Source organism: Oryza glaberrima, chromosome 11, assembly GCF_000147395.1.
Source record: "Oryza glaberrima chromosome 11, OglaRS2, whole genome shotgun sequence".
In the NCBI taxonomy this organism is placed as follows: domain Eukaryota; kingdom Viridiplantae; phylum Streptophyta; class Magnoliopsida; order Poales; family Poaceae; genus Oryza; species Oryza glaberrima.
In genome coordinates, this window is record NC_068336.1 from 766,434 (window position 1) to 904,598 (window position 138,165).

The 138,165-nt window shown below is 43.6% G+C and overlaps 18 protein-coding genes, 1 long non-coding RNA gene, 3 other non-coding genes and 2 pseudogenes across 29 annotated transcripts; 11 read left to right on the top strand and 13 right to left on the bottom strand.

Annotated features, from left to right (window-relative positions):
- Nucleotides 1-1,891: 1,891 nt before the first annotated feature.
- On the bottom strand, nucleotides 1,892-5,575 carry LOC127754745 (probable WRKY transcription factor 70). Of its 2 annotated transcripts, none has more exons than XM_052280308.1 (3): nucleotides 5,404-5,575; nucleotides 5,153-5,257; nucleotides 1,892-2,617 (listed from the first exon to the last, which is right to left on the bottom strand). In XM_052280308.1, exons 1-3 carry the CDS (start codon nucleotides 5,481-5,483, stop codon nucleotides 2,134-2,136), a joined length of 669 nt encoding a protein of 222 aa, XP_052136268.1. In that variant the 5' UTR covers nucleotides 5,484-5,575; the 3' UTR covers nucleotides 1,892-2,133. The 2 variants fall into 2 exon arrangements, with proteins under 2 accessions (XP_052136268.1, XP_052136267.1); XM_052280307.1 differs by having other exon boundaries at nucleotides 5,153-5,263.
- Nucleotides 5,576-18,185: 12,610 nt separating this feature from the next.
- LOC127754744 (probable WRKY transcription factor 67) lies at nucleotides 18,186-19,463 on the bottom strand. The gene is made up of 3 exons (XM_052280306.1): nucleotides 19,086-19,463; nucleotides 18,885-18,992; nucleotides 18,186-18,779 (listed from the first exon to the last, which is right to left on the bottom strand). Exons 1-3 carry the CDS (start codon nucleotides 19,400-19,402, stop codon nucleotides 18,362-18,364), a joined length of 843 nt encoding a protein of 280 aa, XP_052136266.1. The 5' UTR covers nucleotides 19,403-19,463; the 3' UTR covers nucleotides 18,186-18,361.
- A 655-nt stretch (nucleotides 19,464-20,118) lies between these two features.
- LOC127754746 (uncharacterized) lies at nucleotides 20,119-24,134 on the top strand. Of its 2 annotated transcripts, none has more exons than XR_008012886.1 (4): nucleotides 20,119-20,372; nucleotides 20,717-20,924; nucleotides 21,680-21,815; nucleotides 23,540-23,628. It is a non-coding gene; the product is annotated as an uncharacterized LOC127754746 (long non-coding RNA). The 2 variants fall into 2 exon arrangements; XR_008012887.1 differs by having other exon boundaries at nucleotides 20,123-20,372; nucleotides 23,593-24,134.
- On the bottom strand, nucleotides 23,460-25,227 carry LOC127754743 (WRKY DNA-binding transcription factor 70-like). Its single transcript, XM_052280304.1, has 3 exons — nucleotides 24,370-25,227; nucleotides 24,128-24,232; nucleotides 23,460-23,996 (listed from the first exon to the last, which is right to left on the bottom strand). Exons 1-3 carry the CDS (start codon nucleotides 24,756-24,758, stop codon nucleotides 23,528-23,530), a joined length of 963 nt encoding a protein of 320 aa, XP_052136264.1. The 5' UTR covers nucleotides 24,759-25,227; the 3' UTR covers nucleotides 23,460-23,527.
- A 3,748-nt stretch (nucleotides 25,228-28,975) lies between these two features.
- Nucleotides 28,976-31,518, bottom strand: LOC127754742 (probable WRKY transcription factor 27). The gene is made up of 3 exons (XM_052280303.1): nucleotides 31,061-31,518; nucleotides 30,760-30,873; nucleotides 28,976-29,598 (listed from the first exon to the last, which is right to left on the bottom strand). Exons 1-3 carry the CDS (start codon nucleotides 31,375-31,377, stop codon nucleotides 29,055-29,057), a joined length of 975 nt encoding a protein of 324 aa, XP_052136263.1. The 5' UTR covers nucleotides 31,378-31,518; the 3' UTR covers nucleotides 28,976-29,054.
- Nucleotides 31,519-37,650: 6,132 nt separating this feature from the next.
- LOC127755015 (uncharacterized) lies at nucleotides 37,651-41,560 on the bottom strand. The gene is made up of 3 exons (XM_052280641.1): nucleotides 41,110-41,560; nucleotides 40,517-40,796; nucleotides 37,651-40,423 (listed from the first exon to the last, which is right to left on the bottom strand). Exons 2-3 carry the CDS (start codon nucleotides 40,626-40,628, stop codon nucleotides 37,938-37,940), a joined length of 2,598 nt encoding a protein of 865 aa, XP_052136601.1. The 5' UTR covers nucleotides 40,629-40,796; nucleotides 41,110-41,560; the 3' UTR covers nucleotides 37,651-37,937.
- Nucleotides 41,561-47,720: 6,160 nt separating this feature from the next.
- On the top strand, nucleotides 47,721-49,126 carry LOC127754851 (methylesterase 17-like; annotated as a pseudogene).
- Nucleotides 49,127-49,281: 155 nt separating this feature from the next.
- Nucleotides 49,282-51,642, top strand: LOC127754852 (methylesterase 17-like). The gene is made up of 4 exons (XM_052280447.1): nucleotides 49,282-49,788; nucleotides 50,265-50,405; nucleotides 50,530-50,658; nucleotides 51,049-51,642. Exons 1-4 carry the CDS (start codon nucleotides 49,564-49,566, stop codon nucleotides 51,310-51,312), a joined length of 759 nt encoding a protein of 252 aa, XP_052136407.1. The 5' UTR covers nucleotides 49,282-49,563; the 3' UTR covers nucleotides 51,313-51,642.
- LOC127754849 (mannan endo-1,4-beta-mannosidase 7-like) lies at nucleotides 51,597-53,862 on the bottom strand. The gene is given in 5 exon segments (XM_052280446.1): nucleotides 51,597-52,186; nucleotides 52,338-52,549; nucleotides 52,644-52,766; nucleotides 52,885-53,079; nucleotides 53,250-53,862. Coding segments are annotated over 5 exon segments (1,260 nt in total). The 5' UTR covers nucleotides 53,631-53,862; the 3' UTR covers nucleotides 51,597-51,837.
- A 229-nt stretch (nucleotides 53,863-54,091) lies between these two features.
- On the bottom strand, nucleotides 54,092-56,465 carry LOC127754848 (root phototropism protein 2). The gene is made up of 3 exons (XM_052280445.1): nucleotides 56,204-56,465; nucleotides 56,043-56,112; nucleotides 54,092-55,883 (listed from the first exon to the last, which is right to left on the bottom strand). Exons 1-3 carry the CDS (start codon nucleotides 56,221-56,223, stop codon nucleotides 54,258-54,260), a joined length of 1,716 nt encoding a protein of 571 aa, XP_052136405.1. The 5' UTR covers nucleotides 56,224-56,465; the 3' UTR covers nucleotides 54,092-54,257.
- On the top strand, nucleotides 55,400-55,536 carry LOC127756112 (small nucleolar RNA Z248). The gene has a single exon (XR_008013152.1). It is a non-coding gene; the product is annotated as a small nucleolar RNA Z248 (small nucleolar RNA).
- A 1,176-nt stretch (nucleotides 56,466-57,641) lies between the features above and the next one.
- Nucleotides 57,642-57,838, top strand: LOC127756082 (U2 spliceosomal RNA). Its single transcript, XR_008013125.1, has one exon. It is a non-coding gene; the product is annotated as a U2 spliceosomal RNA (small nuclear RNA).
- A 302-nt stretch (nucleotides 57,839-58,140) lies between these two features.
- Nucleotides 58,141-62,284, bottom strand: LOC127755229 (BTB/POZ domain-containing protein At3g08570-like). Its single transcript, XM_052280885.1, has 4 exons — nucleotides 62,088-62,284; nucleotides 60,829-60,895; nucleotides 59,183-60,331; nucleotides 58,141-58,923 (listed from the first exon to the last, which is right to left on the bottom strand). The coding sequence occupies exons 1-4, from the start codon at nucleotides 62,177-62,179 to the stop codon at nucleotides 58,300-58,302; spliced, it is 1,932 nt and encodes a 643-aa protein (XP_052136845.1). The 5' UTR covers nucleotides 62,180-62,284; the 3' UTR covers nucleotides 58,141-58,299.
- Nucleotides 62,285-70,812: 8,528 nt separating this feature from the next.
- LOC127755930 (uncharacterized) lies at nucleotides 70,813-75,154 on the bottom strand. Its single transcript, XM_052281539.1, has one exon. The coding sequence runs from the start codon at nucleotides 74,546-74,548 to the stop codon at nucleotides 73,610-73,612; it is 939 nt and encodes a 312-aa protein (XP_052137499.1). The 5' UTR covers nucleotides 74,549-75,154; the 3' UTR covers nucleotides 70,813-73,609.
- A 5,511-nt stretch (nucleotides 75,155-80,665) lies between these two features.
- LOC127753900 (uncharacterized) lies at nucleotides 80,666-83,895 on the bottom strand. The gene is made up of 6 exons (XM_052279349.1): nucleotides 83,704-83,895; nucleotides 82,930-83,112; nucleotides 82,698-82,823; nucleotides 82,315-82,509; nucleotides 81,893-82,060; nucleotides 80,666-81,443 (listed from the first exon to the last, which is right to left on the bottom strand). Exons 1-6 carry the CDS (start codon nucleotides 83,893-83,895, stop codon nucleotides 81,069-81,071), a joined length of 1,239 nt encoding a protein of 412 aa, XP_052135309.1. The 3' UTR covers nucleotides 80,666-81,068.
- A 3,125-nt stretch (nucleotides 83,896-87,020) lies between these two features.
- On the top strand, nucleotides 87,021-90,754 carry LOC127755643 (uncharacterized). Of its 5 annotated transcripts, none has more exons than XM_052281335.1 (8): nucleotides 87,021-87,293; nucleotides 87,386-87,525; nucleotides 87,923-88,178; nucleotides 88,405-88,876; nucleotides 88,973-89,315; nucleotides 89,789-89,887; nucleotides 89,961-90,081; nucleotides 90,291-90,754. In XM_052281335.1, exons 3-8 carry the CDS (start codon nucleotides 88,034-88,036, stop codon nucleotides 90,506-90,508), a joined length of 1,398 nt encoding a protein of 465 aa, XP_052137295.1. In that variant the 5' UTR covers nucleotides 87,021-87,293; nucleotides 87,386-87,525; nucleotides 87,923-88,033; the 3' UTR covers nucleotides 90,509-90,754. The 5 variants fall into 5 exon arrangements, with proteins under 5 accessions (XP_052137295.1, XP_052137298.1, XP_052137296.1 ...); XM_052281338.1 differs by having other exon boundaries at nucleotides 87,936-88,178; XM_052281336.1 differs by having other exon boundaries at nucleotides 87,399-87,525.
- A 1,417-nt stretch (nucleotides 90,755-92,171) lies between these two features.
- On the top strand, nucleotides 92,172-94,288 carry LOC127755304 (uncharacterized; annotated as a pseudogene).
- Nucleotides 94,289-94,380: 92 nt separating this feature from the next.
- LOC127755303 (cytochrome P450 714C3) lies at nucleotides 94,381-98,183 on the top strand. The gene is made up of 5 exons (XM_052280957.1): nucleotides 94,381-95,180; nucleotides 96,101-96,327; nucleotides 96,423-96,670; nucleotides 96,968-97,328; nucleotides 97,447-98,183. Exons 1-5 carry the CDS (start codon nucleotides 94,811-94,813, stop codon nucleotides 97,873-97,875), a joined length of 1,635 nt encoding a protein of 544 aa, XP_052136917.1. The 5' UTR covers nucleotides 94,381-94,810; the 3' UTR covers nucleotides 97,876-98,183.
- A 4,504-nt stretch (nucleotides 98,184-102,687) lies between these two features.
- On the top strand, nucleotides 102,688-111,698 carry LOC127755399 (cytochrome P450 714C2-like). Its single transcript, XM_052281072.1, is given in 8 exon segments — nucleotides 102,688-102,796; nucleotides 103,246-103,748; nucleotides 109,661-109,887; nucleotides 110,023-110,270; nucleotides 110,809-110,832; nucleotides 110,834-111,170; nucleotides 111,272-111,331; nucleotides 111,333-111,698. Coding segments are annotated over 7 exon segments (1,569 nt in total). The 5' UTR covers nucleotides 102,688-102,796; nucleotides 103,246-103,441.
- A 223-nt stretch (nucleotides 111,699-111,921) lies between these two features.
- TRNAL-CAA (transfer RNA leucine (anticodon CAA)) lies at nucleotides 111,922-112,005 on the top strand. The gene has a single exon. It is a non-coding gene; the product is annotated as a tRNA-Leu (tRNA).
- A 5,697-nt stretch (nucleotides 112,006-117,702) lies between these two features.
- Nucleotides 117,703-121,527, top strand: LOC127755916 (uncharacterized). 2 transcript variants are annotated; one of them, XM_052281525.1, is made up of 4 exons: nucleotides 117,703-117,955; nucleotides 118,823-118,913; nucleotides 119,131-119,246; nucleotides 120,274-121,527. In XM_052281525.1, exons 1-4 carry the CDS (start codon nucleotides 117,765-117,767, stop codon nucleotides 121,043-121,045), a joined length of 1,170 nt encoding a protein of 389 aa, XP_052137485.1. In that variant the 5' UTR covers nucleotides 117,703-117,764; the 3' UTR covers nucleotides 121,046-121,527. The 2 variants fall into 2 exon arrangements, with proteins under 2 accessions (XP_052137485.1, XP_052137486.1); XM_052281526.1 differs by having other exon boundaries at nucleotides 117,826-118,007.
- Nucleotides 121,528-121,784: 257 nt separating this feature from the next.
- LOC127755917 (uncharacterized) lies at nucleotides 121,785-123,221 on the bottom strand. Its single transcript, XM_052281527.1, has one exon. The coding sequence runs from the start codon at nucleotides 122,898-122,900 to the stop codon at nucleotides 122,193-122,195; it is 708 nt and encodes a 235-aa protein (XP_052137487.1). The 5' UTR covers nucleotides 122,901-123,221; the 3' UTR covers nucleotides 121,785-122,192.
- A 1,579-nt stretch (nucleotides 123,222-124,800) lies between these two features.
- Nucleotides 124,801-127,830, bottom strand: LOC127753803 (uncharacterized). The gene is made up of 4 exons (XM_052279229.1): nucleotides 126,537-127,830; nucleotides 125,940-126,158; nucleotides 125,756-125,847; nucleotides 124,801-125,670 (listed from the first exon to the last, which is right to left on the bottom strand). The coding sequence occupies exons 1-4, from the start codon at nucleotides 127,632-127,634 to the stop codon at nucleotides 124,953-124,955; spliced, it is 2,127 nt and encodes a 708-aa protein (XP_052135189.1). The 5' UTR covers nucleotides 127,635-127,830; the 3' UTR covers nucleotides 124,801-124,952.
- Nucleotides 127,831-131,526: 3,696 nt separating this feature from the next.
- LOC127754952 (protein LURP-one-related 8-like) lies at nucleotides 131,527-132,690 on the bottom strand. The gene has a single exon (XM_052280557.1). It carries the CDS (start codon nucleotides 132,587-132,589, stop codon nucleotides 131,918-131,920), a length of 672 nt encoding a protein of 223 aa, XP_052136517.1. The 5' UTR covers nucleotides 132,590-132,690; the 3' UTR covers nucleotides 131,527-131,917.
- Between the last annotated feature and the right edge of the window lie 5,475 nt (nucleotides 132,691-138,165).

Consider the following 138,165-nt stretch of genomic DNA (forward strand, 5'->3'; position numbering starts at 1 on the left):
TTAAAAAAAGAAAGAAAAACCCACATGGGCCTCATGTGGTGTGGTTACTACTAGCAGGCTGGCGATCACTTGTTTTGGACCTTTTCGGGCCACTCCTGAAACGAAAAACCTAGCCCATAAAAATATGCATAAGGCCCGCAAGTCCGGCCCAAAACAGGCAACGGAAGGGCTCTTCTATTTTGCATCGGAAAAAGTATACCAGAGGTCTCTCATCTTGTCGCGAGTTACAAAATCGTCCTTGAACCGAAAAAATATATGGTTTCCCTCAACTCATAAAACCGGGTCACTCTAGATCCTTAGGTGATTTTATCCCTAGTTTGTCTGATATGACAGCGGGGTCAGTGTGGGATCCACGTGGGCCCCACATGTCAGCGACTACTTCCCCTCCTGTCTCTTCACCTCTCTTCCTCTCTCCTCCATTCCTCCCCATCTTCTTGGTGATGGACAACAGGGAGAAGGGCCAACGCGACATGCACGGACGGTGGCTGGCGGGGATGGAGCGTAGCCGGTGACAGGCAGCGAGAACCGGAGGCGCACGGCGATTGGCAGTGGCCCTCAATGGTGGCGGCGGCGTTTGCTAGTGAAGACGAGCAGGGAGAAGAGCATCTACCAGCGGAGAGGAGCCAGGCTTCAGCGGCGGAAGTGTCATTGAGATTGACCAATCGTGGAGATGGTGAAGCTTAGGTCGGTCGTTGCTTAACATGTCCTTCGAGGAAGGGGGAGCAAAGTATACCGGTGGAGGAGGAGCGACGGGAGTGTATGAGGCCGGCTGAGGAAGCCGAGAGGCCTCGTGGCCTGACACCGTCCTCGACTCCTCGTCCTCCCTTGCTGCAGCTATAAAAGCTGGCGCACCATGCCATCGTCGCCCATCCTCTCTGCCCTACCCATCCTCTCGCTGACGTGGCTCTTTAGAGCGACCACCATCTCCTGCTGCTCCTACCTTGATCGCGCCGCCAGGTACCTCGTAGCGGACTCGAGGGGGCGGCCGGACAAGACGAGGGACACGACGTGGACGACGTTCTTCATGCCGACGGGCTTGCAGTGGCCACCGCCATCGTGGAGCCTACTACTGGGGCGGTCAGCGAGGCTGAGATGGAGCTCGCGGCGGGCCAAGAGATGCCCGGGTCAACGGCAAGGCAGAGGGAGCGGATGGAGCCGATGAGCTCCCAGGCATCGCGAAGCTCATCGTCGAAGGCACGAAAGGCGATGCTGCCCACAAAGCCTCCGGTGCTCCCCGCCTATCACCAGCCGCTCTCCTCCCCCGCCAACCGCACCCACCGCGCGTAGCCCTTCTTCCCGTTGGTCGTCGTCAAGAAGAAGGGGGAGAACCGGAGGAGAGAGGTGGAGAGAGAGAGGAGGGGAAGTAGTTGTTAACATGTGGGTCCACGTGGGTTCCATGCTAAGTCAACTGCCACATCAAACAATTCAGGGATAAAAACCAACTAAGGACATAGAATAACCCGATTTTATAAGTTAAATAATACCATATATCTGGTTTTTGGGTACAGTATAATTTTGTAACTCGACCACAACACGAGAGACCTCAGGTATACCTTTTCTTTTCCCATCTGCCTCGGACACCACCATGAAGAAAGCATGCAGAAATGGTCGACACCATTGGTGGACTGTTTCTGCTTGGGCTACTTCGTGGACTGTTTGGGCTGACTAACTGGCCTTCATTTTTGGACTGTAGGCCGAAAATCGGGGCTACTCCGCTACGCATCTTAAGTAAAACTAAATTCTCGAACAAATCAATCACAAGTTTTAAGGAACTACGAAGAAACAACGATAATCTGCAAATAGAAATTAGAGTAACAGCCAGGCAGATTTACTGTCAGATTTTTCCTTAATTTTATACTAGTATAATTTAACAGGTTCTGCTACATTAGCCTTTTTCTGTATCACGTACTCCTTCCTACTAGATAGAGAAACGCCAATTCAGTTCTTTACATCATTCAAGCACAAAAATCTGGCTTGAATCTACATGCAAAGAAGAAAACAACATAATGCCACTATAGTATATGGAATCTCATCAGCACAACATCCTCACCTCCCAATATAAAACCCTATCTGGAACCATCCAAGAGGCTCCTCAGAATGTATATGCATCTCCTTCACTTTCCATAAAAATCATCACAAGAAATGGAAATACTCGATGCATCTTGACTGACCGATCGGCAGCAATGTCCTCGACAGAGCACCAGTGGTACTGGGTGAAGCACTTGCTTCTGCATAATCGTCCGCCTCCATCTTAACCGGAGCATTGCTTGTAGATGACGATGTGTCTGCCCACTGAAACTGGCGACTGTAGGTGTTCATGTCAGGTTGCTGGTTCGAACTGTACGACTGCATGCTCGGTGACAACAAGGAAGCTGATGATGACAAGAATGTGGGCTGTTCACCGGTTTGGCCATGTGAATTGAAGCAGATCGAAATGGCTTTCCTCGACTGCACAGTAGAATCAGGAGTGCTGCCTACGATCTTTGAGCTGCTGTTGCAGGTGTGGTGGTTGAAGTAAGTGACTGAGAACAATGGTGGATCATTAGTGTCCTTCTGCTGGACTTGCTTCGTAGCAGGGCACTTCATGTCATTCTTGTAGGTGCATCTATAATAGAACCTGCAAATAGAAGGCCATGATCTCAAATTCTCAATACCTTCTTGCTGGAAATTACTGCAAATTACTGCAGATAAGGGATTGGTTTTTTTTCCAGGTAGCATTTAGGGAGTACAAATGCAGAAATTTTGATTCTGTGTGCTGCTGTTATACACCGTTTTAGCTGATCTTTATTTAGAATGATGGTGACTGCACTGAAACTAACTACTGTCCGTTCCAGCATACAGTGGAATTTCCCTTTTTTTTTCTCTTTTGGGATCACCTTCTGATCTGCCGCTTGGCAATGTGTTATTACCATACTTTTCAGAATGCCATCAGAAAACTTAGTTGATCTGTTTACTTACAAAAATTACGTGGTATATTTGTCACTAATTTATTTTGGAACTTCATTTACTTGGTGACACCAAAGCCAGCACTATCCTGCATATTCCTACTATATTCCAAGTTGAAAGGTTGAACAACACATTCTTCAACTCATCTTCACGCAATCTCACCTTTATGGTACCAACTTGAGTTATTCTTCTTTACCAGTTCTTGAACCGTGGTACTTTACAGTTTGCATATATATGTGCAGTGTCATTCAGTGTAACAAACCTTAATTTAAGACAACAGGAAAAACATTTGTATTCTTAAATCATGTCTCTTTTGCACTTTTCTCCACGAACATTTACTCTACCTAAATTAGGCGGAGCGGTTGCCAACACATACTTTTCAGACCTTTCATAAATTACCTTTTGCAAAAAGAACTGACTGCAACTATTAGCAAGCTCTTGTGAGCAAACAAGATATGTAGGGTCTTCCCTCAGGCTGCATGCCAATCAAACTCCAAGGAAGTAAAAAAGAGTTTGTGGAGACTGTCGGCATGCACGCTAATATTTGCAAACAAAATGTGCTTGAAAAACACAAGTAGTATATATTCTGGTAGGAAAACATTAGATATCAAACAAGTCGCTGATGACAGGCAATAAAAGAGAACCACTTGCATATTTTTTATTTATATGGTCTCACTTTTCAAATTTTTATATGTCTTGTTGAGTTGTCGATTGCCAAAGAGATTGCTGCTATGAAGGTTCTTTTCCCATGGTCAATTTACTATCGTTTTTAATCTTGCTCACTAAAGGCATCTGCCGACAGGCCCGACAAGTGCCCCTCGCAATTCTACCAAGAGATGACTAGAAGACAACCATGTAGCCTAATTTGTGTCCACAGAACACAAGAGTGTTCTTTGCTAGAACCCAAATTAAAGCATTGACCAAACCATCTGCTGATATACAAACACTGGACACAGTATTAGCCATCGACATGACTTGGGTTATAGTAAACCACCAGCTGATCAAACAAAGACTAGAGATTGGCCCCAAAAATGAGACTTTTGCTATATCCATAAATATTTAAGGAAATGTGAACATGTGAGTTCATTTACATGAACAGATGTAGTCTTTGCTAGATTTCTTTTCCGGTTTCAACTGAAATTAGCTCAAGATGTAAACACTAAGCACACATCTAGAGCCTGTTAACAGATTTGTTGGACCACCCTAACCCACTTTGGTTATGGAAGAAATTGGTGAGTAGGAGCTATTCTACCAAACTACCGAAAAGGTGCCCCTCGCAATTCTACCAAGAGATGACTAGCGGACAACCATGCAGCCTAATTTGTGTCCACAGAACACAAGAATGTTCTTTTCAAGAACCCAAATTAATGCATTGACCAAACCATCTGCTGATATACAATGGACACAATATTAGGCATCGACATGATTTGGGTTATAGTAAACCACCAGCTGCACAAACAAAGACTATAGTTTGGCCCCATAAATAAGACTCCTGCTATACCCATAAATATTTAAGAAATGTGAACATGAGAGCGCAGTTACCGAGTTACATGAACAGAACTAGTCCCTGCTAGATTTGTTCTCCGGTTTCAACTGAAATTCGCTCTCAAGATGTAAACACTAACTAAGCACACATATGGAGCCTGTTAACAGCTCTGTTTGGACCACACTAACACACTTCCATTCTGGAAGGTATTGGTGAGTAGGAGCTGTTCTACCAGAACTACCGAATAGGCGAAAACTAAAGAAACCGGGGATTTGCAATTATGACACTGCAAACATTAACCTTTGCTATAATGATACTGGACCCACATTTCATACACACAGATGGGCCCATTTGTCATTCACTCGGAGTGTCAAAACAGCGAAGCCCCCATGTTTGCAGTCCCAATATTGCAATTTTCTCAGAAAAAAGATGGCATGAAGAAAATTTTCCTGCCAAAATTCAAAGGGGAACTTGAAATTCCCCAAGGTTTCAGATCACCACCCACAGTTCACTCACCTAATGCAACTACTCTGCTTGTCCTTAAAATTAGCTTTGGTGAATCTAGTAAAATCTGAAATTAACCGTTCTGCAGATTCTAACCATGGAAGACAGTAAAAAATATGACCTTTGAGGGAAAGAAAAATAGATGCATGCATGAAGTCTAGTAATTTTGGGGGAAGGAAATGAAGTGAGAAAAAAGAAATGGAGGGCGGAAGGTACCTTGGGAAGTTGGAATTGGAGAGTTTCTTCTCGCCGTACTTCCTCCACTGGTGGCCGTCGTCGTACGGCGCGTAGGTGTCGGTCGTCCATGTCCGCTCCTCCTTCCTGGGGCTACCATATCAGAATCAATGGCATCGCACCCACCACAAATGAAGAGAGAACAGATCAAGAACTACACACACATGGGGAGGCCCTTTGCTGCAAGCAAGAGATCGATGGAGGAGAAAAGAATGGTAGCAATAGATACCTACCTGACCCTTTGCTGCTGCGGCGTCCTGGCTCTGCTGGATCCAAGATCGCTGGGGTAGGATGGAACAGAGTCGAGTGCCATCTCGGTCTCGGAGAAGAAGCGGAGATTTTGTGGGGGCCGAGTGGTCTCGCTTGGTAGGGAAGAGGGAGAGGAAGAAGAAGGCGTGGGAATTGGTGCTCGTCTCTGACCACTTTTATTTATAGCGCCATTAAACAACGACGGCAGACGGCCATTTTTCAACGTTAACACGCGTCGCCCTCTCATCGACACCTCCTCTGCCTATCCCCTCCCCCCCCCCCCCCCCCCTTTTTTTACTAAGCCGAGTTTACTTACTTTTAGGGTGGAGCTAGGTTTTTCTGTTCCACAGCTCCACTCTACCCCAAAAGATCCACTATCCTTTAATTTTTTAGTGTATTTACATAAAAATACCACTGAACTACCCCTACCCACCTCCTCTCCTCCCGTTCTCTCTCCTCCCCCATCTTTCTCCCGAGTCCCAATAGCTGCGGCGGGCAGTGGTGGGCGGCGGCGGCGGCGGCAGGCGGCGTCGGCCATGGCGGCGGAGGAGGAAGAGGGATCAGGGGCGATGGCGTCGGTTGCCGCGGTGGAGGGCGCGACGGCGGCGCTCCGGTCGGTGCTATCCCGCGGCGTTGGCGGCGGCGGGACGACGTGCGGGCGACGGGCGGCGAGCTAGCAGGCGGCGGCGGCGGGCAGGCACACGACGGTAGCAAGGCGGTGGGACGACACGCGGGCGGTGGGCAGCGAGCTAGCGGGCAGCGGCCATCGGGCAGTGGGCGGCACGCGCTGCGACGACACGCGGGAGGCGTCTGGTCGACGGCGGGCGGGGCACGCGGCGACGACACGCGGGAGGCGGCCGGCCGGCGACGGGCGGCGCCCTGGGATTGGGCTGCCGACGGCTAGGTTTCCTTTTTTTTCAACTTTTTTTGCAATTTATTTTTTTTCAATTTTTTTCAGATCTAGAGCTGAAAACCAGCCAAACACTTCTCAACGAGTCTACAACTCCAACAGGAGGTAGCTCCCACTGGAGTAGGAGTTTGGAGTTATGAGTTAGAGTTTGGAGCCCTACCAAACGGGGCCTTAAATTTTCCATCACATCAAAACTTTCCTACACACAAACTTCTAACTTTTCTGTCACATCGTTCTAATTTCAACCAAACTTCCAATTTTAGTGTGAACTAAACACACCCTAACAATATATATTTATCAATTAAAAACGAATTATTTGACGTTTCTTGTGGCTCCTACCATAAATTACAGTCTAATTGTGTTTCTACTTTTTATTATACTACTACTCCCTGCCCTCCGGTTTCATAATATTCTTGATATTCTGCATAATATCACGGTCTCTAAAACTTTAAAACTTTAAGTATATTTTTATATTATAATATATATACAACAATTTTTTTATTTTTATTACGGTACTTGGTAAGACACACCTATAGACCCATCGTTTCGCTTATTGAAGAAATAAGCAAAACGACATATTTACAAACGGAAAGTAGTTTGTAAATACAACTTTTATATACGTGTTCTTAGTGATAAAAAACAAAGGCTAAAAAATAAACTACGTTGAAAAATCTCCAAATCATCTCCAAATTTAAGGTTAAAAATTTAAATTTTAGCTTATAAGTATAAGCATAAGTCAAAAGATGATACTGCATATATGTTATCTTTAAACTAAATATTTTTAAAGTTATTAATAGTGAAAGTTATAAAAGTTGATCTTAACATTATTCAAAACAACAAGAATTATGAAACCGGATGGAGTACTAATTTAGCAAAAATTGTTACAGGACACTCAAAATTTGTGTTATTTATTGACACATATCATAAAAATATGCCGTGGCTAAAAACACTTCAAAAACTAGTAATTAGTTGAATGATACTTTCGACTTAACTGGAGAGAGAAATTCATGAAAAACATGGGAATGCATTAGAGTCAAAAGCTTTTGAGTGATTGAGTGAAGGTGAAATATGATGTGTGCTAGTGATAGTTGCATAATTTCTAAATTTTTAGTCTAACCGTCTAACGCCATGTTTGGAGCATGTGGTCCCCGAGGTATTCTCGTCTTTTTTAAGAATTTATCCCTCCAATTGAGTCGGAAAGTGACCTCTAGCAAACTACCGGTTTTTTATATGTCTTTCAACCATGACATGTCTTTTTTTATGTCTATCAACAAATTCTACAAAATTTGGATGTCCTATGATAATTTGCCTACTAATTATTTGTGCATCCACTCATCGCCTCCGCAACACCCATTTAAATAGGGATAGATCTACAAATAGATTGGAAGAGAGCTCACCTACTTCTTATCCTTTAGCTCAGTATCCTTCCCCATCTCCTCTTCTCTCAATGGAAGTAGATGAGCCACTACCGTAATGGTGCCCTAAGATATATATATATATATATATATATATATATATATATATATATATATATATATATATATATATATATATATATATATATATATTTTTAATAGTTGACGGTACCAGTTCTACCGAATATATTATAAGAGGAGAGTTGATCCTATTTATAAGGAAACTGAGGGTGCCCTAAGATATGTCTAAAGGATTAGGACTAGTACTTAAATTTGAGGTGAACAATTCCATCACAAGTAGTTAATATATATTTAAACCACGTGGATATATTGTATAGTTAATATTGTCATTGTACAAAATGTAATTTTGTTCTTTTTTTTACATCGTCGTTAGGTGAGCTCCATTAACTTTATACTTCCTCCGTTTCACCATGTAAGTCATTCTAGCATTTTCTATATTCATATTGATGTTAATGAATCTAGACATATGAATATAGAAAATGCTAGAATGACTTACATTGTGAAACAGAGGGAGTATAAAAAAAATCTATTTTGCCCTTAGAATACATGAAGAACTCTCTAGGTTGATGTTTTACACGTCTATGGATAAAATGAGCTTTTTGCATAGGTTAAACAGAGGTCAACAATGGTCAACTGATGGCGATTGCAGTAGGTACGAAAATACATGTGCGACAACATTTCGTAGAATTTACGTTTGTCCATGATAATCCATAGAACCGATCGCTTGCACCGGCAGAAAAACCCTTTGGTCGGTCGACCTAAATCCATAATATTCCCGGTTCTATTAAAAATCGGGACTAAAAATGATTTTTAGTCCCGGTTAATAAGAGGAAGATCTTTAATCCCAGTTGTTGTTACCAACCGGGACTAAAAATCATCTTTAGTCCCGGTTGGTAACTCCAACCAGGACTAAAGTTCATTTTTAATCCCGGTTGATTCCATGTCAGGCCGTGTCAGGGCCCTATGATCTTTAGTCCCAGTTAGTAACACCAACCGGGACTAAAAACCTATTTTTAGTCCCGGTTGGTGATACTAACCGGGAATAAAAATCAAAACACACTATATAATCCATAGTACCGATCATCTTTTCCCGTCCACACAACAAACTCCTCCCTCTATCTCTTTTTTTCCTCTCTCTAACTTCTTATCTCTTTCCTTATCTCTAACTCCCCTCCTCTCCTTCCTTTTTTCCTTCACCACAGTGCAGGCGGCCGGCGCGGAGGCGGCGACACGGGGGACGGCGCGGAGGCGGCCTGTGCGGCGGCGCGGGAGGCCGCGCAGCGGCGGCGGCGCGGGGGGCCGCACGGCGGCGGCGGTGGGCGGCCGGCGCGGGAGGCCGCGCGGCGGTGCCGGGGGCCGCGTGGAGGCGGCGGCTGCGGTGGGCGGCCGCTCGGCGGCGACCGGCGCGGCGCCGGCCGGCCGGCGCGGAGGGGAGGCGGCAGTGGCCGCCGGTCGGATTTTTTTTCTTTTTTTTTTTTGAGATGTGAATCTGTGATGTATTTTTGTGTGGATGTGAATTTGTGATGAATTTTTTAGAACCCTGTGATGTAATTTTTTTAAGAGTTTGTGATGTATTTGGAGATGATTTGTTTGAGGATTTGGAGATGTTCTGTAATATGTGATGATTTGGATATGGGAGGGGATGGTGTGAAATCAATATTCAATATTAAAAGCAGAAAAAAAAGAAAAAAATACCAACCGGGACTAAAGATTGATTTTTGAACCGGGACTAAAGATAGCGATCTTTAGTCCCGGATTCGTAGTCCCGGTTGGAAAACCGGGACTACAGGGGGTTATGAACCGGGACTAAAAATCATTTCTCCACCAGTGTTGTCAGTGCAAAAAATACAAACTTCTCTTAAAAAGAAAATGTAGTACCAAGCACATGATCATTTGAAACAGGAAGCTATAACGAAGATGAACTGATCGACAAAGGAGAGGCTGGCTCAATAAATTAAACTAATGGTAATGTCAATGCAACTCCATGTGCAAGAGGACAGCTCATGCTCTACATTTCTTTTGTTCATGCAGTCTCTCAGATTGGTCATATATTACTTTGTTAGTTAAAAAATAGGATGAGGGGCTGTTTGGGAAACACACATCAGATGTTTGGACACTAATTTGGAGTATTAAACATAGACTAATTATAAAACCCATTCTATAACCTTGGACTAATTTGCGAGGCGAATCTTTTGAGCCTAATTAAACCTAATTACGCTATAATTTGATAATGTGATGCTACAATAAACTTTTGATAATTATGGATTAATTAGTCTTAAAAAATTCATCTCGCGGATTAGCTCTAATTTATGAAATTAGTTTTTTTATTAGTATATATTTAATATTCCAAATTAGTATCCAAACATCGGATTTGATAGGAAGTAACAAGTTTTAGCGCCATCCGAGTGAAGCTTCATTACAAAATCTTGGGTTTGGTCAATCAATCCTACCGGCACAGGTAAGCAGAGGAATCGATCAAGTGCTTATAATATTCAATCCCTTTAGACAATCTTCCACCAAGTAGTCTTTTTAAAGCAGTTCTAAGACAAATGATAATTATAAAAGAAGGAAGACGAACAAGTCTTTTTAATGACTCCTGATGTAAACTAGTACTAATTGTTACCATGATAATGACATCATGGAACGGAAATCATATACTACCATTTGGATTTTTCAGGGGAATATGGCATTGTAAATATAAGCAGTCCTGTCAGTGACCTAATATTTCTTTTAATCCTTGTCAAAATCTTATTTTAGCAAGAATGGCAAAAAAATAATATTTGAATTGTGACAGATTTATTAGCAGGCCAGATAATTCTTCGCAGATTTATTATTATTGTAACAAGTTAGTGGGACCACATGTCCAAGTCTAGTTCAGGTACTTCTACACCAAAATAAACAGTCAGCAAATATGGAATTATATATGTATGTATACAGTTGTTGTTCATAGACTGTCAATAAGTTATATATGAATTTTTTGACATGACAATGGCAACTAAACTAACATGTTTTGATTAAAAAAAAGGTGCCAGCTTAGTTGCTTGTCCATATGATTTATTTTCTCCCAAAGAAAAGCAAAAAAGTTTTAAAAAATCGCCCTTAGGTTTAATCAACTCTGCATGGAAATGAATTAGTTGGCAGCATGGACCATTTGAGCTGTTCGAATTTCAACTCTACTTTGTAGAAGAGATAATAAAGCATCAGTTTCCATTTAACCTCATATTCTATCTGACGACCAATTAACTAACAATATTTAAAAATTTCACTGTCAAGGACCACAAAGCAAGACAATATGGACTTTTAGAACACCACATTGCAATATTTTAGCCATTTGAGATTGTGGCTATAGTTGTGGCCGCATCACCTTCAAGTATAATTTTGTTGCAGATATATGAGAGCTGGTAGAGTAATGAAGAGCTGATGACTTTCTGGTGACAAATTCAGACACTACGGCTTTAGTTTATTTGGATTGGTGGGGCCAGATCAAATAGCAGAGAAGATTTTTCCAGCACAGCTGCGTACCTTTTCTTACAATAAACATATTCTGAAATATCTGAACAGCTAGCACGATATTAGTATACATTCATTCATTCACTTTATGATTTTTCAAATGCATGTGAAGATCCAAGTTTCAGAAGAACAATTGCAGCATAAATAGTAGCTATACAAATCTATTGCATCGTTTCCTTGAGCTCTTTAGGTGTCCCCGTCTCAATTTTGCATGCAATTAGTTTAGTGTTATTCAGAAGAAAAAGTATATAAAGAAAGGCAAGGTTAACTTCTACTGTTTGCCTTTTCTTTCTTATTCCCCCCTGAGTAAGTAGTGAGATCTAGGTGAGGAGACATGGACAATGGAACAAGTGCTCTGTAACAATTTTTATTTCCTTTTGAACTAATGCTCTGGAACTTGTTACTACTTGACATTAGCTTAGTTGAATAATCATGGGCTAATGGGAGAAAACAAAGACGGCCGACCTAGTAGTTGATTCTTCGCTAGCTACCTGCAAAGTGCTTTGCTCTTGCATGTGCTGTTGCGCTGTATCATACGTTCCCGCGCAATTTGATCAATCTATTTATCGATCCGCGAGAAGAAGCATCTACATCTCTAAATCAACTATCCTATCTATGATGATTGTGGCGGTGTGATGGTTCCCGGAAGATCACTTCAAATGATTATATACTATAATAGTAATTGGGCTAGATCACATTAAACAGTCCAGAAATTGTAGCTACTGCTCAATTCTTTTGAGTCCCTACAATAGTTGCCAAGCTTTACTCAATGTGATTCAACCCTTAAAATATAATGCAACATAGAAAGCAGCCATCACAAATTCAGAATGAAGTGGCTAGTCTTGTTTCAAGAAAGATAACAATGAGATGAGTAGTTGTATTGCCGGTTTTTTTTAAACGAATCGGCAAGCTGCCAATTTCATTGAATAGAGGAGTAAACTTTACAAGTGTGAAAGAAAAAACCAAGGCTCAGGACCTTCGAACCGAGCAATTAAAAAGAAAGCCAACTACCGAGATCTCTCGCGCATGCTAAAGACCACGATTTGGCCTCCTCTTTGACTTTAGCCAGTAGGCTTCCCGTCGCTACCAGGGTTAAGGGGTATGTTCCTTTCATTCCAGATTTCCCAAGCTACTAGGAGCGTTAGCGTGCGCATGGCTTTCTTTGGAGCATCTTTTGTATTTGCGGTAACCTCCCACCACTCCGACATCGTCGAAGCTTGGTGCCATAGGCTAGGGTTCAGTTGTTCGTATGCTATCCACTCTGCTATCGCCCCCTAAATTCTCCGGGTGTAGCTACACTCCGCGAGGAGGTGGATGGCTGTCTCCTGGATATGGTGACATAAGGGGCAAATGGATCCATTCGGCCAATCCCTGGTGGCTAGTCTGTCGGATGTTCAGACTCTGTTTTGGATGATCAACCAGGCTAAGGTTTTGCATTTACACGGTGCCCACAGCTTCCAGAATAGGTTGTTTGAAGTTTGTAGCTGTGGTGATTAGAAACTGTGCTTTATAAGCCGATGTCGCCGTATATTCACCATGGCTGGTAAGCTTTCAAGATATTTTGTCCTCTTCATGCTCAATCAGGTGTAAATTATGAAGTGTGTTCTAGACTTCGATGAAGAACATTCAGTTATGCAAAAAAGAGATTTAATTTTGAAAATAAGAGATGGTCTCCTGAAGGCTGAAGTAAGCCGAGTCTTTTCAAAAGAGAACTGTAGGTTCTTCAAGATGACAAACATGGCAGCTAAATACGCAATCAATACGGGCCGGCCGGTACAGATGAAATTCAGAACAGCGATAATACCCATGTGTAGGGATAGAAGTGGTTGATGTGGGAAATTGTTGTCAATTCACAAGTTGAATTGGTTTAGTCTTCCTAGTTAATTAATAAATTATTAGTTTAGCATTGTGCAAGTAGCTAGCAGCCATCAAGAAATAAGCTTAGCTAGATACACGACAGTCTTGGCAATTTTCATATACTAATTATAGTATTATGACGATCGATGCAGGTCGCAGTCCGTCCAACTATATTATATGGATACTCTAATTAATACTAACTTGGTCTATATTTACTCGTATTATTGTACGGGGGATGAGAAGGATGTGGTGGAATTTTTAGCATGAAAAAGAAGTTTAAGTTGGGAGGGATTAACTTACACAGATAAACACAAAGTATGAGATGAAGGTTTGGACACAGACGTCAAAAAGAACTGTTGATTGCTCGGTCTTGTTTGTAAATTGTGATTAAGATAGCCAGCTAATCGGTGAAGGTTGCCGGAGTTGATTAGCTATATATATGCATCAGTTTTCATTGCATTATTTTCCGTTAGTCTATAATTTTTTCCTACCATTTTTCTGCACCGCTTGGAGCCTGGACGTATTACCTCCGGAGTTATTTCTGTTCTAATTTCTAAATGGGCTTAAATGTACATGGTTTAAGTAGGAAAACGTGGTTTCCTTTCATTTGGGGCTCTTGCGATCCATAGCTAGGCGCCTAAGGCCTAGGCCCATCGCATGGAGGCCCAATTAAAGCCCAGGATATAGCCCACTCAGCCACATGGAAGTTTTGCAATTAGGATCCTGATGAGTAAAAAGTACACTGAAGGTCCCTCAACTTGTCATCGAGTTACAAAATCATCCCCCAACCGCAAAACCAGATACCGGACGTCCCTCAACTAACGAAAACCGGTCACAATAGGTCCTTCGGTGGTTTTGACCCTGATTTTGTCCTATGTGGCGGCTGAGTCAGCATGGGACCCACATGTCATGCTGCCACATCAGCCAATTCTCTCTCTCTCTCTTTTCCCCTCTTCTCTCCCTTCCCCATCTCTCTCCCTTCTCTCACTCAGCTGGCGGGAGGAGGAGGGCGTCGGCGACCAGACGCGGCGGCGGTGATGGCGGCGACAGGCGATGCGGCGGCGGTGGGGGAAGGAGCTGCGTGCGGGCGGCGAGGGGAGGAGCGGCGCACGGGCTCCCCTTCCGGCCGCCGCTCACGAGTCCGGGGGAGAGGAGCGGCGCCCGACGGAGTGGAGTTGGGCGGCCCCTCCGTCCCCGCCGCCGCCGCCAACGCGGCGCTCCCCTTCCCATCCCGGTCTACCCCGCCGCCGTCGATTCGCTCCCCTCCCCATCCCCCGCCGACCGCTGCTCCCATCCGCACCCCCGCCGCCGCCGCTCTGAAACGAGCCGGTGTTCCTGAGGATGAGATGGCTAACCTAGAAAGGCAACTAGCGCCAGGACCTTCCACAGCTCCACCAGCTCCAAGCACTGCTACTGCTCCTGCTAACCGGATGATGAACTTTGTCAGTGCTGGAGTGCAGGCACAGGCTGAGAGCAGCAGCAGGCAACAACAGGCTGCTGCTGCTAACAATGAGGACATCGAGCTGCCTAATGTTGCAACGAGGAGGAAGACGATGACCAAATTGCGGAGAAGAGTGTTCCCGCTGCGGTGTTTGGAGAGCTTGGCAAGAGAACTACAGAGAACAGGGAGGAGGAAAGCTCTAGTGCCCAGGAGAATGAGCAGCTTGGCACCCTTGAGAGGATCAAGCGAAGGCGTCAATGATCTGCCTCTATCAAGATGCCCACAGAGCTGGTGCCCTAGTAACTTGTAAACATGATTTTAAATGGTGTTTTTGCTCTTGTACAAAAATTTGCGGGAGTTATTAATCCGTTATTGATCTGCGATCATTTTTTCGTGCACTAACTATTGGGTATATTCCCCACTTTTTATTCTCTCTTCTAGGCTAGAAGGCAATCATGCATTATTCAATTCTTTTTCATTTTTGCGAGGAAACATTATTTGATTTCGAGAGTGTACACTGCTACTGGAGTGTTGAAACCTGAAAAATAGAACTAGGAGACTTCATTTCTGTCACTGTCTCATGTGGTTTAGCCTTTCATTTGCAAAGTTATTGGTGACCTACGGTTTTATAAACCGAGTAATATAATGATGGTGAAATGTAAACAAAACTAGAAATTTCGTTAACTCAGATTATTCGAAGTGAACCAAAATAGTGTATTCCTTTGATCACAAAATAACCATCACAAAACTGTCAGCAATTTTGAACATATATTTGCAATTTGAGCTCTGAAGGTAATGAATGGTGGAAAGCATGTAATGAAGAAGGCCAGAATAGAGGAAAGCGTGTACAATTTGATCACAAGGTCTCTCATCCGTCGATGGGCCGGAACACCTCGAGCGACTCACGCGGCAGTTCGTCGCCAATGGTGCTCACCACCTTAGCCGCGCCGACGGCCACCGGAAACGTGAAGTCACCGGAGCTCACGACTTGAACCGAAGCCGGTCTTCTTGCCGCGGTGAGCGCTTGCGGTGCCGGCGGCAGCGACGCCAATGGCACCACCCATCTGGAGCTTAGTAGTAGCCGCCGATGCGGCGGGCTAGACGTGGCCGGAGAGCAGCCCAAAGCGGCTGGTCCAGCTCGCCTCCGACGAGCACGCCACGGTGCGCCCGCTCTGTGAAGAAGAAGGCGGCGGCAACGAGGACCGCGGCGTTGCCTCCGTCATCCGCCGGACCCCCCCTAGGGCCCCCGGCGCCGTGCGGCGGCTTCGTCCCCACCCGTCGGCCGTCCTGCCGCTTGCCCTGAGAAGAGAGAGAGGAGATTGGAAATAAGAGAGATGATGACATGGCATCTTACATGTGGGGCCTACGCGCTGACTCAGCCGCTACATCAGACAAAACCGGGGTCAAAACCACCGAAGGACCTCAAGCAAATGGTTTTCTTAGTTGAGGGACGTTCGGTGTCTGGTTTTGCAATTGGGGGATGATTTTGTAACTCGATGACAAGTTGAGGGACCTTCGGTGTACTTTTTCCTCCTGATGATGATAACTGATAAGGAATTTTGTAAATTGGACCCTATTTTGTACTTCAGTATTTACATATCAGTCCCTGTATTTGTCTATCTTCTTCGGCTGCAGTCCTTCCTTCCCCGTCGGGCGTCGGCGCCGCCAAGACCAACCCTACCGCTCGCCTTCCACCGCGCGCTCCTCCCCGTACGTCTTCCCCGCCACCGATCGAGGAACCCACCCCGCCTCTACTCTCTCCGCACCAAACCCTTCTACCCACCGCCCACAATTGGCCTTCTCACCCACCCAGCTCAGGCGACAACTACGATTTTGGGGGTGAATGCCTGCATCCCATCTCTGGCTAGTGTGGCATGTAACAACAGTTTCTGTGTGCATCGGATTCATGGACCGTGTAGGTAGGGTGGAGCAGATTCGGCCTTGCCGGCGGTGCTCATCTTTTCCGGCGGATACACAGATGGATGGATGGAGAGAACGAACAGTAATGCAAGGACTCCTCTTGGTGCTGGTGGGCAAGTACAAGAGCATTGGAACACTCACTCCATCCATCCGGGTACGTAATTACGACAGCTTTGTCCGATTTCTGAATAATTTTAGTCCACTATTCAGTACTGCTTTGTAGTAGTACAATAACTAGACTATGCACGGGCCCTCACCTGATAACAATATATCATCTAGAATTGTACCTGCTAAAAGAAAATCATCACTTTTTTTTAATGTAAAGAAGAAAGCATCTTGATAGGGACAATGGAGAAATATAAATCGATTTTAACAGCACGTCGCAAAATTTTGCACAAGCATTCCCCTGCCTGATTAAAAATTGCTGTGCTGAATACTGAACAGTTCAACTCCAAGCTCTAGTGATTATTGTTGGAAGCGATGAAAATGAATGCAAGGGTGTCCCAACAATCTGGAGTATCTTTCTACTAGTTTATTTCCATCATATGTGTGTGCTGATTAATTGAGCAACCGATTAAGCAGACAAAGATAAAACACTGAAGCTCTCTGATCCTTTTGTCCTGTATCTCTGTGTATACAGGATATCTTCCATCCATTGTCAACAAACACCTGTCTACTTGCACTCTAGCTAGCTACTGTTGACCAATGAAAGGAAATTGGACTTGATACCAACACGCGTTAAACGCTAGTGGTTGCGTTTGCATCTAGTATTGCCATCTCGTGCATGTGAAATTTAGATGAATGCACACACAAGTTCTTGCAACTGCTTCTTCAATTCATTTTAAAGAAGCAATCCATGAAATATATTGGTGACTGTTACTCTAGCTTTTCTCTTTCTTTCTTTTTTTTTTTTTAGCGGGGGACTGTGACTCTAGCTAGCAGTTGGTTGTACATTACACTGGGGAAAGAGTGTGGAGCTGGAAAATTATACAAGGGGAAATATATATATATGAAAAAAGATTACGCCTAAATTTGAAGGTTTGCATATATATGTCTTCTGTATCCACAATACCATTAATGTATTATTCAGAATTTCAAGTATTTTGCGTGATACAGAAATAACTGCCAAACTCACTCAGAATCACTTTTCCATATCCAGCACTGCATTGGCATTGCAACATATGTATCTACCACATAGGATTTCTAATTTGAGATATTAACTAGAAAAAATGCCCATGTGTTGCAACGGGTGAAGTCTATTTTAATCTTATTATTGTTATATGGTTTAGTTAGGATGAAATTCACTGTGGGGGTTCGCTTGGATATATATATTTTTAGAAAATCACGAGCTGCAGTTAGGAGTCCGATCATCTCAAGTTAGCATGCAAGTTTTTTTAAACAGATTTCTTATATGATTCCTTCTAGATTACCAAAAGTGAACGATCTTAAAAACCGACTCAAATACGGATTTGTATTTTCAAAAGAAAAAGAACTTAAAAACCAACTCATACATGGATGACGTACCAAAATACGGGCAAAAACATATTCAATTTTTATAATAGTAGAGATAGAGATAGAAAAGAGAAGAGATATAGATTAAAACCAAAACATAAAATTAAAACCGACTCAAACACGGATGACGAACCGCGGAAACATCTTCAATTTTTATAACCGACTCAAACACGGATGACGGACCGCGGAAACATCTTCAATTTTTATAATAGTAATAGATTATACACATGCTTCTTAATTTCAGGTTTACTTCTTAGTCATGAGCAAAATGCTATGTATTTTTACCAGGTCACAACTTATCATTACAGCACATCCTGGATGAAACTCCAAGCTAGCTTATAGCTAACATCAAGTCATCATCCCCATATGCATATTGGACTGTGCTCACATCTTATTGAATCATCGAACGTCCAATGCTCAGAACCCAATGGTGAGTTCACAATAAACTCGAAGGCTCTCTCCAATTCAAAATCTATCAAATACTCTGGCATATTTTGTACCATACACAAGTTTTCAAATCTTTCATCTTGAACTTCATGGGCTTCGTGTTCAAGTGTAGGGCTATTGCATTTGTTTTGATTGATAGGTTCCATACTGTGATGGGCTATGTCGACAACATATGGATCGGCTATGCCATCTCCCCTGCATGTGTGTTGGCCATAGTAGTCAACGTTGAACAACTTTGATGTTCCATTTCCACTGGAATCCATTTGTTGCACTGTCTTTGTAGCAGGACAGCCTTGCACTTTACTATTGGCACACCTATAGTAGCTCCTGCTTAAGCAAATGAGCTCATTAGATGTATATATTTTTCTGTTAGATAAAACCAATATGCTTCGAGGAATGGAAATAAACAGGAGTTCATATGCTCATTTATACCTGGAATGTTTTGCTCTAGAGATCCATTTCTGACCATACTTCCTCCATTGATGTCCATCATTGTGAGGTGCTTGAGCCACAGTTGAACCTGTGTGTTCTGCATTCTTTCTATCATAATCAAGAGGATCAATCAAATTTCGTTAGCAATGAATGATAAGCTAGTGGACATTCCTCTAGTGGCATGTATTTATATACATATACCTTCTCTTGCTAACACTTTCTTTGGCTTCCTCCTCCAAGTTGTGGTTGTCCATGCTATGCTTGTTACCTTTTCTCTTACCTCCAACAAGATTGGTCAGCTTTTTAGTGTCTCCACCAAGTTCTAGCATGGAGATAGCCTTATCTGAGCAACTCAATATATCTCCCAAGAGTTGAAGAGCAAGCTTGGCTTGTTCATTGTCGCTCGGAAGTACTGGCATGACCATGCCACGCAGCTCCACCATGAGAGCCTTTTGGTGCTCTATCATGTTGATCACTACTTGACAGTCACTATGACCAAAAGATTCGAGAATTTTCATCTTATGAGTTTGTCTATTATGGAGATGTGGCTATGATAGTCAGGGCAGAAGGTGTTAGCTAACTGCAGCTTTAGGCATATATTTATACCGGTAGCAAGCAGCAGCACCATGATGGGAGGAATTGAGATTGTTCAAATGTTCTCACAACAAAAGTCTAGCGAAGTGAGGTCATTATCAAATACCAGTACAATTTTATGACTGAGAGCCAGATGTAACTCTAAAAAATTGCAAAAATGGGTTCTATTCTAGGATGTCTCTCCTGAGTTACATATATCTTACGTCAGAGCCTGCATCAGTGTTTTCTTTTATTAGTGAAAGTACCTAAAAGGTTAAGTTTTTGCTCAGAACTTCATCCTAAAAGAAGTTTGGAGAAAATTACTCCAGGAACATCGTAATCGAGTAGAGGAACAAACAAATTTCCCTTTTCCGGAACAAAGAAAATTTGTTTTGTATATTGGGTGACTATAATCCCATTGAGATTGCATGTATATTATCTTTTCTTCTATGGAGTATTTATCATATTATCACTGTGAAGAGTTGTATATAAACAATTGTAAACATAAATCCCAGCAGACCCAGCCCAAGAAAAAAAGCGATTTATCAATAACCTGAGCATATCATTAAAAAAATATCTGTGTATGAAATTACAACATCCAACCATAACTGATAGGTGAAAAACGTTTCTGTTTGTACTTGATGATCAGGAGGATATGGATGGGGTGACTTGTGGCTAGGAATGATTCCTGTGATTGTTGGCTGACAGACCTAGTTACCATAATATAAATGTGCGAGCAGCTGCTTCATTCCACATCATATGTGGATGCAAAAAATTGCTCTGGTTTTCTGGTGGTTGTAGAGAGAAGATATATGGAGACCACAAATTGTCCCTCGTTACTGGTCCCTGAATAGGGACATGCTTGCTTTGACTCCAATGGAACGCAATCAATTGTTCCAATCGGCTGGCCGGCAGGTTAATTTTTAGTTTAACTCAAGCATGTTTCTTGTTTCCAATTAAAACACCTATCTGGTAATCTGGATCGAGTGGATTATTACTAGCTTAGTGAATCTGTTGGATTAATCTTGTCGAGCAAACGTGCATATTAGCCTTGATTAATTGTGCCAATATTAACTTTAATCAAGCTATAGAGCAATGGTAGATCTTCTCGTAATATCTGTCCAAGCCAACCATCTAAGGGGGAAAAAAAGATAAAAGGGGAAATTCAATCCAGCTATGGCTTTATCTTTTTGCTATTCTTCTTGTATGGAACTTGTAATAAATTATAGTAACAATATCTTTTGCTTCTTTGAATGTAGTAACTGGGATGTTTTACTCCATCGAAAACACGGCGTGACCGTGCGAGTCAAGAAGGAATACAGCCCTTCTGTTCATTTTGACAGCAGCTCGGATGGATGTACTCCAGTACTGTGTCGTTTTTAGTTCGCTGTTGTGTTCTGAGCAGCCAGTTGGCAACGACGTACACAGTCAAGCCATTCTGCTGCTGCTTCGTTCTGTCCACCTAAGGTTCGGCATGTTCGTTTCCCCTTTAGCTTCTGAAATCTGAATTCTAGCTTGACAATTCAACTGAAACGTCAATATCAATGGTACAGTCGTGATGTTTAGAAAAGAAAATTGCTCACCATGTTGTAGTTGTGATTTGTGTGTTGGAATCGATCTCCTATCAACGATAGAATTAAATTTTCTCAGGAGTTATAAACATTATGTAATACATGATCTTATGTCCAGGGGCTCAGAGCGGTAGAGGAGCTGTCAATAAAATTGGACAAGGTTAAGGGTAGAGATAATTCACGGTTGCAACCAAACCAGTCCAAGGGTCATATATCTACAGTTTTGGGCTAGATATTTCCTGCATACCCCCAGATTGAAAGCAGCCCCTAGCTCTCAAAAGAAAAAGGGAATTGGCCCAAGGAATTCAGACACTACTATAGTACTAACATAGACATGGTGGCGCTGCCTTGCGTAAGCCACATGCCCGAAATCCTCAATCCTCAATCCAATTTGACAATTCATATTTTTCCCCCTACGATAGTATGATCAATGCCCAACCGGGGTCCATTGAATTGCCATCAGAATCTAAATATTACCTATATATTAATTGTTAGGTTTAGTTGATGGGTCCAGTGGATGAGCCAAATATTGAACTTTCTCCTAATGCTCTTGCAGTAATATGTCAGGCGATGAAATCATTACGGTATTTATGATCTCACCATGTTTTATATCTAATGTTTTGCATATAATAATGCCCATCAACTTGACAGGTAAAACCATAATGGAGCTGATTTGAAAAGAAAACTACTGACGACGAGGCGACGAGGATGGATAGATGGATCAACTTTAAAAATAAATGAGATGTGCGTGAAACATCTCGTTCTTTTGGTGATGTCCTGAAACGAGGTAACATTTGGATGCCTTTTTGTTAAGTTCTTATACACCTATAACTATGAATATACTTTAATTTTAGGAAGACAAAAACATCAACTTCTAGTACCTCACAAATTCTGCTTGGGGTATATTTTCTGCACTGGACAAAGAAAAAGTTTATTTTTACCGTGAAGTTCTCAAACTGTACGAGTAATGCCCTTTTTTCCGTGGTTGTTTCCACTGGCATAGCAATGTTTTCACTTTTCACTGATATTTCTAGCAGGTCCCACATAGATATTTTCCATCTCCCTACTAGCTACAGGCTTAACTGGTGTCTAGTCTCATAAGCATGTGCAGTAGTACACTTACAATGTGCTTACTGAAGCTTCTCTTTGTGCCTACAAGGTTGGCGCAGGTGCACGTACACACCACACATGTGATTCAGTGTGACTTTTTGAAAAACGGATTCAACAAAGAGTGCTAGGTACAAATCCGTCATCATCACAAAATTCATACTGAAGCTAGATAGCCTAACAATGTTCATATTTCATATGGCTAGACGAAATTAAAAAACTGAACCAATATTCTAAATGATATACTACAAGTCTACGACACACTCAACCTCTACTACTGTAGCAGCGGAATAATGGAGTACACATATATCGTCATCAGTGCATATATTCATTAATATTTCTGGGTGTCCAAATAAAGGTACGAATAATACTAGAAACATATGGACGGGATGTATGTAATACGATACTCACTTTTGCTTACTGCCTACTCCATTATATTTGTTGGCTGAAGGAGCATATGCAGTAATCCAAATGGATATATAACAAACGCAGTCATTGTCTCTCTTAGATCCTGTCAGGCGTTTGGTGAAATCGCAGGTGAATTAGTAAACTAACTGTTCCATCAATAGAAAGCACCTCGTAATCTAATGAGATTGGTGCTAACTATTTATAGCGGATAAAATCTCCCCATCACAAAATCCAATTTGCATACTTGAATAAATTATATAGGGCATTATGTACAACGTAAGTAGATGTGGGCGTCATGTCCGGACATGGCCAGGTAGCTAATATAATCTGTAGCTGCACCTTCAATTCTGCAAGTGCATATATTTTTGTACAGAGATTTGCATGTTTAACTACAATATATAGCAATGGATATAGATTCATGGTATTAAAGTGCATGTGCGACAAACCTGTGGCGGCTGTGGGTCAGGTCCCCTGCTTATTTAATCGCATATACGTCATTGTACAATAATTAATTAGTACATAGTGCTGATCTGCTAGCAGCAGCTAGAGCTGTTAGCTACTGGTAGTTGTTGCTTGCTGTTAAGTGCGCACCTAATGCATGGTACTCTAATCATATGATTTCCCAAATAAGGTATTGTTGTAGCGTCCTATAAACAGAGCACGATTAATTTATGCATGCCTGAAGAAGATAAGCAGTAGATCGATCTGGAGCAGGCAGCATCCGATGCACTCTGACTATTCCAAGAGATAAAGACACTTCAATTGAATTAAGCTGATATATATAGTTTTTTTAATCTAGATCTTTTATTTCGGTTGATTAATGCTGCTCTCTGAAGGAAAGCAAAACTTATTTGTGTTGTGTATCCAGTACGCTGATCAAACCGGCCACGAAGAAATAATTTTCAGTACTTGCAAAAGGGTATAGATAAATTTAACTCGTTTGTTGACGTGTTACAGATAGATCAGTTTAATTACAAAACCTTTTCAAACCCACAGAGCATTTGTATCCATTTCCCAGTTGATATCCAAATCTAAAGGTGCATATGCAGTCATGTCGAACAACAAGACATCAGCGGTCAGTTCATCAGCAGCTGGCATCATGTCAAGAAGCTTATTGCAATCCTCAACGACGACTGATGATGAACATGTGACGGAGATGTTGCTGCACTGGCTGCTGTTACCGGCGTGTACTGCCGCAGCCTGCAGATCGCTGCTGCTGCTCGGACTCTGGCAATGGCTGTCGGTGCTAATCTGTGATGCTTCGACGACGACATGATCATCAGCTAATGCCGCAGGGCCCTTGCAGCAGGTATGCTGGCCGTAGTAGACAACCGTGTACATGATGGGGTGATCGCCATTGTAGCTGTTGGCGTGGTGCAGGTCTTCTCGCTGCTGCACCGTCTTTGTTGCCTTGCACTTCTCTTCCTGCCTGTAGGTGCATCTGTAGTAGCTCCTGCTCAATTCAGATTGATGCAGATATATAATTAGTTGGTGTTTATACTGATTAGATCTTGATAACACGATTAATCAAGGGTGTAATTAATTGAATGAAACTATTAATTCATGAATGTCTGAATCACATACCTTGGGTGTTTGGAGTTTTTGATGTGCTTCTGCCCGTATTTCCTCCATTGGTGGCCATCGTAGTGTGGCACTGGAGTTTCAAGCGACACCGAGTCACCAAATCTCCTGTTTGTAATTGATTGGAGAGGATACAATCAGTAAATCAAGAACAGAAATCGTTGATGAATTCAAATGTTTGTGAAACCAGAGAATGAAAAACATGAGAAATGAAATTTATTTACAGAAGTAGATATAATTTGTACCTTCTCTTGTGTTGGCGAAGAGGCTTGGCGTTGTGATCCTCAGCTGCCTTGCTGCTGCAGTGATCATCATCATCAGAAGAGGAAATGATCTTCCTGACTCTCCTTTTGTCATCAACATGATGATGATGATCATCATCATGTGGAGAAGAGAGCAGAAGCTGGAGCTGAGAGATGGCCTTCCTCGAGCAGTCGAGGATGCCCTCCAACATCTGAGCAGCGAGGTCGCATCGCTCGTCGGAGTGAAGCGCCGGCAACACGATGGCCCGGAGCTGCGTCACCAGAGACTGCCCCTTGGCTATCTCCCTCAACGCCGCCCGGTGGTCGCAGCAAACAGAAGAAGGATGCCATTGATCAGCAACTAGTGACCTCTTGTTGCTGCTGTTCTTCATGATCTCCTTATTTCCTAATTAAGATCTCAAGCTCCCTGATTAAGATAGCTGCTGTTCTTAATCGGTGCTAGATAGTTGTGGAAAGATTAGTGGAAGCTAATTAAGGGAGACGATCACCTGGCTTTGTGGCAGTGTGGTTAACCAGGTTTGTCAGAAGTGTGTACTTGATTGGTGCCTACTTTAATGTGGCTATATATACACGCGATGATGGTGTATACAGTGCTGTTCAATATGGCCCTACACTTACCTCAGCTAAGACAACTTGTATCCTAATATAATCGGCTCAGGCAATTGCAGGGGAAGATCAATAGATCTCATGGATTGATACGATGCATGTAGCACATGCTTATTGGACTATCAGTAGAATAAGTTGGACTTAGACTAATTTGCAAGTTGCAACCACTAGCTCTCTCTCTCTAGCTAGATTAATTAATATAAATATATAGGAGAAGAAGAACCTTCATGCATCTTGCAGTGTGACGCATAAAAACTAAATTAAACTCCTACCACACGCATGCTGAATGGAGCTCATATATACGCATGGACTCGGTTTCTTCCTTAGTGCTAGCTTGATAGATCATCAGGTAGTACGTTCAACACCAAGTTCTAATTAATCACCTGATCTTTTTACGCGGTTCAGTTTTAGACCACTAATTTGTCATGAATCACTACGCAGATTATACTCCAACCGTGTGGTATATATATAGATTGCACCTAAACTATTACTACTATTAATTCTCTACTAGAACTATACTAGCTACTAGTGAATTCTACAGTTGTATATTCAACTCCACTCCACACATTGTACTACATAGTTGTCTATGTAGGATGGGAGTAAGTTTTCAGGATTAATTGGGCTGGTGGTAATTAAAATTTAAGATGAGTACACTGCACTTTTTAAGTTTTAAATGGTAAAGCTTGCGCAGTCTGCCCATCGATATGTTCATGCTGTCATGCCCACTGAATCAAGCTGACGTCACCACAATCTCGTTACCTAGACATGCTGGTATAGTGGTATGCATGGTAAATTAATTCACAGACCATAGGTAGCCCCCTAATTATTTACGGTCCAGTAGCATTTAATTGAGAAACAGTAATTAGGGCCTCAGAACATGTATATCACTTTTAGCGGCTCTATATTTGATCTCACCACTATTTATTTTTCAGCTACCCAAATGTATTTCTTTTTCAGCTTCGGTTGAACAAAAACCGACTAATAGGGGTTTTCCGACCTCCAAACATGCAAACACTCTCACAAGGACAAAAAGGCAAAAAAAAAAAAAAACCTGCGACAGGAGGAGAACACAAGTTAGCATTCTCAAAGTCCGCTAATTAGACTTTCTTTTTGCGTGAGCTAATTAGACTTTAATCTTGAAAAATCAAAAAAATCTGGTACTTGATCGAAAGAAAAGGCATTTCTATACTCCTCTAAAAACCTATAGTGATGGTGATAGTAAATCCGTCACTCCATTATTGCTTTTGTAAATTTTACAAATTGTCCATTGATTTTTTTTTAATATTATCAAATAGTCCAATATTTGATTCAAATAAGTGAATAACAGATAATCAAATAAGCAAACAAGTTATACTGTGATATTTGATATACAAATATATTTTGTTGTGACATATTATGATATTTTATTCTTTTTGTCACAGCAAAGCATTGGCATTTTGCTAGTTATGTTAAGAGAAGGAATTTGATGGTCAAATATATGCAAGTATATATATTACTCTCTAATCAAACCCTAAACAAGGAAGACATTAATCTGACACAAATTAAACATGTACTAACAAGTACTCCCTCCGTTTCATATTATAAGTCGCTTTAACTTTTTTCTAAACCAAACTCATGTAATTTTGACCAAGTTTTTAGAGAAATGTAATAACTCTTATCATATCAAATTAGCTTCATTAAAACTAAATATAAATATATTTTAATAGTATATTTGTTTGATATTAATTTTTATGCTTTTATATAATTTGGTTAATAATAAAAAAATGACTAAGAAAAAATTTAAAACGACTTATGATATGAATAAGTTATGAATAAGAGAGAGTATGTTCTACGTGTACATTTGCTGGGTCAAAGAAGAAGGTATGTGCTGTTCTAAAAAAACAAAAAACAAATAGAAGGTACATGCCAAGAGTTGATTCAACCAGAAGTCAAAGACAACGACAGGTGCAACAATCTTGAATACTTACATGCGCATACCAGTATGTTGGAACAAACAAAATAGGATGTATGTTTGTTCTAAATCAAACCAAATTGTCAGAAGAATAACCTAGCTAGCAGTCTTATTTTTCTTGTGTCCTTTTCTTTTTTAATGGCTGCCTGGCCGGTTGTGTCGTGTAACTTAAAATCTGCTTTCTTCTAATATATTGACATATAATCCTTTTGCATGTTTGCGAAAAAATTGTGACGCGGATATCTATATATTCTAGCTAGCCAGTAGTAATAATTAATTTAGTGTTGGTTGAGGCAATGGTCAATCTTGTTGGGAGGCTAACAGGCTGTTAGACACATAGCTTAGTTTAGCTTAGCTTTGTTTTGTTTCTCTCACCTATCTCTTAGGAGTCGCACTTAGTTTAGCCAGCTTTTTAATTAGTGTCACGTTGTACCCTCCTACCCCCGGCCTTAACCGACTAGCTGTGTTATCGATGTATGTTACTCTTTTTCTAATATATTGACATGTAAAGCTTTTACACGTTAATGAAAAAGAAGTTCTAATTGATTTGAATTAGATATATATGATGTGAATGTTGTTGATGTTTGAAGAAAACCCATAGAGGCACAAACGCAGTAAGTAGATAGATAGATAGGAGTACAATATATGTGAGCTGTGTGTGTACATGTGTAGATCGTGTAGTTCAATTGTTGGACCGCTCAGGGAGGGAACATACGATCGAGAAACTGGCGGGTCCACACGCATATTAATTGATCAGTGGGCCGAGGGCGTACGACTGATGCAATTGATGCATACGTACGGCTAGCTAGCCGACTGTAGAGTACATGAACAAGTGAAATGGTACAAAGATTAAATGTATTCAGTGTAAGATTAAAACTACTACATTTAAATTTGTCTCAAAATATTATTATCTATGGGTATGTTTAGTTTACGCTAAAATTGGAAGTTTGGTTTAAATTGGAACGATATGATGGAAAAGTTGAAAATTTATGTGTGTAGAAAAGTTTTGATGTGATAGAAAAGTTAAATGTGCCTGTATATGGTATTACTGCTTTCATCGTTATAGGATAGTTCACATCCAAGATTTCCATACAGAGGGGACCAGACAATTAATTCTGCTGTGACAAGGAAGCTGCAATAGACAGCAAGGTGACGTAATGGGTGGTGATGTCATGGGCAAAATCGTGCTGCTCGTGTGTGACAGTGACCGCTATATTGACAGGCATGCATAGGCTGTTTGACTTGCAGCTGCTTTTGTTTCGATCGATCTGTACTTCAGCCCGGCCGCATTTAATCCTTCACAATTAGGCCATGTTTAGTTCCCCAAATTCTCAACTTTCCTTCACATCACATCGCATCAAAAAACTTTCCTACATACATAAACTACTAATTTTTTTCTCCAAACTACTAACTTTCTCCTAACTTTTCACTTTTCCACCATCTAAACACAGCCTTAGTTTACTCCGTGTATCTTGATATAGAGTTTTAGTTGGGTTAATGGACTGGCTTCAAAACACAATTACTTGTTAGAGTGCAAATTCATGTGTATATATGAGTTCGCCCATCAATCTATAATGTAGTTGGTTAAGTGGTTTACATCTAAATTAAAATGCCAATCTTCTCTGGGTGGTAGTTTTATGTTCGGTGGTTCAATTTCGTAGGAATAATTAAGTTTTGAATGCTTCAAGAGCTAACTCTTTTTTAGGGTAATTTTTAGAGGGACACACTGGACTCGTTAGTGATGACTGTTGCTTAAAATGAAGGATAGTAATTGTTTTCTTCTCAAGAATTGGATGGAACTTGAGGAAGATGCTGCAGGTTTAGTTTTACCTGTTGAATGCTCTTCGATGTTTACCTTCAATTCTCTTGTTATGTTTGTTAATTAGCTGTTTGAGTCTTAGAGCTCTTTATGATCGAGTGTTGGTGTGAAAATAGTGTAAGGTGTAAGCTTATTTCTAGACACGGTTTGTTCGGGCTGTGTACATCCAAGTTAGATGTAGAGGTCGGATTTCTAATTATTTTCAAAACAAAGAAAAAAGAGTTGGCCCATCATGCAAAATTCATAAGCAACATCTTATACATATAGCAGAGATAGCAGAGAGATGTGCATCTAGAAATTGAGGAAATGGGTGATGCTGGAGTTGGATATATCGATAAGGCCGTCAGTAACAAGGAGCAAATCGTCCATCCAATTCCCTTCCGCCGCGATGTGCATCGGCGACCTGATCGGCCTGCTCAATAATTCTATATCCTCAGCACAAGTACTGTTACCACCATTAGAGCCAGAGGTGGTCGTCGTCGTCGCCGGAGTGTCCCAGCAGCAGTACTCTTCATCGGCGGCGATCATCTGTCGGCATGCGTAGGCGCCGTGCTGACCGCTCCAATTACCAGTCTCGCTACTCGTCATGACCATATTCGACGACGACGACGATGTCGCCGCCGGTGATTCAGCAGCTGCAGGCTGCTGGTGGTTGTTGGTAGTACGGACGGTGGTGTCGAGGATGACTGGAGGCAGGGATGGTTCGATGGACTTGCAAGTATGCTCTGAGATGTAGGCCACCGTGTACCCTGCTGCTCCGCCGCCGCCATTGCGCTGCACCGTCTTCTTGGCGAGGCAGCCCTGGTTTGTGCTGTTGGTGCACCGGTAGTAGCTCCTGCATGCGTCCATCCATCCATGTTACAGTCAGTAATTAGTCGCACATCCGTATATCATTACAAACTTGCAAGCCTAGCTAATTATATGATCTTGCATTTTCACTTCCGTTTTTCAGGTAAATTATATATGTGGATAATTAATTCTAATGGAATCAATCACCTATGATATGTTGTAACATACTCCAACAACGTGTATCACGCCACGATGCGCGCAGTTAATCATTCACCTAGCTAGTAATGGGCTTGTGGGCACTACACGTATTGTACGTCCAATTCACAAAGGTTGCATGCATGTTACGCGTATCCGAGTGAAAGGACTGATCGATTGTCTGCGCATGCCACGTCATAACAAAGGCTATGTTTAGTTCAACAATAAAATTGGAAGTACGAAGAAATTTGAACGATATGACCGAAAAGTTGGAAGTTTAAATTTGAACGATGTGACCGAAAAATTAAAAGTTTATGTGTGTAGAAAAATTCGATGTGACGAAAAAGTTAAAAGTTTAAATAAAAAAGTTGGAATCTAAACATGACCTAAATGAGCTTAATTTCTGATCCCTTGTCTTATTTTGAGATAGAAGATCTCATTTCTTGCATAGGGAGAGTTTGAAGGCTGCAGTTTCTTGATTTTATAACATTGATTCCATCTCAGAGCATGCTTGCAAGTCCATCGAACGGCAAAACAACTAAGTATAACCAACATTTAAAGTAGTACTACTACTATACTCCCTCCATACTTATAAAGGAAGTCGTTTAGGACAATGTTTAAATCAAATCTGGAGAATATAAATCATGAATAACTCTCAAGTTGTTGAATTTGAAAATATAAAAATTATATGAATAGATTTGTCTTGAAAAATACTTTTATAAAAATATACATATATCACTTTTCAATAAATATTTTTATAGAAACAAAAAGTCAAAGTTGTGTTTTGGAGACCGTGTCGCTGTCCTAAACGACTTCCTTTATGAGTACGGAGTGAGTACAATGATGATTAGTAATGACACTAAATTAAGTTGATCACAGACCACACGAAGTAATTTGTCTCAAACATAACATTAGTGATTTCTGACACTGATGTTTTTTTTAGATAATGATTTATGACACTGATGTAGCAGTAGTGACAATAGCATATGTAAATATGGAAATGATATGGTACCTGGGGTACATGGCACCTTCAATTTGCTTCTGACCATACTTCCTCCATTGATACCCATCGAAATCTGGCACCGTCGTTACCATCGTTGATGTCGTCGCCTGCTGCTTCCTCCTTCTGCATATACATAACTAGGTGTAATCAAAATTGCTAAATTGATGATGAACCAAACCGTGCATTATATTGATTATATTTGCTTTCAGAAATAACAAAAAAGAAAGCAGGTGCGGTGTTCAGTGTTCAGTGTTCTTGATCGACACCTAGAAATTAATTAAGATTGATGCATGGATATATTAATTAGTACCTTGTTTTGGTGAAATTAGGAAGAGGCTTGGCATTTGCATCGCCATGATCAGCTATTACGGCCTCCTGATCATCATCTGCCTGCAGAAGCAGCTTGACATTATCATTGTCGCGGTTGACTCTCTTCCTCCCCCGCCGCCGTCCTCCACCGGACACCGTCGTCGTCGTTGTCAGCCCTGGCGGCAAGCAGCACTCGCCGTCGCCGGCGAGCGCCGTAGTAGAGTGGCTCGCAGGGGTGGTCGGAGTGGGAGACGGAGAAGGGAAGAGGAGGTGACGCAGCTCAGCCACGAGCTCCCTTTCCCTCCCCACCATCATCATGCACTAGGCCTCCTCCATCGATCGATCGCTGCCGCTGCGTCGTCGTGTCGTCGTTGGATAATTAATGGAGATCGATCGGATCGAATAATTTCTGTAGCTGTAGCTGGTTGATTTGCTTTGGCTAGATATATTTTGGTTGGATTTCTAGCTAGCTAGTGTTGGGTTTGGTGCTTGTGGTATATATACTGCATCTGAGTGGGAGTGGTACTGTAGCTGTCGTCGTTCCTCACGTGGCTGCAGGCAGGCAGCTGCATATTCATGCTAGCTATAGCTAATAAGCTAACTTCTCCATCACATATATCTTTTCGAGGGAATCCCTTATATGCCACTGAAAATTGGTCTGATCCCTTATATATCACTGAAAATTGGCTCTTCCCTTCTATGCTATTGATCTAAATTTGCACATTCTCTCATGCCACTCCCGCCAGTTGACCGTGTGTTGACCATTAATTCTTAAGGAAAAAAGACGTATTTACCCTTATTAGTATAGGGCATGCCTAACAACTCAGAGAGGGCAAATATGTCTTTTTTACTTGAGAGTTAACGGTCAAAACACGGTCAACTGACGGTAGTGACATAAGAGGGTGTGCAAATTTGGACCAATGGCATATAAAGGAAGAGCCAATTTTCAGTGGCATATAAGAGATCAGACCAATTTTCAGTGGTATATAAGGCATATAAGGTATTATCGCTATTCTTTTCTCTCCTCCTTTTCTGCGAGGGAACTGCACAATGGAAGGCATGTATGCATGCCCACTGCTCACATGATATTTCGTCACGCCGATAATAACTGCTTATATTCAAAACTCGAAGTCACATTTCACCTATAACTGATTATAAACGGTACTCCACACTTAGCTTATTAGTAATAAAAAAAATATGAGTAAAAGTTTCACACACACGCGCGCGCGCGCGCCCACACACACACACACACAACACACACACACACACACACACACACACACACACACACACACACACATATATATATATATATATATATATATATATATATATATATATATATACTTACTAACATGAAAAAAGTAATGTTGAAAAATAAATTGCGATGAAAAAAACATCAAAATCAAGTTTTAAATTCTAACTGTGGCTGATAAGCTAAATAGGAAACAATGTATAGTTGTCGAACACCAATAACTTTTTGTGAATAGAAGTTGTATGTATGATCTGCCCTGAACATGTAACATGCAAATATCATATAATTGTATAATTGTAAGTATATATAATTAAGAAACTGTTGGGTTTAGTTCCACATCGGTAATTGATGATGGGGGAGCACGATTTAAAAGGTAAGGGCGGTCCTCACCCATCAGATTAGTCTTTTGGGTTGTGTAGGCCCAAAACCTAAAGTTATAGCTCCGGTTGAGTCTGTGGTAGAGCAGGCCCAATGTGACCTGGGTGGCTCACGGTTGGTGGCCCGGGCTGCGCACTCTAACAGAAACTGCTAATAGTACTCCCTCCATGCCATATTTATAAGATATTTTAATTTTACTTTATAGTAGCGACATTTATAACGCCAAATAAGTTTGTTGAGTGTTGTGTTTGGCTGTCCTTTTGTGCCATGGTTGTTTAGGCTAGTTGGAGAGTTTGTTGTAATTGTGGTTTTCGCTTAGTTTTTCTATTTAATTGTACGCTGTAAGGTTTGGTTCCGTTTTCTTCTTTAAATAGGATACAATTTTCTTTATGTAAAACATTGGTAACGACTTAACCGTTCGAAAATACGTACATGATCAACAATTAACATACATGATCTTTCAGAAAACAATTAGTATCCAAGAAGACTAATTAAAGTCTCTCTTTCAGTGAGTGCAGGGAGTAATAAGCAAGCAAGCTAGTCTTGGGTCTTTGGAGTCAACTAACAAGTCGTTCTTACAGGTACCAGCTCCTACATTATGGCGGATAACAGATGGACAGACAGGTGTGCACAAGCATGCCATTGTCGTCTGCCAATTGGCCGTCAATGTAGAGCCCGGTCAAGACTTCCGTCCATACTACACACCGTCCACAGACCATACTACACACCTTATATGGTCTTGTGATATTAAAAAGACCATTTAATGCTGGTGTACCTAATTATACTAATAAATAGTACAATCAAATAGAAAATCCACCTCTAATATTATAGTTGTAAATTGATCGGTAAAAAAAATTGTCATATCTCATTTTATTATAAAAATTGTTATATCTCTAATTTTGTCTGGTCATATACTTACTAATTAATAGATAACATGTATCTCTATGACATATGGGTATCACATATCAGTGACAGTAGGGTGTTCATGAAGCTGTAGTTTTAAGATAATTTTTTCTGCTATCATTGTAGCAAACTGAAACAAACATTGTAGCAAGTTGATAGTTTAATCATTATATTTAAAACGCGAATATTAGGGAATGACCTAAATGTAGTGATTAGAGAAATGCTTAGGGGTCTTCTGGCTAGCTCCACAAAGTGGTGGGCTAGACGACCTGGGTTCGAAGCCTCACCCCTTCTAAATATTTTTTTAGAGAATCACTACATTTACAGTTCTCTAAAATTTACTCTATAAAAATCCAAATATAGGTGATTCATATTCCTTTTTTCACCCCTTCTAAATATTTTTTTAGAGAACCGTAAAAAAAATAAATCACTACATTTACAGTTCTCTAAAATTTACTCTATAAAAATCCAAATATAGGTGATTCATATTCCTTTTTTCTTTGTGTGTACTGAATCTGTGGCTGATTTGTTACTGTGTGCGTGCATATGTGTCAATGCCAAGATGTCATCACAAGGATATGTAACTAATCTTTAAGGCATTTTTTATGGGAAAATCATAAGAATTGTAGAGGGTTTTTTTTCCCTATATAACCCTTTAAATTAAAGAAATGGACACTATGAAATCCTATGAAATTCTTATAAAATACTTCGCTCCATTCAAATTTTAGAGGAAATTTAGCATGATGCTCTCATAAAAAATTGCCATATAACAATTTTAACCACATGGAAAGTTTAGTTTAAATCTTTATCTCTCCTCAAATTACTGTGCTTTTTTCTACAGTCCAATTAAATGGTCACTCTTATATTTTTTATATACTTTTTTCAATCTTCCTATTTATACTTGTATCCGTATCAAAATTCTACTCTGTTTTCTTAATCATGTGTTTCAAACGGACAAAAAATGTATCCGATAGATATTTGGGATGACACTGTATGGTTAGTAATTAAGGAAGACAATACTAGAAGATTCTGAAAATAATTTATGAAGAATAGTATGTTATGTGATATTCATGGTCAGCTAACCGGTCTATATCACTCTCTATCGGTCAAACAATGTGATTCACACGTACTATGTAGGTTTAGATTGACATGTACTCAGGTGAGGACCAGGAGAAAGTAAATCAATCAATCCCATCCCCTGTGTGTGTGACGCTAGCTCTACATGGTTATTTGGACCGTAAGAATTTTACTGCATTTTTATAGAAGTTGGTTTAGTTTTTTGAGATATTACTCAAAGATCCTTTGTTACATAGGAGTCCTACGAATGCAGGATGTGTGCATCTAGAACATATTGTAACTTCATTCAGGCCAATCCGTATCGATGAATAGCGATTGAAAGCAATGAATTCCACATTATATATTCCAAAGCTTCTTCACACATGAATACATGATAATGTCTTTTTTATGTCTTTTTTATTCTTTAAAAAATAGGGGAGAGATTGGGTGCTTTTTAAAACGAATAACAGGTCCATGTACAAGATAAAGTTTGGTTACCCGTTTTAATAACAAAATAACCAGATATCGCAAATATCGCAAACTCAACGAGCTAGATTTAACAAGTGACAAAACCCAACTAGGTCCAAAAAAAACTAAGGGCTACTTTGAAATAGAGGCATTTCACCGAAATTTTAGAGAAAATGAATTGTGTACCATAAATATCCTATAAAATTCATGCTTTCCGAAGGAATAGTAGCACGCCAAGTGAACCAACACAGCAGTACACCACACAGGAGACACTGCCCAAGTGTGGCAATGGGCAAGGCAACCGTTGGATTCTAGCCTTGTCAACTTGTTATGGAAAAGGTCTATGTTTCGTCCCTCAACTATAACCAGAGTTTAATTCACATTCCTCAATAATAAAATCAGACATTTGACTCACTGAGCGGATTGGACATTAGTTTTGTCCTACGTAGTAATTTAGTCCGAAAAAATAATTGCATACATGGCACTTATGTGGTACTACCATCAGGCTTGCAGCCGGCTGAGCATGGAAGACCAACATGCTATGAGCACAAGTTGTTGCAGCTGCAGCCTTGGTGACTTGGATGCTCCCTCTCCGACTATCCAGAGGAGCTAGGGACAATATGGAGTCGGCAATGGAGATGGCTTATGGCTATGGCAGAGTAGCCGACACCGGTAAGGCATAGCATCATGTGGGTGGACAACGACAGTCTCCATGGACAGCACAGAGGAGGGACCACCGATCTAGAGACAGAGAGGCCCACCCCTCTCCATCTCTCTCCTGGAGGAGAGATAGAGAGAGAGAAAGGGTCGTGACGTTCATGCATGAAGAGGACGACGACGAGATACCCCATGCGCTTGAACGAGAGGGACTCCATCAATAACTCCCGCCTGATTGTACTGAATAGGAGGTGCACGAGGTGGGAGTACAGCCCGGTGCCTGCGATGGCGACTGGGTTGGGTTTCTATGGTCCTACCCTCCTTTAGTCGACATCCACTTCGGGCTTGCCACCTTGTCAACCTAACTCCTCCTTAGATCTGTAGCACCTCCCGCATTGCCGTGCTTGATTGAGGAAGAGGCCATAGGTCAGGGTGGAGCCAGAAGCGTCGCAACCACTTACGAACATTTTCTCTTGCCCGACAGGAGGAGGTGGTGGCCACTACTCTACCTGTCCATGGGAAGGGACTAGGGAGGCATCAATAGGAGGAGGAGAAGCCCTAGCCACGCGAGAGAGATGGAGAGAAGTAGGCTAAGATGGGAGGGAGGAGGAGCAGCACATGCTGCCACTCCCATGCTACCTTCGAGCTCCTTCGTATTCGCCGCCAAGAAAGAGATCAAGTAGGTCCGTAGGAGAGAGAGACAGAAGAGAGAGAGGAGGAGGTGGAGGAATAACATGAGTTGGTCACTTACATGTGGGTCTCATTATTTGTTTTTATTTTTTCTTGATAGTAGTATCACGTATGTGCCACGTATTCATTTTATTTTTATTTTTTTCTCTGATTGAATTGCCATGTAGGCCAAAACCGCTTAGTGGATCAAATTGAACCGGTTTTGATAGTTGAATGAGACAATATATCTGGTTTTGTGATTGAGGATGTGAATCGAACTCGCTAAGTTGAGGGACGTAAATGGACTTTATCCGCTAGTTATTGATTTTATGCAATCTAAATCAGCTGACCCAAACATTTCTGGGCTCATAATTCAGCCTCTTCTTCCTTTCCCCTCGGCCTCTGCTGAAGTTCTAATCTATGGGCATGCATCTTTCTCATTGGCACGTTCGCTATGTATGAGACTAAGGCCCTGTTTGAATTGGAGGGACTAATAAAAATTTAGTTCAAACAGCCCCTAATTGGGCCTGATCTGCTTTAAGGAATTTCATCCCCAGCTTATCTCGGCCCACTAGACTAGACACTTGCGCAACCTAAATCATTACTGGGACGCCCACATATCAGCACTATAGTACAGCCAATTATATTTCCCTGAAAATAATGCTGATTGATTGTTTCTTGAGCACTAATAGCAAAACCTTTTTATAGGATGAGAAATTTTGTACAGAAAATTTAAACCAAAACTTGGAAGCCTAATTTTCCGTCGATCATCCGCTCTCGCCGCTGCACCGGCAATGGAATTAGGCAGCTAAACTAAGTGTAAGAGAGGCGAGACAAACATTTCCCAGCAAAGTATATGTTACCAGTATGCAATGCCGACGGAAACCACCAGGAATGCCTGACTGTTTTGCTGTCAACAGCATGCCTAACCCGGCACAATCACATAGAAAAATCTGGTCCAGTATGTAGCATCCATCTCCATTTTACAAAATTACAATGATGAGCGACAGCAAAAGATGCATCTCATAGTCTCATGCTGTCATGCAAAGACAAACCACATGGTCCGTTACACCTAACAAATAATGGTTACATTCAGAGTTGTTGTCTTCTTGTGCTGTCCAACTTACTCACACAAAACATCATAAGCACTCATTGTGCCGCTCTATTTGGTGTGTGCAAATGCCTCCAATGTATACAAAATTACAAAGTAAAGAAACACCATGTATTAACAAACATCTGGCATGAATAACTGTTATACAATTTTATCCCACCAAATATATACACAACTTTACAACAAGAATAACGAATTACTGTACCTTGATTGAAGAAGGGCTAACCAAAAACTTCAGAATTAAAATCCCAAAATCTTCTGAAAGACAAAAAATATATAATAACTTGCAGTTGCAGGCAAGGTGTCCATTTCTTGTACATAATCACAAAATTGCTGATCATTCCTATCCTGCTTGGTAGGAATCAAGGCTACAGAAGTATCTTACAAATTCTTTCTTCTGGATACTCTGTTTGATACTGGCACCATGGATTCAAAACTGTCATATCCATCCTCAAACGCTCTGCTGCGCCGTAACAACTGGCTTGCTGAATCATACCCCATGAGCCGATGAAGTGCCGAGTCTGACACCTTTTTTCCACTTCCTGATGCAGCAACAGCTGCTCTAGTTCTACCAGAGAAGCTTCTTGAGATTGAAGCTCCACATTCTTCACTTATGCTCACAGGATCCCCTCGTGAGCATTCAGCAGAAAAAGAATAGCCACCCTCCATTCCAACAACACTATTGTGGACAGGCTTGTTTGGTTTTCGATTTACTTCCTTATTACTGAGCTTTGCATCTTCACTATTTGTAGCAGGAAATGATAACATAAGGGCCTTGGAGCACCGACCGCACTGGAACTTAGCGATCTTCTTTTTCGATACATAGATGTCTGATGGCACTTGAACCAAATTGAAACAGCCATTGCAGATGGTAAATGGGGAAGCACCAGACAGAGACCGCAGAATGCTTTTCCTCACTGCACGTTTCTGCTCCTTGTAGCTTGAGCGAAGTGATTCGTGTTCAAGAACCATACTTCCCGCATATGAGGACTGATAATATGAATTAAACTCCCATGCACTGCAGTTATATGGGATATGGGGTTGCCCATGTCCACAATGATAGTGCGAATGAGTTGGGGAGAACGGATCTGGTGGTGGGTACCTTGGTGGATTTCCTTGATCATAATAGGAATCGATAATATCAGAATCCAGGATAGAATCACCATCAAAACCACAAGGATGTTGTTCAAGGTGTCTGTAGCTAATCTGTTCCTGAAGGACTCCAGGGCCTTTGTTCTTGTACCTATTTTCCAAACCTTTCTGGCTAGAAAGCCTATTTAACTGATCTCTTAGATCATCCATCTTCCTCAGGCGCTCAAGTCGATCAATTTTCTTGAATCTGTTTGATCTATTATGTTCCAGGTCACCATGACTTGGAGAGCCACTTGAAAGAGAACTTGAGGTTCCATCCATTTGAGACTCGATAAAATTTTGGATTGATCGAAAGTCTACAGAATCAAGTGACAATCCTTGACAGAGTTCTCTACCTCTATGTATGTTAGATTTTTCTTCTTTTCTCCCATCACAGCTAGGTGGTAATATGGCACAAAATTTATCGTTTGACAAATTTGAAAGAACAGCAGCAATTCCACTGTTTGCTTCAGCATGGTTAGCCATGTTGGTTTCTTCTAGATGCCCCTCATCCTTTTCTCCCATGTTAACAGCAACCAGCTCACATTGTTGGAAACTTTGTCCAGATTTGAGAAGCCCGTCATCCGATGGCAATACTCTTTCTTCATATGAATTAGCACCACCTGCATCCAAAGTGTCCTCACCACCCTTATCCAAAATGAGGTTTTCCTTATCATCCTCATTCAAAATGTGGTTTTCTTTACCATCCTCATCCAAAATGTGGTTTTGTTTACCATCCACGTCCAAAATGTGACTTTCTTTACCATCCACGTCCAAAATGTGACTTTCTTTACCATCCTCCTCCAAAATGTGATTTTCTTTACTGACCTCATCCAAAGTAGGCTCTTCTATGTCATTGAGGGAGACCATAATATTTTGGTCTAGTGGTTCTTCAGCATCACTGAAAGACATCTCTAATTCTTCAATCAACCGGCCATGAGGATCAGTTCGAGGGCCTTCATTCATTTTGCTCCCCAATGAAAATCTGCAGCTGCCCATTTGAGAACGTAAAGCATCATTAAGTTCACTGTTTTCTGCTATATCGACAAACTCTTCTTCGTCATCACTGAGTGAAAGAGACCTCACCAATTCTTCAATCAGATCTTCATGTGATTCAACATTAAAACCTTCATATGGCTGAACCCTTTCTTTTGCGCCAACAGAAATGTTATCAGGTTGGCAAATCGCAACTATCTCTTGTGAGTCCAGATTAGCATCGCTAAGTGCACACTTCCCCTCAGCTGCACTCTGTACTTCTGTAAAATTATTATCAGAACCAGCTCCATCCATGTGGACCATGCTTTGGGTGGTAGCAACTTCATTGCTGATGCTCCCATCATCCGTAAAGGAACCTTTTTCATTTCCATCGGTTTCAACATTCTCTACTTTCCTCACTGAATCAAGAGTTGAATTAGACACAGTCACTTTATCTTCATCATTTATGCCTTCAGTCCTCACATCATGATTGCTGGCATCCCCATCAAGTAAGGAACACTCGATGTTAACATGCTCACTGGAGTCGATGCTATTGCTAGAAGACATAGTTTTTTCCTCGCTAGCAAAGGTAATCTTCTCCTGCAGCACACCAGGTTGTGCATCGGAGGATGGTGGAATTTTCTGCCCATCTGTACAGATCAATTTGTTGTTTTGAGAACCCCCAGTTGAATTATTTGAAAATTCATTGTGTTCACCAGATTCTGCATTAGCATTCACTGCTGGCGCAACTCGATTTTTGGCTGCACAACAGATGCAAGTAGTCATCAATACTGTACATGAGAAACAGAAATATATGTAAGGAGGAAACTGAAGGAAGATTAAATGATTGTTACCTCTAAGAATAGTACCACAGCCACCACATTGGTAGACAGCAATGGTTGGATACTCCACAAGAAGCTGGAGGCATCCTGGGCATCTGACGAAGCGAAGCTTAGGAGCTTCCATGGAAATGGTGTTTCTTGAGCAGCTGGTCAAATATAGAAACTAGATGCACTTGGGTAAAATGGCACCCGTGTCATTCATGAGTTACTGATCCATTTCCTGGCAGCTTGCTCCAATGATTGGATTAAAGGAACTCCATGGTCGTGTTTCTTACATGCTAGGCGCAGCAATCTACATAAGCAGAAAGATAAATTATTAAGTGGATCAAATGAGGAACACCACAGCAGTAGCATATGGTCTAGATTTTTTTAAAAAAAAAATATTTGGGGGATCAATTAGTCCACAGAAACTAATCTAGATAAAGTTGACGGATCAATAATGATTGTCAACGGAGGCCAGAAATCACCAAGCATTTTGCAACCGCTAAGATAGGCAATACATGGATTAATTAAGTTGATGGAACAGTTGGAGATCTAGAGGAAGTGTTATTTGAGGTTCAGGGGGAATGAAAGAAGATGCGAGAAAGAAGGGGGAAAAATCGCACCTTTCTTGCGCAGATCCTCCGGAACTGGTCATTCAAGACTGGATCATCCTTTGCCTCCTTCTGTTGGGCGGGCGAGTCCTCAAAGAAAGAGGCAAGAACCGACAGTGGCAAGGTGAGGAAAAGAAGTGGATTTTCGTGGGGGCGGGGCGCACAGGGAAGGGAAGCAAAGCAGAGCAGGAGGAGTCTAGGAGGGAGGAAGAAAAGAGAAGGTTAATATACCAGGGGCCATTAATGGGCAGGCCAAAGGTAGGAGAAACGAGGAGCAGCCAGCCCAGCCAGCCAGTGTGGTAGTATACTAGTATTGGAGAGGAGAGGAGGACCAATTGATCTGCTGCTTGTTCTTCTTCGTTCTTCTTTGTGTGGGGAATGCAAAGGAAAGAGAGAGCTCTCTCTCTCTCTCTCTCTCTCTCTCTCTTGCTCAACTGTAGATGGATTTGGACTTACTAAAAAAGATGATTAGTAGCCCAGGCGTGGGCGTTAGTTAGAAGTAAGTAACCTGTGCACTGTGGCCGTGGGTATCAGGCACCAGTCAAACATGAGAAACAAGAAGAAAACTCTCATGGTTTCGTTTGTTCGGTTGGAAAAGATCTCAACTTTCCAACGTTGGCTGGCTGGCGAAAAGCGATAGACAGGTTCGTGATGCCTTGCCTTGTTGATTCAGGCAGTCAAGCTCAATTCCATTGGTGGATATGACAACCACTTTTTTTTTTATCGGCTATTTCTAGATTTCAAGTCTAGATACATGGCTCTGCACAAAAAATAAAAATCTAGATGTGGATCAATTTTAGCAAAAGAAAAAGTATTATTACTCTCTCCGTTTTTAATATACGATATAGTTAACTTTTTAAGATATATTTTACCATTCGTCTTATATGTAATTATCATTTATTTTGTTCTGACTTGATTAATCATTATAGTTTTTTTAAACATGAATCTATTATATTATTAAAACAGCCTTGAAAGGAGGTACCACGTTCGCTGTGGGGGCTAGAAATTTCCACATTAATCGAAGAAAAAAAAAGAAAAAGAAGAGTCCAAGTAGAAGTCCAATTTAAAAATAGCTGAAATTCGGAATTAAAAATAAGAAATATTAAAAGAAGAGTCCATATAAAAACCTAATACGAGATTAATTAAAATTCGGAATAAAAATAAAAATAAATCCGAAATTAGAAATGGAAAGGAGAGCCCAAGTAGAAATACAATTTAAAAATAGCTGAAATTCGGAATTAAAAATAAGCAATATTGAAAGAAGTTTCCATATAAGAACTCAATACAAGATTAACTAAAATTCAAAATAAAAATAAAATAAAATCCAAAATTAGAAAAGGAAAGGAGAGTTCAAGTAGGAATACAATTTAAAAATAGCTGAAATTCGGAATTAAAAATAAGGAATATTAAAAGAAGAGTCCATATAAGAACCCAATACGAGATTAATTAAAATTCAGAATAAAAATAAAAATAAATTCAAAATTAGCAAAAGAAAATAAAAAAGAGTTCAAGTAGAAATACAATTTAAAATTAGCTGAAATTCGGAATTAAAAATAAACAATATTGAAAGAAGAATCCGTATAAGAACCCAATACGAGATTAATTAAAATTTCAAATAAAAAATAAAATAATATCCAAAATTAGAAAAATTAAAAGAGAGTTTAAGTAGGAATACAATTTTGAAACAACTGAAATTAAAAATAAAAAAATAAAAACATTTAAAGAACACAACACGGTATTAACTAATTTTTTTAAAAAAATAAGTTCTGAAATTAGAAAAGGAAAAATAAGATTTAAATTAGAAATACAATTTATAAATAACTAAAATTTGTGATAAAAATAAAGACTATTGAAAGAAAAAACCATCTAAAACACACGACGAGATAAATTAAGTAACAGGCATATAAAGGAGTAGAGTGATGGCGGTTGATACGCCATATAAAAAATGTTAATAAAACAACAAATAGAATCCTAATGACGATTAAAAGGAGGGACGTCAGGCAGGCCGTGAAGCAAACAAGTAAGGCGGTTGCCGGGACTTTTAGAAAGTAAAAAAATAAACCACATTGATAATCATATTCGATTTTTAAAATTTCAATGACAATAAAAAGGAGAAGCAGCGGGCGGGCGTATAAGAGTATGGTTGCAGAGCCGCCGACGGTTGACGGGACTTATAGAAAATAAAAAATGAATTCCAACGATAGTTATGTTCGATTTTTAGAATCACAATGACAATAAAGAGTAGGCGACGGACGGGCTGTAGAGGGGCATAGTGGCATCGTTCAAATTTTAAAGGATCGGAACTTCCAAAAAGTAAAAAAACCTAATGATAATCATGTTCAATTTTAAAACCTCAACGACAATTAAAGAAAGGAGGCAGCAGGCGAGCCATAGAAAAGTACAATGGCAAAGCCGCTGACGGTTTGACGGGACTTAAAGTAAAAGTGAACCCAAACGATAATTATATTCGATTTTTAAATTCTCAATGACAATAAAGAGAAGGGACAGTGGACGGGTCGTAGAGGAGTATAATGGCAACGTTTGACGGGACATCTAGAAATTATAAAAACGAAACCCAATTTAACAATAAACTCTAAAACTATAAAATACAAATTTTAAAGGTTCCAGAAAGAATGAATAGAAATAGTGATAGATCGAGTAAGTAAATAAAGAAAGAGATGACATAAGGGGTAGCAATTGGTGTGACTTTTAAAAACTATATAATTAGAAACACGAGGATGATAATGGTGTGACTTTTAAAAACTATATAATTAGAAATACGAGGATGATAAGGTTTGGTCTTTTAAAGTCTTAAGATAATGAGATAGCTATTTAATAAATTTTAAGTAAAATAATATTAAAAAATATATGATTTTGTTTGGGTGCTAGCCGCGCAATTGCGCGGGCCACCCAGCTAGTTATGACATATTTTATGGATATTTGCATAGAAATTTTGAATAAAACGAATGATCCAACATATTATTTTTAAAAGTCAATGGTGTTATATATTAAAAGACGGATATAGTATTATCTTGTTTAGTTTCACAATAATTAAGCAGAGAAGTACATTTGATGACAGAATTAATCGACCGGTTTGGTGTCAGTTGGTTTGAAGGATTAAACAAGTTCACCTTTGTAGGTACGAGTAATCCATAAGCAAAATGGTAAGAGAAACAAAAGGTAAAGAAGATTACTAGAGCATTAATGGGTAGCTCAAGTTGGTCTATCTGGTAAGGACTAAATGAGGATTGATCAGGTTAAGAATTGGAGGAGAGAAAATTTAATGAGAAGATTGGACCAGGAAAACGGAGAAGACAAGGAGAGGTATTATTGGGGATGAGACAAAACGTGATGCTCATGAGTGGCCATCAGTTTTCTCTATGCTGTTCAAGGACACAAACATCTCACAGTTAAGTTCACTCAACAGTAGCAAAATTCCAACTCTTTTTAGTGTTAGCAGGTAAGCACACGTGCTGATTCCTATGGACAATTGGACATGGTAGACCTGCTGCTCCTTGTTCTCTTCTTGGTCACAGATCGATTGAATGATTGATAGGTTGTTGCTTGGGCTTGGCCTCCTTTTTATCAAAAAGAAGCAGAAGATGGGTTGTTGCCGACACTAAATTTTGTACAGGTTGTGGGAGAATAATGCGTTTCATTAAGTTTGTGTACGTACTGTTCACGTCCTTAACCATCTCTAGCTTCTCAAGATTTTGGTGAGCTTGACGTTTGAACCATGCATCCGACGATAGCTAGTTCATGCCTACCTTTTGGTTGTAGAGGAAATTAATTTTATTTCAGTGAGTACTACTTATCTAGCTAGTTCATATCAAATATATACTCCGTCCGTCCCAAAATATAAGCATTTTTAGCTATGAATTTGGACACACTTAATAGCTAAAAGTTGCTATATTTTGGGATGGAGGTAGTATACATCAGTACATGTTTAATGTCTCTGAAATGAAATTGGCCTAATTTGGCCCTTCTCAATCCAGCCTCAAATTGCTGACCAAGCCAAGCCCATTAAACCCTATCAGGCCGAATGGGCCAAAGACAATTACTACTACTAGATTAAACGAATAAGTTCAGTCTAGGTCTCTTTTGACAGCGAGTTCGATTTCGTTCTTCAACCATAATACCAAATACAACAGGTCCTCAACTGTTAAAATCGGTACAATATAGGTCTCAAGGTGGTTTCAACTGGCGTGACGCCTATATGACTAATTTGACTCGGTTTTCATCTGACGTGTCACATGAAATAGAATCTGACAATTTAAAAATTAAAACAAAATATATGGGCTCATATGTCAGTCAAACAATGAGATTAAAAAATAGTAGTGAGACCCACAGTGGACCCTACTTCCTCCAACTCATCCTCTCTCTTCTCTATCTCCTCCCCTTCTCCCCTTTTTCCCTTCTTCTTCCCCAGATGTGGCCGGTGGGTGGTGGCATTTCCTTCTCCTTCTCCCCTCTTCCTCCCCAGATGCGGTCGGCAGCGGATGTCAATCTCGAGCATCGTCACCGGCACCATCCAGCACAACCCTTCCCTCTCCCTTGGCCGCGCACGGCGACAGTGGTTGCTGTAGGCGACAGGCGAGGAGGGGGTAGCTAAGAAGGAGGCCAAGCGGAGCTCGCAAAGGAGAAGGAAGGCGTGGCGGAGGCCGAATCAGAACTTCACTGGTCCAGCCTCTTCGCGCTTTGCACTGCCCGCCACTACTGAGCCACGGGCAACACACTTGCCTGTCTGCTTCCAGCCCGTGCACGAGGAGCCCCAGCGTACAGCGAGCTCCGAGCGAGGAGATGGAGGAGAGGGTAGGAGCGGTGCGTGTCCTTGTTGTCGTCGTTGTTGCCACCGCGGCTGCATGGCGTGGAGGTGAAGGCGAAGGGGGAGGAGGCCGAGGCGTCAGAGTTGCGCTTCGCGGGATAGTTGTCCGAGCTACCAAGGACCTTCGAGGCGATGACCATGGCCGCCGCTCTCCAACGCACTCACTGTTGTGCTCAAGCGGGCGCACACACGCACCACCACCGCACCGGCAGTGGCTGCGTCGAGTCGATGACCACAGCATCGGCTTCAAGACAAAGAGGGAGAAAAGAGAAGAGGGATGCATCGCTTACATGTGAGGCCAGAGCGGCTCGACCTCATAGCCGCGCGGTCACTGGCAATGGCGTCACCATCAACAATGGCTCCAGCGTGCACCCTTGGTCATCCTCCTCGGTCCTCACCGACATGGACGGCCTCCCTGTCTAGGTGAAGAGAATGAGAGATAGATGAAGAGAGAGAGGAGTGAAGAGGCCCTGACACGTGGGATTCATGCTAACTCAACGCTGTTGACTCGGGTCAAATTGCCACATCGGACAAAACCACCCGTACACTGTTATGGGACCTATATTGCGCTGGTTTTGAGGAACCCGTTGTATTGGTATTACGGTTCAAGGACAAAAATCGAACTTGCTATCAAATTAAGGGACCTAAAATCAACTTATTCCTAGATCATGATCAATCATCAGGACATGCATGTTGGGCTAAACTTGAGCCAACTTTCGGCCATGTCTCGTGTTTCTTCTTCTCGATGAGATGATGAAACAATGTTCAAAGTCAAGATGCAAGATCCGTTTACGTCGTTGCATCGTCGCCATCTGATATAAACGATGAAATGACGCAGTGTCAACGTCTCAGTAGTACAAGCAGGTAGGATGTATATACGTGCAAGAAAGAGCAAGTTTGACAAAACCAAACCAGCTCTACTAGTATATCATAGTAGGAGGAAAGCAAGGACCTTGCCGGCTGCGTCCAGCTGCTGCAAGCTCTCCATAAACACAAACGCTAGTAGTATTTTATACCTCGGAGTTGCAAGTTATATCCATATCTTATTTGGAATAATTCAATCTTTTTTGTGTAATATGCTTATTATATGCTCCCTCAATTCAGGGGTAGATCTGCTGGTTGACTTTGCAGGAACAGGGAAAAAAAAACTAAGCTCTACACTCTGCTAGCCCTGAGTTGACACAAGGTAAATTCTTAATCCCTTTTTCTTACAAATGAATCAATCAATGTGAATTGGCGAAATCTCCAATCAAAGGTGACCAAGAAAGAAGGTACAAATTAAACGGATACCAAAGTTTAGATTGGGCTTCAAAACCATAAGTTTATAGTCATACTACTACCTAACAAAAGTTTGACAAAATTTTTCAGAATATACAATAACATAAGTACGTGTTTGGTTCAGAAGCACCATCTAATATGCAGGCGATGTTTGGCAGCTAAGGCCGTGTTTAGTTGTTTGGCCAAAAAAAAATTTTAAGTATACGGACACATATTTAAAGTATTAAACGTAGACTAATAATAAAATAAATTACATATTTCGCATGTAAACTACGAGACGAATTTATTAAGCCTAATTAATCTTTTATTAGCAAATGTTTATTGTAGCATCACATTGTCAAATCATGGTGCAATTAGGCTCAAAAGATTCGTCTCGCAATTTACATGCAAACTGTGCAATTGATTTTTTTTTCTTCTACATTTAATGCTCCATACATGTACCTAAATATTTGATGTGATATTTTTGGCTAAAAATTTTTGGGATCTAAACACACCCTAAATCAAATCCATGGCAGCCAGCTTGCATATCTTGTCATTTTAAAAGTGTCTTGATTTCATGACGTACTACGTATATAAAGTTATAAACAGCACAGGAGTAGAGACACAGGAGCAAACAATCAAGCGTGTCAGGTTGCGACTTTGTGACAAATATGCATATGAACGCAGGCGACGATTTTTCCGAGAGTTGCAGGAGCACGGAGCACTTCGTCCTTGTGCACGGCGCCGGCCATGGCGCCTGGTGCTGGTTCAAGCTCCTCCGCCTGCTCCAAGACTCCGGCCACCGTGTCTCCGCCGTCGACCTCGCCGGCGCGGCCGGCAGCCTCGTCGATCCCAACCACGTCCGCTCCTTCGACGACTACAACGCGCCGCTCCTTGACCTCATGGCCAGCTTACCGGCCGGCGACAAGGTAGGTGATTCAGATTATGGTTCACTGTTCCATCAACATCTTTTACTCAAAGTCCAACTTCAGATCAATATGTTTTACGTCAGTGGTCAACCATTTAACCTGATGCACAGTTCTCTTGTTTGTCAGGTAATTTTGATTGGACATAGTGCAGGAGGTCTAAGCGTTGTCCATGCAATGCATTTGTTTGGGGACAGAATTAAGCAGGCAATCTTCATCGCAGCAACCATGCTTCAGTTCGGCTACCAAACTGAACAAGACATCAAAGATGTGATTCATCTTTCCACTTTGCAATGACTACAGTAGAAGCATTTGTATGTTCTTCACTGAAAAAAATTGAGTTGAAAATTAACAGGGTGTACCTGATTTATCCGAGTATGGAGATGTGTATGACCTGACATTTGGTCTAGGAGCTGATCGTCCGCCTACAGCTGTGGCATTGAGAAAGGAGTTCCAACGCATTATTCTCTATCAACAAAGCCCCCAAGAGGTACTAGTACTGTAAGCAGCATAGTCTCTTCTGAATAAATCTTGTCGCACAAGGATTCCTGCTTAATGTTTCTTCAGGACTCTGCACTTGCTTCCATTCTACTCCGGCCATGGCCTACGGCGCTCAGCCCCGGCCAGATTCACCGGCGACGATGGAGGAGTTGAGAGCTTCATCGACAGGGTCCGGCGCGTCTACATAAAGACGGCGAACGACCGGATGGTGCAGCCGGAGCAACAGGAGGCAATGATCCGTCGGTGGCCGCCGAGCAAGGTGATGGTCATGGACACCGACCACAGCCCCTTCTTCTCCGCGCCGGAGCTTCTCTTCAACCTCATCCTCAAGTCGCTGTGACCGCACCATGCATATTCACATTCCAAGCTAGAAGACGCTTCTCTGCTGCATGATGTACCCTGCTGATCGCCAATCACTTGCCTTAGATGATTCTGCAATATGTGGTGTGTGTTTACATGTAAGATTAGACAGTTGCCAAGCAAATCAACAAGGGTCTAGTGTTTTTCTTCCGCCTCAAAATATATGTTCAAATCAGTGTACATTAACAGGATCTATATCACATGGAAAATATGAATACAGGAATAATAACAGGATATATATTCCGCGGAGTTTTTTTTTAATATAACAAGCATACAGCTATGAGAGAGAGAGAGAATACCTCCTCCGATAAGTTAGTTCGTCCATCAGGGAAAAAGGCCAAACACCAAGCACAATGCAGGGAGAAAAATAAGCTGGCCCACAAGCTATTTCTTGCATCATATAACATATTTTCAGCCATTTCACATGCCAGAAATGTAGACATCTCCTATGAGACAATCATTTAAAATAGAACCCACTGGACGACCTGCTTGGTTTGGCATTTGGAATTGACAGCGCAAATGCAGTTGTCCTGGAGGATATCAACTAAATAATTCCCCTCCATCCTTCAGTAATTGGCCTCCAAACACAGAGCCCGAATGAGCATGGCAAGGGAGCACTTTGTGCTTATTCATGGAGAAGGGCATGGATCCTGGTGTTGGTTCAAGCTTCGTTGGCTCCTTGAGAGCTCTGGCTACCAAGTAACATGCATAGACCTTGCTGGAGCTGGTGTTGACCCTACCGACCCCAACACAGTTCGATCGTTTGAGCAGTATGACAAGCCGCTCCTGGACCTCATCTCAGCTATACCAGAGGATGAGAAGGTACATCTCTTGTGTGTTCATGCAATTTACATTAATCTATAAGACCGTCTAGTTCAGCCTAAGTGGCATGTTATTACTGCTAGCATACCACCACATTTCCATGGAAATGATCAAAAGATAATTGCTCCATGCATTTTTCAATAAAATGGAGATATTGGACTAAATGAAAGGCCACAATTATGCTAGTTTCAGGTGGAACTTGTTTGTATTAAATCTCAGTGCTCTTTGCATTTACAACAACGATGAATCAAAGACCTTACAGAGAACAGATCTACATTGATTCATACCTTCACCTGAAGTGGTAAAATTTATGTTGATTAGAAATTCACTACACATTCAATTCTGATGCCTACAAAATGCTAAGGTAGTCTCGAAGCTACATAAGGAAAAACTATCAAAGTTGCAACATGTTAATTGCAGATACAGATCAAAGGTACTTTTGGTTACCTAGCTAACTCAACTCAATCTAATTTCAGGTGATTTTGGTTGGACATGGTTCAGGAGGGTTGAGTCTTATTCATGCAATGCACCAATTTGTTGACAGGATTAGACAAGCAATTTTTGTGGCAGCTACGATGCTACCATTTGGACTTCAAACTGACGAAGATAAGAAAGATGTGATGTTCATAAGCATAATTTCTGTGTTTCTTTGTTCAATATTCTATTATTTTCAATCGCATATCATAATTATAAGCTCATATGTATAACTAAAGGCAACCTCTGAATAATAATGTTTAACAGGGTTTACCAACATTGCCTGAGAATGAGATCAATTTGATATTCGGCACAGGAGCAGATGATCCTCCAACAACTGCTGCCCTGAGACCAGAATTCCAGAGAGAGAGATTATCCCAACAGAGTCCTGAAGAGGTATTATACCATATGGCTATATCATAATGTGTTTTAGAGGATTGAGAAACAAGAATGGAAAAATATCTAAGGGTGCCAGGGCACATACTCAGCATAGGTGGCACTGGGCAATGTGCCTCAAAAACATAATTACTGATTTTGTCAATGCAATCTGAGCCCTGGTATTATCATAATACATTATAGCTAATTCCTGGAAAAAATATTAATATTCCCCATTCAAATTTCTTGAGAAACCAATTCCTCAACAACTAAACATCATAGTAAAATGAAGAAGAAAACAATGATTACAATTATTACAGATATACAATCTGAGCCAGTTTTTTTTTTACCAAGCAAAAAGAAAACAATGATTATAGATATACTTATACATACCTATTTTTATCTTGCCAGGAATCAGTACTCGCTTCAATGCTGATGCGTCCATGGCCTGTGACAGCTATTAGCACTGCAAGCTTTGAAGGAGACGATGAGAGACTAAATCGAATCAAACGGGTTTTCATAAAGACAGAACGTGACCACATGCTGGACCCTCAGCAGCAAGATTCCATGATCAAGAAGTGGCCGCCCAGTGAGGTTTTGGAAATAGATACGGATCATAGCCCCTTTTTTTCAGCACCAGAACAGCTCTTTAATCTAATAGTCAAATCCCTATGATGTAAATCTGCATACAACTCAAACATCCAAGGAGACTTCTCCAAATTATTGTACCACTGCATATACACAACAACTTTAAACTGATTTAGAGCCACATCTTTGTGAATCATGCTCCTGAGGAGATCATGGCATGTCTGCATGGTATAAGGGTGGAAGGTTGCAAGCAAAGCAAAGTTAATGAAAACCAATTGCACTCTAATCTGCAAACATGAACTCAAGTCAGTATTGTATTTCCATTTTAGATCAGCATACCATTAAAAAGTAAAAGATATATAGGTGCCAGTACAAACAACAATTTTGAGGCTACTTAAGTGCATAATGGAAGGAAGGAATTGCATTTACACATTGAATAATTATCTTTCATTTGCATGACATCATGCTGTCTTTTTAAAATGGAAGACCGGCATTAGGGCCTTACACGTTAAAATTAAAACATTTGTTCGACTTTACAGAATGGTCTTTGCTTTACAAATATAGTAAAACAGACACTATCATATACAAAGAAGGGAAACACCACTTTGAGTCTCAGCATTCCAGACACCTTAAGTGATTTGCAAGTAAGCTTAATGTGGATGGTGATTTTGCAAAAATAACTGCATAACCATCATCCATGTGCTCTGCTCCTTCAGGGAAAAGCTGCCAAAGAAGGCAACCTCCTCCAATCACTCCTTCCTTCCAAGAACTCAAGAAAATTCTGTAAATTATCTTCATGAAATCTTCACAGAATTCGTTACCAAACTTCCCGTCCTTAACTGATACCCCAAACTCCCCAACCACAATTGGCATCCCAAGTAAATTGGCTGCATCATCAATATGTTGTTGCATCCATTTATCCACAAATTGAAGGTGATTTTCCTTTATCGAGTGAGGCAGCCTAGGAAAAGATCTCAGTCCAGTCATGATTTTTTTTAGAGGCAGTCCAGTCATGATAATAGACTACGTTTCAATAATGCACTAAATTCATCTCTGATGGCTGCTCAACTATATGTAACTATAAGAACATGGAATTGGGTGCGAGGATTTACCAAATGTCCGAATAAACATGAATAGACGCCAGGTCAATTCCAGGTGCTTGATGGTTCCTGATGAAGTCTGTTCCAGCATGCCCTGAATACTCATCTGGGTTAACAGGCAAAAGTTCTGGAATGGATGGGCCATAAAAGCCTTCTATACCAATCTCCAAGAGATGCACAGGGTCTATACTCTTCACATAAGATGCCATCTCTTCTATCCATGCCTACAATAAATCCTTGTCCTCAAAAAGCGTTGCAGCCAAACAGAATATAGAAGACCCGAATTTTTACCCAAAAAACACATAATGTAATGAAGACCTGCAAAGTATCTCCAGATGGATCTGAAGGGCAGCGTGGCTCATTAATTAGCTCCCAGGCAAGAATAGTAGGATCATCTTTGTAGGTTTCATTCATAACCGTGTTTATTCTTGTCACAACAGCCTAAAAGAATGATGTTAAAATTGTGTCATGTGTATAATACAATGATGATACAATCCAATAAAAATTAGTACTAGTTGTTGCCAGTCATTTCATACAGCGATACGAGCAGAACATTTACCTCAACAAAAGCTTTGTAGTAGCTCTTAATTGTTGGGTCAGAGAAGAAGTCATCTTCAGAAGTAAGATCTAGACCAGCCTCTTTTCCCCATCTCACACACTGTGCCTTCCCTCCATAATCTTCCTAGTTGTTACAAAGTGACAGTATCAACCTCATGTTATGCCTTCTTGCCTCGCTGACCACAAAGTCTAAGGCCTGAAAAAAATGGCATGGAAACTAGTAGATGTAAGTAATGTGAAGCAAAAAAAAAAAAAAAACAACAACAACAACAACTAAGGCACGACAAGTGCATCTCTACCACGCATTTCATCAAACACCTGGCGTGCTGCCCGCGCACACGCCAAGGAGGCACCATGGTAGCTCACCCGGAAGACATCCTCGTCGTAGTGGAAGGGTGCCGTCTGCAGCGCGCGGTAACCGCCGTCACTGAAGGCCCAGGTGCAGCAGACGTTGAGGCCGGCCTCGGCGATGGCGGCGGTGACCCGCAGGCGCGTGGCTTGGTCAGCAGCGAATGACATGAGCCAGTAGGTGTTGAAGCCGTGGATGATGAAGGGGCGGCCGGAGGCCCAGAGCTGAGTTCCGCGGCGCTCCACCATTGTCCAGTGGTGGTGGTGGGCGTCTTCCATGTCGGAGGCGAGGGCGAGGAGGAGGAGCAGGTGGTGGAGGTGAAGGCGAGGCGTCGCGGCGCTCCGGCTCGGCGGGATGGGGCACATGCCCATTGCACGGGCATTCATGTGCGCTTCCATTTTCAACGTCGGTGGTCAACGCCACAGTCGACTTCACCGCTCTTATGCTGAGTATGAGACCGACACGTGGGTCCCACTGCGCGCCGCACCCGGAAAGCTTGAGACGGCGGCGTGCATGGCGACTGCAGCGGTGGACGCATGAGAAGCCGGACGTGTATGGTGTTCTCCGGCCAAGGCTGTTGCGTCCCAACGCCGGCGAGGTTCGCCGCCACTGGTCGCTGCCGTGGAAAAAGAGAGTGACGGGGAAGAAGATGACGGTACGGTAAGTTTCAGGAGGGGTTATATAATGCCCACACAAGGGCCCCACCTGTCATTCACACTATTACATATATTTGTTCGCGATACGCTTATCTTCCTCGATAGCGTAATATCAGTTCCCGTTTTGCTCTGCTCGCTCTCTACTCTGTTTCGCCTGTCATAACCGCCGGTGTGGTAAAGGTACATACTACGGAGTAGTTCAATTTAGAGGAAGGTGCATTTGGATTGTTTTGACTTTTGACCAATCCAATCCAAAGCATTCGTTCGTTTTTGCGGACACAAACTTGCAATTTACAGTAGACTACACAAGAACAGTCATGTTTCTTAGCTAGCACGAGATGGCATAGATCATCTCATCTCTAAGCTAGCCTAGCTAATGGAGAACCTCCTCCTCTTGGGCTTGACGGAATTCATGGCGCCCGTCTTCCCGTCGACGATGCCCGACGTGTCCTTGCCCCAGATGCCGGCCTTGAACGGGTTCAGCCGGCTCAACGTCCGCAACCACGAGCCCTTCTTCCCCCTCGACGACGACGACCCCTTGCTCTGCTGCTGCATCCCCGACACGTACGCCCGCATCCGCGCCAGCTCCGACCGCAGCGCCTCGTTCTCCCTCGCCAGCGACGCCTCCTCCTTCGCCTGCTTCCTCGCCGACCCCGCCGCCGACGACCTCATCACGCCATTCCCATACGCGTCCCACCCGCCGCCGCCCTCGTCTCCGCTGCGGAGCTTGAGCTGGTCGTAGTAGAGCGCGCTCAGCACGGCCTGCAGCGGGAGCCGATTGTTCTGTGACGCGTGGAGGCGACCCTGGTACGACAGCTTCAGCGGGTCCATCACGCTGCACACCTTCTCCCTCTCCGTCTCCTCCAGCGCCGGGTGCGCCTTCAGGTAGATGTCGACGGCGCGGTACAGGCAGTCGTGCGTCGCGCGCGCCTCCTTCGGCACCGCGCCGGCGAGCCCCACGAACTTGGAGATCGGCAGCGACTCCTCCGTCGCGATCTCCGCCGCGACCTCGTCCACGGTCTTCGCCACCGTCTGCATCGCGCCACCGCCGCCCTGCAGCGCCCCGGCTCCGCTCAGGGACGCCCTCCGGTTCCGGCCGTTCGCGCCGCCGCCCGATGACGCCGCAGAGTCGCGCTCCACGAAGGCGGTGATGATGCGGCGCACGGCGTCGACGTTCTGGACGCGCTCACCGGCGCCGTCGAGCGCGACGGTCAGCAGGTCGCCCGCGGTGGCCTGGTCGAGCACCGCCGCCACGCGGAGCTCCAGGTCGCGGCACGTCTTGGCGGATGCGCCGATGGTGATGGCGACGTGGAGGAGGTGGCAGAGGAACGCGGCGGGGAGGGGCGCGTCGTCCGTGGAAGGGAGCACGGCCACCACGGACTCGACAAGCGCGCGGTGCATCCTGGAGTGATCAGCAGCATGGCCGTCGGCGGCGAGCACTTCGGCCAGCAAGAGCTCAGCGTAAGCGGTCGCCGCAGCGACAAGCACCTCGGGTTCAGCGCGGCGGCAGCGCAGCGCCGTGATGACCTTGTGGAACGACGCCGGCGAGAGGGCGGCGAGCTCCGCCGTCCACCACTCGGGCGGCGACCTCGTCGGGAACAGCACCTCGTTGCAGATCCTGAGCGCGATAGCATCAGCTGATCGCTGCACGACGCCGATCTCCTCGGCGGCCGGGAGGAGCCCCTCGCAGGAGCGCAGAACGGCGACGGCGCCGGGCAGCGTGCGGAGGCCTACCTTGGCCAGGAACTCCTCGACGCGGCGCGCCAGGCCGCCGTCCGTTGGGTGCATGTCGAGGAAGGCGGCGGCGCAGAGGAGCGCGGCCGCGTTGCGCACGGATATCTCGAAGTTGGCGCCGTAGCAGTAGCGCGCCACCTTGTCGAAGGCGTCGGCGGCGCCGGGCAGCGCGGACAGGTCGAGGTCGACGGTGGCCGTTGCGCCACCGCGCGCCGCCGCTACGGCCTTGCGGATGTAGCCGCACTTGGGCACCATCACCGCCTGCTAACACGTAGTACAAAAAGAAGAAAGATTTTGGACGTCAGAGTTTGATCAAAATCAGAGCAAATTAGCAAAACAGAGTATGTTCTTGTTCTTAGAACTTAGAAGAACAAATTGAAGAAGAGGTGAAGTGAAAGGAGAAAACGAAGGGAAAAGAACCTTATGGAGAGGGAAGACGTCGTCGGCGATCCGGATGAGAAGATCGGCGGGGATGTCCGGCGACGAGACCCTGCATCGATTTGGATGGAAGAAGAAGATGATTAGTTGAGTTGAAAGAGTGATAACAAGAACAGGAATTCATCAGAGGTTGGCACACATACCACTGGCTTGTCCGATCCATGAAAGCAGGAAGGTGCAAGAGAAGAGATGTCCCCGTTGGAACTTGGAAGCTTAGGCAGTGAGCGGGCGGGACGTGGCAATTAAGGAGCTCTCCCTTGTTAAGCTCTCGAAAAGTAGGCAGATACGATTTCCTGCGATCTGAATATCTGATCCTCCTTGATCGGATTTATAGAGATTCCATCTCATTTCACTGTTTGTATTAAACTCTTAACTTTTTGTAATAATAACGAGTGGAGTACAATGGCAGGTATGCCTCCAAGTAATAGTATAGCAGCCAAAATTGCATGGCTGCAGAGGCGTTTCTGGTCAGCAATGTGATGTCGTGTATCGTCCGCTACTTGCATGTTGCCGTTATAAGTTGGTCTCTTCTTCAGTTCAGTTTCCATTTCCTGCAACTATTCTGAACTTCTGATCACTACTCTTCGCTAGCTTCCATCTTGATGATGGCAACTTTGTCCGTCAAACTAAACAGATCATGTTCACTAGTACGTGCCATCAGCATCAGACTTGGTGTTGATCAAGACAAGGTGATCTGAACTTCTGAACCATGGAATGGAATGGAATGAATAGTTCTTGCACGGATAAATACATTCACAAAGCTACAGTTTGCAATATTGCAACTCTGATCCACTGTTGATAATTGTCATTGATAGTGGTGCTAGGCTCATCTCCGTCCACGTAAACGATCAATGCAGTACTCTTCCAAGAAATTAGTGGGAATAAGAAAAGTGGACGTGGCTTGGGACTTGCCACGTCGGAGGATATGGTTTGGGTCCCACAAAATTCCGTACACCAGTTGAACGAGGACACGTGAGGAAATGGTGGGGACGGGTATCCTGTGATCCAACGAGATAAGACCAAAAGATACGGACATCTACGAACGAATACAGGTATACAGAGATTGAGAAAGTTGAAGAGATATGCTGGAGCTTTCTCCTTTAAACGAAAGATGAAGATGCTGTTTGCTTGCACTGATGATCTAGCTGCATCATGTTCATGTCAAAGAATCTTGTTTTGCTTTCCATTCAACTTTGCACAATGAAATTTGGTTTTTAATCATAGCTTACAAAGAAGATCTAATTCAATTTCGCTCAATTCGTCCATGGCTTGGTGTACGTTGCCTGCACGTACGACATCGAAGAGAAAGAAGAAACAACTCGAATCGTGCACGACGTTGGCCTATGGTGAAAATAGTATGACCCACATGTCAATAAATAACAAGCCGGTTGCATGGGCCGCTTCGGCTGCTCTACTACCTGGGCTCTGGGAAGGATTTAGGCCCACGGCGATTGGAAATCGCAGGAGCGCATGTTGCTGCTTGGTTTTTGCTGGGAGAGAGTTTAGTACCACCTCGGCTGTTCAGCTGGGAGAGGCGGCCGCGAGAGCTATAAAATGAGGCGGAGGGCTCCGTCCCAACTCATACCTTTCTCGGCCTTTTGGCTAAGATCAAGTGTAGTATCTGTTCTTATCAGTTTAATATCTGATATGTGGGCCATGTGCCCACTTCGATATTAAATTTATTTTTTGTGGGGGAGGGTCCACAACAGTGGCTTGCCACTGGGACCCTTGCGTGTCGCCCAGGCGTTGCACTACAGCCTGGGCCCGGCGCACCCCAACCAAATCAAGCTTAAATTTTAATTAAAAATGTATTTGAATCCGTTAGAAATCTATTTCTTCTGATTAAGTTAAAATCTTAAAAATCATAATTTAAAATTTAGTGTTTATATTACTTGAACAAAAAATCATTGTTGTTAAGAATGGAATGGTTAATAATGTGAAATTAATCAGAGGTTTCCGCAAAATATCCATGATTTGGATTACTAGTGTTCTTTTGCAAAATTCCCCTCGTTCCATCAGCGCAGGAGGCCGCCAATCCGTGCCCAAGAAAAAGCTACACTCAAAATGAAAATGCTACTACTTGTACATTAGAACTAGATTAGCTTATCTAATAAAGGAGTGTTACACTTTAATCTCTTCACCTAGCTGTAGAATTTTACATTTTCCCTGCGGTTTATAACACCATCTCTTCCCTGTAAAATGCATGCAGCAACGAGAGAGAACACAGCAGCTTGATGATTCAGGAAGCAGCGTATGTGACAGATGATGCCTTGTGCCTCCGCCTGTTGCTCATCTTCCCGCCACCATCCGACGACCACTGAGACTGCGAGTGAGAGCTCTTCTTCGTCTTCCTCCTCTCCGCTCCTCCCTGCGCTCCCCCGAGCATGGCGATCCTCCCGATCCCTCGCGATATCGACGCCAGCAGCGCCCGGCCGTGCTCCCCGCCGCCACGGCCATCCCGCATCCCCTGCCTCATCACCCCCTGCTCCCGCTCCAGCTCCGTCAGCCGCACCCGCATCCGCGCGATCTCCAGCTTCAGCTCCCGGTTCTCCCGCCGCAGCGACGCGTAGTTGTCGCGCTGCGGCGACACGCACGAGCTCGCCACCCCGCTGCCGCCGGTCATCATCATCCGCTGCGACAGCGACCCGCCGCAGCCGTCGCCGCCGAGGGAGGTGGTGTGGGGGGTAGTTGACGACACCGTGGATTTGAGGCGGAGCTGCTCGAAGTAGAGGACGCGCACCACCGTCTGGATGGGGAGGCGGTCGTTCTGCGCCGCGTGGCTCGACGCGTCCTGCGACAGCTTCTGGCAGTCGATCAGCTTGCACACCTTCTTGCACTCCGACTCCGTCAGAGATGGATGAGCCTGTTGTTTATCACAATTCAGTTCGTCACACACACACAGCACAAAGCTGTACATCATCAGACACTATACAGATTGCAAATGGTTCTAATGATCACATTAAACAGTGCAAGTATTCATGTCACATTTTCATCAACAAGCAAACAGCGTTGCAATGCTAGCAGAATGGCAGTTACTGAATTTGCCATTGGACATAATCAGAAAGAGATATCAAGTTACTGATGGAAAAGAACAATAAGGTTTGCAGTACAGTTTAGCTTACCTTCAGGTATATGTCAATGGCACGGTAGAGTCCGTCATCGACAATTCTCGCATAGTCCGGTAAGAGTTCGATGAGAGCCATGAACTTCTGCAGTTTCAGATATGGATCTGGTGCTATTTCTGCAAGGTAACCATCCATCAGTCTTCCAACCTTCAAGACTGAGCTGTGGCTCGGAGACTTTAGTCCATCATCAGACTCATATCCGCAAGGTGACAAGTTTCCTGAATCATCTTCCTCTATCCTCTGCAGGAAATTCACCAATATGCGATGGACGGTGTCGACATCAAACATCGAGTCGCTTGTCTGCGTTGCGGGGATCAGAAGATCATCAAGTGATGCCATCTCAAGCTGAAGTCCAATCCTTTTCTCAACTTCAATCCTATAATCTAGTCCTGCATCAACTTCTATTGCCATTCTCAGCATGCCAAACAAGAATGACAAGGTAACCGATGTGATCTTTTCTGTTGCCAACAGATCAATGAGCGTCTCCACAATCACTCGTTGGTTGTCTCCAACAAGAGGACCTGAGTCCCATACATGCCGCCTTTCGATACCCTTCAGAGCTGTTTGAGCATAGTGCACAATGGATGTGCCAATACTCTCTGGCCTCACCCCAGTTCTTCTCATTGCGATGATAACACGCTGATAATAGTCAATTCTTAGTGCAGAAAGATCCTCAACCCACCAATCTTGACAATGCATGCGCAACTTTCCTGATCCAACATCACATTCCAAATGAGCCAAGCCTGAAACCAGCTGCTCCTTGCTTGCATTTATCGCAATTGCATCGACGCACATGTCTACAAGTCCGACGTCTTCCACTGTTGGATCTAACCCATCACATGCACATAAGACTTCTAGGGATTTATCAAGGTTCTTGACTACAATCTCGTTCAGGTATGTCTCCGTCCGAACAATGAGATTCTCCTCTTGGTACTCTTCTGTCATTTCCAAATACTCTGCAATGCACCGGAGATGAGCCACATTGACAGTATTAATTTCAAAATTACTCCCATAACAGAACTTGGCAGCAAGTTCAAATGCTAAAGCTCCCCCTGGTACATTTACTAGCTCCAACTTTGAGAGATCTGGATCCTTGGATTCAGCTACCATTCTTCGTATTCTTCCACACCTAGAGACTAGAGGGAACTGCAAAATCGGTACAGAAGTATACTATGATTAAACCCATTTTGCAACTTTACTTCAGTCTATATAATCTTATATTAATTATGCAGAGATAAATATGAAATACATTTTCCTTGCTAATACCTTCCTATGAAAGCTCCTTTTCACAAAAAAAAAAACCTCCATATGAAAGCTCAAAAAGCATTACTAATGTACAAAAGAACATATACAACCTTAACCCTGATTTTCCTGTTAACCAATTGTAATTAGGTGTTCACTTCAATCACATTGGTTCTCATGTTAAGCAAATTAATATGGAAGTCCTACTCCACTTATAACATTGTCAGGTAATTAATCTTCCTGCAAAGAAAATCCAACTGCTCAACTGAGCAATAGTCCCCCAAAATATACTTGGCAGGCTTGTGCAGTAGTTGGTGACTAATGATAAAAAAAAATGCAACAGAAAAAATGACAGACTACAGAGAATGGGTAAGATGAAGCTATTGAAATAGATAGGGCACCTTATGTAGTAGAAAAGATTGGCCATCCACCGATACTGTTAAATCTCCAGCAACATCAGAAAATATCCTGCACAACAAGGAACATTCTTGAAGTATTAGATACCAAGAACTGCATTTGCATTTATAGCATGTGAATATCAAGTTTGATATGCTTCTCATGCTAGTTTTGCTACACTCTTCTAGGAACATGTAAGAATTGATCACATCCCTTTTTACAGAGGACTGGAACAAGGCAGTGGTAACTGCTACAGAAATCAAACAACTGGTACAGATTATTTCAGTCCACTAAGACTGTAAGACATACTATCAATGTAGGTTCCAATCACAATTCACAATTCAATCAAACATTCCGGCCAAATAAATCACATAAGAAGTAGATCCTTCGAGTTAAATTGCTAAAGTTTGCAATTTTTTTCTCCGAAAATCGACTGCATTTTCTTTTAAGAAAGAGAGAGACAGAGTAGGGGGGGAAAAAAACCTTCATTGACTTGTTCAGAGGTTGAGAACCAGATGCAGAAAAGAGGATGCTGATGTAGGGACCTGAATCTAGACAAGTCACCGGACGAGATAAAAAAAAGTGCAGACGTTTTGTGATGCCCGGGACCATCCGATATTCCGATGAACATTTTTAAGGTTTGCCACCTTTCATCAGTTATACAGGGGATAACTTCTGATGTCATCTCATAATCTGAACTCTGAAGGTAGCATTTGCGAGAAACCAGTATTTCAGCGGGTTCAGAGAATTCAACCCCGACCCCTCTGATATTTTTCAGGGACGTCGGAGTATTAAACCCCGACCCCCACTGCTCGGAAAATTCGACTCCGACCCCCTGTTATTTTTCAAAGGGGTTCGGAGAATTGAACTCCGACCCCTCTTGGCCGAGCTCAAACTCCTCCGGCGTGGCGGGGCTGAGATTCTCCTACCACCATTACACAAGGCAAGTGACCCACTCCAATCTCCTCTCCTCATGGAGTGGCTGCACCTGCACTGCAGCAGCCAGCAGGGTCTATGCCTTTCTCTGCTTCTTTCAGAGTCCCAGAGAAATGCAACATGAACAATCCAAACTTGCGCAGCAAAATGAACAAAAACTAGTTGCAACTGATCTGAACTGACAAAGGACAAGTTTTTGCCAAAACTAGCAAACTATAGGAACACCAGCATGCACTCGCCATTGCATTTTCTACAAAGAATAAACCGCGGCAAAACCACACCCGAGCTCAGAAATGGAAGGGAAAAGAACAGCATTGGTACAAGTTACCTCCTGCTGATGGGGTTGCAGAAGCGCGGCGAGGCGGCGAGCTTGGCGGTGGAGAAGGGGAACGACGCAGGGCTGTCGCTGGCCAACCCCATTTGCTCAGCCTCAGCTACCAAACCCTCCTGCTTCTTCTTTCCCTTCCCTTTGTGTAGAAAAGAAAAGCTCTGGGCAATGGCGGAGCGGCGATGAGTGAGGACGAAACAAAAGAATAACGGCTGGTGGAGTCATCGACGTGTGTGGCCTGTCATCATTAAGATACTAGTAATATTTTAAACAAATAATTAAGATACTAATAATTCAATTCGATGACAGACATTCTTCCAAAAATCCATTCTTTAATTCTTTCGTCTACTTTTTCTTCTTGCACATTGCACTTGCACTCACCTACAATTTGCCAATAGGTCCCCCTGTCTGGCTGTCTCTGCTTTCCCTTTCTTCTAGTACAGGCCACTCAGCTGCATGACTGCATGTCTGCAGATAGGAAGAATTGCATCTTTCAAGGTGTAAATTAGGGCAGTCCTAACCCATAACACTAGATATAGTTTCCATAAACTCCACATCATCAAGAAACTAGTACTAGACACTACTCTTCCAAATAAAAAAAACCACTATATAATCTATACTTTAATTTAATGCTACTTATCTCACATGATGTCTTGGATATTGTGTAGAAACCATGTCTCATACAACACATGGTTTTATTCTCTTTCCTTATTTATTCACTTGCCATATCATTTTTTGTCTTAGGTGGCAACTTATTTAATGCTATGGACAACATCCTAGTTATTGGGTTAGCAAAGAGGGTCTGTGTGTTGGATTAGCTGAGAAAGTGACACTGATGGAGGAACAGTTGGCTGACTAGGGGACAAAGGCTGGTCTACTGTCAGCTTGTGGATGCTTCAAGAATTCAGTCTTCATCTTATGTGGCCATACTACTATTGCCATTGCTTCTTTTTATTTTTTTGGTATTTTGGATGTATCACATACTAACATTTATTCTTTCTTTTCTCCTTAACAACTAAATTATGGTCTAATTTTTACTGGCTCCCAAGTATGTTATGCTCTGTATCTGTTTTAGGAGGTGAAATTTCACAATGTTTCAAGTGCCATGTAACTGTAGAAAATCCATGCTACTGCAATTTGTAGCAGCATGCAGTAGAGAATGGAGAGAGGAGTGGGGTTGAAGGCTGTCGGTGAAGGAAATGATTCGGATGCTTTGGCTGCCAAGGCTCCTTGTCCACTGATCCCATGGCTCCTTGTCCACTGATCTACTCGTACTAGAGTAGAGAGAATGGACAGCTCTAACTTTTCTTCCTTTGGCTTTTGCTTTTGCTTTTGCAGAAAGGATATCGAGGAGAAGAGCTACTAGCTTTGATCGGGCTTTGTTTGGTCAGGTCCACCATGAGAAAGCCACAAGACAACCCGACTCGATTACTCAGCAGCCTATACTGCTTGTTCATACTCCATTGCCGGTCAGAAGCACGAACCGTGCCATTGATCATTTCCTCTCACAGATTCTTTGCATTCATGCTTGGCTGCCTACAGATTTTGCACATCAAGCAAGCATCCAGGCTACTGTTGCGCTCGTGCAAAACTTACCCTGTCATTTGATCATCGAGAATACATATGATCCAAGCAGTGATTATGATTCACTTGATCAATCAGTCTCTCTGTCCGTGTGTGTTATTTCCCTCCCTCCAAACTTTCTTTGTGAAAATTTTCTTTTCAGAGATGAGATAGATCAGATGGGGAAAGGACAGCAAAGTAAAATGCAAATGTGCTAAAGCTTTGAGCTGTTTTTGCTGCTGATTGATCGATGCTTTCAAATGCCTTTCTGAAAAAGCAATTTACATTTGCTACATAACACTAATAGCGCTCTGTGAGGGTCATGGCTCTTTTAATTGTCTTCTCTATATATGGCGCCATGTATATATTACAAACTGCACATACTACTATAACATGCCTGCGAGTGGTTGACTGTCTGAGTCTCTCAGAGCTTGATCCTAACCAGTTCGATCTCCTTGGCATGCAGGCACAGGTTGGTCATGGCTGTTAGGAAACGATAGGCGAACAAACGATAAAGAACAATAGATCAATCACAAAAGACACGAGATTTAACGTGGAAAACCCTCTCAAAATAGGAGAGAACAAACCACGGGCGCCAGCCAGCAAAATATCTTCACTATATCTGAGGTGAGGTTACATCTCTGCACGGCGGCTTACAAGAGGTATATATATAGTGGAACCCTAAAAAGGGATGATGATCCGTACCACGGGGGCTCCGCCCCCGCACCCCCGGGCGTCCCCAGGCGCACAGCCCAATGGGCCAGCTTCAGCCTTCGCTCTGCTACGGCAAAGGCTGGCCTTTATTAAGTGCAAATGAATTTGGATCACAACTCAACAAACTCCACCTTGAGACAAATTCCTTCTTGTAACATGAATCAATCCTTCACCCTGAACACAACAAAGACAAAAAACACTTTCGGCGCCAAATAGCCTCTCGGGCTAAACCACTATACCAACTAAGCTTGAGCAAAGCTCAAACTTAGCAACAGGAACAGGCTTTGTCATCATATCAGCAGGATTATCATGAGTACTTATCTTGCATACCTTTAGCTTACCTTGCGCGACTACATCACGAACATAATGGTACTTGATATCAATGTGCTTTGTCCTCTCATGAAACATCTGATCTTTGGTGAGGCATATAGCACTTTGACTGTCACAAAACAAGTTAATGCAAGAATCAACTCCACAAAGCTCAGCAAACAATCCTTTCAGCCAAACTGATTCTTTACATGCTTCAGCAATAGCCATGTATTCTGCTTCAGTGGTAGACTGGGCAACAACAGGCTGCAACGTTGCCTTTCAACTCACAGCACAACTACCAATGGTAAACACATAACCTGTGAGTGACCTTCTCTTATCCAAATCTGCAGCAAAATCAGAATCCACATATCCAACAAGCCCCTTATCAGTCCTGCCAAACTTCAAGCAAGCATCAGCTGTGCCTCTGAGGTACCTGAAAATCCACTGAACAGTTTTCCAGTGTTCTTTACCAGGATTAGCCATGTATCTACTAACCAAACTCATAGCATGAGATAAATCTGGCCGGGAGCAAACCATGGCATACATCAAAGAACCAACAGCACTAGAATATGGAACTCTAGACATGTATTCTACATCCTCATCAGTACTAGCACATTGTAAAGCTGATAATTTAAAATGTGGTGCAATAGGAGTGCTAACAGCTTTGCATCATGCATGTTAAAACGCTGAAGAACCTTCTTAATGTAGCTTTGCTGACTAAGAAATAACAAACCAGAATTTCTGTCTCTAGTGATTTCCATACCTAGAATTTTCTTAGCAGCACCAAGATCCTTCATATCAAACTCACTACTCAACTGTTTCTTCAATGTAGTGATTTGTTCCTTGCTCTTGGCAGCAATCAGCATATCATCAACATATAACAGCAAGTATATAGGTGATCCATTAACAAATTTAATATACACACAGCTATCAAATTCAGACCTCTTAAAGCCATGTGACAACATAAATGAATCAAACCTTTTATACCATTGACGAGGAGACTGTTTCAAACCATACAAAGATCTTTTTAACTTGCAAACATAATCCTCCTTACCAGGTACTATGAACCCTTCTGGCTGGTCCATGTATATCTCCTCCTCAAGCTCTTCATGTAAAAATGCTGTCTTCACATCTAACTGCTCAAGCTCAAGATCATGCATAGCAACAATACTGAAGAATGTGCGAATTGAACTATGCTTTACAACCGGAGAGAACACATCATTATAATCAACACCAGCAATTTGACTGAAACCTTTTGCTACTAACCTTGCCTTAAACCTCGGAGGCTCGCTAGGAGATAAACCCTCCTTTCTCTTGAAGATCCATTTACAACGAACAGGCTTCTTCTGTTTTGGCAAGTGCACAAGCTCCCATGTGCCATTCTTCTCAAGAGACTGCATCTCCTCCTGCATAGCTGAGATCCACTTCTCACGGTCTCCAGAAACAACAGCTTCAGTGTATGTGGCTGGCTCAAAAGTATTCTCCACCAGTTCAGCACAACTAAAAGCATAATAAACCATATCACATTCCTCAATAAGACGGACTGGAGCTCCACAACTCCTCTTTGTTCTGCGATGGGCAATAGGTTCATCTTGAGGCTGCAAAACAGGAGGTGAGTGCTGAACAGTATCATTAACATCATTACCAACAATTTCAGTTTCCTGATCATCCACGTGCTCCACCTGCACGCTAACATATTGCTGCTCCTCATCTGAACCACCTGGTATGACATCTGTGGGCAAGCTGTCATTAAACATAACAGATTCATTGAAAACAACACTCCTGCTCATGAAGGTCTTGTTAGTTTCAGGATTCCATAACTTATATCCTTTTACTCCTGAACCATAACCTAGAAATAGACACTTAATAGCTCTAGGCTCTAATTTTCCATTATCAACATGAGCATAAGCAGTGCATCCAAAAACTCTCAACTGTGAATAATCAGCAGGCATACCAGACCATACCTCAATGGGAGTTTTCTTATTAAGTGGGATAGAAGGCGACCTGTTGATCAAGTAGCAGGCGGTGTTAGCAGCCTCTGCCCAAAAACGCTTGTTCATGCGAGCGTTGGACAGCATGCAACGAGCCTTGGAGATGATGGTTCTGTTCATGCGCTCAGCTACACCATTCTGCTGTGGAGTGTACGGGATGGTGTGATGCCTAACGATGCCTTCCTTCCTGCAGTAATCATCAAAAGCATCCGAACAAAATTCACCACAATTGTCAGTGCGAAGTACTTTTACCTCCTTTTCAGTTTGCCTTTCTATCATAACTTTCCACTCCTTAAAAGCAGCAAATGTATCATCTTTATGTTTCAGGAAATAGGGCCACACTTTTCTAGAGTAATCATCAATAATGGTAAGCATATAACGAGCACCACCAAGAGAGGGCTTACGAGAAGGCCCCCACAAATCAGCATGTACATAATCAAGTATACCTTTGGTGCGATGAACTGAGGTATTGAATTTTACCCTCTTGTGCTTACCAAAAACACAGTGCTCACAGAACTTCATGTTACCCTGAGTGCAGCCATCCAGCAGGTTCCTCTTCATCAATTCTACCATACCAAGTTCACTCATATGTCCAAGACGCATGTGCCACAGGTTAGTCTTACTAGGTTCATCTTTAGTAACAGCAACAGCGGTAACAGAACCATGTAATGTACTTCCTCTAAGGACATATAAGTTTGCAGAATTCATATCACCAATCATGTAAACAAGAGAACCTTTCGATACCTTTATAACTCCACCCGAACCGGAGTATTTGTATCCTTCTGCATCAAGTGTGCTGAGAGAGATGAGATTTCTCGCCATCCCTGGTATGTGTCTCACATCTTTCAGCGTGCGTGTCATGCCATCATGAGTCTTGATCTGAACGGAGCCAATGCCCACGATCTCACGTGGGTTATCATCTCCCATGCGCACAACATCTCCATTCTGCACAGACTTGTAAGAACTAAACCAATCTCTGTTAATGCAGATATGAAACGAACATGCAGTATCAAGTATCCATTCATCATGACTAGCAACACAACCAGCAAAAACAACAAGACAATCTCCTGAATCAGAGTTTTCAGCACTGGTAACAACAGAGGCCTTACCATCAGATTTCCTTTTCTCCTTATTCTGTAGCTTCCAACATTCTTCAATGAAGTGATTTTTCTTTTTGCAATACTTACAGAACTTTTTACCTCTGGATTTAGAACGGCCTCTACTCTGACTCTTGTCACGATCATTGCTGTCGTTGTAGGTTCTCTGCTCAGATCTACCTCTGACCTGCAATGCTTCGCCCTTAGAGGACGACGCATCAGACTGAACCATACCTTTCATCTTCTCCCTATTTTGGAGCGCCTCATAAACTTCCGCTAGGGTTAGTTCATCACGGCTTAAAAGTATGGTGTCACGAAAATTTGCATATGAACTAGGCAGTGAGCATAACAGTAAAAGACCTAAATCTTCATCATCAAACTGTACCTCCATCGACACTAGATCGGCAACGATCTCCTTGAAGACCGATATGTGGTTCAACACAGAACCACTCTCCTGCAACTTGTGCGAGAACAACTTCATCTTGATATGCATCTTACTGGTTAGATCTTTAGATATGCAGATCGATTCCAGTTTGAGCCAAAGTTCTGCGGCAGTCTTTTCCTGCAACACTTCTTGCAAAATATCATTAGATAGATGAAGTTGGATTAGCGACAGAGCCTTACGATCTTTCCGCTTCTCCTCAGCGGTCCACTCAGTCGTTTTCTTCTTCCCGAAGCTTTCCAGCGCCTCATCAAGATCCGAAGTTTGCGCCAGAACAGCCCGCATCTTGACTTGCCACAGCGAGAATCTCGTCTTGTAGTCTAGCAGCGGTAGATCATACTTCATCGACGCCATCGCGAAACCCTAATCTGGGAACCAGCTCTGATACCACTTGTTAGGAAACGATAGGCGAACAAACGATAAAGAACAATAGATCAATCACAAAAGACACGAGATTTAACGTGGAAAACCCTCCCAAAATAGGAGAGAAAAAACCACGGGCGCCAGCCAGCAAAATATCTTCACTATATCTGAGGTGAGGTTACATCTCTGCACGGCGGCTTACAAGAGGTATATATATAGTGGAAGCCTAAAAAGGGATGATGATCCGTACCGCGGGGGCTCCGCCCCCGCACCCCCGGGCGTCCCCAGGCGCACAGCCCAATGGGCCAGCTTCAGCCTTCGCTCCGCTACGGCAGAGGCTGGCCTTTATTAAGTGCAAATGAATTTGGATCACAACTCAACAATGGCAGCGGGGAGTAAAATGTTAGTGGGCTGGACACGTTGAGACATGTTGGCACAAAATTCGATGAAAGTAAGACCATACTCCCTCTGTTCCGGAAAAAACAAATCTAGTACTGGATGGAACACATATTATAGTACAACGAATCTGGATAGAGATATGTCCAGATTCGTAGTGCTAGGATATATCACATTCAGTACTAGGTTGGTTTTTATAGGACGGAGGGAGTATTCAGACATTCAGTATATGATAAGAAAATGTCTAAATTACTTTCTGAACTATTACGGCAATACAAATTACTCCCCTGAACTACAAAATTAAATATTTTTCACCCTCAACTTTTCATACCAGGTATTCTTGACCTCTGACAAAATACAAAAAAAAATGTATCGATGTATTTCTAGCCTGTTCCTTTCCCTTCAAAATTGGCGTTACTCTACTATGCAAGAAAAGGAGGTCAAAGCGTGGAAACTTCCTGTGTATCGTCTTTACATGCACGATATAAAGTTAAGTAGTATACTCATCCGTCCAAAAAAAAACTCAATTCCTGAGTTTCCGTGTTCAACGTTTGACTGTCCGTCTTATATAAATTTTATTTATGATTAGTATTTTTATTGTTGTTAGATGATAAAACATGAATAATATTTTGTGCGTAACTTATCTTTTTTAAATTTTTTCATTTTTTCAAATAAGACGAATAGTCAAACGTTGGACACGAAAACCTAGAAATTAAGTTATTTTGGGATGGAGGGAGTAGATTTGAGCTGCATGCTTTAACGACCTCGAAATTGGATCAAAGGCTTGTTTTCACCATCTACTCTTGCGTAGTACTCCCTCCGTTTCACAATGTAAGTCATTCTAGCATTTCCCACATTCATATTGATGTTGATGAATCTAGACATATATATCTATCTAGATTCATTAAATCAATATGAATGTGGAAAATGCTAGAATGACTTACATTGTGAAACGAAGGAAGTAGTATGTGATTAATTGTATTTTTGTGTAGCTTGGGATCTGAGATTATATATAGTTCTTTTGTGTGTAGTGCAGTCGTTCATGCAGTACCGCGCGTGTATAGGAGAAAATCGTTCATGTTGTCGTTCATGCCGCAGTGCCCGGGTACGCACGTCACGTGGTCGGGCTGCGCACCGCCGGGGGTGCAGACCACGACGGTGGCAGGCGTGGTGGTGCTCGGGGCGGTTAGCATCGCCAGGGTAGCGGGGGAGTGGCGGTGAACTCCGCCTACTGATAGAGTTACAATCCCCTCCTATTTACATATAGTAAAAAATGTTAGTGGGGTTTTCGTGGGGGCTCGAGACCCACCGCCCCATGCTGGATCCGCCCTTGAGAGCAGCGAGGTGGAGGCCAAGTGAGTGTTGGATTTGCAGATTGCCGTCTGTACTTTGCTGCATTTGGTTGTGTAATTTTTTTTTTACTCATTTACTTCTGAAACTCCTATTTACTATTGGAATGCTAGTAAAATTTTGTTCTAGCTTGTTTCTGCAAATTGCCATGCCTATAAAATTAAAATTATAATTCATATATTGAATATGTCTCTCTTACTCCGTTAAATAATCCTTTTACTATCAACTATTCTTAGATACGACGTAAGCACACGGGATGCCCTCTGCGCAGCCTGCAGCCGTTCCGCCTTCTTCTTGCAGAGTTGCAGTGCAGGGGGAGGGGAAGGGAGAGAGAGAGGATAGAGAAAAGAGGGAGGAGTAGGAGGTGGAGAGGGCGAGGAGCTCACCCGTCGCCCACCACCCCTCTGCTCCGCTTGCTGTAGCTCCCGTTCGCTCCACCCCTCGCCCCTCTGCGCCGCCGCTCCGCCCTTCTGCAGTGCACAGGAGAGAGAGGGGGATAGAGAGAAGAGGTAGGTGTGAGGATGACATGTGGGCCCACATGGGCCCCACCATTTTTTATTATTTCTTGTGTAGCTGACATATGGGTCCCATGGTTTAAATTTTTGTTTAGATCAAATTGCCACATCAGCGCCACATTAGCCAAAACCGGGCACAATACTGCCGAGGGACCTCGTCTGCACGGCTTTGTAAGTTGGGGGATTTGTAGTACCTGGTTTTACGCTCAAGGGACGAATTTCAAACTCGGCGATAAATTGAGGGACCTCAAGTGAATTTATTCCTAATTGAAAAGGACGTACTCCAGTTTCAGCCCACTTTAGGAAATTATGGGAAGCAAGTCTTATGGCCCAGAAAAGAATTGGGCTCATGGCGACTATCATAATCTAGGGCTCCATCATTGTCATTAACTAAGTTAATTAAACTCACAACTACTCCGAGTCCACGATCCTCACTGTCTTGTTGCCACTAGTTGTGGACCATTCCACCTACACCCTCCATTTGTATTTAAAACCGTACAATACCTGGACATAGTTTCAGATAGACTAATTTCAAAACAATTGTCTCATCACACATGCTGATCACGACTAATCTCCTAACAACCTCATAATCTTCAATCCGAGGTTCAGTTCATACTACTACTACCACTGTTAGTCAACGATTTATCAAATGCATATAATCTACCTAACAAGTACCAACCAGTACATATTGTTCAGCTACTAAGCAGACCTTACTCTTCAAAAATTTTCAGAAGCAGGTTAGCTCCTTTTCTATTTGATGAATCTTGATGGAAACAGTAGCTCTGAAGCTGTGCTACTATCCTGCTACCCAATGGTTTTACAGTCGCTCCAACAAAACGTGTCAAACCAGCTGCAGTGGTTAATTAACACACAAAAACAACAGCTCATACTCCAACACCTGATTTAACTAAACAAGCACTCCAGTACAGCATTACAAAGCGAATGCAGCCAGTCACATTAGAAAACACGCATAATCATGAGGAAATAGGCGGCCACATGATCTATGAGCTGTGATCAGTTTGTGTGACAGCAAAAGATTCTGCTTAGCTGAGACGCACCACCTTCAAAAATTACCTGACACAAAACACAAAAACTACCAGCACAATCAAGTAATTATACGTTCAGTTCAGTTCAGCCATACATTCTTATCTCCCATTACACAAAACACTCCCTCTCTAGCCAGCTGCTGGTTTCTCCAGCCAAACAAGAGGCTTGGCACACTTGTTTTCCCTAGGTCCCTAAGCATTTTGTTTGATCCATTTCAGCTGGCTGGCTGGCATATCTGGTTGGACCTGCCCTTCAGTTGTAAGGCTATCAAAGATGCCACTCACATGTGTGCAGGGCTAGCTAATTACCCTAGACATATGCTTGTCAAAGCAGCAAGTGTTACTAATTTACTACTACAGGTTGCTTCTGCCAAACACTACAATATCACCACAGTACAGTACAGCTAAAAAGGAACTTTCAGAGAATGTGGGCACCTAATTTGAATTGGGAACTGGATTCCATCAATACAAGACATCTACAAGCAACAGCTAAATTCTTCATGCTAGCATGATGTCCAACATAAATTTCAAGATGCAAAAAGAGCAGCTCACGCCCCCTAAAAATTCAGAGCATTATCCAGAACTCATTTGACAGATTATACATGCGCTCTTTTGATGTGCTTCGCTTTTATGACACATTTTGAGCTACAAAACTACAATCGAGTTCAGTATATTTTCCTCTTTCATAGTTCAGTGAGGTGGGCACAGGATGGACAATAAGAAACAAATGAATTATGTAACATATTGCCACTAATTTATACAGATAGAACGCATATTGTCTTCCTCATTGATCATCCAAATCCCCAATGACACCTCTACGCTTGACAAAAGTAGACCAACCGAAATTAAACCAAGGAAAAAGATACAGACTTATTCATTTTGCTAACAGAGCTTTCTTCAATCCCTCTGTTTAATTCATCGCCTGCCATCAGATTATACCTATAATAACCTTATTTTTCTGTTTCAAATGCTTAAATTCAAGCTGCTAAAAGAGAAATATGATCAACAGAAACTCAGGCCAACAGGAACTAAAAGGATATCATATTAGTTCTGAAGAATAATTCTGGTAAGTATCGTGTTTAGACTTCTAATATTTCTTTAGAGATTGGCCATAATGTCTGACCTAGAAGAAGATAACTAGGAAGAATATGATGGAAATTTGTCACAGCATACAGACTGGTGGTTAAAACAAGCAAGGATGAAATCTAATTTATCAGACTAGTTATCAAATCAATTAAACAACTAAACATGTACAATTGTACCTTACAAGGTCTCTAAACATGAGGAGCCAAAATACACAAAAACGAAATCGCTTAAGCTTGAACAAATTTCACTGAAGTAGCAAAATGAAATGCACAATAAAATTCCCTCACCTTTATTGCCAAGCCCATATCCTTTTGAATACAGCAATCCAAAAAATAAGGGATTCCAAATCTGACACAACAACCATTTCTTCCCCATTGCTTGCTTGGAGATGAAAAGAGCTCCCCACTATGAACATGGCAATTATGAACATCAACATGAGCCATTGCAGAACAAATAACCCTCCAAACAAAACTGTTAAAAGAATGTGTTAAGCCTCATGAGCCAAGACTATGCCCTACATCTAGCAATTTGTGCCGCACTCATTGATATGGAACACTTGTTGCCTCATTCGACCAAAGAGCAATCCCATGCTTGCCAGCATAACCGGTTACCCTTGTTGCCTGAATTCTGCTGAAATGTCAAGAAAACATCTATGCAACATACTCGCTCTCAATCACCGGTTGTGTTCTTGTCCCCAGTGCTACAGGCGCTTGTGACCTCCCAACCTGTGCCATACGCAATGTCTCCCCAGTCTCTGCATTCCGTTCCATCAGTTCCAATTTCTTATCTCTTTTGTACCTTGCCAAACAAACCACAAGCGACGCCAACAGGACCAATGCTATGACGCCCCCAACCACGCCAACAGCAATCTTCCACCCCTTGGAGCTGCCCTTAGAACGACCTGTAGGAGTCGGTATGGGCGGTGTAATGTTGCCTGAAGGCACTGGACCAGGAGGAATCGCACTAGAGTTCACCACTATCGAGAAATGCCCTCGGCGGTACGTCGAGCACACATTGCTTGCCTCTAAGTCCCGGAATTGTGGCACACCATCCAAATCAAACCACACGCACCGAGGAGCTGGACCGCCTGCCGGCACCGATCTAACATCACTGAAATTTATAGAAATTGGGCTCCCGGAGGCGACAAAGCTCAGCTCCTGCAACCCCACCGCCGACAAGTTGGCCGCGTCGTAGAGAAGCAGCCCGAGCACCGGCGAGAGGTATGTGTACCCGGGCAGCGGGTAGTAGTGGTCAGACCAATTGCCGAGATTGTGGTAGACGAGCACCACCCTCTCGACGTACGGCTGCACGACGATGCCGGTGGGGACGGTGAAGTCGAAGTAGTCGGAGAAACCTTTCCTCCGCAGGCTGCCGCTGCGAAGGCGGACCGCGGACAGGGCGACGCCGGTGAGGTTGGCCGGGACGGTGGCGTTGTAGACAATGCCGGTGTGCGGGTGCACGAAGGCCCGGTACGCGTGGTCCTGCAGCATTGCGTCCAGGGCCCTCGCCGGCGACGACGCCTGCGCCGCCACCCGGGAAGTGGCCAAGAAGAGCAGGTGGAGGAGGCAGACGCAGGCCAAGAAATCCATGCTCCTGCAGGGGGATCAGGGGGAGTGGAGCAGCAGCAGCCAGGAGCTGAAGAAGAAGAAGAAGAAGAAGAGTAGATCAGGAGGAGGATCTCCTCCTCCTCATCTACGACCGCCGGTGACGGAATCTCCACCACTTAAGTCGGGGCAGCAAGGACGAGATTTGGGGCGGAAAATGCTGGGACCAAGCACCACCAAGGACGCGCATTTACTCCCTGAACAACACAAGGGCGAGCTAGCTCCCAGTCCCAGTCTCTCCCTCCAAAGAGAAGACTTTAGCAGCAAAAGAGCAATGGCGATGGAAGCGAGGCACGGACAGATAGGACCGAGTCCAAGATATGGTGGGAGAGGGAGAGGGAGAGGAAGACAAATCGGGAGGAAACAATGCAAAAAACCAAGATTGGATTGGAAATGGATAGAGGAAGTGAAGAATTGGGAGGGAACGAATCAATCTTGGAGAAATCCAATCCAAGCAAGCGGGGAAGCTGGCTGCCACAGAATTTGGGGAGGGATTAACGCGCCCCACGAATGATTGCGACAACCAAGACGAGGACTTGGAGAGAAGGAGGAGGGGTTTGGGGATTTGATGGCGAGAGTGAAGCAATGGAGAGAGAGAGAGGCTTTAGAAAGGAAGGAGATGATGGTGAGGGCTTCTATGTGAATCGCACATTTTTATGAGGGGGTTATATGGAAATGTTTAGGTTGTGTTTCCGGGTAAAAGACACGGGATTACAGTTGGCACACCGCCCACCAGAATTTACTGCTTTGCCCCTGGCCTGGACGGCTGAGTTGTGGGTCCAGGCTGTCAGTTGGTCTGTGTGCGCTTTTGGCGATGTGTCCTCTTTTCTAACGTTTCGATTCTTCCGAGGGGCTTTTGTGCAACTGAAGCTTCTCCCTAGTCCCTATTCTGCAAGGTGAGAGGGTGCTTGATGTATAAAGTCCTCAGAGGCTGACCTGTAGGGCCCAGGTACAACTTCAAGGCGTCCAGCAAAGCAAGCGCTGGGGGTGGGGCCACACCTGTGTGGCCCACCGACCAGTGAGAATGATACCGAACAAGAACAATAATCTCTTTTCCAACATTAACTGTCGAGCTCAGGGGCTTTTCCAAAACCAAAACAAACAAAAAAATAAAAGTGGTTCCACGTGGCAAAGAAGCTCATCATCTTCTTGTGCGGTTGGTTCTTGATCAGCACTCGGAAAAGATTGTGTGATTGGCACTGCTCTTCTTTGTTTCTTTGGCACTTTGAGGATTTGTTTTTGCTCAAGAGTGAAGCTAGCATTAGTGCATTATCATGGCGATGAGATGATGTCTTATATGTGACGCAATCAACTTGTTATCATCTCTTCCTTCCATCTTCCTCGTGTCTTTAGTTTCATCTTTCCCTAGTGCTAGGCGGATCTAGGAATGGAGGGGTTGAACAAATTTTACAAAACTATAGCCCCCTCTTCTAATAGTGTATGACAAAAAAATTAGTGCGAGCTTAATCGGGGCTCCCGGGCCATGGTTACAACGTCGGTAGTAAAGGCTCGAGACCCTACCGTCCCTATGATGGATCCGCCAATGGCTACTAATAGACAATAATACTGCTCACTTGGTGTCCAATAGGGATGCAAGTGAGTAGTCCCGCTACCCGCATAAAAACTCACTTGCTAGTTTAGGGCTTGTTCGCTTGAGCTACATTCACTACTAGAAAAAGCATTTTTCCCAACGTAGGGGTCTTATTTTCGCAGGTGGACATGACGCTTAGAGCCAAATGACCGCCTACAAAAATATAAGTCGGGGTGAAATTTGATGTCCGCTTGCGAAAATCTATTTTTGCAGGCGGACCACTTAAGCGGCGCCTGCGAAAATCATTTTCGCAGGCGGACCACATGAGGTGCGCCTGCGAAAATTAGCGTGGTATATATACATGGCAGATGGGCCGAATTTTTTCTAAGTCCTTTCCTCTCCCCCTCACTCTCCTCTCCTCTCCTCTCCTCTCCCCTCCCCTTCACCTCTCCTCTCCCCTCACTCTCCTCACCGGCAGAAGGGGCGGACGGCGCGGGAAGGACGGCGTAGGGCGGCGGCTCCCCTCCTTCCCTTCCTCCCCTCCAGATCTGGCCGGAGGGGGGAGGGGGGAGGCCAGCGGCCGGCGGCCGGGCGCGGGGCGATGGCGGCGTGTGCTCCCGGCGACAGCGGCAGGCGCGCCCCTCCCTCCCGCGACGGAGGGCGGCAGCGGCGAGGAGGGTCGAGGCGGCGCAGCTCCCGGCCCCTCCCTCCTAGATCTGGCCGGAGGGGGCGGGGGGAGAGCGGTGGCCGGCGGCTCCCGGCCCCTCCCTCCCAGATCTGGCCGGAGGGGGGCGGGAGGAGCACGGCGGTGGGCGGTGGCGGCGAGGAGGGACGAGGCGGCGCGGCGAGGGGAGTTGAGGTGGCGGTGGCGGCGCGGACGACGGCGGGCCATGGCCGTACGGCGGGGCGGACGACAGCGCGGCACGGACATGCAGTGGCGGATGACGGCGTGGCGCGGACATGCAGCGGCGGCGACGGACGACGGCTGGGCGGTGGCGGACGACAGCTAGGCGGCGGCCGTGATTTTTTTGACTGTCTTTATTTGCTTTCTTTGCTACAATTGATTCGGTGATTTTGGATGAATTGAATGGATTGGATGGGGATGGTGATTTTGGATGAATTGAATGGATTGGATGGGGATGAATTGGATGGGGATTGGATGGGGAATGGATTGGGAACGGGAAGCTACCGCCGTCCGGCGGTGGCTGCCCATTGTTTTTTAGCGCTCGAAGATATTTTCGCAGTCGGACGTGTTGCCCGCCTGCAAAAATCAACTATTTTCGCAGGCGTTGAGGTGCAGGCGGATGGCTTATCCGCCTGCGAAAATATGATTTGGCCGCCTGGGAAAAGCCTTTTTCTAGTAGTGATTACAGCCAGTTATGACTGTGGCTGGCTGTAGTACAGTACAAACCAATACAAATTTTATTATATTTCCGGTAGATGATGTGGCTGTACAACTACAGCTATATCCACCGAACACACCCTTATTTTTTAAATGATAGTACAAAATTTAGAAGAAAAAATGAACTAGAAGTGAGATAAGCGGACTAAAATAATCCGCTTGCCCGCCCCGCTTAGATCCCTAGTGTCCAAGGGATCAAAAGAAGACAGCACTATAAGCTACCAAATGGATATGCGCATTTCTATACGTGAAGTGATGATTGGGCTCATTTTGGGACCATGATTCATAATCCAGTTGGCTAGAAACAATGACTAATCACGCACTCATCACTGACTAAAAACTTTATAACCCACTTACACCATAACATCTTATGGGCTAGTTTGGTTTGTGACCTAAATTGGCCTTACCAATTTTTATCAATGCCAAATTTTAATAAGTTTTGGCATGGCTAATTTTGGCAAGGCAAAATTATATTTGGATTGAAGCCAAAATAGCCTAAGTTAACTATTGAAATGACCTATTTTCTTAGGCATGCCAAAATTTGGCTTTAAACCAAATAGACACTAAACACTATTAAAATTGTTAAATATTGGTAAGGTCAATTTAGACCTCAAACCAAACCAGTCATATGCGACAAAATGCTCACACCAATAATCTGGTCGAATGCACAAACTAATCGAAGCGTCCGGCCATTATACAGCTTCTAATTAAGCGGACGACACTAGCTCCGATACAAATGATAAATAATTTTAGGTAATTTGTAATCTTTGAATTCCAAATCCAAGTAATTGGCTTAAGGACCTATTTAATTTAGCTTAGAATTATTATAATCTGGATTATTAGAAGTAAGTTGAAACAAAGAAGTAGATTATTATGCTAGATTATTATAATCTATAAGCCACATTAGTATAATCTAATAATCTTTTCTGGAGAAGTTTTTTTCAGATTATTGAATGACTAAAGACCCACTACCCTTATATACCTCTAATAATCCAGAGAAACAATCAACTCGCATCTTATTCAACGTCAGTTTATTATAATTCAACTTAAAGTAATCTGATTTAATAATTTATATTACAATAATTTTATGCTGAAACAAACAGGATCTAATACTTATATAGGCAATTGCTTAAACAATAGTTAGCGCTTAATTGCAAGAATGGGCCGCTCTAGCTAGGTGGTTTTGCATATTTTGTTTCCCGGAGACTTTGTAGCGAAGACTTTTATTGCTGACTCTAGTTTATCCTCTATAGTGTCTTGTGCATCGATCATATTTACGGACGAACGGAGTAGTACAGTACTATCAGAGGAGGTCAACTTAAATTACAAAACACAAGTCAAATGCCATTGATGAAACCTAATTATTTCAAGAAAGTACTAATTCTAAACATTAACAATGCTCTTGACAATGACAGATTGAGTAAAGGAGAGCTGGTCCCACTTTGCCGCGCGCCCGTGAAGAATTATTCATGCAATTAATTAACAAATGATATCTATATGAGGATGACAACGAGCTCAAAATCATCTGCAATAGGGAGTATATGAATTTATCAAAAACAGTATTCACAAGTGAATGATGTGTTCTTCTCTATAAATTCAGACATTAGACAGTAAATTACTATTCCAACCAGCACCTTAATTTGTACTACGTAAATACAACCATAGTGGTCCAGAACATGCAGGAGAAGGTTTGATAGTGGTGTTATTGCAATCATCAATGTGCAATACATTTGATCCCCAATGCGTGGACTTATGGGTGCAATCTATGGGTACTACTAGCTACCAGGGTGGTCAATCAAAATTTGTCATGTTCTTGGCCGGCCTCACACATGCATACATGCTGGCAAGGACCATTGTCCTCTTGTTCCTTCTGAGAGTCATAAATATGTACCGATGTACACAAGCTAGCTTAGGCCACAAAATTAAGGAGGAGAATTCAGAAACCATTCTGCTCTTCAAAATTGCTTTTATTTCCCCTACTTGATCAAGACAGAGTACATTTTAAGCAGTGAATATACGGAGTGTGAAAATGGTCGGAAAATAGACTTAACCATTTCCGTAATCATTTCATTTTTCTCAGAAATGGAATTAAAAAGGTAGAGCCCAAAATAAAAAAAACTGAGAATATTAGGAAATCACAAGCAGAATGACAGAATCATGCTGGTATTGATCATAAACCGTGTCAAAAACATTAAACCGTAAAATCATATTTGTAATTTATTGTGACTATATAATATGACCACGTAAATTCAAGCTCACACCTACGTAAATTACAAACCTTCTCCTTTAGCTATATACTCAAATTATTAGAGATTTGGTTGAGGAGTCAATGGACCTCTAAACTATGAGCCAAATAGATACATTGACCATAGATAATATGTCATTTTTAGAAATACGGTATTTACTGTATTATAAAAACGGTAATTTCCACATAAATATGATAAAGATTAGTAAACAGATGGTAGAATAGCAAAATTGTTTCCGTATTATTTACTGCTTATATTTTTATTTTTATTGGTTATCGTTTCAAAATAGTTCATTCGATAGAACATCGGAGACGAGCCTCGATCGGTCAGAAATTTCCAATACCATTTTCGCCCCATGCAACACAGCACGCGATGATCCTTTTGATGGCCGACATTGCGAAGGAACTTGCTAACACAAACTGGCAAATCCTTTTGACTTTTGTGTACGTAGTGAAGCTGGAATCAAGCAGGTGACTATGTTCTTCTTGGCAAGCCTAGCTGGTTTAGTTAGCATGGCGTACTGAAAGTCTGAAGGAAAACCAACGGAAAGTATTCTACAGAGTACAGTGGTTTGATCTCGCAACGGATCTGATATTCCTCACGGACCTCACCTAACAAATGCAAGCATATATACTCTACAGTGGTCTCATCTCGATCGATCAATCCCCTGGATGTGCTGAATGTCGGCAAATAATTTATCAACAGCTCTGTCTGGTAACAAATGCACTCCTGCTTATCAGGATGGGCTTCTGCACATATAGGTGTAAATGTTGCCTTTACTCACTCGTTTTTGGCCCAATACTTACATTTGGAAATGTTGGCTGAAGCCATAAGCAATGACAGTAGCAATCGTATGTACTTGTAAACAGAATAATGGATCATGCAAATTGATATGATAACCAACAGTAAATCGAACACCAGAATGGAACAATAGATTCAATTCAAAGGGTCTAGAGTCATGTACAATGTGAAGTGACAAAACTGTATTTCATTTAGTCATGCACCAATCTCAATATACAAGTGGTAAACTCACTCTTGATTTTTTTTTTCACATTTCGTCTATTCACACCAGTCAGTTGTTTTACCAACCCAACATGGAACTCAAACCCTATACTGAGAATTGTAAACTTTATCTATGTATTCACACCGGTCAATTTCACCAAACCTAGACAGAACCCAAACCATACACAAAACCAGAAACCTATAATTAAATTACATTTGCAAACCAATGTGGATAAAGAATGGACAAAAACAATATGCACAGCAGTCACAATCAAACCAATTCCAGACCCAGAGAGGACAACAAATAACATGCGTCAATCTGTGTCAGGTACCAATGCATTTGGCTGAGACATTGCTTGGTAAATTGGCAGCACTGCTTTTAGAATTGCTGGATTTGGGGGATGATGACTCACATGAGCTGAGGATTGGAGATTCAGGCCTTGAGGGGACAGGAGATAGTTCTTCACGATCTAAATAAGCCTCAACTACCGGAAACATATCTTCTGAGTAAGTGTGATTGCTATCTTCTCCTGGTATACTGTCTTCCATGTCACCATCATCCAAGGGGGCAACATCGTGGGTGGTGAATTGATGAAAATCTACTATCTCACGCAAGAAACGATTTTCGCGTGCGTACATGGAGTTTTCCTGCGCCAGTCTTGATTTCTCGGCCAATAAGGTCTCCAGTTGCACACGAATCTGTTCAGTAGCATGTTCTTCAGGCACATATTTTAAATATGTATAAGACATGTTTTACTCATTACTGAACAGTGATAAGAAAAAAATAACTAAAATCTGTTGTACACAAGCAATGAACCTCTTCTAAGTGTGAAGTTAATAATCAGCTTAAAGTACCAATGCTTAATAGTTTATCTGACATGATATAGTGGTTCAAATTTTCATCAGCAATACATCAGGCTTTCATATCAACCGACCACATTGTGCAACGTACTACAAAATTTGCATATCTTTTTCAAAATTGTCCAGAAATGCAAGGGAAAGAAGAAAGTTCAAACTTTTCAATGATCATAGCCAGAGTTTTAGGATGAGTCATCACAAATTTACCATCAAGAAGAAAGTAGTTCTGATAACTTTATCATGAGAATAAAATAATTCCAGGGTTACTTGCTTGGAAAACATTAACATACCAGGTCATCATCCTCTTCAGTTTTGCTCCCTTTCTGCTTTGCTTCTCGCAAGAACTTGTTCTCCTCTTCTAGCTGAGCACATCGCTGCTTCGCAAAAGCTAGATCAGCTTTTACTGTTTTTAGTTCACGGAGCACAAGTTTTGCTTTAGCAGCCATTGCATTAGCAACCTGAAACATTTTGGGGGGATACGAGAAAGGCATCACTAATCTGAAAATGTTTGTCTAAATACATGGGAAGAAAAATAAAACGTCTTATTTCAAGCCATATTAACCATAAAAACTGATAACCAAGAACATAGCAAAAGGAAAATAAGTATTAATACTTTTTAAGTACAAGCATAGCAAAGGTTTTGCCATATTAAAAAGGTCCAAGTTTCTGTACTTTAAACTTCCACTACAAGACCCAGTATGTGGCACCTTACATCGCGAGAAGCTTTTAATTGGGTTTCCTGGGCTGCAGTTTCAGCTTGATCATTTGAAAGATTAGGAGGTCTTAATGTATCAAATGCTAGGTTCGGCACATAAGAATTCGAATTGGCTTGCTTCCTTCTAATTTGTATCTTCTTTGTCTCCTCAATGATATTGGATGTCTTATTGTCCACAATTGTGAGTCCTTCCTGTTAAAGAAAGAAGAGAACAAGAGGTTATTGAAACCAATGCGATACTAAACGAGAGCAAATGGAAATCCCAGAAAATCCAGAACAACAGCAAAGAGAGATGTAGAGTTAAGAAAGCAATCAGATGGGTTGTGCCATTAGTTATGCTAAATATAAAGAGCTGAATTGAGCTAAAAATAGGACATTACTTCCAAGGCATCTCTGATTCTTCCACCAAGTTGGTTGACAGAAGCAGCAAGAGCTTCCGACCTTGTCCGGGATCCAGTATCCCCTGTCTTGCTGTGGTTTTCGAATGACCAGCGAGATTGAGATTCCTGATAAATATCACAAATTTTGAGAACAATGTGAACATAAATGCAACTTGGAACATCAAGATATCCTAATTATTCTGCTTTGTTTTTATAATACTTGCCACCTCACCTGAGCTCCAGTGGATGAATCAAACTTGCGAGGGGTCTTCTCTTTTGTGTACTCGTCAGACTTATGTGCCACGCCATCCTCATCAAGAATTCCCTTGGCTTTTCTTGCCAAAGTTTCCCATAGCCCAAGCTTGGGCTCGTTCATACTTTTGATTGATGTGTAACTGTACGATGAAGAAGAGCCCTATTCAGAGAAATTGACATGCTTAGGATACATCATTTGTGACTTGTGAGACACACACAGACATCTGAAAGGACGGTGCAAAGTGATCATTAGAGACCAACATCAGGTAGTGATTTCTTTTATCCTTTTGGAACAAAATGTTTTGTTTATCTGTAGGTGATAAACAGATGGGATGATTTAAGGAGTTTGTACATTAAGGACCAAAATGATCAACCAGCCAGAGAGTAGCCGAAGGTGGTCGAATCAGAATCATATGGTGGTTTCTTAAGGAACTGTGATGATCTGATTGATAGGCTTAAGAAATTGATTCTAATTATCTCACAACAAAACAAGTAATCTTGCGGTTATTTTTTCCCCAGAATGAAATAATAGTAATCTGCAGTTAAACATAGGAGGATTACTATACTGGTTTAGGGGAAATCAGTGTTCTTTACTAGACAAGCTTGTCCTCAAATAAATTAAGATCAGCGACCAAAAAAAAAAATCTAATTTGATCCGATCAACAGGGATTGAAGACTGGGCTATAGCCTATACTGCAGTACTACAAGCAAGCTGAAGAGTGAGAGACAGGGGGGGGGGGGGGGTGCATGCCTGCGGCGACTGGGGGTAGGAGCTCCGGCGATCATCGGCGGCGATGGGGCCCTGCTTCCGGCGGTAGGCCATGGTGGCGGCGGCGGGTGGTGGGAGGAGACCGACCGACCGACCACAAAGAGAAGAGAGGAGGAGAGCAAGCAACCCAACTCTGATGCCTCGCCACCTTTCCCCCTGCAAACTGTCAGTCATCGCTGCTTTTGCATATGAAACCCTCGCCTCTGGATAAATTGAATTATTTACCAAATTAGGTTGTTTAAATTGTAGCCAAAATAAACCTTACTAAATTTTGACAATATTACCAAAATTTTGACAGGATTTCTTATGTATTTATTAAAGTTTGGCAAAAAAAAACTAAATGAAGACACATTTTAGATAACTTTTAAAAAAAATAATATGATTGAAAATATCATCAATCTGAATAGCCCCTACATAATCGATCCGGGACATCGGTCCTTGAGGCCCGCTTTGTCAAAGGTACATAGAGTAACATTTTATAGGGAAGAGACATTTAAATTCAATGGATCTCCAGAGAATGAATAGGCTGGCGGATAGTTTGCCAAAATTAGCTAGACGATTACCAAGCCAAAATCAAATGGCTTTTGACTGTTCTAATATTTCCCATATATGTTAAAGGGCTGGTTATCATGTTAAAAAATGACTTCTTATTCCGAAGGGAGATGTACCTATAGCTCCTGCACTCTGTTTTAAAACCTTTTATTATATAAATAAATAGCATGAGTTCTAAAAATAAAGTTGTGATTGGATAAGAAGTATAGGTAGGTAAAGAAATAGAATGGTAGAGGGTTATGATTGATTAGTAAGAGAATATTGGTACATAAGCTATTATATTTTGAAATAAATTCTAAAGGCTAAAAAAAACAGTACTCTTTCCGTTCAAAAACAGCCAATCTAGGAGGAGATTCCTCATAGTACAACGAATTTGGACCTATATCTAGATTCGTTGTGCTAGGAGGGGTCACATCTCCTAGGTTGGTTTTTTTTAGGATAGACGGAGTATATTTTAGGATGGAGGAGTAATACATAGTTGTAATCAAATATATGAAATATCTACAATGATGGTAATGCAATATGCGAGGAACTAGTGGGTGCAGATGCATAAACATAAAAAAGGGAAAAATAAATACCAAGAGAGAAGAAATGCCCTCCTCCCTCTGTCTGGTAATCTGCTGGTTTGCTTTAAACGCTGGCAACAGCGATGACAGGAATCAGGAGCTGGAGGTGGGGCTCCACTCCACGTACCGAACCCAATAACGTGGACCGGGCCGACAGATCTGGCCCATAACTAGTATTGTTTTCCAGGCGGAAAAAGTACACGCAAGGTCCCTCAACTTGTCATCGAGATACAAAATCGTCCCCCAATCACAAAACCAGATACTGGACGTCCCTCAACTAACAAAACCGTTCGCTTTAAGTTCCTCGGTGGATTTGACCCTGGTTTTATCCGATGTGGCGGCTGAGTCAGCGTGGGACCCACGTAGGCCCCACATGTCAGTCAATCCACGTCAGCCTCCCCCTTCCTCCTCTCTTCTACACACAGTCACACACCCAGGCGGTAGCGCATCGGTGCATCGGCAGCTGCGGCGGTAGCGCCTCCACAGCGCCGCGGCGAGGCGGGGGTAGCGCGTCCACGGCGACGGCTGGCAGCGGCGGGGGCCGCGGCGGGGGAGGGGAGAAGGGAGGGCATTAGCGTCGGCGTCGGCGGCGACATGGGAGAAGGGGAGGGCGTCGCCGCGCGGGCGAGGTCGAGGACGGAGGCCCCAGCAGCGGCCCGGCGAAGCTCCTCGGTGGCCGAATATGGGCCCGGGAAGGCGGTAGTGAGGCGGAAACGGCGCGGGCGTGTAGGCGGCGGCGGCGGCGCGCGCCTCCCGCTGCCTTCACATGCCACGCCGGCGCCCGCGCGGCCGCGCCCTCTCCGTCGTGCGTCAGCGCGTCCGGCCGAAGCCCGGCGGCCTCCCGGCTCACACACTCACTTTGACCTCCCGCCCTGCAGACGCCAACATCGATGGTTATCTTCCGGTCCTTCCCTTGCTTGGGTGACGACATCACCTTGCAGCAATTCCACCTTGGAGACTGCACGCGCGCCGGTTTAAGAGCAACATTACAAAAAATCAAGGTTTTTTTTGTTGTACGTACAAATCAATTCAGCCTTTTAACTACGATGTGTGTTTGATTACCCTTTTCCAGAGGTCGGGGTCGGGCTTCTTGAGGACGATGACGCGGTCGAGCAGAGCGGCAGGGTCACGGATGCGCCAGCCGCACTTGGCAGGCACGACGCGGCGGCGCTCGTACACAGTGACGGTGGTGTTGCGGCGGCGGTCGAGGCGGGACTACTGCATGTAGTACACCTGCGGCGTCTGGCACGGCTGGCATGCCACGGGCCGCGTGTTGAAGGCGTACGCCGTGTAGTCGGCGCAGCGGTACCAGTTGAGGAACGTGCGCGTCACCACCATCGCGAACCCCCATGACAACGACACCGTCCATTGCTTGTCGCCGTGATAGCACACCGACTGCTGCGCCACGCCCGCCGATACGGCGCCGTCCATTGCTTGTCTCTCCTTTCTCTATCGCCTCTCCCAGACCGCCCGACGACAGCCATCGGTGGCGTCGCCGCCGCCGCATCGGCCCTCGGGCCTCGGCGCGTTGTAGTTCATGACGGCGGTGGAGGAGATCGCGCGCGGGCGGGCGACGCCGGTGCTGGCGCCAGCGTGGGGCCGCGACGCGATCCCGTGCCTGCCGTCCGCCGTCGTGGACCCGCTCCCCGCCCCGACGGAGCTCCGCCTCCAGTACCTCACCGTGGACATCTCGACGCCGCTGCCGCCTTGTTCCCCTGCTCCCGCGTCGTCTTCGCTGCCACGTCGCCGGCCGCTGGACCTCCTCTCCCACCTCGCACCGTCGATCTCCTCCCCACCCGTCGGCCGGCGGCGCCGGCCTGCCCAGAGCCCCAGAGAGAAGAGCGAGAGAGAGAAGGGGAAGGGAGAGAAGAGGGGAAAGAAATAGAGGCTGACTGGACAAGCTGACATGTGGGGCCACGTGGGTCCCACGCTGACTCATTAGACACGTAGGACAAAACTGGGATCGAAACTGCCGAGGGACCTATTGTGACCGGTTTTATATAGTTAAGGGATCCTATATATCTGGTTTTGCGGTTTGAGGACGGTTTTGTATCCCGATGACAAGTTGTGGGACCTTCGGTGTACTTTTTTCTTTTCCAGGCATTGGATGGGCTTTTGTGAAAATACGGCCCACTTGGTGGATGTCTTTGTCTCATTATCTGCAACGTGCCCACCCACCAGTCCACCGCAGTCTCCTTGCTGTGATTTGTTTGGCGTTTGCTTCTGCTGCTGCCACATTGTTGATTTGCTCCCAATCCGCCGCCGCCGCCGCCGCCGTCGCCGTCGGCCTCGACGGTAGCCAGCTCCGACAGGAGGCTCCCCATGCTATCCCTCCCTCTGCAATACTGTGGTTTTGCTCTGACTTCCATCGGCTAGCCTAGGACTAGGAGCAACCCACCATGGCCTCGCAGCCGTTGCTCTTCCGGTGGATGCAACCCCACTGCTGACTGCAAGGTACTTACTCCTGCCACTAATCTCCTCTGCACTCGATTCAACTCATTCCCAACTAATAGTTGCTGTTCATAACTGTGTATGTGTTCACAAAGATTATGGTAGTAGGTGGTTCATACTTCATGCCAATCGCTATAGTATTATGTGGAATTTGCCCAAATGGTCAGACCCCATCACTGTAGCTACCATTTCCACATAGAGGGGACCAGGCTCTACTGCCAATTTCTACAATCTGGTACTACTAACACATAATTTTCCAAAGCTATGAGTCTAATTCTCATTTATTTCATTTGATGGTTTATATGGCAAACTGCTGTAGTAACTGTCTTTTGGTACCGTCTATAATGCACGAGAGACTATAGTTGTCTCAGATCTTATACATGCTCTTAAGCTTACTATAACCAACCTTATCTATTTTGATATCATCTTTTTTTTTCCTCTGTGCTCGCATTGTTCACATGCTTTTAACTCATAGATGTTTTACTTGCTTCAAGATTGGATTTTTTTTAGGGAGATTAAAACTTGATATTTTGTTGCCCAATGATTGCTGAGCATGGTAGTGTGCATTCATCTAATATAGATTGATAGTTATTTGGAGCACTGTTTTGTTTGATGACGATACAAATTTGCAGTGTGTGGATGCAGATTGATTTTTCGGTTTGCTTCTTCCGTTGGGACCCCACACAATTGTTCAGTCCAGAAAATGTGAGTTTGCTGCTCTGCAGTTTATCAGGTCAATTCAGATGCCTCAAAAGGTGCCTCTCCCATGCTATCTCCAATCTCCACCCTCGGCTCCACACCCTCGACATTCTGCCGCCTTCTCCCGCAGCCTCCGCCCCTGCCGTCCCAATGGTCCTCCCCCAGCCTTTGCCTCTGCCGAGTTCCCAGGTAACTATCTTCTCTGTCGTGAAAGACTTACAGCATTTGGATAGGAGGTTCTTAAAATGGGATATTTTGAAGTTGATGTGCTCTCTGCAAGTAGAACGTGCGATTTCGAATGGCTCATTATTGCCCTCTATTTTTCATCTGGGTGGTGAAACTAGCACCAAAAGCTTAAATGTTCCCAAAACTAGCAGCACAGCTTTGGCACTACTAAATCCTATGACTAATGCAGGTTCAGTTCCAGACATCGCCCAGATGCCACCACGCCGCTGCCACCGGAGTGTGGCCGGCATTGACCAGGATGACCTCCTAGACCCGGATGCCCTTGCCGACCCGGACAGCAGCTTCTACGAGATCAATGGCATAAGGGTCCACCACAAGGTTTGCACCCATGAGGATTCCAGTGACCAATCTGCAGACTCTGCCATCACAAACGCTGACCAAAACCAAATTGGTTTGCCCATAGTGCTATTACATGGGTTTGGCTCGTCGGTCTTCTCTTGGACCCACATCATGCGCCCTCTAGCCCGCATTGCCGGTGCCAAGGTTCTTGCCTTTGATCGGCCTGCCTTTGGTCTGACATCCCGAACCATCTGGTCTGGTGATGACACCAAGCCTATTAACCCCTACTCCATGGCCTTCTCAGTCATCGCCACTTTGGCATTCATTGACCAACTCGGTGCCAAGAAGGCCGTCCTTGTCGGGTACGGATGTAACACAACATGTGTTATTCTATACTTCAATCTGAGTGCAATACTTTTTGTCTGATGAATTACATGTGTGTGATGGTTTGGATTCAGGCACTCAGCTGGTTGCCTTGTGGCCGTGGAGGCATATTTTGAGGCACCAGAAAGGGTAGCTGCACTTGTGCTGGTTGCACCTGCCATTTTTGTGCCAGTTTTCAGGAGGAAAGGTGTGAAGGAGTATGGTGTAGGTGAACAAGAATGGCAGAATAAGAAGGATTCTAATGGTTCAAATTTGCCTACAAATCCACTCAATAGGATTTGGGGAAAATTCCTCGAGCTATGCTTGTGGATTGCAGGGTTTCTTATGAACATGATTAGGGCAATAGTTAGTATTGTTCGATCTTTATATTGTAAAGCTGTTGTTGCTGTTCTTCGATCATCAGTTGGCGTGAGGCTGGTAAGGGTTTTTTTTTTAATCTCTAGTGCTTTAGTTGATAGCCTCTTCAATGGATACTTTAGTAAATGTGTCAATAAAAGTAGCTAAAATCCAATTAACCTATCAACTCTCACTGCCTCGCTGGATAGCAGACTTTTCTACTCCCTCCGTCCCAAAATGTAAACATTTTTAGAATATTGCAAAGTCAAACTTTTTAAATTTTGACTATTAATAGCGATAAATGAAGAAATATTAATCATGTAAATTTGATGTTACTATATTTATCATTAACCGAACTATCATAATATGCAACTCTTTTTATTTAAAATATTTTACTTTTGTAGATATTATTAGTCAAAGTAGCATCTTGGAGACCGTGTCGAGATCCAAAAATGCTTACATTTTAGGACGGAGGGAGTAGTTCATAAGCATTTCTTTATGCATTGAAAATAGTCAGGTTGAATTCTTTTCTTGATTGGACTATGGTGACATAGGTAAGATTGGTCATGGATAAATTTGGTATATTGGCTGTCCGCAATGCATGGTACGACCCAAGCAAAGTGACAGATCATGTCATTCAAGGTTACACTAAGGTGATTATCTATTTCTGAAAATTCTGCAACTATCGGGTCCTAATGCCAAAACTGAAAACTGTCTTTTCTTCAGCCATTAAGATCCAGAGGTTGGGAGATGGCTCTTTTGGAGTACACTATATCCATGATCATGGATTCTATATCATCATCGAAAGTGCCTGTCTCAGAAAGGCTTTCTGAGATCTCGTGCCCAGGTTTTCATATACACTCTACTTTTGGGATCCTTCAATGATATACAAATAAGCAAAAAAAAGAAAAAACTATTTGTTATCCATGTTTGAATTTGCATTCAGGTTTACCAGTGAACTATCATTATTTTGGACAAATGGTTGGAATTATCTTGCATGTGGCTGATAAATGATGTTACTTTCTGAATGGTTTGTGTGTGTGTTTACCATTGCAGTGCTAGTGGTGAGTGGAGACACTGATCGCCTTGTTCCTCGTTGGAATACCGAGCGCGTAGCACGTGCGATTCCTGGTGCAGGATTTGAGGTGATCAAGAACTCTGGGCACTTGCCACAGGAGGAACGACCCGAAGAATTCGTCTCTGTTGTCGAAAGGTTTCTGAGAAGAGCTTTTGGGAGACCCAACAACGAGCAAGTGTTGCAAGCAGCTGCATGACACTACTACCTGCAGATCCAGATGAGAGTTAAGACTTAAAAATTGACAGATACAAGAGTGGTTTGAGTGAAGAGAAAACTAATAGATAGTGTATATATATAGGAAAATATATAGTGATGAACTCGTCGGATTGCCTTCTTCTTTTCCTCATTTTTCTGTGAAACTAGAACTCCCCATGGTGTTTTCAGAACAGTTGTATCTGTCACCTTCATCTTTTGTTTAGTCTTTGGGACTTCCACCGTTTCACATTATAAGACGTTTTTGAGTTTTGAATGGATTCATGAATGGATAAGGAGGGAGAAATTAAATCAGGTATACATAAGCTTAAAAGATAGGGAGGGGGAGGCAGTGTTGTGTGCATGTGAAAGGGAGGAGGAGGTGGAAGGGACCTTATTTTTATTTTACTTTTTTTTTTTGAAAAGTTTAAGTGAGAACCAATGTTGAGATGTTTCCTTTTTTAAAAAAGAAAAATTATTTGATTGTTTTTCTAACTTTTAAGACATGACACATGTCGACTTAAGTTTTCTTCTAAAAATAGATCTAATTGATGAAAAACATGAATACATTGAGATAAGCGAAATTGCTTTCTAACTTTTAAGACATGTTAAAAGCTCTCTATGGGTTCTTTTATAATGTATGCTGACTTAATACGACATAATGCATATCATCAATTGATTTATTTTATAATGTCTTATTCTTATTTGGTTTGTATGCAAAGAACAATAGTCTATGCAAAGAAATCTATTTTGATTTTGTATAGTAAAATATATATAATATGGAACTTAAATTATTTATTTGTTTATAAATAAAAATAATTGGAAAAAATTTAAAAATTTAAAAATTAAAATATACTAACTATTGATTTCTTTATATGACGTCGTTAGTTTTTTTTAAAAAAAAAGAGGAGGCGGGGGAGAGTGTTCATATATAAATGACCTGGAGAGAAAGATATGTAATTTTGTATGTTGTTTTCTTTAGCGAATAGTGCGTAGGTATTTTTCCTTGCTTACTTATGTAGATGTTTGGATGTGGCCCTTGTTATTCATGTTTGCATGCATGTGATTTTTAAGCGCCTGTTTAGATCACGAAATGAAAATTTTTGAGTGTCACATCGGATGTTTGACTGGATGTCAGAAGAGGTTTTTGGACACGAATGAAAAAACTAATTTCATAACTCACCTGGAAACCGCGAGGCGAATCTTTTGAGCCTAATTAATCCGTCATTAGCACATGTGGGTTACTGTAGCACTTATGGCTAATCATGCACTAATTGGGCTCAAAAGATTCATCTCGCGATTTCCTCTATAACTATGCAATTAGTTTTTTTAATCTATATCTAATACTTTATGCATGTGTCCAAAGTTTTATGTGATGTTTTTGAGAAAAACTTTTGGGAACTAAACGGGACCTAAGTCTACTTGCTAGTGAACTACCATTATATTGCAAGTTTGCAACCACGTACATGTTGGCTTATCAGATAACTGTTTTTTTTTTTTTATCTTTTTGAAACCAGATACTACTAACGACTTGTTGGTTTACCATTATATGGAAGCAGTTTAGCGGCAAAATAATTTATCAAAAGAATAATTCACCAGTGGCACTGACTGGTGGGCCGTACCTGGCGGGCAGACGCAGGTGGTTTGGCTTTGGCTTTCCGCTCGTCTTCGTCTCCCTCATATTTTTCCCCACCTCCGGCCAATACCAATAATAATCCAATCCCCAAAATCTCAAAATTCCATTGCTTCCCGTATTTGGCGTTGCTCCACTGATTCGATTGGCGTCACCTTCATCAATCGATCGCTGCAGACTGCAGTTGGTTCCCTCCTCTCCTGCCAACGACCACGAGCCCTAGTTTAGGCCGCCCCCAAATCTACTGCCATCCCCGACTAGTATCCCATTTCTCTTGATTTTAAGGGATCCTGAGGGGGATGCTTCCTCTACTCTGCTGCAGCAACGCTTGACAAGGTGGAGGTTCCGCTGTTTCTCACCACTTCTTCTCTGCAATCTCTAATTTCTGTTCATCTTGTTGAGCATATGCAGCACAATCACTTTGATACAACTTCACTGCAGAACTTCCGCTAACTACAAATTTTCCCTCCAGGCTATCACATCCAATCCAATGTTGCACTGCTGACCAACTTCAGTGTCGGGATATCCATGTCTGACCATCAATTTGCCGGCCAACCAGATGTGCAGTGCCTAGTTTGCACAAGGCCGTTTACCTTGGATGCTCAGGTGACTGATACCTTTGAAGCTTTAGCCATATGCAGGGACTGCAAGGCCACAGTACTTAACGATGACGAAAGAGATGAAATAACCAGCACTTCTCATCACAGAAGATGGAGAAGGCAGAGATCCAGGACTGCAAGTATTGATTCCCTGGAGGACGCATTCTCGCAGGAGTTCTCTCAGCTGATCGACTTAGCAAGAAGACAAGGTCGTGAAATGGATATTGATTCTTCGTCAGTCCTGCCGCAACATGCGTCGTACAATGCGACACCAAGCCAATCTCAAAGATGGCATGCTTCAGATGACGAGAGCGATGGCCTTAATTATGTTGATTCTGTGTTTGGTGAAATTGAATCAACCATCAGTTTTGGTGACTATGGTGCGGATTCAGACACCTCCATAGAGGAACATAGTGTATCGGCAAGAGGAGGATTTCCATTCAACTTGACAATGGAAGTTACATGAACACAGATACCGATATTGATCCCATGAATGCTAGGCTGGATCAGTGGGATTCAGATGATCAGGAAGATGTGGAAGAGTCTGGTTTTGATGAAACAATAAACACCATGACCCAGCACCAGCAGCAATCACATGATATTCAGCTAAGTGGATTGAGTGAGGACGAATCTGAAGATGGTGTATGGAATTGGAGCGTGGCTGTACGTCAAAGAGCAAACGTGACAAACTTGCTAGAGGACATGGAAGGGCCAGAAATGAGGACAACTTTTGTCGGGAATCCAGATGATTATGTTGATGCAAGGCAGTTCGAGATGCTCCTTGAGCAATTTGCTGAGGACAACAGTTCCAGAAGAGGAGCTCCACCAGCTGCTACATCCTTTATTCAAAATCTCCCCTCTGTGATTATCTCCGCAAGCCATCAGACAAATGGTGATGTTATTTGTCCAGTCTGCAAAGACCCAATTCCTACCAGAGCTAGAGCAAAACAGCTACCATGCATGCATCTTGCCATGGTTTAGTTCTAGAAATACATGTCCTGTCTGCCGATATGAGCTTCCTACAGATGATGCAGAGTATGAAAGGTCCAAGCAAGCCACAACCAATGTAAGAGACATTCAGGTTGTGGAAGAAAATTCTGATGAACAAGAGGTCCAGGTAACTCGTCAGATGGCTGTTGGTGCTATCGAAGAGACTAATACAAGTGAACACAATGTTCGTGTTGATGAGCAACCAAGCAGTGCACGCAGGCGCAGTGGATGGCTTTTTATTGCTGCTGCTCCAGTCGTAAGCCTTATCGGTTTCGCTCTAGTTTTATGCTTTACAAATCCTGCTAGGAGTGGTAGAAGGCAACTGTACTGTAGATCCCCAAGTGCCACTGAAGTACATGTGGGTACCAAAAAGAGTTGGTGGTCTATGTTCTAGAATGTTCCGTCGGTACATCTGATAACAAAATGACTATATATGGTGGTGCGTGATTGTTTCTTTAGAATAGTTTTATTTTAAAATTTTCAAATGTTGTAGTTGCTGCAGTGACCTGTCGGAGTGTTGTAAAAGAATTCACATGCCTAGTTTCTTCTGCTACTTTGCTCAGTCAAGAAAAGTGTGTATTGATACTTGCCATTTGTTTAACATATATGTGCCATTGGATATCCTATGCTTCCTTGATTCCTTCTGTTGTTGCCTCATTTAAAAATCACCATGGAAGAGAAGACTCCATTTGCATTCAGTGCTTTTCAGAATTCTACCCAGTGTCCAGTGGAGAAGTAATTCGTCTCCTATTGTTTGAAGCTCGCGTCTAGGCTTCATTGGTTTGTGCCTCACAAATTTTTTCTGTATGTTAATTCTTGGTATATTGTTTCTCTCATGAAATGCTTCTGGTAGCTAAAGTAGGTTGTGCATAATGCAGTATGCTAGCACAGAACTTAAGGCTGGTTTTAGATTGTCATCAGGTAAAACAGGGGGATCAAAATGATTTTCTTGCAGTAATTTAGTCTGTTGAATTCACATCGTCATGAACTGGAAGGTCTAACTGATTGTAAATTGATCCCAAGATGTGAAAGCAACCTACAAAACAATCAGTTGTTGAAGAAAAGGTCAAACAAAAGAATTCACATGCTTGAGGTGTTAAACAAATATATAAAGCTAGTGCACGAAAGACCTAATGTACTGAAGATGACAGAAATAATTTGCTTCTCTGGTTCCCTATGCTTCATGGAGAAATTGCTTGCACTCATTGTTGTTCTTGTCATACTTCTTAGCTTAGCTCTGTTCTACTTGTGCAACATCCTATGGCTGAGGGCTGTGAAGATAAGGAAGAAGTTGAGGAGGCAAGGCATAAGGGGTCCCAAGCCTACTTTTCTCTATGGCAACACCAAGGAGATCAAAAGAATCCGACAAGAACTCAAACTTTCACAGAAGCAAGGCACCAACAACTTCATCTCCACCCTCTTCCCACACTTCCTCCTTTGGCGGGAAACTTATGGTATGTATATGCTAGTGTTTTGTGACTTTGTCCATGATTGGCTCTTGCACTCATATGTTCATGACTCATGAGTAGATCAGATTGATGATAGGATCCTGATGTTTATTAATGGCATGCCTTGGAGAAAATTAATCACCTACAACTGTTGAAGTGAATTAATGAATTACCATGGAGAAGCAGGACCCCGAAGTATCCCTGCTATTAAAATCTAGTTTATAAGCCTGAATTGATCATTTAGTAGGGAATTGGAGGGCAATCATAACTTTTTTAATCTCTCCTCTTTTTACTGTTTTTCAACTTTTAGTAGGATATCAAATTATATAAACAGATCAGACACTTTTCAGAGAAATGGTGCCATCACACATTTTTAAATATATATCTAATCGTTTGTTTTGTAATTTTATTTTGTCCATTTTGGTTGCTATTTACCATCCTACGAAGTTTCTGTTTCAGATTCTAAACAAGCTCAGATGCTAGTACTGAGAATTATTAAACAAGTTTGTCAGGATCATAATTATTGATGAATAGTTTATTTAGACTGTGGGGCCTTTTTACAGCTTAATATAATAGCCATTCAACTCTTGACAGTCATATAAAGGACTCAGTAGTTGACCATCAATTAAAATTTTCATACACCCATTTTATATGTTATCTCGAGTTTTGTGTTGGATAACTAAACATTTCCCAACTACTTGTAGATTAAGCAGGATCTGACCTTCTTTGGTAGTGAGAATTCTAATACAATAACAATCATATTTATCATTTCCTTTGCTCTGAAAAATGTAAGTTTGACAATTGATTTCAATCTTAGAATAGACTATGCTTTTTATCTCATTTTCCCTATATTCATGTCAAATTTGAGGGAATGTCCATGTTGAGTTCTTCTTAATGAAGTTAATTTACATGTGTATTTTGACCAGGCCCAGTGTTCCTATACTCAACAGGAGCTATGGAGATACTACAAGTTTCTCACCCAGATATGGTGAAGGATATAGGCCGGCGGACACCATCAGAGCTTGGTAAGCCTAATTATCTAAAGAAATCTCGCAAGGCCCTCTTTGGAGGAGGTTTATTTACAGAGAATGGTGATGAATGGGCCTATCAGAGGAAGATAATTGCACCAGAGTTCTTCATGGATAAGATTAAGGTACCATTAAATTGTGATTGCTTGTAGTTTTCATGGACTGAAAACTAGATCTCGTATCACGCGTGATTGCAGTTGTTATTTATATATGCATGCAGGGTATGATACAGCTAATTGAGGATGCAACCGTTCCAGTGTTAGAAGCATGGGAGGATATGATTGACGATGAGGGAGGGTGTAGGGAAATAGTTGTCGATGATTACTTGCGGAACTTGTCAGCAGATGTAATTGCCAGGGCTTGCTTTGGGAGTAGCTTCACAAAAGGAGAAGAAATATTTTGCAAGCTTAGGCAGCTCCAAAAAGCAATTGCTCGGCAAGATTCGTTTGTTGGTCTGTCTGCACTGTGGTAAGTCAATGAAATTAGTGGCAATAAAATGAGAACCTTCACGTGTGTATCATGATATTAATAACCAAGAAAGAGTCTTTTGTATACTCCTTATTAATTTGAGATTAGTAGGTAACAAGTCTTGTCATTCAGTAGAGACAAATAGCTAGAGAACCTCGCCGTAAACTGTTTTTAAACAGCACATGTTTAAAGTATGATAATTCAAGCGTGGCATAAACTAGACTTGCATGTCACAATCACAGCTATAAGTGATCAGGTATGCTAATTAAGATGGTTCATGCTATATTTCTGTTGCAGGAAATACCTGCCAACCAAGAGCAGCCAAGAAATACAGATGCTGGATGAACAAGTCCGGTTACTGATCCTGGATGTCGCAAAGGAACAACACCACTACCAAGACTCACACAACAGTCTTGTCAACGCCATCATTGATGGTGCGCAGGATGGTCGCAGCGCTGCAGAGGCCGAGGACTTTATCGTCGGAAACTGTAAGACCATCTACTTCGGAGGCCACGAGAGCACGGCGGTCACCGCCATCTGGTGCCTGATGCTACTCGCCACGCACCCGGAATGGCAGGAACGCGCCCGGGCTGAGGCAATGGAGGTTTGCCGGGGAAGGTCGACATTGGACGTCGACGCCCTTCGCCGGTTAAAGATTGTGAGAAATTAACATCTTAAACTGCATTGTTTCATCCTGTAACAACTTGACAGAAAATGTAGAAATTTACAATGGATGCTTGCTGATGACAAATGACGACGATGTCGAAATGATGCAGGTGACGATGGTGATCCAGGAGACGCTTCGGCTGTACCCGCCGGCGTCGGTGATGATGCGGGAGGCCCTGACGGACGTGAAGCTCGGCAGCATCGACGTGCCTCGCGGCACCATCGTGCAGGTGCCCAGGCTGATGCTGCACCTGGACAAGGAAGCCTGGGGCGCCGACGCCGACGAGTTCCGGCCGGACCGGTTCGCGAACGGCGTGGCGGCGGCGTGCAGGGCGGCGCACATGTATGTGCCGTTCGGGCACGGGCCCAGGACGTGCATCGGGCAGAACCTGGCAATGGCGGAGCTGAAGGTGGTGCTGGCCAGGCTGCTGACAAAGTTCGCCTTCTCGCCGTCGCCGAGGTACCGTCACTCGCCGGCGTTCAGGCTGACCATTGAACCCGGGTTCGGCTTGCCACTCATGGTGACAAAGCTGCCATGAGTTAGCTCTGTTACTGACCCAATCGATTCATCTCAGCTCCCCTATTCTGGGTGTATGGCCATGGCCACAGACAGCAATGCTTGTTAATTAAGCTCCTGTTTTGAGATGAAGTTGTTAAGCACTCTCTAAGCTCGTTGAACCCAATTAAGGGTTTTATAATGGGAGAATTTTCAGTATATGCCATCGAATTTGCACTACTTTCAGAATATGCCACCTAATTCGTGCTACTTTCAGAATACGCCATCGGAGCACGAATTTCCTTCGTTCCGTGCCACTCTGTCTCTTCCATCCGAAGCGCCGTCGTCTTCTCCGCCCGGCGCCGCCGTCGTCAGTCCGCCACCGCCCGCGCCGGCGTCCGTCTGTCGTCGTCGTCGTCCATCGTCATCGTCGTCGTCGTCCACGGCGTGGCGTGGGCGCGGAGGGAGGCTAGCAGAGGGGCGAGTGCGGCCGCGAGTGCTAGTAGCGGCTGCGGCTGCGGAATGGGGCGGCTGCGGCGGTGGGGAAGGGGTGGGGGAGAAGCCCCGTGTGGATGGTGGGGCGAGGCGGAATGCGGCGGTGTGCTCCAGCCAGAGGACGCGCTGCGCGGGCGGTGGAGGATGACGATGGCGGCGACGGCGAACGAAGAACGCCGTGGCTGACACGGGATGGCGGTGACGGCGAACGGACGGCGCCGCGGCTGACATGGGCGCAGGCGCGAGCGGTGGACGACAACGATGCCGGCGACGGAGGACGGACGCCGGCGCGGCTGACACTGGTGCCGGCGCCGGCGGTGGTTCCGTGCCACTCCGTCTCTTCCATCCGAAGCGCCGTCGTCTTCTCCGCCCGATGCCGCCGTCGTCAATCCGCCACCGCCCGCGCTGGCGTCCGTCCGTCGCCGGCATCGTCCATCCTCGTCGGCGTCCATCGTCGTCGTCGTCCACGGCGTGGCGTGGGCGCGGAGGAAGGCTAGCAGCGGGGCGAGTGCGGCCGCGAGTGCTAGCAGCGGCTGCGGCTGCGGCTGCGGAATGGGGCGGCTGCGGCGGCGGGGAAGGGGTGGGGGAGAAGCCCCTTGTGAATGGTGGGGCGAGGCGGAATGCGGCGGCGTGCTCCAGCCGGAGGACGCGCTGCGCGGGCGGTGGAGGATGACGATGGCGGCGACGGCGAACGGACAACGCCGTGGCTGACACGAGATGGCGGCGACGGCGAACGGACGGCACCGCGGCTGACATGGGCGCAGGCGCGAGCGGTGGACAACGACGATGCCGGCAACGGAGGACGGACGCCGGCGCGGCTGACGCCGGCGCCGGCGGTGGCGGACTCCCTACCTCCGCGCCCACGCTGTTATAAAACCAGCCCCGAAATCGACATCGATAGCTAAACGCAGAAGAAACGTCATAGGAGATCCAAACACGATGACAACACCGAGGCACGATATTTGATAACGGAGTTCAGCCGAGGCCTACATCTCCGAGGCACTGATTACGGGCGCTCCTCCCCGATCCAGCATATACAGCGTATCAGAGTTACAACGACTCACGACCGATCGCCGCCGGCAGCTGCTCCCTCTCGCTATGCTAAGTCACCATGCGGTTACAACAGGCACACCCCTTTATTTATGAGAGATCCTAGGACAGAGTCCGACTCATACTCTAGTCCTACACCTAGTATAACTCCAAGTCCTAAACTGTAACCGACTACATACACATATTCGACACAAACTCTAACAAACTCCACCTTGGCGAATATGCTACGCCAATCTGAATTTGTTCCTTGCTCGAACCTCTGTGTACCAGGACTTGAGTTGATCCTTTTTCGCCGCTCACGCCGAGCTGCCCCGACAAGCCTCCACCAGGCTCACCGTAAACAAGAGACACCGCTATCCCTGCAACTTCTTTCTCTTGACTCCACCTGCAACAGTGCTCTACCTTCTCTCATATCATCACAGTCGTCTTGCCAAGCGAATTGAAATCTTCCTAACTGTCACATCATAGACTCCCCGAAGAACATGTTCAACTTCATCTACCCTTTCTCCCTTGTCGTCTTATGAAACAAGCTAATAAATCCAATATCCACGCTTTCCCGCATCCGTAGACTGAATTCCTGATAATCTGAGAAAATTCACTGTTGCCTTGAATCACCCGAAGAAATTACTACCATAGCGCTCGCTCTTCCTCTTCAGTGACGCAGATTCCATATATCCCCATCATGCAATTCTCGCAGATCCTGGATATATCCTGTACTGCCAAACAGCCCGTTGACTTCATCAACGATTTCACCCGCTGTTGCCCGGGAATAATCCTTTTGCACACGCACCCTTGATTTCCTGTCTTCCTCTTCTCCTCGAGCTTCCCACTTAACCGAGTCAGCACCTCTTCACCATGTAGTCTTGTCGTCTGTTGCGCTATCGTCTGAGCCCCTTCGGTCCACAACCGTGTCCTAAACAGACACTTTTCATGGAGTCCAGTCCGGCTCGAACATCCTTGCCCACAGCCTGACCCTACATAGTTTTAATCCACGTTGACTCTATCTGCTTGTGCTCATGAGAAAAGGAAATACAATTACCGCAGATCAATGCATCCGACTGCATGCCGTCCCCATGTTTGCCTCTAAGCCAAAAAATTCATGCCCTGATGGCTACCATGCATGCGTGCAAATCCTTATGCATGTGATTTTCTCCTCTGTGTCTGTGCCGTGCAAAAACCATGCACCTCACGGTTGCCAACGCATCCAGCACTTGAGGCCCACGCGAGTTGCCGCGGCCTCCATGCCGCCTCACGTCCTGCCTCAGCGCCTGCGTGCATCCTGTGTTCAGCCAAGCTATGCCGTCGCCGACGCACACCTCGGCTCCTCGCAAAAACCGCCACCTCCAATCACCAGAGTTGGCCCACGTCGAATCCCGTTGGCACCTACACGACGACCACACCAAGCCGTGTTCCTACCACCTAGACTTCGTCGCCAACAAATCCGCTCCGACCTTCGATTGACCACCTGTCAATCTAGCCGCGAGCCGAAGCCAACAAATCATCATGCCGTCTTCTCAGCCGCCGAACGACCCGAGTGCTACGTCTAGCCATCTCCCTGTCGAACGCAGCTCATCGAAAGGCCCGGGCCACCCCGCCCAGAGTGTTCGACCCACCGATCGAGAACGCCGATCGCCTCCAGCTTCAATCAACCCGAGCGTGGGGCCCCACATCTCCCTATTGAGAGTAGCTCACCGGAAAGTCCGAGCCACCCGCTCGAAGTGTCCGACCCACCAATTGGATCGCCAATCGCTTCCGCCGCCAGCAACCCGAGCACCACGTCTGGTCATCTCCCTGTTGAAGCAGCCATCGACGGTTCCGGCCACCGCCAGAAGTGTTCGATTCCACCGATCAAATTCCGTTGATCGCCGCCGTGCTCCACCTTGTGTCCATGTCCGTCCCTGGACACCCTGTGTAGTCGTCGCGGCGTGGAGCACCTCCCTCGTACCTCTACCATGGATCTCCCGCAGGCTCTGATACCACTTGTTATAAAACCAGCCCCGAAATCGACATCGGTAGCTAAACGCGGAAGAAACGTCATAGGAGATCCAAACACGATGACGACACCGAGGCACGATATTTGATAACGGAGTTCAGCCGAGGCTTACATCTGCGGGGCACTGATTACGGGCGCTCCTCCCCGATCCAGCATATACAGCGTATCAGAGTTACAACGACTCACGGCCGGTCGCCGCCGGCAACCGCTCCCTCTCGCTATGCTAAGTCGCCATGCGGTTACAACAGGCACACCCCTTTATTTATGAGAGATCCTAGGACAGAGTCCGACTCATACTCTAGTCCTACACCTAGTACAACTCCAAGTCCTAAACTGTAACCGACTACGTATATATATTCGACACAAACTCTAACACACGCCACGCCGTGGACGACGACGATGGACACCGACGAGGATGGACGATGCCGGCGACGGACGGACGCCGGCGCGGGCGGTGCCGGACTGACGGCGGCGGCGTCGGACGGAGAAGACGACGGTGTACTCCCTCCCTCCATGCCCACGCCACGCCGTGGACGACAACGATGGATGCCGACGACGATGGACGATGGACGCCGACGGTGGATGACGACGACGGACACCGACGAGGATGAACGATGCTGGCGACGGACGGACGCCGGCGCGGACGGTGACGGACTGACGACGGTGGCATCGGACGGAGAAGACGACGGCGGACTCCCTCCCTCCGCGCCCACGCCACACCGTGGACGACGACGATGGATGACGACGAGGATGGACGATGGACGCCGACGACGAGGATGGACGATGGACACCGACGATGGACGCCGACGGTGGACGACGACGATGGACGCCGACGAGGATGGACGATGCCGGCGACGGACGGACGCCAGCGTGGGCGGTGGCGAACTGACGACGGCGGCGCCGGACGTGCCGGACGGAGAAGACGACGGCGCTACGGATGGAAGAGACGGAGTGGCACGGAACGAAGGAAATTCGTGCTTCGATGGCGTATTCTGAAAATAGCACAAATTAGGTGGCATATCCTGAAAGTAGTGCGAATTCGATGGCATATTCTGAAAATTCTCAATGTGAGAACATTGTTGCGATTCATTCTTTTGGGTCGAAAAAGTAAGAGGCCATCACTCCCTTTTGTAAGAAAAGAAAGAAAAGGCATTTGTCTGGTTTGTCACTGACGTGTGGGTCCAAGCGTGGATTGATGGGAGTCTAGCAAAGTGACAACACTTAGCACTTAGCAAGTAGACAGACATGGCTGTTTCTGGAGACTGCATCTATTAGTCGGTTTGCTCGTCCTCTTTGCATCCGATTCCATCATCGCCGCCTCCTCTCACGCTGATCCTTGTAATCAATCAACTCATCAGCATGGTCTTCGCATGGAGCTGCTAGCTGCAGAGCCACAGAGCCCAATTGTTGAGCTCGAAATGCCACGGTGCGTGCCCTCACTCATCTCATCTATTTTCTTTAGTGCATGCTAAAACTTCCTTTAATAACTTGTGTGGGGAATGAATTGAGTCCTCTACTCTTAGCAGAGGCCCGTAGTTTTTTATTCAAGCAACCAATTGATGTTATCTCTCACTATTCTAGCAGCCTCTAGGCTATTATATCTTGTGCAATTCTTGCCAAAGAAATGGGGCTAAACTATCATGCAACATCATGCCGAAAAGTCTTAATTTATTGTTTGTTGAAAGCTCTTTACTAGAAGGTTATTGCCCAACCTCATCATCTGTTGAAGATATATGACACCCCCAACTTGTTCCTTTTTATGCCATGTGAATAATTTGGTCATAACAGACCCTGATTGCCTTAAAAAAAATGCATGTTGAATTAAGTTTTTCTACCACTAACCTTGGATTTCTTTTCTATGTTGTAAATTTGCAGTGTTGTATGATCGTTGCATGCTAACTGCTCAGAGTGAGTGAGGCGCTTCTTTGCAGTTTTATGTCCTTTTCAGCTCCAAGCTTCACATGGAGATGGATCACCCAGCAAATATGCAATATACAGTATATGAATATGCTATGAACATGTAGTCTCCCTCTTCTCACACACACACACACCCAGATACATACACACAAAAATGGAGCTTTTATTCTCATCACAACAATGGCTAGCACTTCTACCTCCGATCATCCTCTGTATCCTTCTGTTCTCCTATGTGTATATCATTCTATGGCTAAGACCAGAGCGGTTGAGGCAGAAACTGAGGAGCCAAGGAGTGAGGGGTCCCAAGCCTTATTTTCTCTTTGGAAACATACCAGAGATGAGGAGAATCCAGCAATTGGCCAAGTCAGCACATGAACAAGAAGTAGGGAGTACCGACATGTTTTCATCAAATTATGTGGCAACTCTTTTCCCTTACTTCCTCCACTGGAGCAGGGTTTATGGTACGTTAAGAAACTTGTAGTGCATAATAGTTTCAGTAAAATAAAGTTTATTAATTCATCTTTATATTCGATGTTACACATAATTCATTGGAATTTTGATATTGACTTATTTTTTCTCTAAAATTTCTCTTTTTATTGTCCCACATAACAGGATTGTTTTTATTTTGGGGTGAGGCAAACTTGAATTCAGAGAGTTTTAGGTACCTTTGTATTTTGGATGGTAGTTCGCTCTGCAACCATCGAAACATAATTTCTTTGATTGGGGCCTGTTTATGGATAGCTCATGGTTTCATATACGTTCTGATGGTGTACCATATACTGTCTCATCTTGTCGACCAGTCTCATTGTTACCCTCATTACATATTGTAGAAAATTATGAGACACCACACTTCCCAACGTGGGAAGGGGGGCGATTATATTTATATAGCCAAATACAATAGAGATTACAACAAACTCTTAAATAAGAGATATATACAAATACGAGACATACTTAGACTATACAAATCTAATCTAATTCTAATACCCGCCCGCAGTCGAAGCGGGATTATCACGGACGCAAAGACTGGACCGAAACTCAGTGAATAACTGAACTGGCAAGCTTTTGGTCATAATATCAGCAAACTGATGAGAGGAAGGAACGTGTAAAACACGAACCTGTCCTAAAGCAACCTTTTCTCGAACAAAATGAATATCAATTTCAATATGCTTCGTTCAGCGATGATGAACTGGATTTGCAGTCATGTAGACAGCACTAACATTGTCGCAATAAACAACGGTTGCCGAAGTAAGCGAAATATGAAGTTCGAAAAGAAGTTGTCGTAACCAACAACACTCAGCAACGACATGTGCTACAGCTCGGTATTCAGCCTCGGCACTGGATCGAGAAACTGTAGTCCGACGCTTAGAAGACCATGAGACCAAGTTGTCTCCGAGGAAAACACAATATCCTGATGTGGAGCGACGAGAATCAGGACATCCAGCCCAATCAGCATCAGAATAAGCTGTCAGAGAATCAACTGGTGTAGTACCAAGGTGAAGACCAATGTGAAGTGTGCCCTTAATATAACGCAAAATACGTTTGATAAGAGCAAGATGAGGCTCACGAGGATCGTGCATGAATAGACACACCTGCTGAACAACATAAGCAAGCTCGGGGCGAGTTAGGGTAAGATACTGAAGAGCACCCGCAAGACTCCTATATTCTGTAGGATCAGAAACAGGAGCACCATCTGTAGCAGACAATTTAGACCGAGCATCAATTGGTGTCGCAGTAGAATGACATTCAGACATACCAGCACGCTTCAATAAATCAACTGCATACTGTCGCTGAGAAAGGAATAAACCATTAGAAGATCGTGTGACAGAAATACCCAGGAAAAAATGTAAGTCACCAAGATCTGTCATGGCAAACTCCGAGTGAAGATGAGCAGTAATATGCTGAAGTAGAGTAGCGGACGAAGCAGTGAGGATGATGTCATCAACATATAGGAGCAGATATGCGATATTGTCTCCATCTTTGTAAACAAAGAGAGAAGTATCAGAAGCCGAGGATGTAAAACCCAACTGACGAATATATGTCGCAAACCGCTGGTACCATGCACGAGGAGCCTGCTTTAATCCATAAAGCGACTTCTGGAGCAAACAAACAGCATTGGGCGCGGAGGGATCTACAAATCCAGATGGTTGTTGACAATACACAGTCTCCTCGAGGTTGCCATGGAGAAAAGCATTTTTGACATCTAGCTGATGTATAGGCCAAGAACGAGAAGCTGCAATACTAAGAACAACACGAATAGTAGCAGGCTTAACAACCGGACTGAAAATCTCATCATAGTCAATCCCATGCTGTTGAGAATAGCCGCGGACAACCCACCGTGCCTTGTGACGAGCAAGAGTTCCATCGGAATGAAACTTATGTTTGAAAATCCATTTTCCTGTAACCACATTAGCACCAGGAGGACGAGGTACCAAACGCCAGGTGTTGTTATCAACAAGAGCCTTGTACTCGTCAGCCATAGCCGCACGCCAATTTGGATCTGCCAGGGCACTACGATAGTTAGATGGAACCGGCGAAACAACATCATGAGTGGCTGTATAAGTGAAACGGTGAATAGGTCGGAGATGTCCGGTTTGAGAATGAGTCACCATGGTGTGACCTGTCTGATGCTGTTGATCCGTAGCACTGCGAAACGCTCGAGAGGAGTGAATTGGGCCATGAATAGCTGCAGGTGCCGGCTGTGATCGGCGCACATAGGTGTGCCGATAGGGAGAAATCAGCGATGTAGTTGGTCTCTCAGATGGAGCTGGTCGCACTGTAGAAGCAGCAGGAGAGTCCATAACCGAAGATAGAGTACATGAAGAAGAGCCGTTAGCAGCACCATTAGCACACCCGCTCGGAGGTCGAGCGTTGACAGGAGAGCCGACAAGAGGACGGCCGGCAGCAGAAGACCGAAGTCCAGGCAGAAGCTGGAAAAGATCATCGCCTGAAGTGTCATCATCGGAGAGTGGTTGCTCAACCTCAGGGGAGGGAGTCACCGAGGAAAGTCGCGGACGCTCAACCTCAAAGGAGGGAGCTACCGCGGTGGAGAAACCCTGTAGAAGAAAATCAAAAGACGAGGCATTCTGGGGAATGGCCGCAAAGGGAAATGTCTGCTCATCAAAAACCACATGGCGGGAAATATAAAGACGACGAGTAGAGATGTCCAAGCATCGAAAACCCTTGTGAGAGGCCAGGTAGCCAAGAAAGACACAAGCTGCTGAACGAGGGGAGAGCTTGTGAGGTGTCGTGGCACTAAGATTGGGATAACAAAGGCAACCGAAGACTCGAAGGTTGGAATAGTCAGGAAGCTTGTTATGCAGGAGTTGGAATGGGATAGAGTTGCGAATAGAAGTGGAAGGTCTCCGGTTGAGTAGGTATGTGGCAGTAGCTAGAGCCTCGGCCCAATAGGAAGGAGGCATGGAAGCTTGTATAAGTAGGGTGCGGATGGAGTTGTTGATAGTGCGAAGAACACGCTCGGCTTTGCCATTTTGGGGAGAAGTGTATGGACAAGACAAGCGAAGAACGGTACCGCAGCTAGCAAAAAAAGAAGTGGTGGCATGATTAACAAACTCTGTACCGTTATCGGCCTAAATGCACTTAATGGGCATGCTGAACTGGGTCTTGACATAGGCAACAAACTCGACGAGATGCTGGTGAACATCGGACTTATGACGAAGAGGAAAAGTCCAACAAAAGTGGGTGAAATCATCAAGCAACACTAGATAGTATTTAAAACCAGACAAACTCAAGACTGGAGAGGTCCATACATCGCAATGAACAAGCTCAAAAGGGGAAGAAATACTAGACGAAGACCTAGAAAAAGAAAGACGCGTGTGTTTCCCTAACTGACACGCATGACAAAGCTTATTATCAGACCGAGTACAAGAAAGAATAGCTAATTTATGAACAGTTTGAACTGCAGCTGGACTGGGGTGACCAAGGCGACGATGCCATAAGGTGGATGACTCGGCAAGGAAGCTGTGGGCCGTGATGGCAGGGACGGCAGTAGGTAGAGTGTAGAGGTCCCCGCGACTATTGCAGCGAAGAATCACGCGCCGGGTTCGAAGGTCCTTAACAGAAAAACCAAACTCGTCAAATTCAATTGAGCATTTGTTGTCACGGGTAAATCGACGAACAGAAAGTAAGTTTCAAACCAAGGAGGGAGCGACAAGGATGTTTGTAAGAGCAAACCTAGTAGTTCCTATAGGTAGAAAAGAAGTACCACGACATATAACCGGAATAGTATGACCATTACCAACGGTAATGAAGGTATGAGAGTTAGGGAGGCGTGTAACGAGGATACCGTCAGTGGAGGACATATGCGATGTAGCTCCCGTGTCAAGCACCCATGGACTTGGACTGTTCACGGACAGTTGATTGAGAGCAGCAATGAGACCAGCTTGATCCCAGTTGGGCTAGACTTGCGGCATTGGAGGCCATCCTGGAGTTGGTGGAGACACATAGGAACCGGCAAAAGCTGTGTGAGCTTGAGGATACGGGCCAAGGTAGCCAGCACTGTTGCCAGGATTGCTGGGAGGGCGCCATGTAGAGGCCTGCACAGCCCATGGATTGAAGCAGAACCACGGGCCGGCAGGGCGAAGACCGGCCTGCTGCTGTTGGTAGGAGTTGCCACCCGAATTTCTGTAACCGCCACTGCCGGAGTTGTTTTGGCGACCATTGCCGCCACCGCCACCATTGTTCCGGCCACCATTGCGACGCTGGTTATGCTTGCCATTGTTGGAACCACCACCACCACCGCGAGGTTGGGACGAAATTGTAGTGGCGCAGGTACCGGAGGAGCAAGAGGAAGCAGAGGAAACAGCCGCCACCATGGCTGTCTCAGTCTGAACCTTGTGCTCGTTGGCAAGGCGAAGCTCTTTCAGCAACAGAGTATTGCACGCAGAGGCGAAGGAAGGCAGAACGGGAGCACCGGCAAAGTTGTCGGCAGTGTTGGAGAAGCAGGAGTTAAGGCCGCTCAGCAGGTTCAGGACGAGCTAGGACTCGGTGACGGGGTGGCCAACGTCATGTAGGGCATCAGCAGCAGTCTTGACCTTCTGGCAGTAATCAGCAATGGGGAGATCGCCTTGCGTCATGGAGTGGAACTCGTGGCTGAGGTAGATGGCGCATGGTTCCTTGTTCGCCTGAAAGATGTCGTCGATGGAGACCCTGTTAGGAAACGATAGGCGAACAAACGATAAAGAACAATAGATCAATCACAAAAGACACGAGATTTAACGTGGAAAACCCTCCCAAAACAGAAGAGAAAAAACCACGGGCGCCAGCCAGCAAAATATCTTCACTATATCTGAGGTAAGGTTACATCGCCGCACGGCGGCTTACAAGAGGTATATATATAGTGGAACCCTAAAAGGGATGATGATCCGTACGGCAGAAGCTGGCCTTTATTAAGTGCAAATGAATTTGGATCACAACTCAACAGACCCAAAGATCACGGGCTGTCTGGTCCGGTTCCATAGCGACATCAAGAATCGCGTCGGAAACAGAACCGAAAAGCCAACCCCGGACACAGCAATCAGCTTGTTCCCAAGCCGGATCTTCAGGGCGAGCAGGAGCAGTACCATCAATATGAGCGAGGAGTCCGGACTTGCCACACATGGAAGTGAAGAAGGATTTCCATCTGTTGAAATTAGGATGCTTAAGCTCGAGGGTAATCGGGATGTGTGTCTTGACATTGACAGTGGCATAAGGGTTGATGACGATGGCGCCGGCAGAATCTCCAGTGGTGCCGGCGGAGGAGCCAGACGTCGAGGACGACATGGTCGCGGAAGCAGTGGTGGAAGCGGTAGACATGGCGCAGAGGAGGAAGTGGCGTGGCTAGGGCGTGGCTGGGGCGTGGTGCGAGCAAGGGTGCGGCTGGGTCGCGGCGCGAAGTGGGGCAGGGCGCGACGCGGCGTGGGGCAGAGCGCGCGATGCGGAAGGCGCGGCGAGCAGGGCGCGGCGCGGGAGCGGCAGAAACGCGTCGGTAGGGCGCGGCGAAAAATCGCGGCAACACGTGGAGAGAAGCCGGCGAATTAGGAGAGGAGAGGGAAACCGGTATCTGATACCATGTAGAAAATTATGAGACGCCACACTTCCCAACGAGGGGGGCGATTATATTTATATAGCCAAATACAATAGAGATTACAACAAACTCTTAAATAAGAGATATATACAAATACGAGACATACTTAGACTATACAAATCTAATCTAATTCTAATACATATAAGCTATTTAAATTACTGTAAATTCTTTTGTTTTATGTTCTGTAACCATGTCCTAATAGATTTATTTTTAGAACATCGACGGATGCCTTGTGCATTTCATATTTAAAATTAAAGCTGATAAGTTCCTGAAACATTGATGTTGTGTTAGGTTCCGTCTACCTGTATTCCACTGGAAGCATACAAGTTTTAAATGTTACTGATCCAAACATGGTGAAGGAGCTAGCCAACTGCAAATCTTTGGATCTTGGAAAACCTTGCTACTTGCAAAAGGAGCGTGGAGCTCTTCTTGGTATGGGAATTCTGACATCAAATGGTGATCTATGGGTACACCAGAGAAAAGTGATTGCACCTGAACTATTCATGGAAAGGGTTAAGGTAATTATCTGCAGGCACTTGTATTGGGCCATGGATCTCTCTGTCAAAAAACAATATTTTTCTTGGAGCAACTTTCCAGTACACTACATGTAGCATATACTAAAACTCAATTTATTGTTAAAATGACATCCATAGGGAATGGTGAATTTGATGATAGAGGCTGCAATGTCAATGTTGAACTCATGGAAAAATGAAGTTGAGGACAGAGGAGGCAGTGCAGAGATTGTGGTTGATGAGTTCTTAAGAACCTTTTCAGCTGATGTCATATCAAGGGCTTGTTTTGGAAGCAGCTTTAGTGAAGGCAAGGAGATTTTCATAAAAATACGACAACTTCAGAAAGCAATGGCAAAACAAAGTATGCTCATTGGTGTTCCTGGAAGTAGGTATATTTCAGAAACTACACATGTACTACTGTGGCACATATTTCAATTTGAGACAATTTAAAACTCAAAAGAATGCTGTCTTTGAACTGCTCAAAATCCTCTGTTGAGCTCTTTTTTTAGATAATGCTTAGTTTGAATGATTTCAATACCCAAGTAGCTGCCCAGATTCAACTTCTGAAATCACTATAATTCAGATAATGTGTTACTGTTTTGGTTTGCAGCAGTATCAGAATAACCTTTTGGAGAAATATACAGCTTCTATTTTGTCTGGGCTAACTTACATGCCCCATTTTGGTCTGATCTACCTGCAATTCCTACATATCATTCTAAATGGATATAAGGCCTAAAAAATGATATTTTATCTAGAATCCGTGAGATACTACAGTAGATCCAAGAGTATCATAACATGTATTTTCCAATCCATGCCATTGCATGAGAATAATTATATGAAAATAAGTGGCTTCTCATGTTTTATCATCTTATTGTAATTGGTTAATCATTTAAGGATTTTCCTTTATTTTTGTGCTGGGCCGACTAGGTATTTACCAACAAGGAGCAAGAGGGATCTGGAATCTGGATAGTAGCATCCGTACCCTCATTTTAAACATATCAAAGAAATATGAACATGATTCATTGACCTCAGTAAACAAGGATCTCCTGCACTCCATTATTCAAGGTTCTAAGGATGGTCCCTTTGCTTCATGCACGCCCGAGGATTTCATCGTCGACAACTGCAAAAACATCTACTTCGCAGGGCATGAGACAACTTCGACCACGGCTGCTTGGTGTTTGATGCTTCTAGCTTCACACCATGAACGGCAGTCCTGTGCCCGGGTGGAATCCCTTGACATTTGTCAAGGGAGACCACTAGATTTTGACATTCTACGGAAGTTGAAAAAGGTATGTTTTGTCCTCTCATCCTCTTCCAGTAACAGAAGAGATGAAAACAATCCGTTCATTAGATTACAGCTAACAATGGTGTGCTGTTGATACTTGTGCAGCTGACAATGGTGATCCAGGAGACACTCCGATTGTACCCACCAGCCTCCTTCGTCGCCCGGGGAAGCTCTGAATGACATGAAACCTGGCGGCATCGACATACCGAAAGGAACTAACATCTGGATCCCGATCGCGATGGCTCACCGGGATCCTTCAGTATGGGGTCCTAGTGCCGACAAGTTCGATCCGGACAGGTTCGCCAACGGCATAGCAGGGGCCTGCAAACCTCCTCATATGTACATGCCCTTCGGCGTTGGGGTCCGGACATGTGCCGGCCAGAATCTAGCCATGGTTGAGCTCAAGGTTGTTCTGTCACTCCTGCTGCCCAAGTTTGAATTCAAGCTTTCTCCAAACTATGTGCATTGCCCTGCGTTCAGGCTGACCATCGAGCCTGGGAAAGGTGTTCCATTAATTTTTAGAGAGCTCTGACTTGAGATTCTTGAAGGTTATATAAAATGTTTCCCTTTTCCCTTTGTTATATCTGTTTGGTATGTGTTTGCAACAATGCTGCAACTCGAGTGTAAACAGTAGTATATTCTACAGTCTGCAGTTCTGTACACTGATTGAAGTGTTACTTATTTGTGGAATGCAACTTTTACTTCTCGTCTGTCAATTAATAGTTTAGATAACATCAGGTGAAAAATAAACTGAGGTCAGGATGGCCGAGTGGTCTAAGGCGCCAGACTCAAGTTCTGGTCCTCTAACGAGGGCGTGGGTTCAAATCCCACTTCTGACATTATAGTGGGTTCAAATCCCACTTCTGACATTATATATATATTTTAATATAATTTTCATTCATGGACTGATAAACCTACGTGCATTGCCCTTCATTTATGTATTACACACGATTGAAATAGTATTTATGTATTACGCATGGTTTTTTACATTTGGCCATTTGTTTTATCAGTTGACTCTTAGACATATGTTTAACTATTTATTTTATTAAAAAGATTATGTAATTATTGAAAAGGAGGTGAAATTAAATCTTTCCAAATTTCCATTATCCCTATCTCATCTAGTCATCCCAATTCCAAATCTACCAATCAGAGCCGAAAGCAAAGGCTGCAAGGATCGGGACCTCAAAACATAGATGCCGTGAACGCTTCGTGCTATGTTGCCCATATTTCTTGGATCTCATTTGATAACTTCCTCGTTTAGTAGTTGATAGCGATTTTTAGTGTCAATTTATCTAAACAAAACTGATAAAAAGCGTTTGTCACACTTTTCTTCACCAATTTGAACTAGCTAATGGTGATATGTGCATATTTTTATTTGTTTTGAAGTATATTTGCTTGAGTGTATTTTGGAAGTTTGTGACAAATGGAACACTCGTGGTATTTGGAAGTTTCTTGTCACACCCTAAAAATCCTAAAAATATAAATTGTTGTTTAATTGGAATTATTAGAAATGATTTTAAAAGTCTAGAAGATAAGATCTATTTTTTTTAAAATAATAAATTCCAATATAAAAGTGGGCCAGATAAAATCTTATTAAATACTTTGCTTAATTCTATAATTCCTAGATTTTTCTGGGATTTATTTGAGCTAAGGAAATATTTTAATAAATGGAATTGCATTCAATGAATAATTTAAATTGAAAAAGGTTTTTAAAATCCTCTTTTGGCTTTGGGCCGAAAGTCGGCCCAAAACCTTCTCTCTCTCTCTCCCCGGCCCAAGCCGGCCCAGTCCGCCCGCAGCCGCCGCGTCCGCGCGCCCTCGGACGCTGACAGGTGGGGCCCGCCTGTCGGGTCGTCGTCTACCTCCGGCCGCCCGCCGCTCGAACCCTAGCGCCGCCGCCGCCTTTCCAATTCGGCCGCGCCTTTCCTTTCCCGGTGAAATCAATAGAGGGGAAATGATCTTTGGGATCCCCTCTACCTTTTCTCTTTTGGAATCGTCGGCTAAAATCGTTTGGAAATCCGTGGATTCGATCTCGAATCGGATTTCTCTTTCTCTCCGAACCCTAACCTTTCCATCGCGTCGCCGGTCGCCGTGGGCCTTCATCGCCGCCTCCTTGCCCCTATAAAAGGACCCCAAGCCCGCCGCTACCCGCCGCCACCCTCGCCTTCGCCTCTCGTCGCCGGTAGAGCCCTAGCACCGTGTAGCCTAGCGCCGCCGTCGCCGCCGTTCGTCCAGTCGTGCGTCGCCGCCGCTCCGGTCGTCGTCATCGCTCGGGAAGGCCGCCGTCGTGATCGCCAAGCCGTCGCCGACCTCGTCCGCCCCTCCGCCGTCGCTGTCGACCGCCGGAACACCGCCGTCGTCGTCAAGCCGAAGGTCGCCGCCGCTTCTTCCTCGACGCCGTCGCCATCCGTGGATCTTCCGCCGTTGTTTTGGTCACCGGTGAGTTCGCCGCGTCGCCCTCTACGTGTTGGTGTCCTCCGTTCGCGTCGTCGCGCCGTCGTTCGCCGGCGAGCTTGCGCGCCCAAGCCGTCGCCGGTGATGACGTCATCGCCGACATCATCGTTGCCGTCCGTCATAGACTGGTCGTAGACCGTTAGATCTGGGCCATCCGTTGTGGATAGGATCGATCTCGGCCGTTCGTTTCCGTGAGCCGCCGCCGTGCACCCGGTCCGCCGCGAACCCTAGCCGCTGACGCAATAATTCCCTTTTCCTTTTCAAAAATAATTCATTATTGCGTCATAATTCAATTAAAACCCATATAAGTGTTTTAATCCGATTTAATCTTTAAAAATTCATAACTACTTCATCTTAGCTCGGATTTAGTTGGTTCAAGTCTCTAAATTTTTCTAAAATTGAGATCTACATGTTAAAAATATCCACATGTACTGTTCATGCTTGTTTTTTGCTGTTTGGGTGATTTTACTCTTTTCTCTTTAGATTCCGACGTTCTCGAAGAGTCTGAGTTTGCAGGAGAAGAATTTGAAGAGTTCCAAGGCCAGCAAGGCAAGTCACACAGATCCCAAACAACCCTTTGAGCATGTTGATTCCGTTTAAAGCTATTGTTTCTATTCAACTATTGCATTTATTTTTGAATGTCATTGGGTGGAATTAACCTATTGTTTGTTATAGCCCTTTTGTTCTTAATTACTTTATTCCTTGATACCTTGGGTTAATATAACTTGACTAGTTGAGCTTTATATATTGGTTCAGCTAGATAGTAGATATGATTGCTTAGCCATGCTTAGAAACATTAGCACACTATTGGGATAACTTATGATTCACTATTATTTAATGATGGCTTAATAATAGTTCACGATGGTCAATCGTGATTGGTTAATTAATTAAAGTGCCAACTAAAACTTGATAATGGTGGGTTGTGAGCACATGGTTTTGATGGTCGTGCTCATGACAATTAAGGACCGGTTCACGAGTTTCGGTTGTGAAACATTAACCGTGCCAACCACAAGCCAGCGTGGGCAACGGCTTTACCTTTTATATAGCATGGTTCATTGCGGGGCACCAGACTGAGAAGTGGCGGAGATAAGCCCACGGGGGTCGATGGGGAGTCCATGCCTTGTTTTATAAGGGGGTGATTATGATCCAGGAACGGTGCACTGTGGTGAGTTGTGTTGTGCGAGGGGTATTGTCACAGTTCCTTTCCAAGGTACCGTGGTGGTACTGAGGCGCATGGTGACATGTTGTGGAGCTGTGTCTTGTGGGTACAGTGGTACACCTCTGGCCAGAGTAAAACTATTCGAATAGCCGTGCCCGCGGTTATGGGCGGGTCTAACAATGTCTTTCGTGATTAGTCTCACACTTCTCACCATAATAAAAGATGCTATACCTGGTAATAATTTGATTAGCTCCTGGTTTGGAATGGTATATTCCTGGTTTGGAGATAGAACTGTGCAGCCGGGATTGGTTGTACAGAATGGTTGGGCCTATGCACCAGGTTATGTTGTATAGTGTTGGATTAATATTGTTTAATTATTACTTAACTGTTTTATTAAATTCTGAAATGTTTATTAAATGCTGTTTATGCAAATGAAACCCTACCATGCCATCCTTTGTTATCCTGTGCACTTGCATATTTGCTGTGTGGCTTGCTGAGTATGTCATATACTCACCTTGCAATCATTCATCAGAGGAGGAGTTCTACAGTGATGCTGATGGTGTGGAGGATTAGGTGTAGCCCTGGTCAAGCTGCCTGTGGAGTGGAGTCATCTGCGCCGTTTATCTTATTTTCCGCTGCTTAGATCTTTATTGATTGAGAGGGCCTATCTACCTCTGTAATGACATTTTATTCGCTTATTAATTAGAGTAATAATTATACTCTATTATCAATTTGTTATTGTGTGCCTCGGCTGATTCCTGGACGAGGGTTCACACACATGTAAGCGTTTGGAATTTTGGATAGAAATTCCGGGCGTGACATTTCTAATGAATGGTATACTCGTCATAATATTGTAGGAAATAACTTATTATGTTTTAACTAGTCCATAACTACGTACTACTCACGAATATTCTCTATTTATTAAGGAAATTATGTGAAATACATTTTCGGAAGTTTTTGCACTAGAAAGATGGGCATAAACCAACGAAAACAGACAAAGACCCAACAAGATAGGCTAAGACTGGTGGAGATGGGTGAACGCTGAGGAGAGTGGAGGAAGACTTGTAGATACGTGTGAAGACTCACGGGGACTTCATAGGAGGACCGGCAAAGGTGGATGATGATAAGGTGGAAATTGAACTAGTTACACTACCAATAGTTTTGAGCGGGCAAAAGGCGCCTAGGTGAAGCACTAGGCATAGCCTATGATAGATACAGTTCCATCTATTCATCATGTAATTTGGCTTAAGTGTATTCTAATAAAAACATGTTGACAACAGAAATAAGGAAATGACATATATCAAAATCCTGATAGGGATATTTATACCTGCATAAAAAAAATACTTAAAGCTTCCGGGAATTTTTTTTGCCCGCTGTCTAGCTTTTGTTCCCGTGCATGTATTTTTGTCAGATTCCCTTCTTCCCCGCGTACGTCCGGATCACGAAGAGTCCGCAATGTTCCCACGGCAAGCGCAATATGTCCGCTACTGCTTCCAATCCGTTCGTGGCCGGCTCAAATGCTTCCAATTCGTTCATGGCCGGCTCAAAACCTTCAGAGTTCGAGGAAAACAAACATGTCCACATGGTTTCCGATCCAAAACCTTCAAAATTTGAGGAACATGACAAAAAATGGGCAACGAGAATAGATGAAGCTGCAAACACTATCCAGTTATACGAGCTTTTCACCATAGTAGAAGACGAGAACTTCATAATAAAATACCAAAAATTCAAACAACTCAATAAACACAAGAAAGTATAGTACACTTGTATCTTAGCAAGCCACCTCATACACTTGCCATCGCCGATTAGGGTGGACGGGGAGCACTGCCGTCCTCACCGCCTATGGAGGCTGCTGGCGTCACCATTGTCGTCTACTAAGGACAGGGGAGCACCGTTGCCCTTGCTGCCTAGGGCCAGGTGAGCACTGCTACCCCGCGCTAAGGGAGGATGTCCATCATGCTGAGGGGGGTTGGTTGGCTACGGGAGCACCGCCACCATCCCTCGCGAGTTGCAATGAGAGAGGCTGGATAATGCCTCCACCATCACCGGACGGATTCCATCTATGTGTATTAGATGATAAAATATCTCGAATTCATCATCAATCTTTCATTTTTAACCCTTTCATTTTGTTAATATTACGAAAAGTTATTCATTTAATTATTTTTATGTCTGCCCTCAAGTTTATATGTATTTCACATAAACTTCTTTATACTGGTAGAATTAGGTATCAAAATCTCACAGGATTATTCTTTAACCTCACTTGTGTGTTTCATATGAAGAGATAAATGACAGAACAAACGTATGTTTATTCTTTGGCCTCATTGACGCATTTCATACGAAGAGATGAATGGCGGAACAAGGTATGTAAAGTTATAATTGTGATCTTCACCCGTCGTGAAACTTAGGTATTGCAAGAAACTTGGGTATTTTGCTTGCAATAGATAAATTCCAGTAAACAAGAAAAATAGAAAATTAACTGTCTCTTAATCATTATGGTCTTTGATAACCTGCAAACTGGCCTCAAGCCCTCAACGTAGTATACACATCAAACCCACTTAGTTTATGATTATTTGCACCTATAGATTTCCGAGTGATCACAACCATTATTTTTTTTTCCTAAAAAAGAACTCATTTTTCACCTAAATGATGATATGTATAGGGGTGGACGAAAAGCTCGTGACTCGTTAGCTTGCTCGGCTCGTCGCTAACTCGGCTCGTTACATTTTCTTAACGAGCCGAGCTAACATCTTAGCGAGCAGCTCACGAGCTCAACGAGCTGGGCGCATAGGGAGCAAAATCAAACTTCAGCAGATAGGAGGCCAACTTGGTGGCAGCCCCATGGTCCATCTCGCCCGTGGCAAGCCCAAAGACAATTAGAAACCCATGACCAGTCATCGGTTTCTCCACTCTCCCGTCGGCTGCATCCCCTTCTCTTCCCGATCCACATCTAGAGCGCCGCATTGAGCCGCCACCCGTGGCCCCGCCATGCCGTCGCGTAGATGCGCTGTTGTTCGCGCCGCTCACACCAACCCGTGGCGCCATAGAGTCTCGCGTTGCAGCGGCCGGCCGGCAACACGCTCTGCTCCCTCCATCCTATGGCGCCGGCGTCGACCTCGCTCCCCATGCCCGTGGTCCGTGGAGAAGGAAGAGGAGGTCGTGCTCGTGCACGCGTCCATGTATGTATGCATGGACGGATGGAACTATCTTGTTGCTTGATACTTTGAATCTGTGAGTTTGTGAAGAATTTAGTGCTAGTTGCTTGATTTCTTGTTTGAACTGAGACCTCCACCTTAAGGATTTTAATTTTATAGTGATATAGGTGATGTTTTAAGCTTCTTTTTTTTGTTTTTGGAATTTATGATAATATGATTAAACCAGATAAGATGACCCATTTACCTCATCTGATTGCTGAACGGTTGTTTTCAGAATGCGTTCTTGTCTGTCTGCTATCTTTGAAGCGATGAAATGGCTGTATTAGCTCGCGAGATCAACGAGCTGGCTCGAGTTTCTTACCGAGCTGCCATTTGAGCTCGTTAGCCATAACGAGCCAGCTCGAGCTGGCTCGTTAACCTACCGAGCCAGAGCGAGTCGAGCCGAGCCGAGCTGGCTCGATATCCAACCCTAGATATGTACTACTCCGTCCCAAAAAGAATCCAATCCTAGCAACGAATCTGGACACACATGTATCCAGATTCATTGCTAGAGTTTGTCTTTTTTTGGACGGAGGGGGTATAGTATGGGCACACCTATTCCGCGGGAAGGATCTGCTATATTGCTACACGCGCGCCAAGGTTGCCCCGCCCAAATTAGTTTTCCCTCCTTTGGTGCATTTTACTCTTCAACCCACTGATTCTTTATTTTTCACATATATTCCTCAGTGGTGCAGCTGAGCTCGCTGGATGTTGTACAAAGGAATAGAATTAGCAAATGATACATTCTATGGGGTGTTTTGTGAAAACTTTGTTTTATTTTATGGGGTGTTTTGTGAAAACTTTGTTTTATTTTATGGGGTGTTTTGTGAAAACTTTGTTTTATTTTAATAGGGGGAATTGTTTTGGCGGCGGGAGGCCTCATCCCAATCGCGGTCGGTGCCGCCCAAACCAATCTCGCGCCCCTATCCAGAGCTGCTACGAGGTATTTTCTTTCTTCCCATTTTCTTAACCATTTCTACTTCTCAATCTTTCTCTCACACAGATCCAAAAGGCTCCTCTTCTTTCTATGGATTTTTTTTATGGTTTTTCACATGTTAGGGTTCTAGCGAGCTTTATCTCTTTTTCCTGTGATTTTTCGGCTTTCCTCACCTCTTAAAGCCCTAAATCTGCTTCTTTTACCATGTGATTCTGATTTCCAGGTGCGCCAACAAGGAACTCACATCCGGTTTGCTCCCCTTCTCAATCTCATCTATTCGGTTGAACTGGAAGATCCATCCGGGCTTGGATTGGATTGGATTGATTTCTTCTTTTGTTGGTAAGTAACTATTAAGTTGCATGCACCAGCCAGTTGCACCTAAAAGCCTAAGCTGATAGGGAAAGATGGGCAATTCACTTTATACACTCCAACAGTAACCCTATTTTCCTTGATTAGATATCTGTTGTAGTCTTGTCCCTTTTGTTCGTGGTGTAAGGGATCAAATCCAAACTTTTTAGCAGCGCCACGCCACCATCGAGCGAGCGCTCGGGTAAGGTTTATGGTTTTGTTCAGCGGCGGCGCGCGCAAGATTTGTCTCAGCCAAGACACCCAATAGGGCTACAATAGGTCTCGGTGTAGAGACCACACATATTTGGCACTTGGGTGCCTATTACTCTAGATTGGTACCACTAATAGCAACTTTGAGTATTTCGCTATGGTGTTCAGTTTAACGCTGGCTATAGAGAATATTTTTAATCTTTTATGTATCTGCCATAGCTGCATATAAACCCTTGATACATATATAGTAGGTAAAAAGTGTGGGTGAAGGTCTTCCAAGGAGCTATGCATAGAAAGCATTTTACCTTTTAGTTTTCCCATTTTACAATTAGACGGTGCTTTATAAAATAGATGTTGATGGTTAATTGATTTCTTTTTACAGAAGTAAAGAAATATATATAATTGTTGTATATATACTTGGACTCAGAGTGATGGTTGAACAGTTTGAAATGTGGCCAAAAAAAGGGTTATCGACAAAAACGGCTTCGGTTATATTAGATCAGATGATTTCACTCGGCTTCTAACAAGAGTTCTGCTTATTAGTGGCTGACGACTACCTTGGCGCCTTGCATAGTCTTTTAGAACACATTTTACATTCATAGCAGTTGCAGTTACATTTGGGGCTAGTGTTTTGTCGATAACCACTTAATTTTGCTTTAGTTTCTCTTATTGACCCTTTTTGCCTTATTTTCTCCTAGAAACCTTTTGGACTCTTCTTGGGTGTCCCTTGTTTGTTTCGGTGATCATTTTCTGTTATGTCCTGGTTAGTTTGTGGTATTTAATTTTTCTATTCCTTATTTCATTGTAGGTTTTCATTTTGCAAGTTACAGGAGAGGTTGAGTCCACATTACTCCCAAATGGATCAAGGGGTGGATAAGAATGTTACTGATAATTCGCTAGTTTCAAACTGTGATTTCCCTGTTGTAAAAAAGTTGGAAAAGTGTGTGGATGAAGAAGTTTCTGTGCAATCTCCCTTTGAAAATAAGGACACAAGATCCCTTGGCATGGTATGTGATCATGAAAATAACAAGAGTGGTGTTGCTGAGGTGATTAGACCAGACAAGGAAGCAATTGAATCATCTAGCTCAATGAATGTTGCAGATGAAGATCCTTTGTATGGCTGTCAGACACCGCGTGAAAGCATCTTTGATCCTTTTGCTCCAGGACCAGAGGAGTTAGCTTGTGCACCAAAGAAGAATGTGATCAAGGCACCAGAACTTCCTCCACGAAGGCAGCTAAGTTTTGATTCAGGTGATTACCCTATTAAAAGGTTAAGTTTTGAATTCGATGATGCTGAGGAGGATGATCAGTTTCTTGAACGGATCTGCAAGATGTTTATTGATCTGATTGTCTCAAATCAAGCACTAGAGACGATTGGAAAGGATCTAATAGGTTCTAATTCACCTGGAAGCTGTGAGACCCCTTCTTTAGAGCCTCTACTTACAGGCATTGCAGACACCTGCCCAGATGCACCACTGAGGCGACCTCTTAAAGCGGTACAGCTCAGCCCAAGCATTTGTCGAAAGCTCGACTTTGATTCAGTCAGTCCAAGGTGTTTATTCGTTAAAGAGAATAAGTGATATCTTGACACCCTTTTGATCTGCCCAGGAACAGCATTTTGGGGCAGTTTTTGGCTACCAATTTCAGTTGCCCTGTGCCAATATGGTAACTTTGCTAACTGAAACGTGTAGGTAGTGATGCTAAAGGAGTAGGAGGCAGTTTAATAAGTTATACATGTAAGCTTTAATCAGTCTTCCTTTTAGGTGGGTTAGTCATATACAATTAGGAGCTGTGGTCTGTGACCATGTACCTTTTGTAAATCTTAAAATGGATAGCTGTGTCTGGTTGAACTAGTGAGTCTGTTGCAGGTTCATGATGTGGATCGTCTGAATGCTGTTCAATAGTAGTTCATTTTTCCTTCACAAGAACTGGGAGATGGTGTGCCGTGCTTAAATATTTTCATTTATGTGATGAATCCAGTGGAGCAGTGAAAATCATGATTGATAATGTAAAGTGCTGCTTGCTTGATGCGACTGTTAGTGATGAGGTTAAACAGAACTGCTGGAAATGGCCGTTTGGTTTATACATGTGGCTTCATTATATGTTTTGAAACCTGTAACAATGTTTAGTATGTTTGTTGTTTGATCATGTGAGGATCCTAAATCCTAGTAACTCAGTATTTGCTGGTGAAAAAAGAAGTCAGCAGCATATGCTGTTTTCTGTCCTTTTTTTCTTTCTTTCTTTCTTTTCTTTTTTTTTTTGCGCCGGGCCTAGTTTTGTGTGTGCTGGCAGTTTGCCGCTGTGGGCATGCTGTGGAGAAAGGTCTGTTAAAGTTAAACTGAAGTTTGGTGCTTTGGATTAGGAATTTTTGGATTAGTAGCTAGTAAACATGAGAATAGTGAAATACTGTATATGTACGTATATGTCAAAACTGACACACCGTGTTATATACATGAATCGAATCAATCCCAACACCCATCAAGAAATACTGAAGAAAATCGGAAGTCCTGAATCCTGAATTCCTGATCTTATACTATCTGTAATAACGAACTAATGTGCCACCCGTGTAGAATATAGTAATACTCTATGTACTTCTAGTAGCAGTTGCGTGGTGTAAACAAAACAACAAAATATGGCTTCTCGTCTTGTCCCACGTCGCGATGTGGCATGCCCACCTTACGTTGCGTGCTTGGAAACTTGCAAATTAAGTTGGAATCACATGATCAATCAGAGCTTGGTGCGGTCGCTGCATTGCTGGCTACGCACGGCCATCTCCGTGACGCCGAACACGAAATGGCAATCCGAGTACGCCACCGCGTGGCGCTTGAACACGCCCAGGATGGCCACCCTCCCGGGGATCCGTGTGCTCGCCTCCAGCGCCACCGACCCGCCCATCACGTCCGTCACGAGCTGCGTGAGGTCGCCGGCGAAGCGGTCGGCCTGGAGGGTGAGCGCCATGGTGACGTTGGCGTCCCCACGGCTCGGGATTCGGCCCGGGTCGATCTCGGCGTCGCCGACGTGGGCGCCCCTGTAGGTGAGGTCGGTGTGGCCCCCCGTGGCGTAGGTGAAGGAGGCCGGGTTGGGGTTGTGCACCGCCACGGTGATGAGGAGCGTGACGTTGAGCTGGACCGACATGGCCGGGAAGGAGAGGCGCGGGGAGAGGCCGATGAGGCGGGTGGAGACGAGGCGGGTGGTGGGGTCGCGGACGCGGAGCACCGTGAGGAAGAGGACCAGGAAGGTGATGGCCAGCACGAGTAGTACCACCAGGGTGACGAGCAGGCAGCAGCACAGGCAGCGTCGCCGGCGCCGTCGCCTCCTGGATTCCAGGTCGGCGTCCTTGTGGGTTCTGAAGGGTGGCGCCGTGGCGGCGATGGTGTGGGTGGGGAGGATGCTACCGCTGCCGTTGCCGGCGGCGGCGGCGGTGGTGGAGGCCATGTCTCGATCGATAGAGGATTGGGTGCGTGTGCGTGGCGTGGAAGAGAGGCTAGTAATTTGATTCGATTGGATTGGATTCAAGTAGTGTGCGGTTGGCTCTCTCTCTCTCTCTCTCTCGTGTCTCGTCCCGCGGAAGAAGTTAATGAGGAGAGTATTGCTGGTGTTTGGAATTGGTTGGCATAATAAATGGGAGTGTTGACGCGAATGCGCAGCACAAATCAGCCTGCAACTGCAAGCATAGCATGACGCCGTTGCATTGCGTCTCAGAATTTGGCATGTCCACTGCTCGCGGTTAAACAAACGACGACATGGAATTTTTTTGGTAAGATGCGGCCAGTGCGTCCGCTATCATGGACACTTCATCAGTTTAATTCTTCTTATTTTTTAATCGAAACGGCTAAACAGAATTTGCATCACTACAGAATTACTACTCTTTTGCTCTATCAATACAAATTCGTACCGTCGTTAAAAAGAAAAAGAATTACTACAAGCACAAGTACAATCGGAAGGGAGTGCTTTAGCATTTTAGTCGGCAAAGCGTCACCGTCTGTCGGGTTCGACTAGGCACAGACAGACCACACATAAGGCTCAGCTCTCAAGTCCTCATGTTCCGTTTCCTGTCACCATCCAGCACTAACTATGAACGCCTGCCTGCGTCCACACTCATCCCTCCCGCAATCAACTCCCCATCCTTCATTAGCACAAACCATCATGGGACAGTAGCTGCCCCAACCACATCCATACTTCCCTTCCATATCATACTTTTTCGCAACTCAGCAGCATCCAGCACTAGTGTTTCTTCACAACATAGTACTGCACTACTCGCCGCTCAGATTGTCCAATCAAAAACACCCACTAATAGCATCCGCTCAAGAGTTTGGAGCACGATTTATAGTTTTATACACAATAGTTTTTACCAAACAAGTTCATGCAATCAGCTCAATTACCCTGCATGGTCAATATACCTTCTGCACAACCAAACAGCTGAATTATCTGATTACTATAGTTTGTTACAAACAGGGCTGTCTTTGTTCAGCTCTTCATGTTCAAGCAAATCTGCCTTCCAAGTTCCAACCACATCAAGGAAAACAAAGGAACAGAAACAACTGCCACAGACTTCAATTTGGTGAGGACTGTTAGTTCAATAATTCTACTCTAGTATCATAGTAATACTAGTTTGGATAAAACTCCTTTTCAACAACGCTAAGACATTTTGGCATTTCTGCCTCAGTCAATCAGTTTACAATAACATATCTGAAAGGGAGTTCTCTGTAGGTGTTTGATTTTACTTCAGCCTACAGCCTCCCAAGCGTCAAGCACATCAAATAAAATATTTTTGTCAAGTTCTAAGGGTCCCTTTCAAATTTCAATTGAAAAGATGAATTGGCACCAATACCTCCTGTATACCATAATCAGGTGCAGCATCACTTTGACATTAGTGACCCAACTAATCATTAGGACCAGTCAGCTGAAAGGTTCAGGAGTTAGACCTATCCTTCATCAATGTTTCGACAAGAAAGGGAATTCTACAGCTTCATGTATTCTGACCAAATGGTTCACCCGCATCTATAGCAAATTAGCAACATGGAAGGACCTCTAGCAACTGAAGATTTGTTTTCCTTCTTCGGCTAGCAAAATGTGTCGGCATTCCAAATATACTTGGCACATATTGTACTAGCTGCAGTTTTTGTGGCATGTCAGGCATTGCCTAACCTTTGTTATGAAAAGATTGGGCACCAATCAAATTAACATACCATAAATCCTAGCACAATATTTGCAAGGATGTAAGAATGAAATCTTGTAGCTCTAACAAGTCAGTCATTCACTCAGACTACAGCAAGCTAAACTATCAAGTGTACATAATTGTAACCGATAAAACAAGAACCATTTCACAAACAACTTATTCACAAGGCAAAACCAAAGGTAATAACTGAAGGAGTAGCTTCTACAAACTGTAGCAGACCTCTCGTCATAGAATTATGTAGCTTTGATCCCATCCCCAATGAACAAAAATAAAAGAGAAGAAACTTAAAGGCTTACTTTAAGCATTCCTCAATTCCTTGATGAAATCGAGACCGAGCTATCAAATGCAGATCCCATGTGATTGATGACGAACCCGTAAATCTTGCACTTCAACTGCTCAACCTTATCCTTAGTTGTAGCCTCTTCTGCAATCTTGCCTACTCCATCCAACCAGTCACTGATCTTCTTGAACTGGGACAGTACCATTGTTATGTGGCTGCTCTGCTTTCCCCTACTTGCAACATTCTGATCTTCAAAAAGGTGGAAACCCAAATCCATTGCCTCGTCCACAAATTTCAGGAACCACGTATGCATCTCACGGCACAAGGTCGTGGCAAGCTCAGCCGTCTCATTCACGCCCTGAGTTTTGTTCCATGCGCAGCTCGCTGTAGAGGTCGGTAAGACCTTTGACTGGACCTTTGCAGAAGTCCCATGTGATTGCCTCTTGGATATGGTTGTTCTTGGAGCTTCTACCACCGAGGGAGCCTTTGGCTTATCAGCACCCCTTTTCCGAGAGAGCGATTCAGGTGCCTTATTCATCAACTTTAGGACTTCAAGATCAGTTGCCAATGCTGCTTCAACCCAATGAGTAGCTGAATTCTCCCATGATGCAGTTTCAGTTCTATTGGTGGATATAGACTCAGCAATTTTCTTCCATTTGAGAGTATCCTCATAGACAGCAAGGAAGATATCAACTGTTGGAAGGGGATTGGAGGTCTTCGATGCTGAAGTAAGTTCAGAAAATTTACTGTGGACAATAGCAAGCTGAGTGTTAGGAAAAACCACTTTTGTGCTGAATGAAATTCCGAGGACACAAGTCGGCTTTTAATTACCTTAGGTTCCTGATTACGGATTCAGTGATTAATGCCTCCTGGAGAGCATCAGCTGCAGCAATTGCTGCTGCGTCTCTTCGTTCAGTGGCTTCCTGCAAATTCAGAGAAGAGGTGGTGTTTCAAGGATCAATGAACTGCGACAAGACTTGATCATTGCTAACAAAGATGAATTGGGAGTGCTTACCTTTCCCATCTTTGAGAGCACATCAGAAACTCCATCCAATGGAATGCTTCCATCGGTCCATTTAGGATCATGAAGCATAATTTTTGGAGCCATTGCTTTCGTCTTTACTGCAGGTGACTCTATCTTCTTCCGTGGCTTTGGCTTCTCATCTACAGATGAATCATCATCGTTACTGGATAGTTCTGTTGTAACATCACTCAGTCGTCTTGCCATTGCTTCCTGCAGTTACACAAAAAGGTGATGATGGTCGCGAAGGGCACCTACATGACTCCAATTCAAAGATAACAACTAGCTGTCATTGCATATGGAAAGAAAATAAATACCAGTATTTTAAATTCTCTCTTTCCTCAATAAACTTATAAATATTTTAAGTAACTGCAAGAAAATCATGCCATTTCTCATATATGTACTGAATCAAGCATTTGAAGTAACCACTGTTTTCACTACGATTAGCCTGTTCAAAGTAGAGTTGTACTATTTGTCTGTTCACTACAACAAGATGAATGTGCAGTGCATGTACAAGTATATAGCAATAGTAGCATAGCAAGCACATTTCCAAGATTGCAATTGCAACACAAATGTAAAAATGATACTGACCTGTGTCCTCAGAATAGTACTCTTATCCACCTTGACCTTCGATTTCATCACAGAGCCAGCCGCTGCTGCGATTGAGGTATTGTCCCAGCTCTTCCTCCCCGGCTTAACAGCCGACCCATTCGTCAAATCCGTCATCTTGGAGATACCAGCCACCAACACCCCGACCTTCTTCTTGCTGCTACCTTCCCCGGACAGCCTCCGGGAGCTAGGAGACAGTGACGCGCGCCTCCCACCGGGTGCGGGCGACGCCGCCCCTCTCCTCCCTCCTACCGGTGACGGCTGCCTGTACCTCGATGGCACGATAATCGCTGGCTCCCTCGCCGTGCGGCGATTCTCCTCCTTGGCCGAAACAAGGCTGGGCACCACGCATTTGGAAGGCGCTGGTGACGTCGCCCTGGGCGTGCCCCTGACCGCAGGTGAGGACGCTCGGGAAGCGCCCTTCACCGAGGGCGACGAAGGCCGTGACGCGCCGCCCTTGACCGAAGGCGACGGATCTCGCTGCTTGGACGGCGCCGGAGACGAGAACCGCCTCTTGGCGGCTGAAACGGCGGGCGGCGGCGCGGCCTCGGAGACGTTCTTGGGCGCGAGAACAATCCTCTTGACGGCATCCGTTGCATCGGACTGCACCGCATTGCCGGAACCGGATGGCATGAGCGGCGGCGCGGAGTCGGAGTGGGACCCGGGCTGGATGACGTAGCCGCGGGAGCACGCGGCGGGGCGGGCGACGAGCGGCTCCGGGTTTCCTACGAAGGAGACGCTGCGGGAGGACGGGACGGGGCGGATCCCGACGGCGCGGGGCACCGGGCGGGCGAAGCGGAGGCGGTCGAGGTGGACGAGGTGGCCGACGAGTTGCGGGCGCGCGGAGACGAGGGCGTCGGCGTCGGCGGAGGATGGCTGGACGTAGGTGGAGTGGAGGCCGTCGGAGAGCTGGAGGAGGAAGCCGTTGGAGGGCCAGAGGGAGTCGGCGGTGGAGGCGGTGAGGGCGGGGACGACGGCCGTGACCTGGAGGACGGGGGAGCGGTGGTCGCCGGCGACGCGGTCGTCGGTGTGCATCGCCTGCAGCAGCTTGAGCAGCACCCCCGGCGTAACCGTGGCCATGGCTGGCTGCCGGAGGAGGAGCGGCGGCGGCGCCGCGATGGGGAGGAGGGATTTGGGGGAAGAGTAGACGTTGGGAGTGGTGAGGAGGAGGATTTGAAACGGTTGGTGTTTTCGAATTTCGAAATGCCGCCTTGAGTTGTGTTGAGCTCTGCTGCGTGAGGCATGTGACAGGTGGGGACAGGTAAGGCAATTGTATATGGGCTTTCGGAGGCCGAGATTTCGGCCCATGTTGAGCCCACTGTTTAGTAGGGCCTGAAATGGTTTGGGCCACCGTACCATTAATCACGATCAGAAACAGCGATTTACATCCATAAATCGGGATCCCTCGACACGGCGCCGCGGCGGCGGCGGCGGAGGCAAATTGCACTCGGAATAGTAATTTCTTCCTCTACACAATCAAGATCACAAGACACGTTTTTCTCCTCTCCATACGTTGTACGAGCCCCAAGAGGGAATATTAGGTATCCTGGCTGACTGGCTTGTCTCGAGTTATCTTCCTTGATCAGCTCTCTCCTCTGTACTGGAGGAATCACGCCTCACGCATGACTCACAATTCCAGGACGCTGTGGTTTATTTAGACGCCAAACCAACCATCCCAATTGCTATCTCTTCAATTCCTCTTAGCCAAGCATATGACCCCATTTCCACAACATCTTTGCTTTCCATGCAGAAACAGAACAATTCTAGATGAAGAGCAAGCAAGTCTGTTTCTCAACTAGTATCGCCATCATACAGGTACAATAGTGTACTATATAAACAAAACCACCCATCGCGCGCGCATGTTAATTGTGGAAGGCATCAAAGAAAAGTGCGCACAAAGTGATAATTAAAGAGCACAACCAGTCAGCAAAAAACACAAGGGAAAAGGATGGTTACGATGATTATTTCTCAACATATCATCATGCAAGAAGGACCAATCTAGCTAGGTTTTGCGCAAATGGTTTTTTTTTTTTTTGAAGGGAGCAAATGGTCTTCGAACGTCTCCATATTTTCTATCTTGTTAATGCATCTTGATTAGGAGATCGAATATGCAGTGACTGATCTTGTAATAGCATACCCTATACCCATAGTATTGAGTTTACTGTCTGGTTTGAGAACGTCACCACCAGATTACTGACATCACGTAGCATGACGATGTTTACTCAGGAGTACTTCGTATGTAGCATGTAAATATATTATCAGTAAAGATGTAACATGAATATGATAACTAGTAATTCCTCCGTTTCATATTATAAGTCACTTTAATTTTTTGAAGACTCGAAACTAAGAGTTGACTTACAAAAGGGCACGTACTACGGTACTAGTATGTATTTGTATGGTATGGCAGCTTCCTTGATTGCTTTGTTCGTGTGCTTTTGTTGTAAGGGCATTCCCAACCCAATGACTAGGATGATGTCCATAGCATTAAATAAGTTGCCACCTAGAACAAAAAAATGATGTGGCAAGTGAATAAATGAGGAAAGACAAGGAAACCATATATTGCATGAGACATGATTTCTACACAACACCCAAGACATCATGTGAGATAAGTAGCATTAAATTGAAGTATGAACTAGTGGTGTTTGCATTGGAAGAGTAATGTCTAGTACTAATTTCTTGATGATGTGGAGTTTATGAAAACCATGTCTAGTGTTATGGGTTGGGACTGCCCTAATCACGCACATGAAATGAGCAGATTGAGGATAACAATAAGATGACTTTGGCCCCTCCTTAAAACGTACTGCAAGCGAACGTTTTCTCTGGAGAGTTGGGCAATTTCGGCGGCTAAAAGCGCAAAAGTTCACCAAAGGTCAGATGCACGTACAGTGGCGCATGCAGGACTGAAAATGACACTGATCAATATTGGATGAGTGAGCAGAGAAATTAAGTCCAGCAGCCATGCATGCATCCATTATGTTTCTGTACAGCAAGTACTTCGATGAATTTGCCTAAATTTTTCGGTACGAAAAAGCCGTACGTGCTACCGTCTCTCAAATCCGTCATTTCCTTGCCTCTGTTTATGTAGGTAATTGTTGGCTTGTTGGAAACTTGGAATGGCACTCCCTCTGAAGTCTGACCCGTGAATTAGTAGTCCATATCAGTATCGCCAATCAAGTCAACATACGTATATGTATCAAACGAATGGATCGAGTACTAAACCAAGAAGTCGAACGCTGAAAAAGTGCACGATCCTCTGTTCATCGTCATGTAGAAAGCGCTGAAAAAGTGCAGAGTTATCTGTTTATCGTCTGAAAAAGTGCACAAGAAACGATCTGGAGCATTTGGTTGCAAATAAATGGCAGGATCTTCAACAGTGTCTACGGTACGGTTGAAGATGTAGTAGCAAATTCGGCAAAGGAGTTGTTCCAAACGAGAGGAGAAGCACGACTAGCCCCAGCCCCAGAGTAATCACTTTGGACCACTCGTCAAATTAGTTTGGCTAGCTGCTCGATCAGCTTCTTGGCTGTTCAGCTTGTAATAATTTGTTTTCCTCTAGTGCTCTAAGCTCTTTTCACCTCCTGTAATTATATTGAATGGCTGAGTTCCTTCCCTTTCCCTTGAATAAAATAAGTGCACATATCCAGAAAAAGTTACACATGAAATTACCCTTTAATACTTTGAAGAAATTAAGCACCCTCGGTCTGCAGTCAGCAAAAGTTACACATGAAGACTGATATATTCAGGGATAGCTCGGTAGTCTGCATCATGTCCATGTGTTTTGTGTTTTGCATGGGGGCGGGGACACTGCATGCGTTTGTTTTTCTCTCTGTACGATGAGATGATGACGATGTTGAGTTTGATTTTCTCAGCTGCATGCACAGTCTATAGACAAAATTATTTCGTCTAATTTTCCATCTAGCTCATACTGTAGTACTACTGTATTACGCGGAAGTGATGAATTTCTAGCGCAAACAAATTAAGGACCACACCACACGGCCGGAAGAAAGATGCATGTGTCTCTGTTCATCGAGCTATAAGCTACTCTAGTTGGGACAGAGCATCGACAAGGATGTCCTCGATCAGTCGTCCTTGAGGCATCTACTGCCTTTTCTCTCTTTCATCGTCTGAAAGAAGAATGAATGGTGATTAAAACGTGATAGATACTCTAGATCGGTTGGTAGTACTAGCTCCACCGCGAGATGAACAAGGCAGATCGAGTGGCTCTACAGTACAGCACAGTGAATGAGACCTGAAACAAACGAACTGGGATTAATTTCAAGAAATATCAGCTGGCACAAGTCTGGGACTAACAGTAGCAAGTCAAGTGCATGTTAGCTGCTAACATCTTGTATGTTCAGCTGAATAATGTTCTGTTGTTTATAATGTGTGTTACTCATCTCTGTCAAGTGTTACGCACTTCCAAGCTAAGCTCTGCTCCACCCATCATCGATCCGTGTCATATCAAAGCGTGGTATAGCAATATGATACTAGCAGAAGAATAGCCTAATAATAAAGGATTCCCACTTCTAAACAAAATAAAATATTGCTGGAGATAGGATCTGTTTACTACTCACATCGGGTGTGTTTAGTTCACGCTAAAATTAAAAGTTTGGTTGAAATTGAAACGATGTGACGAAAAAGTTGAAATTTTATGTGTGTAGAAAAATTTTGATGTGATGGAGAAGTTAAAAGTTTGAAAAAAACTTTTGTAACTAAACTCGGCCTAACACAGAAACGGTCTCAAGTCGCTCGGATAGACGGTCAAGTACGCACAAACTGAACATGCTGCTGTATGGGCTAGCCGTCTATAAAAAATACTCCCTCTATTTCTTAATAGATGACGCCGTTGATTTTTTTTACATGTTTGACCATTCATCTTAAAGTACTATAAATGATAAAACAACTCATAATAAAATAAATTATAATTACATAATTTTTTTAATAAAACGAACGGTCAAATATATGAGAAAAAGTCAACGGCGTCATCTATTAAAAAACGGAGGTAGTAAGAAGGAAAAGGAGAAGCAGTTCCATTTCTCCATCTAATAATAAACAATAATCTTTGTAATATTACATCCGGGGAAGAAAAAAATGAACTCCCCTGTAGCTGTATATATGTACTGTCCTACTTGTGCTTTACTTTCACAAGCCTGTATTAATCCTGCTTAATTTTCCTATCAACATGGATGATTCTTAACCAACCAGTAGCTTAGCTACAACTAAACTAGATATAGATGTAAATTCCTCTGTTGTTTGCCTGGGTGTTTAGTGCTTTGCATCTAGGTAGACTCTGCTGCTGAGTCGCTGACAGGTGGGACCCCGAGCTTCTGATCCCAGCAAGCAAGGAAAGGAAGAGATGTGGACTAGGCGGAGCAAGTCCTCCGTAGCAGCGAGCTGCCGCCGCGGAACATCTCGTCGATGGCGATGACGATGGCCATGGCGAGCGGCGCGCCCAGGCGGGGCTGCGCCACGAGGCGGAACACGTCGTCCCCGACCGACTCCTTCCGCCTCACCTCCGCCACGGTGTCCCCGCGCGCGTCGCGCACCGCGCAGCTCCGGCGCCCGTACGAGCCCTCCACCACGTAGGCCTCCGGGAGCGGCAGGGAGGAGGAGAGCGGCGTGACGTGCGCGATGGCCTTGGACTTGGAGGCGCGGAGGCCGACGCGGCGGCGGCGCACGGAGAGGAGCGGCGTGGCGGTGGCGGTGGCGGCGCCGTCGCCGTCGTAGATGATCCAGCTGTCGGAGAGGCTCATCCTCTTGCGGCGGATGGTGAGGAGCGGCTTGCCGGCGGCGTCCATGAGGACGAGGTCGGCGCGCCTTGAGCTGGTGGAGTCGTAGCAGTCGAGGCGGAAGGCGAGGTTGCCCTTGGCGTCGAAGACGGTGAAGCCGTGGCAGTTGAAGAGGAGAGACTTGCGCCACACCGTGAGCACCACCGGGGGCTCCTCTTCTTCTTGTTGTTGGGAGACGATGCTGGTGGTGGTAATGCAGGGTGGCTGTGGCGCGGCGGCGACGTTAGGATGCACCTTGGCGGCCATTCTTGCTTGTAAATTTCTTCTTGTCGATTCGATGGACAGAAGAAGAGAAGGAGCAAGTGCAGAGGAGGTGTGTTGTTTAGAAATAGGAATGGGTTGGGGTTGGGGGAATGGAATGAGTGGAGGGCGCGGGGAATTTATACCGCGCGAGGTGGTGCGTGCTTACGTGGTTTGTGCGTGGACGGCAGCCGCTAGTGCGTGGGCGGGGAGGGGGGAGCACATGAATGAATGAAGCCGAAACCGATCGAACGATGCAGACAAATGCGGATCGAGTATTATTAGCTTTGGATCCGCTTAATTCGCTGTGGTGGGATTGGGTGCCGGCGCATCTTCATCTGCGTGTACATCAGATGCAGATTTTAGCTTTGATTTTTTGTTTCTTGTAAAAGCTTGTATATAAAGTTAATTTAAAATATCAATTAATCTATTTTTAAAATTTGTAATAATCTATTTTTAACAATATCAAATAAAAACATATTGTTTGAAGTTTATATATAAATTGTTGTTTCCATGTGGCATGCAACGCGCGAGCGCCACGTAGGATCCGAATGGATCGTGGTAATTAGGGATCAAAATGATAATTCTATAGTATATAATTAACTTATAATATACGAAGTAACTTGTCTGTATGTAATTACTGAAAAATATATAATTTTATTCATTAGAGATAACAATGTAGTTATATTGTAATTACATTACAGTATATTATATTTATATTTAAAACTTTTTACCCGAAAACGTACACTAATTTTTTAGCAGTTTTACACGTATATTCTTTCTCTTAGAAACAAGATTAAAATGTATCGAAGTCACGACAGAAGTCTTGCGGTCACGACAAACTAACCTCATCACCACACTTGACTAGCACAAAATTTTTCTCTGATTGATGATTTTATTTGCATATCTCTACCGGTTTTTAATCTTTTGTTTAAGGTTTAAGGAGCCGGTTTTCTCGGTTGGACGCATGGGGCAGCGGCAAGATCAGGATGGATATATGCGTCATAGGCGGCGGTGGACGAACATATTCTTTGCATGCCTAGCTAAGACTTAGCCACACACCGACTTAATCCACTTTTACTTCTACAATCAACTCAAAGTTATTCCCCCCACAGTCTTCTAAGGTGTTAAAGAGCATGTAAAGCTATAATAATTGAATGGCCTACTGCCAAAAATACCAAAGCACCGGCTTGTCAAACTACATCTCGCACATACTACATACTCAATTCGACATCTCTAATCTATTATATAACTAAAGGAATAAAAAAAGGAGCCTCCACGTTCGCTCTCATGGCCTAGAAATTCTCACATTAATCGGAGAAAAAGAAAAGACAGAGTCCATATAGAAATACAATTTAAAATAGCTGAAATTTGGAATTAAAAAATAAGAAATATTAGAAGAGGAGACTATAGTCTATATAGAAATACAATTTAGGAATATTAGAAGAGGAGACTAGAGTCCATATAGAAATACAATTTGGAAATAACTGAAATTCGGAATTAAAAATAAGGAATATTAAAAGTAGAGTATAGAGGCCATATAGAAATACAATTAGGAAATAACTGAAATTCGGAAATAAAAATAAGGAATATTAGAAGTAGAGTATAGAGTCCATACAGAAATACAATTAGAAAATAACTGAAAATCGAAATTAAAAATAAGGAATATTTTAAGTAGAGTATAGAGTCCATATAGAAATACAATTAAGAAAAAAAGAAATTCGGAATTAAAAAATAAATAATATTAAAAGTAGAGTATAGAGTGTCCATATAGAAATACAATTAAGAAAAAAAATAGAAATTCGGAATTAAAAAATAAGGAATATTAGAAGTAGAGTATAGAGTCCATATAGGAATTTAAAACTAACTAAAATTTAGAATAAACATAATAAAATTAAAAGTAGAGTTTAGAGTTCGTATAAAAATACAATTTACAGATAACTAAAATTCGAAATTAAGAAAAACATGGGAATAAGAGTTTAAAGTCAATACAGAAATACAATTTAGAAGTAACTGAAATTCGAAATTAAAAATTAAAGAATATTGAAAGATGAGTTTAGTGTCACATAGAAATAAAATTAGAAATAATAAAAATTCAGAAATAAAAATAAACAGTATTGGAAGAAGAGTATAGAGTCTATATAGAAATACAATTTACAGAAAATTCGAAATTAAAAAAAGAAATATTAAAAGATGAGTCTAGAGTCCATATAGGAAATATATAGTCTACAAATAACTAAAATTTGATATTAAAAATAATTAATAACTAACACGTATATAAAATATAATATGAATATTACACATTAGTAGTTTTGTAAAGTTATTGCAAAATTTAAAATTATGTTATCATTTTAATATATTTGAATAATATAATGAGAAAACATATATACTATTATATGAGAGAAAATATAATGCTGCTAGCCCGCGCTGATTACGCGGGCCACCATGCTAGTTAAATATAATCTTTTAAGCCTTTACAAATATATTGCTATATTCTGATAACATGTTGATTTCTCTTAATTAATTGCTATTCGCTAAGCACATAATTTGTACTAATTTATATTTAGACCTTCTAATCTTCGTTCTCGTTGCCGATTAAGATCTACCTTGATTTGTACAAATGACCATATTTAAACCGGAAACACATCATGTGTATATTAGTTTCACGTGTAAACTAACTAAGAAATGTCAAAAAATAGAGAAGAAATACTTCAATAGTGTTACATCTAAAGTCTTAATCTTAAATTCATTATATTTTAGCCATGATTAAAAATTCTGATATTTTTAAGACTATAAATATGTCAGTTTTGTTTATTTTGTTGTTCTCTATGTACGATGAATTTAAAGATGGGAATTTACACATAGATGTAATACTATATATTATATTGAAATTATATGCATGTATAATTTTTTATGATATTTGTTAGATGGTATGCATGGTATGTACATATGACGACTTGTATGTATAGGATACGTTTATATTTAAACCCATCTAGACAAATTTTGGTAGCACTGATTACATAGTTGTATTTTCGAATGTTTTTCTTTCAATAAATATACTGATCTATGCTCTATACCCAAGTTTTATTAATGTGATGTAGACGTATGATAAGACTTGTATGTATATATGTACAGTAAAACATGGATAAAAAAATAGAACCATCTATACATTGCGTAATCCCTCTCCCTTCTTAAAAAAAATAAGTCACCCCTCTGCCATCTTCTCCATCTTCCCATGCAACCATCCTCATGGAGCCACAAATTAAATCCGCCTTCACCTTCCATTCTCTCTCCTAACCCTCATCTTCTGTATTCTCGCCTTCTCGGACTTCATTGATCGTATCTCCATCCTCCTTCGACTCCGGCTTTTCCCGCTGCCGGATCCGTCAGTCCGTCACCACACTCAAAAGACACAAGAGCTTCCTCCCCGTCAGCGGGCCCAAACTGTCCCACACTAGTGATGAGCTGCAATTATCCAGGATATTTATCTAAGCAAGGGAACACCTCCAATTAGCTCATTAGAGTTCGCTGGAGCTGCAAAATTAAGGTTGTGAAGCATGAATCTTGAAACGGATCGATCTGAAGGTTAATTAGACATTAACGTGATTTCTTCTCTTAAATCACACGTGTGAGGTAGTATTTTCACATGAAAATTGATATGGATGAAGCTAGAGTTACTGGAAACTAAAAACAGATATTCCCAAGTGATCAACAGTTTTTTTTTTTTTACAAAATATGATTAGCTCGGCAAGATTTATAGGTGGAGAAAAAGTGTATCTATTGTTTCGGATGTATCCAAGTCCTTGCAACAAATGACATTCATCCTAATTCTTTGGTTAAGATGCGGCACAAATAAATCTTGGAAGATGCATGGTGCATCTAGAACAAATGCTTCATGATCAGCTAGCAGCTGGTCCGGCATATGCTGGCAAAATAATTCAATTTGATTCAGATGAGATGATTCAGGGAGATATGCCGGCCGGGGACATCCTATACTTTCGAACAATTGAATAGTTCACACAAGTAGCTACTAGATCAGAATATTTCTACATCTTAAATAACCATGTGAGCCTTATGGATACTGTCCACGAAACAAGTACGTATGGTTAATAAGCTAGCCAGCCAGCCAACCAGCCATATATGTTCTTTTCGCTTGACTACCATATTATTCTTATTTTTTTAAAAGAATATATTTTAAATGTCTATATATATTAATTATGCAGTAATGGAGTGCATGTCTTCTCCGGTAAGCCATAGCCCATAGGGCTATAATTGCTCTAACAACTAAATCGAACATAGCCTACTTGCTTTGCACTATATAGGTCCTGTTCGTTTCCACTCAGTGGATGTAATTTTGAATTTTCATGGCACGCTTTTCAAACTACTAAACGGTACGTTTTGTGTGAAAAATTTCTATATGAAAGTTGTTCTAAAATATCAGATTAGTCTATTTTTCAAGTTTGTAATAATTAAAACTCAATTAAACACCAACATACTCCATGACTCCATCTACAAATAATTAAATCCATATATATCGCGTAATTGATAATTTTAGGTTTTCTCTCCTCAAAGTTTTGAGGTTAATTTATAAGTATACTCCTCATACTCATACTTAAAATATACCTCTAAAAATAAGTAAAAAAATAATCTTACAGGTTTAAATAGGATCAGGAAACATATAGTGATAACTTCTTGCATTTTTTAGGTGTATAGATATTTGTGTTAATTAAGACAGCTATATACCTTCACCTTGGAGCTATACACCTCTGACCTCCGAACGAACAATATGAGGTGACGATAAAAGAAAATTCTTGGTATTGCCAATCATAAACTTGCTTTTTAATGGTTTAATTTTTTAGCTCTCAGACAATGAGAGTATATACCTCTCAAGGATGAAAGAAAACCTCTAAAGATTATTGGATGCATTTGGAAGAATATTGACAATTGACATATCGTGTAGTACTCAGAGTCACTTGCAGTAGTGGTGGGCAAATGAGAACTATTCTATATATACTATTAATCTATTCCTGAGAATATAGATGGTAAAATAACGCGTACAATTATTTATTCTTGTTTATAAACTGCTGATGCCTATATTTCCACTAGCGTTAATCGGTTATGTTTGTCCGTATATACCATACTAATTTGTTCGTGTGAGATATACTATGGTCAGCTAGCATCTGTCGCTGTTGCTATGGGCATATATATGCATTACATGTTTGATCGGTGCAACATATATACTACACATTTTGTATGTTTAGACATTAAATCATATAAATACCAGTCGTGGATCGATGCAAGGGGTGGGTTGGCTACAGAGTTCGAGGTAATTAACCGGAGTCCAATGATTTGTATGGGTTAGGCAAATTCAGAGAACTCAGACACATGAAGTAACCAGAAGATGTGTATATATGCAGTATGCATGTGCAACTCTTGGCAGTATGTTAACTAATTGCCTTCTCGATATGATCCAGTTAACATATATTAGTGGGTAGACATTGGAATGGAGTTAGACAATAGTATATCCTGGATAGCTTGTTCCTCTGCAAGGGGGGCAAAAGCAGAGTTCTTCTCCTTCTATA

Bases quoted from the DNA above. Each gene is read 5' to 3' on its own strand.
- LOC127754848 (XM_052280445.1), bottom strand. From the start codon at position 56,223: ATGGATCGGACAAGCCAGTG. The intron at 56,113-56,203 runs GTATGTGTGCCA...AAATCGATGCAG, and splicing joins ATGGATCGGACAAGCCAGTG to GGTCTCGTCGCCGGACATCC. The intron at 55,884-56,042 runs GTTCTTTTCCCT...ACGTGTTAGCAG, and splicing joins ACGTCTTCCCTCTCCATAAG to GCGGTGATGGTGCCCAAGTG.
- LOC127755930 (XM_052281539.1), bottom strand. From the start codon at position 74,548: ATGGATTTCTTGGCCTGCGTCTGCCTCCTCCACCTGCTCTTCTTGGCC.
- LOC127753900 (XM_052279349.1), bottom strand. From the start codon at position 83,895: ATGACTGACAGTTTGCAGGGGGAAAGGTGGCGAGGCATCAGAGTTGGG. The intron at 82,824-82,929 runs GTGAGGTGGCAA...GATATTTATCAG, and splicing joins ATTCATCCACTGGAGCTCAG to GAATCTCAATCTCGCTGGTC. The intron at 81,444-81,892 runs GTATGTTAATGT...GCTACTGAACAG, and splicing joins CTGAAGAGGATGATGACCTG to ATTCGTGTGCAACTGGAGAC.
- LOC127754952 (XM_052280557.1), bottom strand. From the start codon at position 132,589: ATGGCCGCCAAGGTGCATCCTAACGTCGCCGCCGCGCCACAGCCACCC.
- LOC127755917 (XM_052281527.1), bottom strand. From the start codon at position 122,900: ATGGCCTCCACCACCGCCGCCGCCGCCGGCAACGGCAGCGGTAGCATC.
- LOC127755916 (XM_052281525.1), top strand. From the start codon at position 117,765: ATGCCGTCGCGTAGATGCGCTGTTGTTCGCGCCGCTCACACCAACCCG. The intron at 117,956-118,822 runs GTATGTATGCAT...TTATTTTAATAG, and splicing joins GTGCTCGTGCACGCGTCCAT to GGGGAATTGTTTTGGCGGCG. The intron at 119,247-120,273 runs GTAAGTAACTAT...ATTTCATTGTAG, and splicing joins ATTGATTTCTTCTTTTGTTG to GTTTTCATTTTGCAAGTTAC.
- LOC127755015 (XM_052280641.1), bottom strand. From the start codon at position 40,628: ATGGAAGCTCCTAAGCTTCGCTTCGTCAGATGCCCAGGATGCCTCCAG. The intron at 40,424-40,516 runs GTAACAATCATT...TCTGTTGTGCAG, and splicing joins CTGTGGTACTATTCTTAGAG to CCAAAAATCGAGTTGCGCCA.
- LOC127754744 (XM_052280306.1), bottom strand. From the start codon at position 19,402: ATGAAAATTCTCGAATCTTTTGGTCATAGTGACTGTCAAGTAGTGATC. The intron at 18,993-19,085 runs GTATATGTATAT...TGATTATGATAG, and splicing joins GAAAGTGTTAGCAAGAGAAG to AAAGAATGCAGAACACACAG. The intron at 18,780-18,884 runs GTATAAATGAGC...TTGCTTAAGCAG, and splicing joins TCTAGAGCAAAACATTCCAG to GAGCTACTATAGGTGTGCCA.
- LOC127753803 (XM_052279229.1), bottom strand. From the start codon at position 127,634: ATGGCCACGGTTACGCCGGGGGTGCTGCTCAAGCTGCTGCAGGCGATG. The intron at 125,848-125,939 runs GTAAGCACTCCC...CTGAATTTGCAG, and splicing joins TGCTCTCAAAGATGGGAAAG to GAAGCCACTGAACGAAGAGA. The intron at 125,671-125,755 runs GTAATTAAAAGC...TATTGTCCACAG, and splicing joins TCCGTAATCAGGAACCTAAG to TAAATTTTCTGAACTTACTT.
- LOC127755303 (XM_052280957.1), top strand. From the start codon at position 94,811: ATGCTTGAGGTGTTAAACAAATATATAAAGCTAGTGCACGAAAGACCT. The intron at 95,181-96,100 runs GTATGTATATGC...TATTTTGACCAG, and splicing joins CCTTTGGCGGGAAACTTATG to GCCCAGTGTTCCTATACTCA. The intron at 97,329-97,446 runs GTGAGAAATTAA...GAAATGATGCAG, and splicing joins CCCTTCGCCGGTTAAAGATT to GTGACGATGGTGATCCAGGA.
- LOC127754742 (XM_052280303.1), bottom strand. From the start codon at position 31,377: ATGATGATGGTGGGGAGGGAAAGGGAGCTCGTGGCTGAGCTGCGTCAC. The intron at 30,874-31,060 runs GTACTAATTAAT...ATGTATATGCAG, and splicing joins CCTAATTTCACCAAAACAAG to AAGGAGGAAGCAGCAGGCGA. The intron at 29,599-30,759 runs GTACCATATCAT...GGACGCATGCAG, and splicing joins GAAGGTGCCATGTACCCCAG to GAGCTACTACCGGTGCACCA.
- LOC127755229 (XM_052280885.1), bottom strand. From the start codon at position 62,179: ATGGGGTTGGCCAGCGACAGCCCTGCGTCGTTCCCCTTCTCCACCGCC. The intron at 60,332-60,828 runs GTGCCCTATCTA...CCGATTTTGCAG, and splicing joins AATCTTTTCTACTACATAAG to TTCCCTCTAGTCTCTAGGTG. The intron at 58,924-59,182 runs GTAAGCTAAACT...GATAAACAACAG, and splicing joins CCATTGACATATACCTGAAG to GCTCATCCATCTCTGACGGA.
- LOC127754852 (XM_052280447.1), top strand. From the start codon at position 49,564: ATGAGCATGGCAAGGGAGCACTTTGTGCTTATTCATGGAGAAGGGCAT. The intron at 49,789-50,264 runs GTACATCTCTTG...ATCTAATTTCAG, and splicing joins CTATACCAGAGGATGAGAAG to GTGATTTTGGTTGGACATGG. The intron at 50,406-50,529 runs GTGATGTTCATA...AATGTTTAACAG, and splicing joins CTGACGAAGATAAGAAAGAT to GGTTTACCAACATTGCCTGA.
- LOC127754745 (XM_052280307.1), bottom strand. From the start codon at position 5,483: ATGGCACTCGACTCTGTTCCATCCTACCCCAGCGATCTTGGATCCAGC. The intron at 5,264-5,403 runs GTAGGTATCTAT...CTGATATGGTAG, and splicing joins CCGCAGCAGCAAAGGGTCAG to CCCCAGGAAGGAGGAGCGGA. The intron at 2,618-5,152 runs GTACCTTCCGCC...TTCTATTTGCAG, and splicing joins TCCAATTCCAACTTCCCAAG to GTTCTATTATAGATGCACCT.
- LOC127755643 (XM_052281335.1), top strand. From the start codon at position 88,034: ATGCCTCAAAAGGTGCCTCTCCCATGCTATCTCCAATCTCCACCCTCG. The intron at 88,179-88,404 runs GTAACTATCTTC...TGACTAATGCAG, and splicing joins TGCCTCTGCCGAGTTCCCAG to GTTCAGTTCCAGACATCGCC. The intron at 88,877-88,972 runs GTACGGATGTAA...GTTTGGATTCAG, and splicing joins AAGAAGGCCGTCCTTGTCGG to GCACTCAGCTGGTTGCCTTG.
- LOC127754743 (XM_052280304.1), bottom strand. From the start codon at position 24,758: ATGAAGAACAGCAGCAACAAGAGGTCACTAGTTGCTGATCAATGGCAT. The intron at 24,233-24,369 runs GTACAAATTATA...AATTACAAACAG, and splicing joins CTTCGCCAACACAAGAGAAG to GAGATTTGGTGACTCGGTGT. The intron at 23,997-24,127 runs GTATGTGATTCA...TGAATTGAGCAG, and splicing joins AAAAACTCCAAACACCCAAG to GAGCTACTACAGATGCACCT.